The sequence below is a fragment of the Esox lucius genome, chromosome 16, assembly GCF_011004845.1.
Source record: "Esox lucius isolate fEsoLuc1 chromosome 16, fEsoLuc1.pri, whole genome shotgun sequence".
Taxonomy (NCBI): domain Eukaryota; kingdom Metazoa; phylum Chordata; class Actinopteri; order Esociformes; family Esocidae; genus Esox; species Esox lucius.
In genome coordinates, this window is record NC_047584.1 from 19,190,006 (window position 1) to 19,334,184 (window position 144,179).

General features: G+C 40.2%; 3 protein-coding genes and 1 long non-coding RNA gene across 9 annotated transcripts; 2 read left to right on the plus strand and 2 right to left on the minus strand.

Moving 5' to 3' along the window:
• Positions 1-23,828: 23,828 nt before the first annotated feature.
• On the minus strand, positions 23,829-53,917 carry kcnj3a (potassium inwardly rectifying channel subfamily J member 3a). 2 transcript variants are annotated; one of them, XM_010890794.5, is made up of 4 exons: positions 52,317-53,917; positions 51,496-51,712; positions 26,013-26,143; positions 25,560-25,926 (listed from the first exon to the last, which is right to left on the minus strand). In XM_010890794.5, exons 1-4 carry the CDS (start codon positions 52,992-52,994, stop codon positions 25,651-25,653), a joined length of 1,302 nt encoding a protein of 433 aa, XP_010889096.1. In that variant the 5' UTR covers positions 52,995-53,917; the 3' UTR covers positions 25,560-25,650. The 2 variants fall into 2 exon arrangements, with proteins under 2 accessions (XP_010889095.1, XP_010889096.1); XM_010890793.3 differs by having other exon boundaries at positions 23,829-26,143.
• Positions 53,918-67,238: 13,321 nt separating this feature from the next.
• galnt13 (UDP-N-acetyl-alpha-D-galactosamine:polypeptide N-acetylgalactosaminyltransferase 13) lies at positions 67,239-110,243 on the minus strand. Of its 5 annotated transcripts, none has more exons than XM_034286774.1 (14): positions 109,780-110,243; positions 103,904-104,160; positions 96,443-96,608; positions 92,515-92,681; positions 92,043-92,250; positions 90,718-90,888; positions 89,781-89,898; positions 89,333-89,513; positions 86,574-86,713; positions 85,199-85,297; positions 83,482-83,616; positions 83,146-83,175; positions 81,719-81,930; positions 70,929-71,014 (listed from the first exon to the last, which is right to left on the minus strand). In XM_034286774.1, the coding sequence occupies exons 2-13, from the start codon at positions 104,043-104,045 to the stop codon at positions 81,745-81,747; spliced, it is 1,743 nt and encodes a 580-aa protein (XP_034142665.1). In that variant the 5' UTR covers positions 104,046-104,160; positions 109,780-110,243; the 3' UTR covers positions 70,929-71,014; positions 81,719-81,744. The 5 variants fall into 5 exon arrangements, with proteins under 5 accessions (XP_034142666.1, XP_010889093.2, XP_034142665.1 ...); XM_020055059.2 differs by having other exon boundaries at positions 96,443-96,611; XM_010890790.3 differs by lacking the exon at positions 83,146-83,175 and having other exon boundaries at positions 96,443-96,611.
• Positions 108,942-119,575, plus strand: LOC117592817. Its single transcript, XR_004574581.1, has 2 exons — positions 108,942-109,103; positions 119,014-119,575. It is a non-coding gene; the product is annotated as an uncharacterized LOC117592817 (long non-coding RNA).
• Positions 117,146-118,256, plus strand: rprma (reprimo, TP53 dependent G2 arrest mediator candidate a). Its single transcript, XM_029125806.2, has one exon. The coding sequence runs from the start codon at positions 117,395-117,397 to the stop codon at positions 117,704-117,706; it is 312 nt and encodes a 103-aa protein (XP_028981639.1). The 5' UTR covers positions 117,146-117,394; the 3' UTR covers positions 117,707-118,256.
• Positions 119,576-144,179: the final 24,604 nt, after the last annotated feature.

Here is a 144,179-nt window from a genome sequence, read left to right on the forward strand (position 1 = left end):
TTACCACCCTAATGCATAATGCATTATACATCATCATACGTCATACCTCATAATATGCAATAAAATACAGTAATATGGCAGTATAAGAGTAGTTATAGACATTCATAATGACTCATAAAGATTCATAATTCCATATCGGAATACTGATAATACACAGTGTTTTATTGATACTGATACATTTTTACACTATGACCATGAAGCAAAAGTATGTGCTGCATACATGATGTGCATGATCATAACAAAGATGTAGGATCCTTGAGGAATCCTTGTATTTTCAATGATTATGATTTTACTTATAATGTATGGAATTATGTCTTTGTGAGTCTTGATGAGTAACTGCTTACACTGCATTATTACAGTTTAATATTGCATTAATGCGTAATGCATATGGCATTAAATAAAACAGTGGTGTGTACGGGGGTGCTTTAGTCATTTGGACAGTAACCAGCAACAGACTATGTATAATAAAGTAAACTACATATGATAAACTGTGAACATGCTACAGTTTTGACTTAATCTTTTTAAAACCTATGGCAAGACATGGAAATACTGTCCAGGAATGATCCCCAACACCTTGACAAATCCTGAAAAACTTTGGAAAGAATAATTAAATATTCACAATCCACATGCGCAAAGATTTCTGGGATTATCCCACACTGCAATTTTCTTTAAACATGCATTTGGATGTGAATACTCACACTAATATCATATCAGCACTGATGTATTTCCTTCTTTATAATGTTTCTTCCACTTTGTTTTACGGAGATAGTTGAAAAAAAGAAAACAATTAACAATTAAATCCCGTTTAATCACACTTCGTAATGAAATGGAATGTGGAAAAAGGCCAAAATCTGAGAGTACTTCAATCCACTCAACAAGTGGTGGCAGATAGGTTTTGTGTTTACAGTGGGCATGGCTAAATGATCATTAGTCATGCTAATTAGCCTATTCTCTTCTCAAACTCCATAGGAGCTCTGTTCATTAAAGATTCTTCACGCCCACACTGCGGGAAGCCTTTGAACACTACATACTGTGTCAATCTGTACCTGAGAACAACTCTGGCTCAGCTCTCATCACAGAGAATATAGGTGCTTCCTAACCTTTCCTGCTAAGTTGCTTGTACTCAAAATACAGCATTCTGAAAACATTTGAAAGGGAATTACAAAAGTGTCTTTCATGTGAGCTGTCATTAGGATGCATGCAGTAACATCGACATATGGAGGTTTTAGGTGTTAGTGTCAGATTTCTGAATGTCAGCATGCGGTGGAGGTATTCTTGTGGTTGGCGGAGGGGTTGCTACCCATGCAGAGAGGTGTGATTGGAACATCTAGGCAGAACGTGTTGTGCACCTGTCACACAGAGAAGGACATGTTTCTCATTAACTGTGCTTCATTATCATGTATACATTCATGTGCATCTCCACTACAGAAATGGCATGTTTTGGAAGGGGATTTTCTTGAGATCAGACTAAACATTTGTAAAAGCTTCCCATATCACAGTAGATATGGGAAGTTTGGGGCAAATCCTGGCTAATAGATAGTACGTTGAATCTCTCAATAACCACTGTATTTGATATGCATGATTCCAACAAAAAAAAACGTCTGCAAACCCAATAGAACTCAATATACCACCCACAGCGTAGTTTCCCACCAAGATTTACTGCTTAACCAGCAAAGATAAAGCCTGCGTAATTCTGGGGTAACCCTAGCCTTTCGATTCTCTCGTCTCTGAATAAAATAAAATGGGAGGTGTGAGTCTGTAAGCACAACACAGTTTTAGCATTGAGTGGCACTGAACATCATGTTAATTAACATAATTGCAATGACCATGCGAACTGAGGTTATTGTGTGGCCGTCTGGCTGTCTCCACCATTGTAGCTGCCGAGAGCCACTGGATTGCTCATTGACTCACCCGGCAGTTGCGTCTCCTAGCAACGCCTCTTGAATGTACTGTACTTTCCCGTCTCATGGGCACCCTTTAATAATCTGTACGACTATTTCCATGCAAGCTTTGTTCAAACATTTATGATGCTTCTAAAACTGTGCGACGCTGAATGCTGTTTTTCCTGTACTGTATCGCATATTGATGCAGAGGGTGACGTTTGTACTCATGCGAAGGGTATTCCCTTGCTCAGCAGAGATATAAACCAAAGCATGGTGTGAGAATACAGTCAGGGCTGCTTTGGGGTGGTTCTGAGTGAATGCTAGGTTAGGTCCCAGTGTTTTTTTCATTGGAAAGTTTGCACTTCATCTATTTACCTCTAACTGATATGAAAGGAAATTACTATTATGGTGGAACCAAACCATTACTTCAGATTTCGATCACACAATTTTGGTTTCTGTTTCAAAAGTTTTTGAATCAATCCGTTGCCCTGGCAAATAGGGCTGATTTCAGGCGGATGAAGTACTTTGACCTTGCTGATTTCATTAGTGGTGGCTTGCCCCAGAAGAACATGTTTAACACTTGGGGATAATTGCACTGACATCCTTATGGCACCTGGTTGTCACCATGATACTGTGATTGACAGCCGACATTGCCGTGCGGGGGGTGTCACCCTGCTGAGGCAAGAAGTGCTCTCTTCACCTCAACCGCTAGAAAAAATATCAAATAATTAATGAATGCACCATAAATGATAGTGGCTCTCTGTGCCCAGTGCGCTGTGTTCAGTTTGGAGTGGAGTCCATGGTCGACACAGTGGTGAGTGAAACAGCAGAGATGGTAAGGGCAACAAGAGAAAAAGCTGCTGAGGGGACACATTGGCCAGGTCAAAGTGGAGCATTTATGGCAAATATGTATAAAGCCACCTCATCATGTGCCTAATAGAGCATATATATTCTCCCTGACATGTCATCATGACCCCTGCTGTCCAGGCACATTGCCCTGAGATTTTTGAAGCATCTGCAATGATTTATGTTTTTATGTGGGTTTTTCTACATTCTTCATGGTGTAGGGCATTCTACTGAGTCGTCCAGAGCAGCGAAACATCCTAGTCCCCTCCAGGTAGAATACATTTACCGTTCCATATAATTAAAGTCATGAGCCTTCAATGAGATTGACTAATAAGGACACCCCTTTTTTTCTGGCGTCAACATCCCACACAGCTTCTGAGTTAAATACAAATATTGAGATGAGCTGTTTGGCATGCGAAACATATTTGGCAACAACATCCTGCTCTTCGCTCTTAGACTCGACCGCATGTTTGTTGCATATTGTTTTATTAATGCCTCGCACTGAACTTCCTGTTTATTCCACTCCTATTTCAGGGAGCTGACAGATGATAACCGCTTGAGTGCAGCGTCAAACTCCTAAATGTTTAGCCTGGTATATGCTTTCACAATTCAGCCTTTATTCAGTTCTGCCCGGCTGCTTTCCCTTGAGGTGCAAGAGATGTTGTCTCCTTGACTGCACCTCATTCGGCTTGTTAGCAACTCTCCTGTGACCTGCTACTTTTTTACAGCCTACTGTCCCATTCTTTCTGCCCTCAGAAGCTTGGTCTAAATGTATTCATAACCCTTTGACTTTTTAATATTGTTTATTTGAACCAAAATAACTGCAATGATATTACTCATTGTATACAGTAAATGAATGTACAACATTAGGCTTCTGTCAATATGTTATAATTAGCTTATTCTTCTGTCTGCAATAATACTGCAGTGGTCATTAATCATTGTTAAGTGTTCAGCTTGGAATTCACACTGCACTGTATAGCGGAAGGCAACACCAAAAAGGTCATTATCTTTGGAGGCTGTTTGTTTTGCCTCTGGGCTGGTACAAAGGACGTGATTGACTATGCAGTATGGAAATGATTCAGGTTTGCAGTGTGGGAGAGAGTCATCCCAAATGTATAATCACTCCTTAGTTTCAAACTGCCGCAGGGGGAAAACTGACACTGAAACCGCCCGCTGTGATAAGATTCTCTTAAGATCTGGGAACTATATTTAAACATGTTGACCCTCTTCTTCCACAGAACAGGCCTTCTTCCCAGTTTCATAAAAGCCTCCAAAATTTATGGAGGAATCCAAAATTGCACCCTATTTTCTAAACAGTATGCTACTTTTAACTCTAACCCTGTGCAAGCACACATTTGATCCCTCCCTTGTCCTGAAAACCCATTTGACTTCTCCACAATACATCTCCTGATTCAGTTTCCATTGTAAATTTTGAATGATCCATTTTGGGATGTTGGAATGTACAGCTATTAGGTAAGAGGCAGGGGTGTTCTTGAAAATGTAATGTATTATATTTGGATCTCCCAAAATAGCAGCCGATGCATTGCAATGCATTTAAGCCAATGCAGCCCAGGTTTGAGTACCATAAGGGTGGTGCATGTTGTAAGGAGGCCTCAACAGGAGGGATTTGCTGATCTCATCACGCTTTAGCCACTCTCAGGTGGCTCGGGCACCTACAAATATAACTGAGGGGTTTGGGAGCTGGCAAAGCTAACTGAGGTCGCTAGCAGAATGGCTTGGCATTGATGCAAAAGCTCAAAGCTTGTCGCTATCTCACCTTTACCAAATGGTTTGATGAGAGTAGCAATCGTTAGATGATAAATAAAAACAATTGATTTGGCTTGGTTTGCCATATGTGTTTGAAATTTAACAGAGTGTAATGATAATGGGTGAATCCCAAATGATGCTCTCTTCTTGGCCTATAGAGCTCTGTTAATAGTACTATGCGGTATGTGAGACCTGCCCAGAATATATTGCAGTTGTGTTTTGTAGTTCATTTAAAAATGCTAACTATTCAAGGGACCTAAATATAGTTTATATTGTTTTAATCAAACGGAAACTATTTTAATTATTTTTTTTAAATACAGATGAGAAAAAACATTTAAATGTTAAATATTTGATCAATAACCAAAAACAACAACAGTTTGTTAAATTAATCTAAAACATATATTATCATTAGTACATGGTTTGGAGGGCTCTATGCTATACAGTGAGGGAATAATTTTTTGATCCCCTACTGATTTTGTATGTTTGCCCACTGACAAAGAAATGATCAGCCTATAATTTTAATGGTAGGTTTATTTGAACAATGAGAGACAGAATAACAACAAAAAAATCCAGAAAAACACTATTTTTTATAAATTAATTTGCATTTTAATGAGTGAAATAAGTATTTGACCCTTCTGCAAAATCTCAGGAGGGATTTTGTCCCACTCCTCTTTGCAGATCTTCTCCAAGTCATTAAGGTTTCAAGGCTGACATTTGGCAACTCAAACCTTCAGGTCCCTCCACAGATGATTTTCTATGGGATAAAGGTCTGGAGACTGGCTAGGCCACTCCAGGACCTTAAAGTGCTTATTCTTGAGTCACTCCTTTGTTGCCTTGGCCGTGTATTTTGGGTCATTGTCAAGCTGGAATACCCATCCACCACCCATTTTCAATGCCCTGGCTGAGGAAAGGAGGTTCTCATCCAAGATTTGAGTCGAGTTGAGTTGATGCCAAAGAGCTCGATTTTGGTCTCATCTGACCACAACACTTTCACCCAGTTCTCCTCTGAATCATTGATGTTGATTGGCAAACTTCAGACATGTGCTTTCTTGAGCAGGGGGCCCTTGCAGGCGCTGCAGGATTTCAGTCCTTCACGGCGTAGTGTGCTGCCAATAGTTTTCTTGGTGACTATGGTCCCAACTGCCTTGAGATCATTGACAAGATCCTCCCGTGTAGTTCTGGGCTGATTTCTCACCGTTCTCATGATCATTGCAACTCAATGAGCTGAGATCTTGCATGGCGCCCCAGACCGAGGGAGATTGACAGTTCTTTTGTGTTTCTTCCATTTGTGAATAATCGCACCAACTGTAATCACCTTCTCACCAACCTGCTTGGCGATGGTCTTGTAGTCCATTCCAGCCTTATGTCAGCCTACAATCTTGTCCCTGACATCCTTGGACAGCTCTTGGGTCTTGGCCATGGTGGAGAGTTTGGAATCTGATTTATTGATTGCTTCTGTGGACAGGTGTCTTTTATACAGGTAACAAGCTGAGATAAGGAGCACTCCCTTTAAGAGTGTGCTCCTAATCTCAGCTCATTACCTGTATAAAAGACACCTGGGAGCCAGAAATATTTCTGATTGAGAGGGGATCAAATACTTTTTTCACTTATTAAAATGCAAATCATTTTATAACATTTTTGACATGCGTTTTTCTAAACCTACCATTAAAATAATAGACTGATCATTTCTTTGTCAGTGGGCAAACATACAAAATCAGCAGGGGATCAAATACTTTTTCCCTCACTGTAAATCCTTTTGCAGCCTAAAATTACTTGTGTTTTCCTAATGAGTGACATATTACATAACACATTACAGAAAGTTATTGTACTGTAACTAACTGAACCAATCTACGTCAGAAAACTCAGTTTATCTAGAGAGAAATTAAATAATTCACAAAAGAAACGGATGAGTAAACAAGCAGGTATGCTGGGCTTTGTAGTTTCATAAGGAAGTTAAAGTTTAATTAGACAAATCTAGTTCAGTAATTAACTAGTAATTAACACTAAGAGGAGTTAAGCATGACGTAGAGTAAGTAATCAACCAGCCTTTCTTCAAGACGGCATTGGTTTCTGCATAGTGTGAGTGCTGTGTGTGTGTGCCCCTTAAGGGCACCCTCTTCCTTTTGTGGCGCTGCTTTTGGCCAGGGCGAACATGGTTCTAGTCAAAATCAGTGCACTATATAGTAAGCCATTTTGGGTATAGACAGTGGACAAGACTGACTAGGGAGTATAACTAAAAAATATTCAAATCCATTTCACACAGAGTGAAGTTATGATGGGTTCTGACAGCTGATTTCACAGTTCTGGCTGAATTAGTCTTATATGCACAATAGTTTACACTGATCCTTTGTATTAACCTAGAGCACATATCCAGGTAATACTTGGTGATACTTATTTCCATGCAATTCCCACCTCTTTCTATGGTAATGTTGTTCTTCTACTTCAAGTATGCAACTGATTACAGACTCAGATAATGCAGCCCATTTCATAACATCTTACCGACTCTGTTACTATGGGTGTTACAGGCAGGTTGTTGTTGTTGCAACATAATAGTCTACAGGAATAAATTGGCCTGTGGCTGATTCATTCAAGTTAGATGTCATCTGTATATATACATATATATATATATATATATATATATATATATATATATATATACACAGTGGGGAGAATAAATATTTGATACACTGCCGATTTTGCAGGCTTTCCCACTTACAAAGCATGTAGAAGTCTGTTCTTTTTATCATAAGTACTCTTCAACTGTGAGTGACGGAAAAGCCAAAAATCACATTGTATGATTTTTAAGTAATTAATTTGCATTTTATTGCATGACATAAGTATTTGATACATCAGAAAAGCAGAACTTAATATTTGGTACAGAAATCTTTGTTTGCAATTACAGAGATCATACGTTTCCTGTAGTTCTTGACCAGTTTTGCACACACTGCAGCAGGGATTTTGGCCCATTCCTCCATACAGACCTTCTCCAGATCCTTCAGGTTTCTGGGCTCTCGCTGGGCAATACAGACTTTCAGCTCCCTCCAAAGATTTTCTATTTGGTACAGGTCTGGAGACTGGTTAGGCCACTCCAGGACCTTGAGATGCTTCTTTTGGAGCCACTACTTAGATGCCATGGCTGTGTATTTCGGGTTGTAATCATGCTGGAGGACCCAGCCACGACCCATCTTCAATGCTCTTACTGAGGGAAGGAGGTTGTTGGCCAAGATCTTGCGATACATGACCCCATCCATCCTCCCCTCAATACGGTGCAGTCGTCCTGTCCCCTTTACAGAAAAGCATCCCCAAAGAATGATGTTTCCACCTCCATGCTTCACGGTTGGGATGGTGTTCTTGGGGTTGTATTCATCCTTCTTCTTCCTCCAAACTCGGTGAGTGAAGTTTAGACCAAAAAGCTCTATTTTTGTCTCATCAGACCACATGATCTTCTCCCATTCCTCCTCTGGATCATCCAGATGGTCATTGGCAAACTTCAGATGGGCCTGGACATGCGCTGGCTTGAGCAGGGGGACCTTGCATGCGCTGCAAGATTTTAATCCATGACGGCGTAATGTGTTACTAATGGTTTTCTTTGAGACCGTGGTCCCAGCTTTCTTCAGGTCATTGATCAGGTCCTGCCATGTAGTTCTGGGATGATCCCTCACCTTCCTCATGATCATTGATGCCCCACGAGGAGAGATCTTGGATGGAGCCCCAGACCAAGGGAGATTGACCGTCATCTTGAACTTCTTCCATTTTATAATAATTGCGCCAACAGTTGTTGCCTTCTGACCAAGCTGCTTGCCTTTTGTCCTGTAGCCCATCCCATCCTTGTGCAGGTCTACAATTTTATCCCTGATGTCCTTACACAGCTCTCTGGTCTTGGCCATTGTGGAGAGGTTGGAGTTTGTTTGATTGAGTGTGTGGACAGGTGTCTTTTATACAGGTAACGAGTTCAAACAGGTGCAGTTTATACTGGTAATAACCACTTGTTACAACCGAGGTATGCAGCAAAGCATTTGTGAAGCCACAACACGCACAACCTTGAGGCGGATGGGCTACAACAGCAGAAGACCCCACCGGGTACCACTCATCTCCACTACAAATAGGAAAAAGAGGCTACAATTTGCACGAGCTCACCAAAATTGGACAGTTGAAGACTGAAAGAATGTTGCCTGGTCTGATGAGTCTCGATTTCTGTTGAAACATTCAGATGGTAGAGTCAGAATTTGGCGTAAACAGAATGAGAACATGGATCCATCATGCCTTGTTACCACTGTGCAGGCTGGTAGTGGTGGTGTAATGGTGTGGGGGATGTTTTCTTGGCACACTTTAGGCCCCTTAGTGCCAATTGGGCATTGTTTAAATGCCACGGCCTACCTGAGCATTGTTTCTGACCATGTCCATCCCTTTATGACCACCATGTACCCATCTTCTGATGGCTACTTCCAGCAGGATAATGCACCATGTCACAAAACTCGAATCATTTCAAATTGGTTTCTTGAACATGACAATGAGTTCACTGTACTGAAATGGCCCCCACAGTCACCAGATCTCAACCCAATAGAGCATCTTTGGGATGTGGTGGAACGGGAGCTTCGTGCCCTGGATGTGCATCCCGCAAATCTCCATCAACTGCAAGATGCTATCCTATCAATATGGGCCAACATTTCTAAAGAATGCTTTCAGCACCTTGTTGAATCAATGCCACGTAGAATTGAAGCAGTTCTGAAGGCGAAAGGGGGTCAAACACAGTATTAGTATGGTGTTCCTAATAATCCTTTAGGTGAGTATATATATATATATATATATGTGTGTGCGTGTGCGTGTGTGTGAATTAATAAAAGAGATAGAGGCATATTACTTATTCCATATGTTCTCTCATCTGTGCCCACTTTTCTTTGTGGAATTATCATATTATAGTAAGTCACACTTGACCTCCCTTACAAAAGATGTCAATTAATGATACATCTTCCACTAACGGTCAAATCATGGAGGTGTCTGCTGGGTTGTTGCAAGACATGAGTGTCAGTTGATATTTTTAAGTAGTAAGTGTTCACCAATTGCCCTTTAATATACTGCACTTTAACATTTCAATCTCTGATTCTTAAATGAATAAAGACATGCTAAATTGGAAAAATCCCTCTCTGAATTCTAGGACATCTATAACCCAGTTTAACCCAACATTTCCCCAAAATGTCAGCATCATTCTGAAGGCGTTGTTATTTTACTTTGACAAAGTCATCTTCGAAAATTATTTATTGAAAGTGCAGTCAAAACATGAGACTTTCCTATTTTTCTGGAAGATGTTTCCACAATATAAGGTAAACATGAAATTATTAAAATTAGGAAAGTATTTTTGTGTAAGCTGAAATTCCTGGATTTTCAGCTTGTTTGGGTGAAATTTTGTTTGGTTACTTTGTTTGGATAATTTGTGTATGATGTCACAGGGCTGATTTGATTATAATAGACCAATTGCGGTTCAGCTAGGTAAATGAATGAGATTTAGACCACCAGTTTATATTAATTCACTATATTTTCTTTAATAAATCACCAAAAATATAGTCTCAGTCTGATCGTGTTTATTAGACAAACACATATGTCAATCAATCAATAAAATGTATTTATAAAGCCCTTTTTACAACAGAAACACCCGACCTAAAACCCCAAGGAGCAAACCATAGTAGTGTTGAATTTCAGTGGCTAGGAAAAACTCCCTAAGAAGGCTGAATTTTAGGAAGAAACCTAGAGAGGACCCAGGTTCAGAGGGGTGACCAGTCCTCTTCTGGCTGTGCTGGGTGAGATATTTAGAGTCCAATTGGAATAATTAATAAATGCCTGTGAGCTAAATCCAGAGTATTTAAATTTAGACTAGGTCAGAAGTATGACCAGATGGTCAAGGACAGGGACAACAACAGGCCCCCGAAACCAGGTACTCCGCAGGTGTGGACAAGGACTTCATGTCCTCCTAAAGTTTAAAACAGGAGGAGACTGGGAAAATTCTGAAAATGCATTCCTTATATCAACAACGATTTATAGTGGAGAAGGAGACCTTAGTGGGGAAGGAGAACTGAAGTATAGCAACGTAAGACCTTGGAACTGAGATGGGGGGGTCCGGCGACACTGTGGGAGGCCCCGGACAGGGCCCAACAGGCAGGAAATCAATCCACCCACATTGCCAGGCATCAACCAAAGGGACATCCACCAACCCCAACGACCCTGAATGAGGGCAGAGTATTGCCAGCAAAGTACAGCCCAATTGCACAAGTGCTCAACAGAGAGACAACAACAAGCCAGTGACTCTTACCCCGAAAGGCATTGGAGGGAGGGCATCCCAGTGGCAACAAGAGCCCACCTGGCAAGACAGCAAGGGTAGACAGTATCAAGCCTTCTGGTCACCTTCACGCCCCTGGGCCAGGCTACACCAATTCATAAACCGTGCTGTAGAGATGAGTTTTTAGTAGACACTTGAAAGTTTGCACTGAGTTTGTATTTCTAACCTTAATTGGCAGATCATTCCACAGTAGTGGAGCTCTATAAGAAAAGGCCCTGCCTCCGGCTGTTTGTTTAGAAATTCTAGGTACAATTAAAAGGCCTGCATCTTGCGATCGTAGGTTACGTGTAGGTATGTATGACTGGATCATTTCAGCAAGGTAAGTAGGAGCAAGTCCATGTATTGATTTATAGGTTAACAGTAAAACCTTAAACCCTAACAGGCAGCCAGTGTAAGGACGCTAGTACAGGAATAATGTGTTCAGATTTTTTTGTTCTAGTTAGGATTCTAGCAGCCGTGTGCAGCACTAATTGAAGTTTATTTATTGATTTGTCAGGGTAACCGGAAAGAAGAGCATTGCAGTAATCTAGTCTAGAAGTAACAAAACCATGGATTAGTTTTTCTGCATCAGTTTTGCACCCGTCGAGGTTCACAGTGAGATCTGCTAACAACACTCTTTGATTCTTGGGTCCTAAAACAAGCATTTCTGTTTTTCTTGAGTTTAAGAGCAAGAAGTTCTCTGTCATCCACTTCCTAATATCTGAAATGCATGCTTCCAAAGTAGCTAATTTTGGGGCTTCTCCATGCTGGAACGGGAGGTTCGATATTGGCCTCTAATTGTTTAATATGTCGGGATCCAGATTAGATTTCTTTAGAAGATGCTTAATTTCCAAAACATTTTGTGAGTTTGGTACACATCCGGAGGAAAGGGAGCAATTTATTATGTTCAACATTGGCTGACCTGCACAGGAAATAGCTCTTTAAGTAATTTGGTTGGAATCAGGTCTAGCTGACAGTTTGTGGGTTTAGAAGTCATTACAAATTTTGTGAATGTGTCGAGCGATACGGTATCAAAAAATTAAAGTGTCCCCATTGACACCTGGTCAGGGAGGTTCAGGAAATTTTTTGGACAACTGAGATTTTGAGGACCATAACTATTTAAGGAGGAGTCAGTTATTTGTTTTCTAATGGTGATGATCTTTTCATGAAAGTATTTAATGTATTCATTACAACTAAAGTGAAGACCCACTTCCCTTGTTGAGCTTTGCTTTTTTTATTAACATTGCAACTGAATCGAAGACACATTTTTGATTGTTTTTGTTCACCTCAATCAGGTTGGAGAAATAAGCTGATCGAGCAGACGTGGGTGATTTTCGGTATTGTAGTGTACTGTCTATCCAGGCTAGTCTGAATACTTCCAATTTATGTGTTCTTGCATTACCCTGATGAACAGTCATTCGTCTATTATCACATCTCAAGACGTAAAGGAAGCCAAAATGTCCATCCACCCTAAACAGACAAAATTATAACCTTTTTTAAGACTGGCTGGGGATCCGAGTGTTTTCTTTGGTGTATTTGCAGATCAGTTTGAATGGAGCACGCCACTGTACAATACAGTGTATACGGGTAAAGGCTATATTACTGTAGCTCTCTTCACAACAACACAGACACAGGTCGGTTCCTTAAAACGGGCGTCTAATTCTTTGGCACGTCTCGTTCACGCCGTGAGAACTGCATTCATAAATGAACATAGCACAAACACGTCAGCATATTGTACAATATAGTTTTAAAGGAAACAAGATGCACAAAAATTATGCTTTCCACACATCAAACAGATATACATGTGAAAAAATACCTCGTTGGCTGCTTGTCATGAAAAGAGGTTCTTGAGTCCTTTGTTTGACTAAATCTTCTTTACTGTCCCCTTTTGACTTGAGACAACACTTATTTTAACTTAAGTTAAACTTTCAGAGCCTCGTTAGGCGTCTGCTCATCATCAGTCCGTTGAGGGCGATGCAATATTTTTCATCATTTTCGCTAAAGTGACCCATTCTCTTACATTTAAAGAAACATAAATGAATTTACATAACATTACATCAAATACACATTTTTACATTATACCTCTAATAGATGAATTCTTCATGAAAATATGGATTTAATTATAAATGAATTATTAAACAAATGGATAGAACATCTGCATAACAGCAATTAAAACTACACTTGATTCTCTTAATCTAATAATACATTGTACATCATAAAAAACAATACTGTAGGATACTTACAACATAATAATTTATATTTGGATGAATTACAAATTGGTTTATAACATATAGTCAATATGCAGAATTATGCTGCACGGATGTTTGCTGTTTCTAACAAAACCTTTCCACCTGAATTGATGGAACTACATTGATAGTTGTGTACGCATGACATGTGACACATTTATATGGTATCAGAGTATTCATGAGCTTCTAGTTCCCAACTACAGTACTTTCAAGTAGTTTCACTTAAAGAAAATAAACGTTTTCACCTGATAATAATCTGTTTTTAATAGGTACAACTTTATCAGTAAGGATTGTGTGGTAAGATTGCTGTCAGTGTTGGTAAATTAGCTAGCCTAACTTCAACATGTGCAACATTGGCAAACAAATCAAGTTAGCAAAAATCAAAGATATCAAAACCACATGAACACAATCGTGTCGGATTTATCGCTTTCCAGATTTCAGTTTGCCATTTCCAACAAGCATGTTAAACCACCCTGTGTCACTTTTGTGTCACAAATAGTTATAGAATGACAATTACAGGGGAGGACACATTGAACAGCTCCACCATCTTTGCAAATAATTACAACCTTACACAGAGACTGTATTCAGTGTTGCAAATGATAGAAAATGTAGGAGGGGAATAATTATTCTGGTTTGCTTAACATGCAGACATCCATAAAATAGCTTTTAATAGTACTAGCAAAGGAAGGAGGATGGGTGATCTCACTGTTCTCTATTGCCTTCACTGTTTTCCTGGTTCAGAGGTAGGCCTTTGTGTATGCCAGTGATGGAATTATCTCAAATACATTTAACATGAGTGAAAAGTTGGAATACAAGATTAAAATGGAACAGATGGTTATCATATTTTGAGCACAGCCAGACAGCATCTATTTCAAAATGGCGTCTATCATCACCTTAAATTGATCGTCAATACATGTGTTTGTTGGCAGAAATATTTTCTGGATTTCTGCTCTGACCGTCCACCACGGCCACCCAATGTGATATGCAGCTGGTTCAAATGAGAAGAGAGAAATACAGACAAAAACATAAAATTAAAATTTTTGTTTAAATAATTTACTTTCTGTATATGTGTTTGAGTTTCAGATAAAGACTGCCAACCACAACTAGGACAAATACATTTGAAACTCATTGGTGTACAGTAAATTAAAAAATTGTCGAATATGTTCACACAGACTAAGTCAGCTCAGTTTTCAGAAAAAGTACCCAGTTGTCGAAATGTAAAGATACCTTTTTATTTGTGGATTGCCAGAGGCAAATTCCAACATTCAAACATAATTTACAAGATTCCGCGTATCTGCCAGATGAGGTGCTGCTGAGATGACCAGGGATGTTTTTATGTGTTTTATGTGTGTTTAGTGAGTCCACCAGATCAGAAGCTGCAAGGATGATACAGTAAGTGACCCATTTTACTGTGCTGTTATGCATTCAAAATGTATTTTTCATATCAGGCAAATGTATTAAAGTATGTCAAATGTACTTTATTTTCTTATGTACTGAAGGAAAAGTTCAAATAGTAACATGTACAAGCTATGTTAGTAGTTATACTCACATCAGCAACACATACTATAATTAGCAAGAAATAATTTTAACATTAATTGATATCAAGACAATTAGCATGGCCCCCACAGAAAATAACATGCACATCTGAAGTGCTAAGCTAGTTACATTCCAATTTCTAAAGATAACAATTCCATAAACACTCTGTTTTTTATTTCCCAAAGTGCCAGCTGAAATGCTCCACTGATGCATTCAGTCAAATATCAACTTCTAGGATGTGTTTACGAAGACTAGCATGGTAGCCTTTGTCTAGCTGTGTTGTTAGCTTGGTAACATTTTAAATGCTTGTGTCATGTTTCTTCACTCTTTCAGATGCTCAGCAAAGCACTTTAGGTCACACATCTCTGTTTTTGTGCACAACACACTGTCCACTTCCCTTATGAAGGCAATATAATGCAACGGAAACCCAACTTGATAGAAGTATGTTGCTTCAAGTAGTAACTCGAGTTACTTAAATAACTCGAGTTATATGAAGGAGGCATCAGTGTAATCCGTGGGTCTTTTTCATGCTGGCAGGCTTTCCTCCAGGGACCAGCACCGGTCCACGGAGGTATGCCTGCTAGTTGGTGGCATATGTACTGTATATATATCTCTAGTCTAAACAGCATATAGAGGAATGCATCGCTATAGGGAAGATAGGCAAGAGAGGGGATGCAAGTGATGGCTTCACGTACCAGCAGTTGCCGGTGGAGATCAAGCAGAGCAGAACAGCTGAGCTCAGCTGAGTGTACTTCCTTAATTAACAAAGTTGCTTGTGCAGCATTAAAAACAAGCACTGAAAGGCTCCTTGCTGTCCTGTCTCCAACAGGGACCACCACTACAGGTGTCAGTAGAATCCACGGATCAATAGATATTGTATGCAGTGAAATCTGTAATTTTGTATGAGGGACACTCCCTCTGGGATTTTCACTAGCCATGCTGTTTGCAGTCAATAACTGATGGATATACAGACATGTGTATAGATTATAATAATACTCACTATCCCAAAATTACCTTACTTCATTTTTATCATCAATCAAAAGTTTGGTTTGACAATCTATCAAATTTCATACTGGGCAGTTGGGTCCTATTTGTGAGAATGACATTGTTGATTGATTTCCCCAGAAATAAATTCAGTAAGCCTGTTCTTTTGGCTTGACATTGTATTACATTACAGATATAGAGTGATTCATTCTATCAGACAAGTAGCTCCATAATTGAATGTACCTTTCATTTTCCATGCTGAGAAGGCTGTCAGAGTCACCCAGAGTGTAGATCTAATTTTCTCCCTCTAAGCCAACCCCCGAATACTCCTAGCTCCTATCCTAATTAGCATGGTTTTTCCATGCCACCACTGTCTTGCCAAGCGTTAAAAATAGCCATCCGGATAAAATAATAGGGCAAAACAGAAACAAGGGTCCTTTTCAAATTTGAGCTGGCAATTACAACCACACTGGCCATCACAGAGTTTATATAAACAGTTACTCTGTCAGCTAAAGGAAACAGGTTCTATGGAGTATGCATCAACAGTGATTTGGTCAGACCGAAGAGAAGGAAGTTATCTTCTAGGTCTCGCCATATGTTCTGTCCGATTATTTCTCCATGGGGTGTACAGTATGTATTTAGTGCCTCAGAATAAAATGCAGATCTAGGATCAGTCCTCCCTAGTCCATATAATTGTAGTCATTGTTATCTTAAGGGCATAAATCATCCTAGATCAGCACTCCCATTCCGAGTCCTTTTGAACAGATTGAGTATTGTAGATACAACATCATTATTGTTATCAGTGTATTCCTCAGTAGTGACACATCGTTTGACCTATAAGACCTCAGTTTATAGAGCACTTTGCAGTTGTACGTATACTGTCAAGTTGTTAATATGTGACTGAGCACAGAGACACTATCCCTTAGTAATTAAAATTTCAAGCTACGTTACGAAACAGTTAATGCATACTCAATAAAAAAAATGCGTGCTCAATAAAAAAAGGTTGTTATGCAAACTCAGACAAACATTTCGTGCAACCCCTTACTGCAGTTTGTCTTCCAGTTGTACGGTCACTCAATGTAAAACCCACCGGGCACGGGGTCCATTCATATGTAGCTTTGGACAGTGACATTTAGGCATTCCAGTTGGCTAGGAGTAGGGCTAAGGTTTTGGAACAGGTTTTGGAACAGGTCTTAAAAATGTGTGTGCAGAAATTCACTCTTATTTCCGTTGAACCCGCAGTGACAGTAATAGCGCTCTCTGTTGCCAGTTGTGTAATTCAGTAATATTCTGATGTCCTGGGGAAATGAAAAAACTTTGAATATAGTCCGTCTCGGTATGTACTGCTCTGTATCTTAATACGTATTAAAGCAAACCCTGGTCCAACAGGACTGTATTCAGACAGTTGTATAACTACAATGCTGGTAGGGTTTAGTTTTGTATTCATTCTAAATGGAACCCTATTTCCTACATATTGCCCTACTTCTGACCCTGAAAAAAAGCACACTAGATCATAGGGTGCCACTGAATACTGAATTAGTTCCCTGTGGATAATAAGTTAGGGAGTTTTAGGCTCCAACAGTTAACCAAAATGGAAGTTCTGAGGATGCTGTTGCTTCATTTAATAGCATTCAAATATATGAGGTGAAACAAGGTTTCTACTTACATAGTGCTTAGTCTGTATTTAAAGTGCTTTAGCCCAGCAGCAGACGGAAGCTACCCAATCCTTTCATCCTAGTATAGAATTGGACCCAGACTAAACCATCATGCATCTATTATTTATGAGGTAGCCTGCTTGTGTTGCACAACTATCTTTGAGAGACACAGCGCCTCAAGAGTCTGACCAGTCATGTCAAGCTGAAACTCAGTGTGAAAACAGTCAATGGCCTGTCTGTAACTGACCGGGTTGATCTTCTCGTGGGCTGTGTTAGTCTGCAGAGCCGAAGCCTACATTAGATATAACTCCTCCCTGTTACAAATACAAACATCTTGCCTTTGAGAAAGAGAAAGAGTGAGGGACAGGGAGTAATTAAAGGGACTATAATATCTAGGCTAATGAAAGGTGCACAGGGAAAATATACTATAAGCTGTGTGCAGCAGCTCTGCAGTAAACTATCCCAGGAGGATAGTCTGATGTAGAGCACAGTGCACCTTAAAGCCAAAGCAACTAATCAGACACAGTAGCAAGCAGGTAACTCTTTAAATATTAATTATACTGTAATTGTACGAGGAATTTGGGACTTGTTTGTAAAATCAGCCCAAAAATGCCTCAATAGCAGTTTAGCAGGCAATCTCTACCAAAGACAAATGAAGGTTATTATGTAAATCAAAAGAATAGAAATGGAATTCTTCAAAATGTATGTTTATGTTGATAAAACGTTAAGAAGTGGTTGAATTCCAATTCAGGTCTATTATTCTGGGTCTTTTCATTGGAGTACATCATTCAATTTGTGGGCTGTATGGAGTTGCTAGGTAAAAAGGGAAACACCCTTATAAAATATTTAGAAAGCATAATTAAAGAGTCATTCTCACAAAGAGAATTCCTTGTCAATATTAAACTAATTTAGGATGTATTTAAACTTGGCTCATTTCACTGATTAGCAAGTCATTCAATGTGTAAATGCCACTATGATTGTTATGTAGACATAACTGTAGACATAACTGTAGACAACAGACTTACGGGTGTGTGATCATTTGTTTACTGCTGTTTGTGTATGTGTGTATGACTGTAAAATGTATGCGTGTGCATGGAACTTTAAATAATGTGACACATGCAACAAGGGACTGGCTTATAAAACCATGGAGCGCCTGAGCACCAGAGCAGAGAGAAGATACAGTCGAGGGAAGTCCCACCCCCGTACGAAAAGAGAAGATACAGTCGAGTGAAGTCCCACCCCCTGTATGAAAAGAGAAGATACAGTGGAGTGAAGTCCCACCCCCGTATGAAAAGAGAAGATACAGTCGAGTGAAGTCCCACCCCCTGTATGAAAAGAGAAGATACAGTGGAGTGAAGTCCCACCCCCGTATGAAAAGAGAAGATACAGTGGAGTGAAGTCCCACCCCCGTATGAAAAGAGAAGATACACTGGAGTGAAGTCCCACCCCCGTATGAAAAGAGAAGATACAGTGGAGTGAAGTCCCACCCCCGTATGAAAAGAGAAGATACACTGGAGTGAAGTCCCACCCCCGTATGAAAAGAGAAAATACAGTGGATTGAAGTCCCACCCCCGTATGAAAAGAGAAGATACAGTCGAGTGAAGTCCCACCCCCGTATGAAAAGGCTTATTTTTAGCAAGCATGGATTATCTCAGAGTACATGGTTTATTTCAGTGCTAGTGGGTCTAGTTCAAGCACCCAAATCATTTCTTTAGTTTATTGAATCATTTAAAAACAAGGCAAACAGTTTGATTCACTTGATTAAGTTTCATTAAGGAGAAACTCCATTGTGGTCGACCTCTATGAAAGCATTGGATTTATGTGGCAAGATACATACGTTAAGTCCATTTTCCTCCGTTCAGTTGATCCACGTAGATATCCAGATGGACAGATGGCAGAACAGCACTGATATTATTTATTTCTGCTCAAGCAGCCTGCTGAAAACGATTCCTCATGGCAATGTTTTTGATGAGCATGTCCTGGTTTTGCTTATTCTGAAAAATCCCTCCAGTGCCTTCTTTAACGGACGTTAATCTGAGATTCCTGCAAATACAGCCTCCAATACACAACGTTTTAAATGAATTGACTTCAGTTTATTCCATGTACTCATCCTTTTATGCTACTGTGTGCCAGTATAAAGGCCAGAGGAATAGTTAGAGCATCATAACAATACAACAGGAAAGCAGTCACTCATTTTTCATTTTCCAACAAAACATACTTTGTTGGAAAATATAGCATGCAGGGGTTCTGGATACCATTTGTTTTCCTTTTTTTTCCCCATCAACAGCTGTCGTCATTATCAAGTCTGATGTGTGTGGAAAATGTCTGAATAGAACAAAGAGGAAAAACGACATCGCCTCCCCTTATTTGTCCAAGTTTACTATTGCCATGGGATCCCTTTCCAGAGCAGTCATACAGTCAACCCAATCATCAGAAGGGTTTCTAATATTTTGAGGTCCTTATTCAGGGTTTAGTTTTTTTCTGTGTTAGAAGCACACTTCCTGCAAAGCTAAACATGTCATGTTGAAAATGAAGTAATTAAAAACACATTTAATGTAATTGTTGTCATTTCGATAATTGGCAGAGAGAAGAATTTGCAATTTCATAGGCATACTATCCTTCAATTGTACATTTTGCCATTCAACCCAGTTTGCCATGCGGTGGGGAAAGAACTTTCACAGTTTAAACCTCCTTTCTTGCAACTGTGCACATTTTACCATGACCTAGCCATAAGACACGTCATATATTTGAGTGAGAGTGACAGTGACACATTGATATATTTTTGGTGAGGCACCCCCTAGCGGTCCCTAAGCCCTATAAACAGAACACTCTCTGCACATAGGTAGAGGCGCTTCTGAGAACCATCAAGGCAGAGGAGGGCAACAGTTTATGGGGATCATACAGAAAACATGAGATGGGGACGGGAAATAAGGAGAGCATCAACGGAGCAGTCAGACTAAGCCAGTGTCCCAAAGTGCATCCTATTCCATGTATAGTGCACTACGTCTGACCAGAGCCCTAGACCATGGTCAAAAGTAGTGCACAATGAAGGGCGTAACGCGCTAGCTAGGATGCGGCCTCAGGATTCCAGAGAGACTAGGCTTTGGTGTGATTCCGCCTCAGCTCTTTTTACTGTGCGTTCGCTACAGGCGACTCAGGTGCAGAGCTGTTTTTGCAGACGCCCACACCAGAGTTATCTTACAAATACAACACACCAGAGACGAGGCATCTGTTGGGCTGCGCGCGTGTGTGTGCATGTGTGGCGTGGGGAGTTCTAGGCACATGTTTCAGAGAGGGAAAAAAAATGAAAAGAAGAAGATTAGAGAAAGCGAGAGCAAGAGAGTCCTGGAGTGTGTCTGTGTGCGTGTGAATTGATCTCTCCATTGATCTTGTGCACGGTGTCTAATTGTCTGTCTCTTCACGCGGGTTCATAAAAGGTCTCCAACAATTTCATATCCTTTCCTAACTGGTTGAAAGGGGATATGGGCAGTTTTCCGTTGAAACTGGCCTTTGTTTTTTAACACAGACTGAAAAACTGTCTCTGGTTTCGCACCAAATGTCTCAGAGGTCTTAAGGTTTTGTTCAATCGATAAACTAAAAATAGCTTTTTCGTACTCATGGGCGTTGTTTGTGTCACAGGAATTCGCCGACGTGTGAATCTGTGAAACAAGCCTTGACACAACCGGACAAAAACAAAAAAAACAGGGCAGTGTCTCTCCCTCTTCCTGTCCCTCTGTATTCTTCTCTCTCGTCCCCTCTCGTGCTCTGGCCCTCCTGTTCTCTCTCTCCTCTTACTCTCCAAACATTTTAATCTTCCCCTCACAGTAATACCCAGACTTGCTGACTCAACTATGATCACTGAAACCCTGCAAACTTACCGGATTGTTGGTTTGTGACAAAAAGCATAATTTTTTCTACCCAACCGTTTATGCCTCCTCAGCTACAGCTGTCCTGTAAAGCACGTCTCCCACCTCTCCTGACAGTGTTCAGCCTGTGTTGAAGTCATTATGGTCCATGCAACATATGGATATGAAAGGGTAGTCTGTGTTACAGAATCAGAGGCAGTGTCAACAGAACATTGGATCAATCCCAAGGCAACATCTGTTTACATTATGCAAGCAAGACTTGACTGTGTGACATTTAAATGACAATGTATTTCTACCATCCCACAGTAACAAGGATTTAGGCATCAGCTCAACACTTCTGAATATCTAGATGTGTAACAGAAATATTGACAGCATCAAAACAAAAAAGTCAACTCCACATGCTTGTGACAGTGTGTCAGGGTACCATTCATTTGTACAGCAATACAATGGTTCATTGAGCATCTTCATACGCCCAAATAATAACTAGGACCTTTTGTGCACACATTCAGATTAGATAAGTTATGCATCTAAATAGAGAGGTACTGCATCTAAATGATGGGAAAATCACTAGGTTGTTCCGTAAACTCATTTCAAGACAAATTGATTTGTTTTCGTGTCCCTGGATAGGAGCAGATCGTCACCTTCTGCCGTGAAAGATTTCCCACGACACAATGTAGTTTCCAGGACCTAATGTTTCAACTGTCCCTACGATAGCCGTTCCATAGTGGCCAAGCTTGGTTTGTAGTTCTACGAAACCTAAGACTCACACACGGATAGCATTACACAAAGACATACAATAGCTGCATGTTCCTTTAATAGTGGAGACCCAGGGATGCATTCATCTGAGACTTTCATTCCTGTAACATGAGGGACATCTCCACTCTAACCTTAAAGCATGTCGTTACGTGCTACCCCAGGCGTTACATTCTCCGTGTGGAATTTCCTTTTCTGTATTTTATCAACCAAATACTGCACAGTATGCCAGTAATGGAATGTAATGAGGATACCAATAATGATGATGGAATCACTTTCCTATAATTGAATCAAAGACGAGTCAGTCATAAACCAACTACTTGAACCAATTTAAATGTAGAATTCCTAAAGTGCCTGTTGAGCTGTCACTCACCGAAAGAATCGAACAGCCGTATTTAGCGGTGAATATTGTACTCAGTGCTACTGTTGTTGTAATATGAAAACATAGTGGGAACTGCTAAACGGAATAATTTCTCTGCTATTCAGCAAACAAATAGTTTGAGAGAGGGTGTTTATTTTGGTGCCCTTTAGATGATATGGAACCACTGATGGATGTGAATGGAGAATTGAGTCATTTCAAGTGCACTATTAGCCGGCTCTAAACTGAATGTATTTGCCTAATCAGATGCCGATGCGGATCCCTTTCAATAGGCAGCCACACATTCCAGGATATTAGCAGAAAAGAATCATGGATGAATCAACACAGGTTCATAACGCCTTTGAGTGTTTAACTTTTCAGATACCAACAGCCATTTTTTATTTTACTGTAGTGAATTTCCCAGCAACACTTCGTATTAAGCTGCTCTAATTATTGTCACAGTAAAACCTGTGAAACCATCTTGATCTAATGATTTACATTTGAACTGTTTTAACAAGGCACAGCATGTAAATTAATAGTTCCCATATTTAAATGATCAGATCAAGATGGTTCTAACACTTGTAATAATGGGAAGTTGATAGTAGCGGCCTTAAGTAGCTACTTGTAAAAAAGGTCACATTTTGGAACTAGCCTTGATTAACATATTTAACAGTTGGATTTTAAACACACTGAAACATTGGTTGCATTGTGGAATAAGAAAATGTTTAACATCAGTAGGTAAAGATGCAAGCGGAAATGTAATTGCACATTCCTCTGCTTCAACTGTCTTTTTATCAACCATATTACCATGTTTAGGTTAAATGAATTAAGGCACATATTTAAGTGTTACCAAGGTGCCTCATACTTGCACTCAATCTTTCTATAAACAAGAACATCAGCATGGCCCTACAATTCAACTCAATTGCTCTGCTAAGTCTAATTGCACCAACATGTCTGAGCAGAAACACAATATAGAATTTCTGCCATTTCCTACCTTATTCCTTATACATAAGAAGTGTTTTTGAACATTTTGAAAGTTAACTCGTGTGAAAATCTTCAAAGTTAACACGAGTTAATGAATGCAGTATGGATGACGTTTTTTTTTCTGTAGGGATGCAGTTATGAAACCTTTAATGGAAAGTGAACTGGGCAACGCCGGCATTCACAAGGCAGATGATGACGGCAAATAGCACTTGGTGCACAGATCTCCATGGTGATAAAGTGAAATTAGCCCAGCGGAGGTAAGTGCTGATTTAAGGTGCATTATGAGGATTAACACGGCACTAGAACAGTGAGAAAAAAGCTTAATGGCACCAGGAGCTCTTATATTCCATCATAAGATTATTTAAGATTCTGAAGAAAGGCTTATCCCTGGATTGAGCACAATCGACTTAACCTAATGGCAAGTTTGATACAATAGGCTACTACCACTTTTTTTAAACCACTTTAGGTATCTCTATGAAGCCAGTTGTGCTTATTCTTACACACCTTTAAAATAATATGGAGTTTCTATAACATCTAAGCCATTTGTGGATACATGTTTTTGCCTTCTAAGCGAGCCTTTTGTTTAATTGAGTGTTTGCAAAAAGTAAGCCCGTGTCCCATTAAATCAAAATGCCAAGAATGTATTTTAGATCTTTATTCCTGAAGAGGTATCATACAATGTCAACTCAATCTCCAAATAAAACGTGACCCGCGGCTTAACTGCGGCGACAGAATTAAGTCATAACTCGACGTTTTAATGACAGCATGTGGTGCAGTATCAACTTAGCTGTTTGTCTTTACGCAATAGTGTGACGTTCAAATGACGCCATGCAAATGCCTCAACTTAAGGGTCAAACCTACGTTTTGGCATTCACCCCAAAGTAAGGGTTAAGGTTTGGGAAAGGCTTGAAAAACAACAAACAAAAACAACTGCCTAGCAAAACGCTCATCCACCACACCCGCCCACAAAGCCCTAGAATCCCGCGGGCCTACTAGATGGTAAATATATGCTTGTGTTGCCCCTAGTGGACAGTATAGCTTACACATTTCGCAAGGTCCTAATGTAACCTGGTACAGTACCTGCAGAATCAGCAACACATTTCTTATTCCGTAAGGTAATGGGCTGTACAATGTTAACTATGCTTTTAGTTTAACCAGATTCTAAGGCATGAAATCAATAAATAGAATGGATATGGGTCTGCTGCGGACCCTGTGGCTATAGAAAGGTTATAGTCATTATAATAAAGTTATTGCTTTAGGTTAAGAGGGAGCTTATGAACTCTTAAGACAAAGGTGGTGACTTTTTCCTAAAAACATGTCCACCTCTAAATCTAAATTTTTGCAGTAACACTTAAGTTGAAATTTTGGTGCACGTTTTAAAAAATTTTCAGTAAATGATTTGAATTTCAGAAATGTAGTTAGAGAAGGTACACCTGTTCAATTGTTTTGTTTCCATGTAAAAGAGGCATACTTTCATACGCAGAAAGAAAAAAAGAAATGAACCGCCATAAACCGAGCGACAGCCTAGTGTGTATGGGTTATGTTGTGCTTGTAAGGCCAGAGTATTGACCACTTCAACCTCAGTGTTACCTTAAAAAGTGAGTTCACATTGCTTAATAAGATTGTGCCCAGTTCCCACCCGTCATACGTTGTGGACCATGCATTTTTAAATATAGATTGCATCATCCAGCAACATACTGTATATTTGCTGAACTAAGAACTTCATAAAATCGCACATGGTAAAATATCCTATACATGAAATACCAAAAATACAGCTGTGAACAAAGGTGGAAATGGAAACAAGGTAATATTGTTAAGGCTTAATATCTGTTTCTATTACCTTTGTCTAGCTAGATCAGTAGGATTAGCATGCATTTAACAGAACGTTGCCACACAGTTTTACATTAAACAACTAAAGCAGTCAACTCAAAACAAATTAGTAAACCCTATGGCTTTGTGCAACTGTTCGGAGTAACAGTAAAGTCACTGTTCAAATCATTTCTGTAAAATAATATTAATAAATGGCATGCCAGAAATGAGAGAGAATCTGTATTGCATGCGCTTAGTGTATTGTACATGCCAGATTGTGCTGATCATACATTGTCCTGAAAAAATCAGAGGTCTTTCCTCTTAGCATGTATACTTACATCCAGGAACATATGTGCTGTATTCCATCACCCTAGTTTATGTAAGGTTCATTGTACGTATTTTTGTACTAAATGTTCTTGAATATAAGAATGTCCTTTTAATAAATTAGAAATAATAAAAGGGTTGGAAAAAGGGTTAGGGTGTAATAAGTTAAAATAGGTCGCCCATTCTACGTGAAGCGGTCGGAATTCATCTTTCTGAGTTTCGGCGGCAGATGTCCGTCCATTCGCCCACCAATCCCCCCTCCCCCCTGCATCCTTTGTAGCTTGGGGGGCAAGTCTGCCACGGACTGGCTGATAGGATCCGAGCTGATCTTAGAGGCCATCTTGTTCACCTGTTTCTCGTCGGAAACGCCGGGCACGGAGCTGATGCGCTGCAGCTTCATGGGCAGGTCTCCCATGCTCCCCGGGTAGATCATCTCTGACGTGGTAGAGCTCATCCTCAGGAGCTTGCGAGGCATGGGGAGCCCGTCCCGGCCGCAGCCGCCCCCTTGCATTTTCTGCAACTTGGATGGCAGCTTGGTGGCGGTGCTGTCCTTGTCCTCCAGGCTCTCCAGGCAGTCCATGGAGCTGTTCCTCCCACCCTCGCCGCTGTTGCACAGGGACGGAGCCATGAGAGGAGAGGACATGAGCAGGTTTTCCTCCTGCTCCTTCACGCTGTACGGGGGGGTGTTTACCTCAAATGTGGCGTGGAACTGGGAGTAGTCCACCTTGAAGAACCCTTCCTCCAGGGAGATGACTGGAAAGAATCGATGTCCCCACAGAACCTCATCCTCAGTGTAAGATGTCCTCGCTTGGCAAGTCATTCCTGCCAAGCAGACAAACAAAAAAGACAGTGGATGATTGGATTGTCATTACTTCAGGAAATTAGCGTGATGGCTCCAACTATGCAAATAATGAGGTATAATTGTGCATGTAGAAGGTATGCGCAGGGCTAATGCTGAGGAGATTAAATATTTGACTTGGCTAGCCTTAAACAAACACTTCAGAATCAAAGAGCAGCCGTGATTCAATTACATGCAAGGCACAGTGCCCTCAACTCAGTCCCAACAATGAAGTGGTTCCTCAGAGATTATTTTCATTTTACAAACAAGTTCCTTCACAAAACTGCCATGATGAATTAGTGTGTATAACAAAGGACGTTGCCTCAGTTGCCATTAAACTGTTCATATGCGAGCAACGTTCTCTGTCATTTAAAAAAGACAGAAGTTAGATATTGTTACAATACAGTACACACGCCCAGTCCATTTCGTTTTACCTTTCTCTGTGAAAAGCAACAACATGCTGACCATTTCGGAAGAGAGGGATTCCCTTGGGTTGATTTGTCAGGCCAGAAAATAAGTCATTATTTCGTGCAAACAGCCGTAACGAAATTAAAAAGCACAACACTGATTTCTTAATCGCTCTGCTACCATGTTGGTGCGAAAATTGTCTACCGCAAAAGGTGCCACTGTTGTTCCTGGTGTGTAACAGATATATCCTGGTTCTCATTAATGCTCACTAACACTGGGATCCTGAGAATAACCAACTACAAGGATTCATCTGATGCATAATGCATACGGTACATCCCTCTCGATCGGGACTCATTCTCTATGGCAGAGAACGACATAATAAATGCCTCTACTTCTTTATCCCTAAAATACTGTTGTGTAATTCATTGCCAGGGAAGCAACTGCAACTTTATTATGCACTGAATGACGTTCAGACCCTTTAAAACAATTTGCACAATAAGTTGACGTTTTCATCTTTTGAAGCCAGCCAGAGTCTTCTGCTGTTTATCAGTTCAGTCCACTTTGTGACTTGTGACAGTAGTAAGAAACTACAAGAGAGCATTTTAAGATAATAAAATAATTTAATTGGCATTGACATAGGTTAAATTGAACCAGGTTTTCCTATCAACTCATGTGTATATATTCATCAACATGAATGGGACCAAATTCACATTTTGTTCACAACATGTTTGGTCTCAACACTGCCTACAGAAAATTTGAATTATTTATCATTGCGATCCCTAAAAAATTTCAGCCTGGCCAATACAAATGTAATTCGGGATTACTTGTTTCCTTAAGTTGTTTTGAATAAAAGAACACAAAACAAGATAAGATACAGTAGATAACATGTTGCTAAATATAATAAAGATCAATATGGTCTGACATGTTGCACATCAAGGTTGTTTTCCAAAGATTTCAGAAGAAACGCTCTCAGACGTTGATTTCCATTTACTGTAGACAAAGTACAACATTGTATCACTGAAAAGCACCAATCTGCGCTAAAAGCTAATGACGCATGCTGAATCTGAATGCACTGCCTTCAATGCAGTGGACAGCAACATGAGGATACATAGAGAAATGAGTCAAGGACATGCTTAAGTATCTTTATAGCTTTTAACAGAGGGTATATTAGCATTCCAATAAAGAAAATATTTCTCCAACTTTAACCCCACTTTGTCTCTCTCCCCTTCCTACCTCACTCTATTTGGCCCCCTATTTCTACCTCCTCTTTATCTCTTTATTCTCTCTTTCTTTGCCCTTCCTGTCTTTTCACCGCTCACCCTGCTCCATCTTGCTGTCTTTCCTCCATTCTTCACCATTTCTCCCATTCCTGCCACTCCCCTGTTTTTCTCTTCTCATTCCATTCCTTTATCTACTCCCTTTCTCCATTCGCTCTCTCCTCTCCTCTCTCTCCCTCTCCTCTCCTCTCTCTCCTCTCTCTCTTTCTCCTCACCTCTCTCCTCTCTCTCCTCTCCTCTCTCCCTCTCCTCTCCTCTCCTCTCTCCTCTCCTCTCCTCTCCTCTCCTCTCCTCTCTCCCTCTCCTCTCTCCCTCTCCTCTCCTCTCCTCTCCCCTATCATCTCCTCTCCTCTCTCTCCTCTCTCTCTCTCCTCTCCTCTCCTCTCTCCCTCTCCTCTCCCCTCCTCTCATCTCTCCTCTCCTCTCTCTCCCTCTCCCTCTCCTCTCCTTTCTCTCCTCTCTCTCCTCTCCCTCTCCTCTCTCTCCTCTCCCTCTCCTCTCCTCTCCTCTCTCTCTTTCTCCTCACCTCTCTCTCCTCTCCTCTCTCCCTCTCCTCTCCTCTCTCTCTCCCTCTCCTCTCCTCTCTCCTCTCTCCTCCTCTCTCTCCTCTCCTCTCTCCCTCTCCTCTCCCCTATTATCTCCTCTCCTCTCTCTCCTCTCTCTCCTCTCTCTCTCTCCTCTCTCCCTCTCCTCTCCCCTCCTCTCATCTCTCCTCTCCTCTCTCTCCCTCTCCCTCTCCTTTCTCTCCTTTCTCTCCTCTCCCTCTCCTCTCTCCTCTCCTCTCCTCTCCTTTCCTCTCTCTCCTCTCCTCTCCTCTCTCCCTATACATACTGTATACTGGATATACTGGAAATTGTCAATCATTTTTTTCCTCCCCTTCCCTCCCTGCTTTCTATATTTCTCTTTCTCCCCCTCCTCAATTCTCTCTCTACCTTAACCCACCCCCCTGGCCCCTATCACCTCTCCTTCCCCATCTTGTCTCAAACCCTAACTTCTACCTACGATCTCTCTCATTAACAGACTGGATATTAATGTGTATATGTATAAAAGCCATTGTCCCATATGTCAGTAGAAGACATTAATCGCAATAAAGTTTGCAGTTCAGACAGACAGATAGACAGACAGGGTTAAGCCAGGACACAAAGGCAGACAGACAAGTCTATCTCAGCAGACAAGAGACAGATACAGAGAAAGGACAGACAGAATAGGGTCAGCCAGGTGTGGACATGAATATAAAGTTAATACCTAAAAACATAGACACCAACTGCATAACTGAAAAGTAGGCCTCATATGAAGCCTGTCATAGAGTTAATGAGGTTTGACCTGATTGGCAGAACCAATGCTAGAATGCTAATTTATCTGTGGGATTGTACAGATGCTCCTGATGAACAGAACACTTTACCTGGCCAGTCCACCAATTAACTCTTGAAAGTGATGACTAGTTTCTTCCTAGAACACAGCATTTCCTCTACATGCAACCGGAACACCTTACCAGAAATGTCATTTAAAAAAAAAAATGCACAACAGAGAAGCTCGCCCTCCCTTTAATAGAGTACATGAATACTGCACATCAGCAGATTCTTTAGTCAGTTAGAATACAGAAACTGCATAGCGACTATCTTATGTAGAAAGAAAACGCTTAAAATACAGACTCTGGGAACTGTGAAAGAGTATGCACATGAAAATGCACATATTTCAGCTTCCTGCGATTAGAGGATGTGACTTCATTGGGGGTCATGGGTGGGGAATTTGAACTGATAGAAACCTCCATTGGACACAATGGTCCAAATTTTGAAGACAATTTCAGTCAATTATTTTTAGACTGACTGAAACCTTTCTTCCTGCTACTGCCTGATCATCTGCTAGTTTAGTTGACTGTCTGTTAATATTTCTGTCAGTTTTAGATATTCATTCTGTCAGTTTCTTGGTCTTTGAGTGTAAATAGTGGCGTCGTTAGGCCTGGGCTTAAGGGTACACAGCCCCAGGACTTTTTGGAATAGCCCCGGGTCTTTTGATCCAATTCCAAAAAATAACATGAATAGGTCTGCATGTTTTGCAAGCTGACATTAACGCAGCTGGAATGGAATGTTAGGAACAGCGTTCAATGTGAGACAACTTTTTATAGCGTGAGCTTTGTTTCAGTTGCACAGGGTTGTGTGTTAACTAAACCCTGAGTGTATTGTAATCCTAGAATCAATGCCTGTAGGTTGGTCTGTCTGACTTTAGGGTGATTGGTGGATACAGCTGTCTGAGTCTGAATGATTCTCACCAATTTACAGTGCTGCTTAATAACTTACCTTCTGGCCTTAAATTAAATGCATATCTTTTAGTGAATTCATACAAGACTGACGATTTTCTGCGGGTACCAGGATGTGAATTATATTAATGCTCAGTAAACACCCCACTCATTTCTCCATAAACAGATTAACACACTTAGTAAAATGATGAGAATTGAATTAATGAGTGACAACATGAGTCTGTTTTACATAACGTTACTGGTTCACCTTCATGATAACCGTCTCGTCCCTGTTATTTGGCAGATGCTATCATAATTAATATATTAATATTAATGATCTGATTTCTTGCATTGTAATCAATTCACCCTGTGCAGAGCTCCACACCACCTTTTGTAAGCCTAATTTTTATTGTCTTGGAAAACATGGCTGCCGAAAGCAATATTTTGCTGTATTTACCACAGCTGCCCCATAATTCACGAGGCAATTGAAAATAATAAACAGAGATTAGATACACATCTTACTGTAACATATGTCAGTCCAGAAAATGGAACTCAGTCACTTCTTCTGTTTCCCTTTAATTAAGTATCCAAGCTGTTATAAAGATGGATGCACTTGTGGTCTTGAAGGTCTGTTGAAGTCCATTAGAAGCTGAGTGGTTGCCCTTACATAAATATCACAAACTGTCTACTAATTACTTAATAACACCCCTGCAGCGATAAATGAGTCACAGCTTTTAAGGCATTTGCCAGCATTCAAAGATTATAAAGATCATGTGACAGCAGGTATTGTGCATCTTAAATTAAAGCTATGCTCATCTGTGTTACTGCCACTGTTCCCAAAGTTCATTCAATAATGCGCTGATAACAGCTTTTAACAGTCAGTCAAGTCCCACATGTGTCAGAGTGAACATTGAGTGCGGTTAGGGTATTCAGAGTATTATTTCTGCCCTATCGCTCAGCAGTTCTGAGTGCTTTTTTTATATGGAAATATGCTACAACGACTAGGACCCACAGTGCTAGTAGGGTCTTGAGGCTGAGAACCCAATTGAGGTAGGGCATGGAACTAAGTGCAGTCATTTGTATAATTAACTTATTCTGCCAAAGCATGGTCCCACCACATGTTTACCAACAGGAACATAAACTCAGTGTTGAAAGGTCATTAGATACAATGTCTGTCACTCACTTTATGGCACAATTCCCAGGCATGTTTAAATAACCTATTATAATCAAATCAGCCCTGTGACATCATACACAAATTACCCAAACAAAGTAACCAAACAAAATTTCACCCAAACAAGCTGAAAATCCAGGAATTTCAGCTTACACAAAAATACTTTCCTAATTTTAATAATTTCTGAGTGTCATGTTTACCTTATATTGTGGAAACATCTTCCAGAAAAATAGGAAAGTCTCATGTTTTGACTGCACTTTCAATAAATAATTTTCGAAGATGACTTTGTCAAAGTAAAATAACGCCTTCAGAATGATGCTGACAACTTGGGGAAATGTTGGGTTAAACTGGGTTATAGATGTCCTAGAATTCAGAGAGGTATTTTTCCAATTTAGCATGTCTTTATTCATTTAGGAATCAGAGATTGAAATGTTAAAGTGCAGTATATTAATGGGCAATTGGTGAACAATTACTACTTAAAAATATCAACTGACACTCATGTCTTGCAACAACTCAGCAGACACCTCCATGATTTGACCGTTAGTGGAAGATTTATCATTAATTGACATCTTTTGTAAGGGAGGTCAAGTGTGACTTACTATAATATGATAATTCCACAAAGAAAAGTGGGCACAGATGAGAGAACATATGGAATAAGTAATATGCCTCTATCTCTTTTATTCATTCACACACATGCACACGCACACGCGCACACACACACACATATATATATATATAAATATATATATATATATATATATATATATATACACTCACCTAAAGGATTATTAGGAACACCATACTAATACTGTGTTTGACCCCCTTTCGCCTTCAGAACTGCCTTAATTCTACGTGGCATTGATTCAACAAGGTGCTGAAAGCATTCTTTAGAAATGTTGGCCCATATTGATAGGATAGTATCTTGCAGTTGATGGAGATTTGTGGGATGCACATCCAGGGCACGAAGCTCCCGTTCCACCACATCCCAAAGATGCTCTATTGGGCTGAGATATGGTGACTGTGGGGGCCATTTCAGTACAATGAACTCATTGTCATGTTCAAGAAACCAATTTGAAATGATTCGAGCTTTGTGACATGGTGCATTATCCTGCTGGAAGTAGCCATCAGAAGATGGGTACATGGTGGTCATAAAGGGATGGACATGGTCAGAAACAATGCTCAGGTAGGCCGTGGCATTTAAACAATGCCCAATTGGCACTAAGGGGCCTAAAGTGTGCCAAGAAAACATCCCCCACACCATTACACCACCACCAGCCTGCACAGTGGTAACAAGGCATGATGGATCTATGTTCTCATTCTGTTTACGCAAAATTCTGACTCTACCATCTGAATGTCTCAACAGAAATCGAGACTCATCAGACCAGGCAACATTCTTCCAGTCGTCAACTGTCCAATTTTGGTGAGCTCGTGCAAATTGTAGCCTCTTTTTCCTATTTGTACTGGAGATGAGTGGTACCCGGTGGGGTCTTCTGCTGTTGTAGCCCATCCGCCTCAAGGTTCTGTGTGTTGTGGCTTCACAAATGCTTTGCTGCATACCTCGGTTGTAACGAGTGGTTATTTCAGTCAAAGTTGCTCTTCTATCAGCTTGAATCAGTCGGCCCATTCTCCTCTGACCTCTAGCATCAACAAGGCATTTTTGCCCACAGGACTGCCGCATAATGGATGTTTTTCCCTTTTCACACCAGTCTTTGTAAACCCTAGAAATGGTTGTGCATGAAAATCCCAGTTACTGAGCAGATTGTGAAATATTCAGACCGGCCCATCTGGCACCAACAACCATGCCACGCTCAAAATTGCTTAGATCACCTTTCTTTCCCATTCTGACATTCAGTTTGGAGTTCAAGAGATTGTCTTGACCAGGACCACACCCCTAAATGCATTGAAGCAACTGCCATGTGATTGGTTGATTAGATAATTGCATTAATGAGAAATTGAACAGGTGTTCCTAATAATCCTTTAGGTGAGTGTATGTTGTTATATTTTAACTAAGCAATAATACAAGCCCATGTAATTTCTTTATCATGGCTTAGTACATGAGAAGAGATACATTATGACCACAGCCCACTACAACCATGTTAAAAATGCTAGAAATTATTGCTTTAATACAATGGGTTAGCAGCTTTAGAAAGCTAGATTCATTACAAAATCATCTACCATTTTTAGGTGTTCTAAGGTTCAGGTGTTCTATAGTTTTTGTATTGACTGCAATGTAAATGAAAACCACCCAAATGATACTATAGCTGACAGTGCCATAACTACTGATAATACAGGCAAACTGAATGCCAGCTCAAAGCAGTTTGACATGTGTTTTTGCCAGCTAACGTGTGCACCTAAGACAATTCAGCCCTGTACTGTACACGCATGACAATTCAGCCCTGTACTGTACACCCAAGACAATTCAGCCCTGTACTGTACACGCATGACAATTCAGCCCTGTACTGTACACCCAACACATTTCAGCCCTGTACTGTACACGCATGACAATTCAGCCCTGTACTGTACACCCAAGACATTTCAGCCCTGTACTGTACACGCATGACAATTCAGCCCTGTACTGTACACCCAAGACATTTCAGCCCTGTACTGTACACGCATGACAATTCAGCCCTGTACTGTACACCCATGACATTTCAGCCCTGTACTGTACACCCAAGACAATTTAGCCCTGTACTGTACACCCATGACATTTCAGCCCTGTACTGTACACCCAAGACATTTCAGCCCTGTACTGTACACCCATGACAATTCAGCCCTGTACTGTACACCCAAGACATTTCAGCCCTGTACTGTACACCCATGACAATTTAGCCCTGTACTGTACACCCATGACATTTCAGCCCTGTACTGTACACCCAAGACATTTCAGCCCTGTACTGTACACCCATGACAATTCAGCCCTGTACTGTACACCCATGACCACTCAGCCCTGTACTGTACAACCTAGGCAATTTAGCCCTGTACAGTACACCCATGACATTGATGTCTAATTGCATGCACAAGCCTTAAATTGCAGTGCAAAAGACACAGATTGTTTTGTGGGGAGGAGGGGAATCGTTTTTTGACCAATAAATTTTTTTAAACCAACACAACTGTCTGGATGATGCTTTACAGTAGAATAAAGTGAAATATTTGGTCTAACATGCATACATTAAATATCCTTTTAGATATTTTCTTACCAGTATGTAGGCACAATTTAAAGTTTTGGCTTGAACACTCAGTAGGTCCGGTATCATTGAACCACCAATAACAACTGTAACAACACGTCTGGTCACACCTGTCATCCAGATATCTCAATTTACTTTTCTCCTCTCTGCAGTTTTAATCAGCAGCACTGTGAACTGACAGTCATATCCCAAAGACTCCCAGAGACACAGAGAAGATAATAAAGTCTGACAAACAGCTTTTGGCTGTAGCCTACTTGCCAGCCCTGCCATGAAAATGAGGGTTGCAAATATGTTTTTGTACCTTAAAATATTTAGCAGGAAGTTTTTACTCTTCTTTTTTTTTTACATTGCGCGTTTGGATTACATATTAGAACCCAGCTCCTCTATTGGCCCAATATGTAATGTCTCTACCACTAACAGACATTTGCTTTGCATGCCTTTGGAAATAAACAATGTTTGTCCTAAAGTAAACAACATTAAACACTTCTATTTATTTCTAACTTCTAGGTAATTGCACTCACCTGGGCCTCATTTAGAAATAATCCATAATTTATACACATACAGCTCCAGGAAAAATTTTGAGATCAGACCACTTTTTCTTTCCTTTCCAAGTTTTGGGTGAGGAACAGAAGCGTTCAATTTGCAGTGGTCTCTTAATTTTAACCCTTCAGTTCCTCACTCAAAACCTTCCTTTTCGACTTTTTTGGAAAGGAAAGAAAAAAAGTGCAGTGGTCTCTTAATTTTTTTCCGGAGCTGTATAAAAGTAATTTAAAACAGTTGTAATTGTATGCATAGAACAAGTGTGATTTATCAAAAGATCGTACAAAGGTTTTTTGCACACCAGTATGAAATCACCATTGATAAATACCTGATGTTCTTAGCGTCAGGGCTTGTGCAAGATCTTGGCTATTTGCATTTTGACACGCACCTTATAAAATCATCCCTTTAAAGTCATGGAAAACATACAATGCTGTACATCACACAAATTGACACAAACCAAAAAATCGGGGGGAAATATATTTCTAAGATTGACATAGTTTAACTTTGACTCAGATTGCATGCCAAAGTGATTTATTTGGCTTTCCTCCGTGGTTGCTTTCTTGACCAGTATCATTTTTAACTTTGCCAAAGGGAGGACTACTGGGACAAGGGTATTTAACCTTGGGAAATACTCTGTTCTTCAAATGAGTATATTCAAAAATCATCAGTCGGCAAACCATCTTCAACAGCTCCCTCATGTAGCCTAGGTACAAATGGCATCATTGTGGTTGTGCAGAATGATGGAGTCATGCATTATGCCTGCCGCCTCATGAAGCAGCATCACACATCACCTGTAATTGAGTGAGTGGAAGGTCACGCTGTTCATCTTGGGATGATACTCTTATCTCCATCTGGTTGCCGTCTATTATTCAAATTAACAAACTGACTTCTCTTCACTCCAACCTATTGAGTGATAGTTTATGTAAAGTATATGAAACAGTTCGGTTTATGGGCATTTATCGGCTTGCTCGTTCTGGGTGAGTTGTCATATTGATAAGGTCCCAATGAAAAGTGGGGATGTCCACCGGAATGGCGTTTATTATCTTTGTTTGCCTCTCTAAAGTATAATCAATTTGAGCCACTGCACTTTTTGCAACCTAAAAATAAATAAAATGATGACAAATCTTCCATCAGAAAATCAGCTTCCCCTTCTATTTCCCATAATCTCTTATTATTTGTTACAATTATTCAACAATGGCTTATAACATGACTATAATTTAATATCACAAAGTTATTGAGATTTTCATAAAAAATAATTACTGTTTTTATTTAAATTTTATTATAAGTGATGTGGTCAAATGACATGGAATACCCTATCCAGTTGAAGAACATTGCATGAATTCACAATGGAAGAACGGTGAAACTGGAACATTGGTTCATTTATAATTGACACAAAAAAGACATTTCCACATTAAATAGTGTACGTTTGAGAAGCAGTTCCCTTATTCCCCCATTTTTCACTGTGCATACACATGGTCATGCTTTTGCATAAATTCATGAAGGTTCTCAAGCAAACGTTCATATTGATCGCAGAAATGAATGCACGCCCGGTTTGCTCGCGGACTTGTGGGTATGCCTGCTTTAAAACGAGCCCCTCGGAAGTGTTTCGCCATTCCATGGCCTGGTTTGCTTACCCCAGGACAGAAGGATATTCAAATATTGTGTTAAAGTTCAACGGAGTTGTCCTGAAGCGTGACATGATTTAAATTGACTGAAATTAACTCTAACGTAGTGAGAGAATTCAGTCTACAGTGATCGGTGCAATAAGTATAATAACATTGCTCATCTGAAATCGGACGGTCAAACGTGTTATGATTCACTGTTGGGTAACTGTGTTTTCTTTGACCTGCATCCTATTGAGTAGTTTGATGTTGGAGGAGAGCCCAGCAATTTTGTAATAGCACCATCGACAGCATGACAAAAAGGTAGACTGTTGATGCGTAATTCCTGCATCCACACACTAAAGCCCATTAACAGCCTTATTGAAAAGGCTGCTCTGTGCTTTCTCTTTTACCCATGGGGTGGGGGGGAGGGGGGATGCTAGCGTAACCATTTAAATAAATGTAGGTAATTTAAGTACAATTAAACTGCCAGATAGCAGTAGTAGGTTTTAGAATAGTAGAATGAACATTGTACAATCATAACAAGACAGATTTCACAGGACTTGCACTATAGTTCTACAAAAAAAACTAGTGTGGTTGTTTTTGTTGTAATAAAGCTTATGTAATCCTTATACCTGCCTGGAACGCTGTGTTTCTATGGAAACCGAGGGCTCCTTTCAATACATATCACAGAAGTTCATCGATACACCGTCTGAAATTTAAAGGAAATGTTTCCTCATTTAGTGGAGACTATATTCATGGTAAATCCAGCGCTTCATAGAAATGTACCTTTTAATTTATATTCTGTGATCCGTAGCTCTTCAGCCATAAAACTTAGGGACTCAACTTTATCAGATGCACATGAGCATTTACACGCCATATGAAGGCTATTTGGATTGTCACCTTTAAGTGCAGGCGAAGATGGCATAGGCCTACATAACATGTAGCCACCAAAAGTATATTTCTTGTTATCACAAGCTGTTGTCTTTGCCCTCAATATAGGAAGATGCATCATCACCTAGCTTGTGACTACTGCTGGTTTGATTGCCAGTATACCCCTGACCTTTTCCAGCACACATCACTTCCCCTCAAAGTGTGTTTGTTTGGGTTGAATCACGCATTGTAGCGACTTATCAGGGATAGCTCATACAAAATGTCATGTTTAATAAGCCCGGTGAAAGGTCCCTTTATTCTCATGTATCTCCATTACCGTCTGTCTCAGTCTTTCATCCTCACGGACACAGTCTGGGCTCTGTGTACAGACCTTGCTTTGATTTTCCAATTTATTCCCTGTCATTTGAACTGCTGGATAGGAACAGCCTACCCCATGTCCAAGCATGTCTTCCCAGAGGAAGAAACAGCATCAATAACAGGGTCAGTTTGTTTTCCACTAGGGTATTGGTAACGTCACTTTCCACCTGTCATGGTGTGTTACATCAGCTCATTATCAATGTTAGGAATATTGGACTTTAATTCAATTCTTATAATGCCAGGGACTGGTTTAATCCAAAATAGGATTTGAGTTGACATAAGCATTGCACAACAGAAAACTGAGAAAACCTTCAAACTTCTTGCTTTTTTTTTTTTTTTACAAATGGAGAATTTGTAAAATACCAAAGGAATACTGTCGTTTCAATCGAACATACAGCACAAAATAGCTTGTTTGCAATTGAGAGAGTAATAAAGAGATGCTACATTTCTGATGTTGTGTGCTTGGAAGTCCATCAAAATGTAAGAGTGAACCTAGAATAACACTGATTTAGATTTTGTATTTCAAATAAAGTCAAGCGGCAGTCAAATCACTAAAGGGGGCCAGATGAAATTATTTGAGTAGTGAGAATGGAAATTGAAATGAAGTGGGAACAAACCTGCCAGTAGTTTCTTCTTGATGGTGGCTCACTAAGCTTACTGGCATTCATGTAGCAAAGAGTCCCTAACACATGCTTATCCTGGACATTAAAGCCCCAGGAGCTGAGGATCATATCTGTTTGCTGGAGATCAGGGGCACACTACTCCTTTTCCTCCACACCTGGAGGAGGTGCACCCTGGCTCTACATAGATGGCTGTTTTGTTCAGTCCACCTATTAAAGCTCTACAAATCCAAGCGTATAATTTGACTTCGTAAATACAGAAGGTATTTTTTTTCAGAGCTTATTTTACAAATGACCCACAACCACACACATTCTTTTTCAAACAGACTGATGCAAATTCAGCTTTGAATTGGCATATTTATGCAAATGATGGATGGTCCGTTACTCAAATTAACATTTTTCTGCACTTCAACTCCCACAGCCCAAGTCACTGAGAAAAAGGTGGGTGTAAGGAGTCCTTCCCGACCTCTCAGACATGGATCTGCAGATGGTAGAAATCTTCTCACACACACGCATGCAAGTACACAAATGATACAGTTCAAACATTAGGATTGATGCAAAATATAAAGAATTTGCAAAAACAATATATATAGGTACCTTTAAAATGCATTTTAATACCTACATAATAAATAAATGCATGTACAGGAAATATATGATTTGGTCTATTTTCCATATTATTATTTTTTCCTTCCATATGGGGGAACACAGAAACACACACACACACACACCAAAACTCTAATCCATGCACCCTCACTCACCACTATGTGGCTGTCAGCACAGTCCCTTGACACAGTGTATCAGGGCTTTGGAAGAAACTGAAGCGTTATGCATGAGAAAAACACTAGCAGAAGCAAGAATGAGAATCTAGAGAGTGAATACAGAGAATATCACAACGTAAACCTTTTCCGATTTATTTTCTCAGTTGATCACCTTAACATAAGAACGGAATAATTTCAAATATGGTTAAAATCAACAACTACACAGAAACACATCACATTAAACGATGGTTGTTTCCTTAAAGCAGAACATATGTGTAACTACATCACCATTTTTTTGCCCAGTGAAATCAAATATTAAAGAGTTGCACTGAGCAACATGGAGTGAATAACAGAAGGGAGAGAGGACAAGCCCCGCCCCCATTAATGGAGAAGGAACTGTTCCATTCACAGTCAGAGTATAATAATACATAGTGTTCTGTTAAGTACAGTACTTTAGGTTTCAAACAACTGCATCTGCACATTTTTCAACAAAACCCTGTAGGACCCAAAATAATGTGCATGTTACTTTGAAATAAAGTATTTTTTTGATACCGATACGTTTATTATGGGAACAATTCCTATCTCCATGACAGATAATCTGTTTCTATGGTGACCACCATCAAATGCTACACAGACGAAAAAAAACCTGGGAGCTTTTAGGGACCTGCTTTTTCCTTGCTTTCATTCTTCACACAGATGAATATAAAGCTCTCAGCTGTAATACTGTTTTTAGTATTCCATCGATTTGTTACGGTTGCATTCTGAGCCTCCAGCTCCACTGCCTATTCCACATGTACCTCACGACATGCGGCAGGCAAAATGTGAGCACAGAAAAACGCAGGGAAGGAAAACGCACTGGTTGAGGAACAATTGTGTGGAAATGTACTGCTATGGGGGATGGGTGTTGATGGGAGCCAAAATGCTCAGGCGATCACGTCAGTGTGGAGGTGGACAGAAAGCAAAGGCTCTGTGTGTGTCAGAGTGTCACTGACTGCCAAGCCTCTACAGGGTGAGGTGACAGACCAGTGGAGGAACATAAGGCGACACACAACAGCATGACCATTAACAAGCCCTGGCTAAAAACACACAGTATGAAGGAGCTGACGGCTGGGGAGTTGGAGGGTGGGACAGGAGGCAAAAGGCTTGTGGGAGAATCAGGAGAGCAAATTAGCAAGTGATCAGAAGCCTGGGAGACAAACCCACAAATAATGGGGGGGGGGGGGAAGCACACTCCAAATGTAGCCGTTCATATTGCATGTTTAGTTATGGTAGTGTTTGCCTACTGTGGGATGAGTGAGGTCCAAATTCCCAAAGCATGTGAATGGGATTAAAATAGAAAGCAGACATCCCCCAAGGATTGTCTCGATTGAAGCGCCTCCAAAGAACAAAATGTCAATGTGGCTGAGTGTGTTTAAAACTAGATCGATTAACGTGGATTTCAGGGACACTCAGACGTTATCAATCAATACCGCACAGTAGCCAAAACACACAAAGCACACACAGCTAAAGCTAGGATGGTCACGGAATTTTGGATGATGGTTGTTGGCCAGACAAATGATTGGAGCCAAAAAGGGTTATCTTTCGTGGGCAGCTGTTGATGTAAACAAATCTGACCCAAACATAGGTGTCTAATGGATTGAGATTTGGTCCAATCTGAACTTCTGTGGATGTTGAAATCATTGCCAGGGCCAAAGGAGTCGACACTGTGTGCTCCTTGAAAGAAACTTTATGAAGACGACACGTAATTATTTTAACATCAATTGTTTTAACATGACAGAAAATATGCATAGATTATTACATTTAAGACTTGGGTGTCTTTAGTGCTAAACTATAGGGGTTGTGTAAAGGATTTAGTTGAGTAGCACTGGTTCAGGCTTAAGGTATTGAAAAATAAACTAGATTTTGCCAATAAAAAAAATAATCTGCAATGCCATTCGCAGTGGTCAGCAACCTAATGCAGGTGAGCCAAAAGTGTCACGTGAAGGTATTTTCCTTGGCACAACTAGGCCTTGCATTAAATAATGGTAGTAATTACAATTAGAAACATGAATTTCATTATCATTAAGCTTTTGTGTCTGGTGAACTGTCTAAGACAGAAGCATCCCTTTACAAAATGCACAAATGCTTAGTGTGGCTCTTGATAGGATTTTGGATTGTTGCAAAATATCAATGAATAAAACATATTAAAAGGTTAACGTCCATAAATCAAATCTAACACTAAGCACCTTTACTAAACAAAATCTAGGTATTCCTATTAAAGCCTCTAAAATAGTCACTAAATGCAGTCTGCCACCCTGCCAATTGCTTTCATCAAAACAACTAGTGCATGAAACACATTGTTGTCAGATCTACACACATAGGGCCTTGAAATAAAATACACTGAATCAATGCTTGAAATTATGAAATAGCCAGCAAAAGGAAAATCTACACATGGCTTTTAGAATTCTGTACTGGATTCAGCATCTCTGTGGTGACCAACAGTAAGAGCCTTCCTTCATGCGATGCAAATGGGGATGCCTTGATCTGTTGGTGTGGAGCTCTGTGGCAAACAACCGACAGCACCTTTATTTGGTTTTGCCAGGCAGGCAGTTCTTGACATGCGCATATGAAAATCATAACTGCCACGCAGAACAGTACAAACGGAGGGATAAATAGTAAATTGCAGACCCCTACGCAGGGGATGTGTCTGTATTTGGAAAATAGCTGTGTTTGTGAGCAGTTCCACAGATTGCGCAGCACGTAAACTACCTTGACTGTAGTTTCTATGTGTGTAACATGACAGAGATCTGAGAATAGTTTCAACTGTGACCTCGAAGCCAACATTTACAACATCAAATGTATATGTTGTACCACATTAACGAATTCCCAAATGTTGCTGTGGTTCTCTTTAAGAATGTCCATGAAACTCCCATCACAGTTAACCTGAAAAGTCAGGAACTGAACCCTCCGAGAGGTGCCATCACTCTGGCTACACCCACTGGAACGTCCCAAGGAGTGTGGTCCCGTATGCTGTGAGGCAATGGACCACTGGTTTAAGGCCAGTGGGAAAGATCAGGAAAACAAGCTACGTCGCAGGAGGTCCTTCAGACAATCGCCACACCCCTTCCTCTACCATGATTCATTAGAGCCTAACGGAGACATGACAAATCCCCTAAGACACAATTACCTTGTTTACCCTTGGGAAGCAAAGACAGTTAATCTAAAGGGGATAATGAATCCTACTTGTCATAGCTGGTCCAAACCAAGGCCCATTACCTTGAGTTCATCCCTGGTGCAATTACTATTTCGTCGGGAAATGAAAAACTCTCCAGTGCGGTCTTAATCGTTACTTTCTCACGCAGTGGGACTTCACACAAATGCGTTGTCACTGAGTGGGCATCTTTTAAAGACAATTCTAAACAATCTAGATATTGTCTATTGCATTAAACGTTTGAACACTCAGGAAAAACAGTCCAACATGAGGACATGTTCACTACAGAATACATATGCTATACCACAAACAGTAAGCAGAAAGTAGATCCTATAATTTCATCATTAAATCACAATTAACAAGCAATTATAAACAACGCTGTGACATGCAATGAAATGCACGAGCCAGGTAGTTAAAAAGATCCCATAAATTATGTTAAATTAAACAAATGAATGAAAAAGCCAGTAACCCACTTGAGAACAGAAAGCTATTAAATATGTGCCTTATCGGAGTGCCCTGGTGACACAGGTTCCTGTCTGTAGGGAGGGCCGTGACTCTGACGTGCTCTGACCCTCGGCACATTAGATTTAATTAGAGACTCCTGCTCCCACCTGTTTAGAAGGCCAAATTCCCAATCTAAACCTGTATTAACCCCTTGAACCACCGAGCGCTGTAGTGGGGCCCAGAATGCAGGGGAGAGCGGCTTGGACACACTCCGAGGGTAATCGCTCGGGATAAAATAAGTTCCCTTTCAACCAGGGTCCTGTCTTCGCATTCACTGCCTGACCTTATTGGAAGCTCCATTCTGCCACTATTTACCTAAGCTATGCTGGCACTGACGCCACTCACGAGCTATAGTCTCTAGGCTGTAGAGACTAATTTCTCTTATGAGGTTACACCAGCATCAGCAGAGAGCAATCTTTTTCAGCAGTGGATGATAAAACACAGGCCAACGGATGCTTTTGCACCGCCCAGTAATCTGCTCGATAACATATCAATTTATCTGAATTTAAGATGCTTCTGCTACTCTTTGAACAAACTCCTCTTTAATAGTTTTACTTCAGTACTTTCAGGGGGTTTTCTATGGTGGAAGGACGGACATTAATATGGATGGATCGGCTGCTGTTTTCACAGTGTTTGAAATAAAACTGCAAAAGCAGCCCGGAGCAGTGTTGGCCGTTAGGGTTTGAGGACACTGCAATTTGATGAAGTCATGAACTAATAATCCCATAAACTCTACACACCTTGATAAGGCTGATATAACCTTCTGATTTCTTTTAATGGTTTTCATTTTGAGTTTCATTATTCCGATAGGCTACACACTTTCTCATTCTGAACTTCAGGATGAATGTTGCATTGTGATAACCACATGCATAGCCAGTCCCCTGTTTGACAGCTCTAACTCAGTTATTAGATTAGATTCCATTTTTTGTTATTGAAAAGAACAAGTACAGTTCAATGAAATGCAGTTAGCATCTGACCAGAAGTGCAAAGAGAAGAGGGAAATTAATAGTTGTGTGATGAGGCAAATGCAAGTGCAAATGGCAATTCTAAATGTGCAAATAAAGCAAATTGGAAGTGTAAGGTCCCATATGCAACTAAAGTGCAGGGACAGCCGCAATGAGGTTCACGGGGTAGACATGTGCATGTAAAAACCAAACAAGGCAAGTACAAAGGCAATTCTAAATGTGCAGTGCAGGCAAATTGAAGGCGCAAGGTACATGTAACAACTGAATCACATTCAAACTCATGTTAAATAAAAGTCATTAAACACCTGCCATCATTTAAAGTGACTCTGATTAATCACAAATAAAGTTCAGCTGTTCTAGTAGGATTTTCCTAACATTTTCTTACTTGCATCTCAGAGTAAAAGCCATGGTCCGCAGAGACCTTCCAAAGCATCGGGGATCTCATTGTTGAACGATATCAGTCAGGAGAAGGGTACAAAAAACTTGCAAAGCATAAGATATACCAAGGAACACAGTGAAGACAGTCATCATCAAGTGGAGAAAATATGGCACAACAGAGACATTACCAAGAACTGTACATTCCTCTAAAATTGATGAAAAAACGAGAAGAAAACTAGTCAGGGAGGATTCCAAGAGGCCTACAGCAACATGTGCATGTAAAAACCAAACAAGGCAAGTACAAAGGCAATTCTAAATGTGCAGTGCAGGCAAATTGAAGGCGCAAGGTACATGTAACAACTGAAAACTTCCTTATCAGATTTTGCAAGGCAGTGTCAGAGTCCAAAGGTACAAGGGAGCATTGCGACAAGGTCTCTGAGAGGCAGTACTAAGTGGTGGGTGGGTGGGTATGGTTAATGATGGGTCACGGATTTCAGCAGGGTTACAGTAGATGGAAAGAAACTGTTCCTAAGCCTGCTGATGCGGGAACGAAGAGACCTGTGCCGCCTACCTGAGACACCGCTTGCCCTGGAGGTCCACGCTGGCTGGGAGCTGGGTACCAGTGATGTTCTGGGCGGTTTTCACAACCAGTTGCAGGGCCTTCTGGTCGGCCATGGAGCATCCGCCAAAGCACACTGTGGCACAGTTCGTCAGAATGCTCTCGATTGTGCAGTGGTAGAAGTTCCCAAGGATCTTGGAAGATAGGCAGGCCTTCTTCAGCCTCCTCAGAAAGTACAAAGCTGAGGTGTCCAGGAAAGGTCTTCGTAGATGTGGACACCCAGGAATTTGAAGCTGAACACACGCTCCACCTCAGTGCCATCGATGAGGACTGGGGCATGACAGCAGCTTTTAGACTTCCTGTAATACACAATGAGCTACTTGGTCTTCTTTGCATTGAGGGCCAGGTTGTTGTCAGAAACGTCACCTCCTCCCTGTAGGCTGCATTGTCACTGATCAGGCCTACCACCGTGATGTAATCTGCAAACTTGATGAATATGTTGGAACTGTGTACAGGAACGCAGTTTTGGGTGAAGGGGGAGTACGGGAGGGGGCTCAGCACACAGCCTTGTGGAACTCCAGTGTTCAGAATCAGGGTGGAGGAGGTGAAGTTGTCCAAAGTCCAGTTGCAGAGAAAAGGGCCAATCCCTAGGTCATGAGGTTTGTTGACCAGCCTAGAGGGGATAATCATGTTGAATGCTGAGCTGAAGTCCATGAATAGCATTCTCACATAGGTGTTGGTTTTGTCCAGGTGGGTCAGGGCAGAGTGTAAAGCTGTGGAGATGGCGTCCTCTGTAGACCTGTTCGTTCGGTAGGCAAACTGAAAGGGATCCAGTGCTATACCTCAGAGACGGCCAAAACACCTGATATCCAGGCATCTATCACAGGTTAATGCATAGTCCAACTGAATCCCAGCAGTAATCATCAACTGCAGATTTTACAACAGTAAACACAACTCTTTACAAAAGACTCAAAGTCAGTAGAGTAAATCATGTCAAACAGAATGAAAACATTTGGTCACCAGTATTTCCTTGAATGTGAACCTCTTCTGCATGTGTACAAAACGTCTTTGGACAATTGTTCAATCAGTAATCAGTCCTTAAGACAGGTCACCTTTGAGTTGCTATTTAAAAGATTATACCTAACAAGAGGCCAGAGCCAGGACAAGGACAAAGGAGAGGTAGTGGGGCCTATAGAGGAAGAGAGGGTAAGATGATTGGTAGTGGAGTTGCTCAAAAGAGCTAATGTTTCACAGGAAATTAGACAATCGACATTTCCATATTACCTCACTGGAAAGGCAATGTCAATATTGTAAGAATATTGAAAAATGACAATGTGGAAATTAAAATGCTTTACAAACCTTAGTTTAATATGAATACAGTGAAAACAGTACAATAAAATTTTTTTTTCAGAGATTTTTGAGGCTGGGGTATTTAATATGCATGTATATGACTATACAGCATCACTGAATTTGTAATTGATTTATAAAAGTGTATTCTGATTGGGCAAATATTGATTGAAAAAGAATATAACTCACATTCCACCAATCATGTTCTTTGCTTTAAAGCATGCCTTTTTTTTCTTTTCCTTTTGTTATAAAATGGAGATAAAATTCTAACCTAAAGCTCCTATATGATTTGCTGCTTCTATATGAACTGCTGCATCTACCCTAAAATCCCTCATTAGGCAATCTCAGATGAGGAAGTATATATACACTCTCAGCAATGTATTAGGATCATTTTATAATACTTCTTCACCAATTTGCAGAATTTCTGTTCAATATTTAATATTGATGGAAAATGATGAAAATTATAGCATAGAAGAGGCTCACAAATAATGATTTACCTTGAAAAATGTCAATACTACAGTTACCAAGGTTTCCATATCCAATACGTTACGAATTGGAAATGGAAGCATATTGCGGGTTGGGTAAACCTAATTATCTAATGCTAGAATGTCCACAAGCCAGACCTACTAGTTTTATATGCTCAGATACACATGAATTAGCATCAACTGCACTTTTAGTCAATTCAAGTTCACAACAGTCTCATGCCACCCACACACTTCTTAGCATGAAAAAAATGCAAAAACATAATAGCAGGGAAGTTTCTATTTTGTATCCACCCCCAGCACAGTGAAAGGAATGGGGGCTGCCATGGAGGAGGCAGAGAGGAAGACACAACTAGCTACGTCGATGAACAGTTAACTAGTTATGTGTGTCAAAAAAGGCACTCTATTCCTCATGTAGTGCATTATTTTTGACAAGAGCTATATGATAAAAGTAGTGGACCACATAGGGTATAGGGTGTGATTTGGGAGACCTAAATGGACATTCCTCCAGCTCCCTACTATAAGCAGTAGAGCTTTTTTTAAACTCTCAAGAGCTTGACTTGCCAGAGCTAACTGTTCTTCGTTCCAGTGATTTTCCATCATTGTGGAGTACCTAACAATCTGCTATACTAGAAATGTTTCTTTATATAACGAAAATCAAAAGCTTTATTTTTATTGAGTTGGGGTAAATGTTCAACAGGCCAAGTCATCATAAACTGGTTGAATTCCAGAATAATCTTTCCAGAGGCAGAGATAACGACAGTACAAAGTCAGCTTCCCACCCAACAACCAGAGGAACTGCTCTTTACAAAATAATACAACAAAAATGTCCACTGCAGCTTTCAGCCAGAGATTCTCAGGAAAATATTTGCAAACGCCTCCGTAGCATCATAAAAATGCCACAGCATGTTCCCAATAGCCCATCAATCATTAGCATTTGCATGGCAGTCACATCGCAAAGCTCATTTTCTGCTGATGTGCCACTGCTTTTCCAAACACAATTGATGAGCAAACACAACTCAAATGATCTGATTCACAGAATGTGTGGTTGTGTGTAGAACTGAAACGTGTCTTGTTAAAAAAGTACCAAATGTAAATTTTCTGGGAAAAAGCATATCTCACTCACAACGTTCTTCCTGTAGTCCATAACACAATAAAAGTCAGTTTGCCATGAAATTAAAATCCAAGCCAGTTCAGCATCAAACTGAGACTCAAAAGAAGCAGTCTTTCTGACATCAAATTAAGAGGCCTAAAGGGCAAAACAATGTATGTCAAATGTAGAGTATATAATCGGTACATCATTAGAACAGAAGTGTAAAAAAGCAATTGCAATCTGAAACAATATAATGTCTATGCATAAAAAGGGAATATGACTGCACCTCCGTGGACCTGTATAGCATTCCCAGGTTTGACATTGAAGATGATGGACTCTTAACAGTTGTGTACAGACATTTCTGCAATCCTTCAAGGCTGAGTTAACTACCATATATGTTATATTAATATCCATTATGAACAAGGCATGTCATTTCTTTGTCTGTGGTTTCATTCTATTGATGATTCTTTTTGAATACAGTTGTTTTCAATGATCTAGAGTGCTTTGATCTTTGTTTGCATGAGGTATATACTCTCATTCTGCAAGCAGGGACTATAATCAAATCTGTTCAAATGTCTGGTAGGGTTAACAGATGGGAAGCCATGTAACTATTGTAGCTGGAAACGGCAGATATTTTATGGAATACAGAGGCCCATTATCAGCAACCATCAGTCCTGTGTTCCAATGGCACGTTGTGTTTGCTAATCCAAGTGAATCATTTTAAAAGTCTAATTGATCACTAGAACACGCTTTTGCAAATATGTTAGCACTGAAAACTGTTCTGCTGATTAAAGAAGCAATAGAACTGGCCTTCTATAGACTAGTTGGGTATCTGTAGCAACAGTGTGAAGGACACAATTATTATTTCAATTAATAATAATTATTCCTAACCTTATATATATTTCCTAATCATTTTGCTATATTTCCTATTCAAACTTATTTCATGTATGTTTTTATGGAACACAAGGAAATTTGTAAGTGACCCCAAACTTTTGAATGACCCCAAACTTCCATTACATCACAAAAACCTGGCATTTTCACAGGGGTGTGTAGACTTTTCATATCCACTGTGTGTTTACCAAATGTTCACTGGCATATTACTGGGAATGTAATTGCATTACAGCCCCGCCTCCCCATACCATAGAAAATAATATCTAAGTTTAGGTGCACTGCTGCAATCCAGAACGCTCAAGGAGAGGTTGCCATGGAAACAGAGTTACATTGGACTGAAATGAAAGTGTCTGAGGATTAGACTTTCACTGTACATCCATTTTTAACCACATATTGTTTTCCCATCACCATCTCTTTGTACGGTTTAACCTTATACCTTTCAGTTGATATGATTATGCCTTACTCAAGACAATGATTTTACATCTATTTCGATTTAACATTGACAATGAGAACATTATGACACTCTGCTCCAATCCCATTACAGGCATGTTTGCTGTCTAATCTTGCTGTTGTGCCCAGCACATATGATGCATGAGGACCTTTACCTTCAACGGTGGGTGTGTTTTTTGAAGTTCTAGAATTTTCAGTGATGACTAATCCAATGAATCAACACTTTGGGAAGTGATGTTGACATCTTTTATTCCAAGGATAAACTCTACAAGGCAGTAAATATGTCAAACATATCATAGTCACAATTTCCCTGCATTAAAATGTAAGACTTAGTGAAATGAGGAATGAAAATAAATTTTCCATATACTATGAGTCACTAATATTCCATTTACTGTGTCAGTAAGTTTCACGTCAGTTCTTACAGATATTTTTATCAACACACAACAATTCTATATCGAAAACAGGAAAAGAAAATAAAGAAAATCTTACTTTTATATTTCTTTTAGACACAGTTTTGACTTTGATTATATGGACTGAGGACTCCTGCATTCTACACTCTTTGAAAGCAGTTTGACACTAAAATTTAGATGAAGCAAACAGAACACCAGCATTTGGTAATACAGACACACAGTACCATGAACCCAGTAACCAAATGGCCGAAGTAGCATTACTGTTTTCATTGAATTTATGTTTCTAATTTAAAAAAGCACGGAGGAAAGCCAAGTAACCCCCAAAGAGAGTGTGGGGTTTGTCTCGTGGAACAATCATATTGTTCCCTAGAGAGCAACTCCTTTGAATGGTTTTTATACCCAAGGTATTGCCATTCATGATTGTTACACATTTTCCTTGGTTAACTATATTCCTGGCTTTTCCATATGTCTTTGTTTGTATCATCTATCACTATCTCTTTCTATTAGAATTTAACACTGCATTGTTAAATAAATAAAATAAATTAAATGTTAAGTATATTTAACATTTAAATAAATGCATTTAATTAAAAAAAATTATAAATGCATACCAGCATACCTTTTAGTTGTGTTGCCTATAGAGAAGCAGTTGCTAAGTGTTAATATGGTTTCAAACACAGGCAAAACCATATTCAACAGCAACCAAGGAACATCCAACAAGTGTTATTTACTATTTCCACAGATAACATAATGAGAAAATATATGACTTCAATAGCATGAAATCAATAACATGGAATGTATGACTTCCACTTAAAACCAGTGGTCAACGGAGGCCCATCTACGTGGTAAAGAGCTGCTACTTGCCTTTATACTGATTAACTTAATAATGATGATTACTACACTCATAATAGCCTTTATTATGCTGTCATATACTCTACTCAGTAAGGAAAATCAGAAAGGACATGTTAATAAAATTACCAAAAAACATTTACATACAGAGAACACAACTTACTTACTGTTCCACAGCACAATAAATGACCACACGATGAATTCTAGTATTCATAAACCAATGAACTGTCATGTTAGATGTACCCTCACCTCTTAATATAAACAGTTGAAAAGAAAAGGTAACGTTAATATTTGCAGTGCATTTCAACTCACATTCATCCCAGAAGTATGTTGATATTTTAGCCTGGTTTATTTATTAGCCCAGTTGGTGTGTTAGGTACAAAACTACAAGGGTTTGTCAGCTTTGATAACTGATATGGATTTAGGTCATTAAGCAGACACTATTATGCAGATTAACTTCGTCAATGCATTCAACTGCTCTGTTCGAGAGGTGTTTCGGCAATGTCTTGGGGTGAATCTCCTTTGTATTTTCTTTATTCCTTAAACCCACCCTTCTTGTCACTTCTTACTTAGCACACTGGAGTCTATGTCCTGATCTCCTCAAATACATTTTGAGGAGGCAAGAAGGGTGTAAAGACTCAAGGAAATACAGTTGAGATACCCCCTTTAAAACCTTTTGAAACTGTGTTTTCTGAGAATGTACGCATTTATGTAGGCTGAAATAACCTTTTCAACACACTGCCAGGAGCACAGTGTTGTCTGAAATACAAGACAAATAACTAGAACCTAAAAAAATTTCACCTTCTTAAAAACGATGTATTATATAAGGTGGGGAATGTCTTTCTTCTAACAACCAAATTAACTGAAGTCACCACACCCTATGGATATGTGAGCACTACAGCAAATTTCACTCAAAACAAAGACTGCTCCTATTTATAGAGTTTATCTTGTGAATACAACTTAGCAAAAGTTATCTTGTTATTATGAAATAAATCATTTGTAATCTCGATTTACCAAGAAAGTTTTGTCACTAATAATATCCTATTTGTACTTCCATAAGCCAGAGCTAAACATCTATCTCTACTTTATCATGGCACTGACATTTAATAGACCTAGGTCTACAGAGTACGGACTTCAGAAATATTGCAAGAAAGAAAACAATGTGATAACTTACCAGTGGTTTCTACGATTCCTTCCAATATCACCACAATTTCAAATTGCTCTGTTTGCATGGATCTCTGGGAGAGTTCGTAGAATGGGCTTTTGGTGTCAATCACATGGCAGATCGTAAGTGGAGAGACAAGGAAAAGCTGGTCCGCCCCGGTACTGAAGCCAACGTCCAATTCCAACTGATCCAGTGGAAGAAACTCACCTTCAGGTGTCTGACGAGACTGTGGAAGCATAGAGAGGTGGAAAAGTTGAATTATTATAACCCAGGAAGCCATGCTGACAGCTAACCTGCAATGAACAATGTATCGTTGGGACATCCTGAGACGTTACGATGTCCATGGTTCATGGTCCCCCTGGAGGTCTTTAGGATGCCCTTTGTTTTCTGAATTCACAAGTAAATATGTACATTGAAAGAGGAGGCCTATAGATAATCAGGCACATCAAGCCAGATCAAAGGCATGTCTTAAGATGTTGATAACCCAGTGAACACCACCTGTCTTTACTGAAGGATTAATTATCAAATGAAGAAACATTATAACATTCTTATAGCAATAAATCCATTATTCTATTTTACAAAGGCTCTTAGCTTTTTTTTTTTATGGTTTAACCCTCTTGTTTTATTATATCAACAGGGAATAATATGATAATAATAATACACTAATGACCTACCTTTTCAACCGTGTTTTATGTTTAGGCTAATTGTGCATAGACTAATTAAAAAATAAGAACAATACTTAATCAGATAACTTACTGAGATTTACTCACACAGAAGTAAGAGTATAACCTTATAACATACATATTTAGGGCCATAAAAGTGTCACTTACTTTCAACAATTTGCAGCGGATCTGTGCGGAGACCATATGGCTATTACGCAGATTGCCAACTCTGAACATGAGAGTGAGTTTTCCATCTCGCATTGAAATAGCTGCATGTTCACTGAACATTAAAGTCTCTGCCCTTTTTTTGGGTTGTGACATCTTAATGAACATGCAGCCAATCAAAAAAGCATCAACGATTGATCCCAGGATTGACTGGAAAAGAAATAAAATGATCCCCTCGGGACATTTGTCCGTGATATACCTATAACCATACCCTATTGTGGCTTCAGTTTCTATGAAGAATAAAAAGGCCGACGGAAAGTTGTAGACATTGGCAACGCATGGTGTATACTTGGGATCTTGAGCTCGATGGAGGTCTCCTCTTATGTAGGCTATGACCCACCACAAAAAGGCCATGAAAAGCCATGCCACCGTGTATGTTAGGATGAAGATGAATAAATTCCAGCGCCATTTCAAATCGACGAGCGTGGTGAATAAATCTGAAAGATATCTACTGGTTTCACCACCAAGGTTGCCATGCTGGACGTTACATCGCCCGTTCTTGTCCACAAATCGTTGTCTCTTCTTCTTCTTCTCTGGTGCCGGCTGGTTGAATCCAGACCCACTGGATGAGGTGGTCACTACCTGATAATCGTCCCCAAATTTCTTTCGAAGTGCAGACATACTACGATGACAGCAGCGAAAGAATCAATTTGAAGAGTTCAATTTAAAGTCTATTTCTGTTTAGTACCTCGTTGTAGCTGCAGCAATTGTCCTTATCTTGTGCCCAATAGCCTATCTCGGAATTGGAAAAAAGGAGAGGAAAGTACGATCTGTAGCGAACTAATCATGCATGGTCCCCTCTCTCCACATACTGTTATCGCTGTTTTACTCCAAAGTCATGAATAAAAATGAAGGAACAATTTCACTTCAATCACTACAACCAATCTTCATCCGAAAAGTCGTCCGCTAAAAAACAATTACGCACAGGAGCAACCGCTACCCAAACCCCTCCGTCGCGGTTCAGGTTTTGAACAGCTTCTCTTTGGTGCGTCGCTGCTGATTACTCATCGTCCTTTCAGGTTAGAGCAAAGCAGGTTGGCCCAAACACTGTCCTCATCCGTGAAGTCCGCACCTTGGTTTAAAATGTGAAATTGTTTCCACGCCCCATCAAACAATCCGGATCAAGTAGGGTATGAATTAATCGGTTACTAAGATTATAAACCGTTGTCAACATAAAATTAATCCATACATACGGTCTATCCAATATCAGCGTTGGGGTTGGACACAATTTTGTTTCCAAATCTCCGCCTTGTGCTCCAGCGTGCCCACATATGATCTGCATTCAGTTTTATGGCAGTGGAATTTGAAGGAAAATTATGGATTCTTGGAACGATTTACTGCCCGGTCATACTTAAGTGGTTCCCCCCTCAACGATTATGCCTGCAAGTTGTCTTGTCCACCGCTTTTTTTTCTTCACTGGTGGTGCGATATCCAACGCAAGTAATAAGAATCTGACTACGCCTGTTTTCGTTCTTTTCAATAGGTTATTTTTCTGGATGTTCTTCTTTGCGGCTCCTGCGCACTGTAGGTTCCGTATGCATTACTATGCTATTGCCCAGAGGTACTACAAACAATTTGGAAGGGGGAGGGAGAGGAATGGTTTAGTTTAGAGCATAATTCAAAGATTTTCTATTGAATGTGTATCTCCTGCTAACTAATTAAACAATAACACAATTTACAAAATCAGATTTTGAAGGTGGTACATTATTTGTCTGGTTACAAAAATATTTTTTTATCATGGATTTTAATAATCATATGACATAGACATACTCTTGTGCAGTATATCCACCTAACATTCAGTCTAATCAATTCCTCAGTTACATTAAAACATACATGTAATAGATAATAATTAATTCTGACATTTAAGTCAACGCAAATGCTGTGAATATCTATGATTTTAGCCCCAAGAATTAGGATATGAAAAATTGATGGATAAATGAGGATATAAGAAAATGGGTGTTAACTCTACAATCTTTACTCTGTAGCTATTAGCTAATTGGAATGCTGATCTGGAACCGTATTCTAAATCTCAGGAGTAGGAATGCTGATCTATCTTGCCATCTATATCATAATGAATCAGATTAATATGGACAGGAAGAACCTGATCCCAGAGCAGTGCTCCTACTCTGAGACGCTTGACAAATAGAGGCTGTGATCTCCACATGCACTGGTTTGATTGATATCTCTTCTACTCCATTACTCTCCGTCACCTAACAGGCCGTGAAAACCCCTTGCAGTTTTTTTTATTCCCAAAATGCTTCTCTTCCAACGGCTGAGGACATTGTTCATAGACAGAACAATGTAGCAGGACATGCAGCCAAAATCACCTGCTACTGTAACACTCATCGCAAACTGTTGATACCCTGAGATAGAGAGATACCTTCCACAGAATATCTAAAACTGATGGAACACAGGCACTTACAGCGCCGAGCCATGCACAGAGCATGTAAACACAGATAACCCCACCAAAGACACATTTACTTTGTGTGTAGCATCTAAACCATATTCCAGCAACCCGAGTGAATAGAAAAGCTATATAGAACATGTTGAAATAATTTGTACTTAATTACATCTGTTCGGGTTGACTGTAGAGCATTCCACTTTGTGATATTCACATTATCATTCAACATAAGACCTGGTTAATGTGATATAATATATGGTAATTTCCTCCAGTAGAGAATAGTTTATTTGGCTATAGCAAACAACTTCCTCCATAAATATTCTGTAAAAGTCTCACTCAAACCAATGACATTATTTGGATTCCCGCCTTATTTACTAAGATAAATATTGTGTCTGTTTGAGCTACTGTGGATGTAAAAAGTCTAAACACCCCTATTAAAATGCCAGGTTCTTGAGATTGTTAAAGAATGACACAAAGATAAATCATGTCAGAACTTTTTACACCTTTAATGTGACCTATAACGTGAACAATTCAATTGAAAAACAAACTGAAATCTTTGAGGGAAAAAAAATAAGATATATAAAACTCACAATAACCTGGCTGCATAAGTGTTCACACCCTAAATCTAATACTTTGTTGAAGCACCTTTTGATTTTATTACAGCACTCAGTCTTTTTGGGTAGGAATCTATTAGCATGGCACATCTTGATGTGACAATATTTGCCCACTCAAAAGTGCTCCAAATCTGTCAGATTGCGTGGACATCTCCTGTGCACAGCCCTCTTCATATCACCCCACAGATGTTCAATTGGATTCAGGTCTGGGCTTTGGCTGGGCCATTCCAAAACGTTAATCTTCTTCTGGTGAAGCCATGCTTTTGTGGATTTGGATGTGTGCTTTGGGTCGTTGTCTTGCTGAAAGGTGAACTTGCTCTTCATCTTCAGCTTTCTAAAGGACCTGAAGGTTTTGTGTCAAAATTGCCTGGTATTTGGAACTGTTCATAATTCCCTCCACCCTGACTAATGCCCCGGTTCCAGCTAAAGAAAAACTGCCCCTAAGCATGATGCTGCCGCCACCATGCTTCACTGTGGGTATGGTGTTCTTTGGGTGATGTGCAGTGTTGTTTTTGCACCAAACACACCTTTTGGAATTATGGCCAAAAAGTTCAACCTTGGTTTCATCAGACCATAACACATTTTCCCACATGTTTTTTGGGGACTTTATGTTTGTTTTTGCAAACTTCAGCTAGGCTTGGATGTTTTTCTTTGTAAGACAAGGCCATCTTGCCACCCTACCCCATAGCCCATTCATATGAAGAATACGGAAGATTGTCATATGTAGCATGCAACCAGTTTGTGCCAGAAATTCCAGCAGTTCCTTTAATGCTGCTGTAGGCCTCTTGGAAGCCTCCCTGATCAGTTTTCTTCTCGTCTTTTTATCAATTTTGGAGGGACGTCCAGATCTTGGTAATATCTCTGTGCCATATTTTGTCCACTTGATGATGACTGTCTTCACTGTGTTCCATGGTATATCTAATGGTTTGGAAAACATTTTTTACACTTCTCCTGACTGATATATTTCAACAATGAGATCCCTCTGATGCTTTGGAAGCTCTCTGCGGACCATGGCTTTTGCTCTGAGATGCAACTAAGAAAATGTCAGGAAAATCCTATTAGAACAGCTGAACTTTATTTGTGATTAATCAGAGTCACTTAAAATGATGGCAGGTGTGTAATGACTTCTATTTAACATGAGTTTGAATGTGATTGGTTAATTCTGAACACAGCCACACTTATGCAACCAGGTTATTGTAAGGTTTTTATTTTTCCTTTTTCCCCCTCAAATATTTCAGTTTGTTTTTCAATTGAATTGTTCACATTATAGGTAGCAATTAAAAGTGGAAAAAGTTCTGACATTATTTTGTCTCATTCATTTACATCACAAAAACCTGGCATTTTAACAGGGGTGTGTAGACTTTTTATATCCACGGTAAACCAATGTCTCATTGTTGCTCATCTTCATTCATCTCACCTCACGTCTAGGGCTGGCAAACGCCTTCCACCATAACACTTTCCAAATGAAGGATTGTTTAACAGCTACACTGGGCCAGACCTGTACGGCAGTGCACTTTTAGTGTGCCTCCAACAACAGTCTGTCTGAAGCAATACTTCAAGGCTCTCCAGGGAAAGATGGAAGGGAACAATTTCGCCAGACAGCAGCCACTAATACCTTCATTATAACCAGGTAAAAGGAAAAGAACACAAGGAAACTGCAGCATTCAGTCGTTTTAATGAGCATGAAGTGACACAGGTCACCAAACTTGTTGTATGTGTTCGCCCCCTCATTAAGAGGAAGAGGCTACTGAGATCATTTTCTGTGCAAAGTTGAAGCCATTTGCATTGGCTGGACAACTTTCTCTCTGTGCTGTGAGCTAGAGATTTGTAATTGCTACATTTCCTTTTCAGACACAGCTGAACTTTGGCCCGACATTCCTACACTGTCACAACACTTGACAGTGTCTGTCTGTACATTTAGTGGACAATAAATGATGCTTAAATAGATACTCAGTGTCCAGGTTTGTTGAATCGCTGCGTTATGTTACCACATTGTTTTACTATTACTGCATAATTGTTCCTGTAAATTGGATCCATTAATGATTATGCTATTTGATACACTAGAAGAATAGCTACACAATATGGCATTTATTATACTGGCTTAAGAAGAATCCTTTGTCTTATTGTTTTCTGTCCGATTCTGACGGTGCTAGACTATTTAGAAAATCATAAATCAATAAAAAAGCTACTTGTCTCCATGAGGATACACTCTAAACTCACAGACGTTCGAGACAAAGGAAAGTCATTTGCACAGCTAGCATTGGCATATGGTACAAGAGAGTGTGCTACATCATCGCTATTTATGGAATGCCCCCAGCTAGAACAGAGACAAGGGACACTTCAGAAATGCTGCCTTAACAATCCCTTTAATTGTGAACAATCCCTCTAAACCATGTTCACATTCATTTTTTTGTCAGTCAAAAGTATATTGAGGCTGTTTAGAGGCTGGTAGGAACCTCCTTAAAGTTCACAAACTCAAAAGCTGTTGGGCTGCTCATCATTGTGGACTTATCTCAAGACTATATTAGAAGTGGTCAAGGCTGAAAGAAGTAAAGAGAAAATCCCATGTAACTTGAGACGGCATGCATAAACTGATGACACGTATCTTTATTCTACCACATTTCAATTTCATGGTATTTCAGATTCCCATCAGAAACTATTTCAATTCCTGTGTCAGGGCATGTTATCCGTGTTACTCAAGATTGTTAGATTTGTAGCCAATATAATACTGTATACCATCTAGCTTCATGTTCTTCTGTAACCCATCTCATAAATATAACCTAGCCAAGACCAGATAGGGGGTCTAGGATTGATTTATTAACTTAATCAGAGAGACGTATGGGAGATGCTTTATCGTGCACTTCGTATCAGCAAAGATGGCAGTTGAGGTCATCTGCTGGGAAGAACAGCCAATCACTTCACAAGATCTTTTCTAATTTCCCACCTCACTCCATCTCTCTGATCAGGGATACTGCATGGTTATACCATCTGGTTTAATACTGGGCTGATGGATTCAGCTGCCAATGTTCCTTTCCAATTACATATTTTATTTGAAATATTATACAACCCTGTTTAGTTGTGACAGTATTGATTTCTGAACACAGCCTAAAGTTTTTGATTAACAATTGCTTGGTTACGTATGTAACATCGCTTCCCTGAAGGAGGGAACAATGTATAACATTGTGTCAGTTTTGTACTCATTCAGCGTATCCACTGACAGTTTAATACAACCATGCTGTGAAAATAATAGAACCCTCAAGGTAATATTAGACATGAAGACAGCATTAGGGCACGTCACCGTCAACTCGCAGGACGGTTGTACGGACGACGCATGGAGATCCCCTAAGCATTTGGTTGAATACAGAATAATCCCCTTCCAGAGACAGAGCCAACAAGACAGGAAATCGCTCCACCTGCTTTGCCAAGCATAGAACATACCACCAAAAAAAAAAAAACAATCACTAATCATCTTAAGGAAAAGTATAGCCAAAAGTGTTTGTTTCGATCTCACAAGGCAAGGGTGTTTCTTTTCAGTGCGTTGTCAGTCACCTTTACACACCTACGCTTAATAAAATGTCTTACTAAAGAGCTGAGTTTTCTTAAAAGACTTAAAATTTGAGACTGAGTCAGCGTCTCTCACATGGATTAGCAGATCATTCCATAAAAATTGAGCTCTATAGAAGAAACCCTGGCCTCAAGCTTTTTGTTTAGAAATTCTAAGAACACTAAAGTAGGACCAAGTCAATAATGCTCTGTAGTATAGCAGTAAAGCCTTGAAATAAGCTCTGAAGAGTCATTTAGCAGTTCTTATTTTGAGTGACTTACAGTAGTGAGTGCATAGATTTTCATATCCGGAAGCGAGTGTAGAGAGGCACCTGAGTATCAAACTTTTGGGTTCTAGACAAGATTCAAGCAGCCTATGCAGTTAATAGCCAATCTAGCAGACAAGAGGACCATTTAAAGTGGAGATTCAACATCTACCCAGCAGCAGTTGAGCAGAGAGCGATAACAACCATGTAATGGACATTTATTTTTATGGTTGGAGAGGATTGTAACAACACATTTTGTAATAACACTGCATTATGTAAAAACGTGATTTAAAAAAAAAATACATTTTCACTTCATTATGTAATAACAGCCACATTTTGTAATAATCTGCCACATTAAGAAAATCAGTAACATGATTGGTTATAAAAAGATAATTCCAGAGAGGATGGGTCTGTCAGAAGTGAGGATGGGAAGGGGTTCACCACTCTGTGAAAGACTGCACGGGCAAATAGTGACACAATTCAAGAAAAATTTATCACCACATAAAATTGCAAAGAGTTTGGGGATGTCATCATCTATAGCAGACAATACCATTAAAATTTCTGTACCCAAGGGACAAGGGCAAAAACTAATTTTGGATGGCTTATTTTTCAGGGAAGGCCTTGCTTATTTCAGCAAGACAATGCCAAACCACTTTCTGCATGTATTACAACAGCATGGCTCTGTAGTAATAGTCTTGGTGCTAAACTGGCCTGCCTGTAGTCCAGACCTGTCCCCTATTGAAAACATTTGGCTCATTGTGAAATGACAAATACAGCAAAGGAGACCCTGAACTTTGCTGTATAGGATTGAGCAGCAGCAATCCTATATCAAACAAGAATGGGTCAAAAATCCACATTCAAAACTACAGCAATTGGTCTCATCAGTACCCAAACACTTACAGAGTATTTTTAAAAGAAGAGGTGATACAACAAATCCCAAATATTTTGAAACATGTTGCTGGCATCAAATTCAAAATGGGCATGTATTTTACCAAAAGCAATAACATTTCTGAGTTTAACATTTGATATGTTCTCTTTGTATTTCCAATTAAATATAGACATAATGATTTGCAAATTATTACATTATGTTTTTATTTGCATTTTAAGCAGAGTAACATCCTCTCTGGAAAAATGCATTGTATTCAATTCTGTGGCTGACAGGAACCGAGTGTGGCCACTTAAGAATCGTGGTGATGTGGTCTAAACTTTTGGTCCCTGTAAGAAATATAGCAGCAACACTTTGAATAAGCTGAAGCTTTTTGATGGTCTTTTTGGGGAGCCCTGTCAAAAGACCATTGCCATAGTCAACCCTGCTAGAAATAAAAGCTTTTGTGTGGCTATTTTAGTTGAATTTCACTTAATGGTTAAAACTGTAACTACAGGTACAGGTGAAGACATCCATTTTGTTTGGTTATTACATAATGCGCCATGTTATTACATTTTTGTCCCATATTTTGTAATAATTTCCGCATTGTGTAATCATTTATTACAAGATGGAAGGATATTTATAACATATTGCGTTCAAGCTGTTTATTACAAATTCCGGCAGATTTTTACAAATTCCGGCAGATTATAAAAAAACACGGCTGATTATTACATAATGAAGTGAAAATGTATTACATTGTGTCAGGTTATTACATAACGCAGTGTTATTACATAACGCAGTGTTATTACATAACACAGTGTTATTACATAACACAGTGTTATTACATAATGTGTTGTTACAAAGATGCATTGAACAGCTTTCAGCTAGACAAGGCAAACTTGCAATTGACTCTACTCAGGGAAAAATGTTAGAAGTATTTTGTACAAAGCAAGAAAATCATGTTTTTGAAAGCAAAAATGTTTTCTCTCATGATTAACAAGGACAAATATGAGATTGGTGTGAAAACAATTACCTTTGTTGGAGACAGGATGAAGTCATACAAGATCAGAGGGAATCATCAGCCTTTAACAACATGAAACGCAGAAAGAACAAAAACGATGTGAAAGATTTATGAGCATGATCACCTACCTTGAAAAGTTAATACCACTTTCAACACAGTCCACTCAGACGTCTGCCGGAACAGAGAAACTAATCAGAAAGGTTCCTTGAGCAGGATAACTTAAAAAAAAGACAAAAATTACGAGAAAAACCAAAGAGCCGGGGCTAAGTTTCTACAACCCAGATAAAAAAAACAACGATTTCTGCAGACACATCAGGGATGGCCTGGGAGTTTCTGCAGTAGCATGACAATGCACAGAGAACTGTCATTTACACTTCCAAAACCTTGACAGATGCAGAAAAAAGGTACACATTTGCAGAAACCATTTGTGTCAATCATTTTCAAGCCATTGAATGATATTGTCCAATGAGAATACACACAGGAAAGTTCATATTTAATATGAACATTTTCTAAAGCAGTTGTTAAGAAAGTGCAGACATGATTACAATATCCTTCCTGTGTCTGACAAGAGAATTGAGCAGATGAAACAGCAGCTGATCAAACAATGATATAATTGAAAGAAACTAATGAAAGTATGGCCAGTTTTGGATCTTGCATGTGCAGATCTCACTGATATGGATAACGTTGCCTTCAAAGGTAACAGGTTTGTCATTCCCAAAGACAAAAATATACAAAAATAAATAAATAACACAATGGCCACTTCAGAATGAGTGTTCAGAATGTCCTGGCCAAGAATAAACCAGAAGAACAGCTAGGCGACAGTTTAATGTAATCTGTGTTTGACCTAAAGACCAAAGCAGCAAATAAAGCTGCTTGTGCTTCATTCATTACCCAACATTAATTACTACAACGTTGGAATTTACATTATTGTTTAAGTCACAAAGTTATTAGGGATTTCTACTCCAACTTCCCCTCAGTAGCAACACTGCCAGCTACATCCCCCTAATCTGTAATCAAAATTCTGAAATCTCTCTTCCCAAGACATGACGTCTCACCTAAACTAAACTAGGACAATGGACCACAGTTCTCCAGCTAATATTTCCAATTCTTTCCATCCATCCACAAGCCACAAATACCGAAGGTACAAAGGCTTAGCAAAGTTCAGTCAAAATTGTTAAAAGTCGGATGACACAAAACACAAGGGAGATTTCATGAAAAGTCTGATCTACCATAACGCATAACGCAACAGCCAGAGTTGCTTAAAAAGTCAAATTAACAAAGGAAAAACTAAATAATAAACAAAACCATCAACAGAAAAAGGTCTGCCAAACCTACAGTACCTGATCTGAAACATGGATATCATGTAAGATCACAACAGGAAGTTCCTTGAATCAGCATGAACACAGCAAACAATGTCTAAACAGAGCAGGGATCACAACTCAGAAAGAACCAATTGGACTGAAGGCATATGCCATTCACAGGACTTGGAATCATCATGATGACACTACTAACAAGCCCCTGATAGATCCATTGAAAACTGCTTGAATAGCAACATCAAATAGCATATTTCTTTGAAAACAGCAAAAAGAGTATTGATGGGTAGTGATTGTATTCAATTGGGGAATAAAAACAAATAATAAGATATTCATAAGGTATTGCTTGTTAAGTGATACATTTTACTTTTTTGAAAATTGCATGTTATGCCTGTTTATATTTACAAGGAATATACAGCTCTGGAAAAAATTAAGAGACCAATGCAACTTTTTTGGAAAGGAAAGAAAAAGGTCCAGTGTTTTCCAGTTTTTCCAGAGCTGTATGTTCCTTTTAAAGGTGTTCTATGTTAAGTCAGTGGATGGTTGAAAGCCTTGCATGGCCACAAAGTAATATTATATATTCCAGACTCCCTTGCAGGGCTTTGGGTGATGGGTGTGGTGCATAGCCAGATTGGATCATCAGTAAACAATCTGAGAATCAAAGCCATTGAGGATTTTTCGACATTCTCTTTACCAGCGTGTTCTGGCTCTGGCCAAACCAATCAGTATCAGCGACCAGTCAGATGGATCTGTCTTTTCTGCGACCGGAGTGTAATCAGGGATGTGTTAAGATCCAGATTCGTCACTGGAGGAGAAACCTTCAGCTGTGTGCGTGACGTCGCATTTCAACAAGAACTTTAGATAGCCAGGCAAGCACTTGGGATGCACACTTAGCCACTCCAACGGAAGCAATAAGACACCAACATAATAAATCTGTCCTCCTTAGTAATTCCTGTCACCACGATAATCAGTTTAAATGAATAAAGCTACTAAAGAATAAAAATCGAGATTATTGTCTAAGGTAGAAGATGTTTTACAGTATATAATTTGTGAATTGTTGGCTACAGTGTATAAAAACTGGCAACCATTCCAGCATATCTGTGTTCATACATACACTCACCAAAAGGATTATTAGGAACACCTGTTAAATTTCTCATTAATGCAATTATCTAATCAACCAATCACATGGCAGTTGTTTCAATGCATTTAGGGGTGTGGTCCTGGTCAAGACAATCTCCTGAACTCCAAACTGAATGTCAGAATGGGAAAGAAAGGTGATTTAAGCAATTTTGAGCGTGGCATGGTTGTTGGTGCCAGACGGGCCGGTCTGAGTATTTCACAATCTGCTCAGTTACTGGGATTTTCACGCACAACCATTTCTAGGGTTTACAAAGAATGGTGTGAAAAGGGAAAAACATCCAGTATCCAGAAAATGCCTTGTTGATGCTAGAGGTCAGAGGAGAATGGGCCGACTGATTCAAGCTGATAGAAGAGCAACTTTGATTGAAATAACCACTCGTTACAACCGAGGTATGCAGCAAAGCATTTGTGAAGCCACAACACACACAACCTTGAGGCAGATGGGCTACAACAGCAGAAGACCCCACTGGGTACCACTCATCTCCACTACAAATAGGAAAAAGAGGCTACAATTTGCACGAGCTCACCAAAATTGGACAGTTGAAGACTGGAAGAATGTTGCCTGGTCTGATGAGTCTCGATTTCTGTTGAGACATTCAGATGGTAGAGTCAGAATTTGGCGTAAACAGAATGAGAACATGGATCCATCATGCCTTGTTACCACTGTGCAGGCTGGTAGTGGTGGTGTAATGGTGTGGGGGATGTTTTCTTGGCACACTTTAGGCCCCTTAGTGCCAATTGGGCATCGTTTAATTGCCACGGCCTACCTGAGCATTGTTTCTGACCATGTCCATCCCTTTATGACCACCATGTACCCATCCTCTGATGGCTACCTCCAGCAGGATAATGCACCATGTCACAAAGCTCGAATTATTTCAAATTGGTTTCTTGAACATGACAATGAGTTCACTGTACTGAAATGGCCCCACAGTCACCAGATCTCAACCCAATAGAGCATCTTTGGGATGTGGTGGAACGGAAGCTTCGTGCCCTGGATGTGCATCCCACAAATCTCCATCAACTGCAAGATGCTATCCTATCAACATGGGCCAACATTTCTAAAGAATGCTTTCAGCACCTTGTTGAATCAATGCCACATAGAATTAAGGCAGTTCTGAAGGCGAAAGGGGGTCAAACACAGTATTAGTATGGTGTTCCTAATAATCCTTTAGGTGAGTGTACATCATTTACAGCAAACACCTCTGGATAATGTTAACAGGGCCTCAGACAGTTATTTTGCAGGGACCCCTTTCATGAACCCAGAAAACATAGCAAGTCGTGTGATATCATAGCCCACAACAGCAGCTCAACAGGGCATTCTGCTAATGCAGCAGCTCCCGGTGATTGAAGATTGATTACCACACAATTACCGTGGTTAGCAGCAGTCCTCCTTCTAATCACTGCCTTTCTGTCTAAATGGCTGTTATCACGTAGAAGTCGCTTGTTAGCATCACTTCCTTTCAACATGTCAATATTCAGCTTGCACCAGGGATCGTGCAAACCATGTCAGACGCTCCTGCCGCAGTCTCTGCAGTTGGGTCTGGAGGCTGGGTCTCAACCGGATGCCATTTGGGTCAGACACAAGTCCTGTACGTCTGAGGGGAGGCACTGCCACAGACTGACGACTCTCCTGTGGCAGTGGATCAGACAAGCCAGTCTCCCATAGAGTCTTGCCTCAATCCATCGCTAATTAAAGTGACTTTTCATGCTGGGTGCAGTGGAGGCGCACGTCCCCTCAACAATTAAGGCCATGCTTCCTCCTCTGGTCCTGTGTGGAGAGAGAGGGCCCATCCAGGGAGCTGGTTATACCACCACTCTCCCTGTTATTGGATTCACTTCTCTGACTGAATTGAATCCCTTATATCGAGCCCTAGCAGGGAGAGAGAGAGGCTGGCAGACTCACACACAATCAAGTCTGAATGAGACACAGTGAGGACAAACGCATGCATAACACCACGGCCTTTCTCCATTGCATGGAATCGTGAGGGTTTGTACTCCTGCTAGAACGTAGTCGCTGGCTTTACCCACTTCAGTTGGCAAAGGAAAGACTATGAATCATGTAAATTGCAGCACATGGAGTAAAAAATAAGCAAGTCTCCAATTATTTCAGAGTGGGAAAGGGGATGGTGAATGCAGTAGCTAAAGCCTTGCCTGCATTTCTTCAGGTGAATGGATGTGAGAAGTCTCTCTATTCATGTCCAAGGATGCTGGTGTATAATGGTTCACGAATCCTGGGTATTGAGGCTTTTCAAATCAAGTGTGTCAGATGTACAGTCACTTTTTTGTGCTAGAAGTCCCTGCTGCTTTAGGAGACAAACACAAACCTGAAAGAGTTAAATCCCGGGCTGTCACCATGGTGAGGGACCCTAATCGTGCAGTTCCTCTTAGAGCCACAAAGAGTCTTGTCAGATAAGCCCTCCATTAGGCTATTATTTTAAACCATCTCACCCTGTAATGGACTGGAAGCCTCACAGGAACCATGACTTATCTTATCCCCATGTGTCCTGATGTGTCAGGCCAGGCCATGCACAGGCCCAGCAACCGTCCACAGGTGTGAGCCTAGCTGATTGACGCTGGCATCGATGCGTCTCCCTGCATGTCCCATAGTGCCTTACTGGCTCCCTGCATGTCCCATAGTGCCTTACTGTCTCCCTGGTTCCCTGAATGTCCCATTGTGCTTTACTGTCTCCCTGCATGTCCCATTGTGCCTTACTGTCTCCCTGCATGTCCCATAGTGCCTTACTGTCTCCCTGGATGTCCCATAGTGCCTTACTGTCTCCCTGGTCCCCTGCATGACCCATGGTGCTTTACTGTCTCCCTGCATGTCCCATGGTGCTTTACTGTCTCCCTGCATGTCCCATAGTGCCTTACTGTCTCCCTGCATGTCCCATAGTGCCTTACTGTCTCCCTGCATGTCCCATTGTGCCTTACTGTCTCCCTGCATGTCCCATAGTGCCTTACTGTCTCCCTGCATGTCCCATAGTGCCTTACTGTCTCCCTGGCTCCCTGCATGTCCCATTGTGCTTTACTGTCTCCCTGCATTTCCCATTGTGCCTAACTGTCTCCCTGGCTCCCTGCATGTCCCATTGTGCCTTACTGTCTCCCTGCATGTCCCATAGTGCCTTACTGTCTTCATACCTACCTGCCTGTCTTGTCTGCCTGTCTGTCTGCTGCTGTGCAGTGGTGCAAATGTGATGCGCAGACAAACTCAGATTGGGCCCCATGAGAAGTCATTAATTACATTGGAGTGGTTGCGATGGAGAGGTTTACAAATATTAATTAAAAAAGGAAAAATCTTGATGGGGTGGGAAAAAGGGAAATAACTAAGGCAATTAAGCAGTGGCATTAGATTGTGAGACAACTATCCAGCAATGTAATGCTCCTATAAACTAAATGAGTATGAAATTGTTTGTTATTAAGACTGGGACATTGACAGACATAGTGGTAGCCAATGATCCATTAAAAGGTAGTTTACCAATTGACATGTCATATGCAGCATTTAATGTTAATGCAGTCTCCAAATGCAGGGTCATTGGCTTACAAGACATATTTTCGACAAAGGGCAATCAGATAGAATCGCAGCCTCCGTCTTATCTTGACTTTCTCCATGGCGTAATCATAGCCCTGACTCATTATCTAAAACTAGCCTATTATTTAGTCATGGTCAGCCTTGTATACCGCTTTGGAACAAATCCCTTGAGCTTAGGAGAAAACTGAAAAGGTTTAATCAACAACAAATGTATTGAAGTTCACAGTTTCATTCGTTGGTATCATCCCCAATAATGTGTGTAATTTCCAGATTCCATTACGATCCTTTTTTTTTTTTTTTTACAAAATGTACAAACAGGTAACATACATCACTTTAGACCAACTACATTGTACAGTGTAACAGTTAAACATTGAAACACAATCTATAGTACATTCCTATTGTAGTACCATGCACGTAAAGATTTTTTCGTAAAACTTTCTGGTGAAGTTTCCCTACACAGTCCTTCTAGGATTCAGCACAGAGAAACATCAAGTGTTTTGTCTGTTTCTTTTGCTTCTGGCGATTTATAATGTTTTTGTCCAATTTGACACAGCAATGCACTGATTGAAGAAAGGTTTTGTTGCTTGATTGAACTGTTTTATCATGGAAAGGTGCAGCGATCGGTTAAAACTGCAAACCTTCTTTTTGTAGTGCAATAATTGGACAGTTATATGCCGTGATATTGATTCGATTTGATTCGTTTCATGATGCAGTAGAGTGTGATTGGTCAAATTCGCAAGCCCTTGCATAGTATGCAGGGAATAGCTAAAAACTCTGCAATCACATCCTTAAGGGACTGCTTTAGGTGCAGATATAGGATCAGCTTTTCCTCCCCCAATACTAACTATAAACATTACTGGGAGAAAGGAGTCTACTGATCAACTTCACCTAATACTTAAATATAACCTAGGTATATAAAAAAAAAATGACTACAATAAATATACCTATGAAATTAAACAGACAGAGTTCTTTTAAATTGAATCTGAATGCAAAATAATACGTAAACTGTAGGCATAGATTGGACAGCATTCAAACATTGAGATTCAACATAAAAACATAAAACAGACCGTAAGTATCTCTCTCATGTACAGTAATGTCCATTAGATATTTTGTGGGTTTGTGTTTATGGGAAAGCTGATGAAACTCAAAACACATTGCATAAAGCCCTGAACAGCATTGAAAGAGTTATATTGATGTTTCTGAACAGTGTATAGCAGAGCTCTCCTCCAGTCCTAGAGGGCTGAAATAATTATCTTCTGTTGTGTTTACCTGGTAAAAACACTTCCCAAGGATCAGACCCTGATCAGAAGCAGAGGATGAAAAATACAAGTGTTTTGGCCATACAGGACCCAAGTTTGAAATCCCTGGTCTACAGCAATGCATTAAACACATAACCATGCCATGTTTTTACATTTGAAACTGGGTTTTCAAGTTTTACAGCATCTTAGAAAAATAATTGGTTCTGTATGTACAGTTCCTACAATGATTTAGCATACTGTATATCAGCTGCACCACCGTGACAGTCCATTAAAGAAGATATATTTAGGTGCACTATTTGGACAGCACCAAATGACTCAAATGTAACATAAATAGAAGTCAAAGTAATTCTAACATTTCAAATACAAAGTGGCAGATTCCCCCATCTACCCAAAATGTCCAAATACTTTCATATCTTTATACATGGTTTTCTATTTTCAAAACCCACAGCAACCCAAGATAAACCAGTTGTAAACCATTCACTAATATAACGCTCTACTTCCAAATAAAAGAAGTGCAATATAAGGGAACAGATATAATTTGGGATGAATGTTTGACTGATGATGAAAACGGTGCAGTAAAGTGGTTAAATAATTTGATAAGTTTTGTCAAAAGACCATTATACAGTAGATATTGTTCCTATTGATTTATATACTAAACAGTTTTGGAGACATGTAGAATAAACATTACCGATCTTCACAATAGGTTAATTTAATAATCTAGAAATGAGATATACAATTAACCTTCTAATGGCACTCACTACCTAATGTATGTCTACTGCTTCTTTTCTTAATATTAGATCTTAGGACTAGTGATACGTTCTAAAGAATTGTGCAAATGATGAGTAAAGTATAATACTAAGTGATATTATATATAAACATTGAATAAGGAATCCGTAAAATAGATACATTCTAAAAAAAGACAGCAAATACATATTCCAATGTTTATGAAGCAGAGTGCAGTACTGCACAGTAAAAAAATAAAGACGTTTTTAATGTGTGAGGAAAAAGGTTTTGAAACTTAGTACTTTCTGTCAACTCCTTGACTGGCTAAATAAGTGACTTGTCTCTTAAGGCATACATATCAAAGTCCAAGTAACATTGGCCACTAATGTACAATTATGTTTTGAATAATTAAGTGTTGAAACTAAATGTATCAATTTACTGTAATACAAAGAAGCAGAGCAGACGCTCATATCCGACGTATAAAAGCATAAAGCTGCTGAAAGTCAATATTGAAAAGCAAATTGGCAGATCAATTCAAATTATGTCAACTATTAGTTTCTAGTTCTGTGTCACCTCCAGTTTCTAAGCCTCTTGATATGTTCCCATCAACTGTAACCACCCAACCCATTGACTCATCAGACTCAGATGTAATGTACAGTCCTCCAACATAGACATGAATTGGGGGTGTACTATGTTAAAAGAATAGGGATTCCCAACCTATTATGGCCTTTCTTGAAACAAGAGATATACATATATTTTGTTTTCTATTGGTGATATGTTTAATCAATCTATTATGACATGAATCCAAAATGGTTCAGGCTAGAAACAAGCTGTAAAGACTTGTATAAGATGCCATGCTCATTCACAGGGCGAATATCTTTGGTTTGTCTACACAACATTCAGAAACTGAGCTACAGCTGTCTAAAGTTGAGGAGTCAAAGAAATCGTTCTTTGCGTAGGAAGTCATTTCATACAACGAGTAACTGTTGCTGTCACTGTCTGCAGAATATTAGATTAGACACCTAGAATTGAGGTTTAAATGTTCATAACTGGGATTTTCAATGTCTATATTTGAGGGTTTTTTTTATAAATAATTGTAACAACAAATTTGGTAGTAGAATAATATTTTGGGAAATTAATATGTTTTTGTAATTGGAGAAATAATGACATCATCAGTAATATTAAACAACTATTAACTGCAGAAAAAAATGCTAAAAAAAAGCAGATTTCCATTGGCCTGTCAAACGAAACCCAATCAAACCTGGTGGCATAAATAATATAGGCTAACAGTTTCAAATCATCTGAACGTAGGGCTGCACTTTGAGCACACACGTACGCATTGCAGACCCAGGGGCACCGTTTAACAGTACTCTCCCTACAAAACGCTGCGGTTGTTAACGGAGCTGTCGTATTAAAGTCTGAACTCACAACTCTGAAATCCCTCCTTAGGGCCATTGCACATACACAATCCTCATCCTCCATTGGTTCAATTGGATTCACCTCATTAGGCCCAACCAATATGGTCCCACCATTCAGAATGTTCTGGATGGTAGTGTGCCAGTTAAGCACCGCCTCCAGATAGCCACTGCTTGTGATATTGACTGAATGGGAGGAGCAGATCAATCCCTTGCCGAGCCTCCGAAGCCCCATGCTAAAAACAAATGACAGGCTACTGCTGCCTGCCCGTATCCCGACCTGTGAGTGCTGACGTAGGCGCGACAGAAGACACCTGCTGGGGAGACGTAGACGGTGGTTTGTGTGTGGGGGGGGGGGGGCTGGCCCGGGCGGTGGGGAGTGAACTGTTGAGGTCCCTGCTCCTGGTCAGATCAGAGGGTCAGTGTCATGTTGTGGAGGATCCATTGCTGGGAGCGGCTGCCTGTGCACTCTCTCAGTGTGGGCACCATCTTGTCCTCTTCGGTGGGCATGTCCAGACACTGGTTACTGTTGACATGCAGCAACGTCAGCCGCTAGGGAGACAAAGGCCCACACACCCACAGACAGACAGACATTGAAACACACACACACACACACACACACATTTTAATGACATTTTAATATTCTTATGTGAAGGTGGACTGATAACAGGTTTCCACACCGCGAGGCATCCCATGAGCCCTGACATGGAGCAGCACCCTGCTGGTGGCTTCGCCCCTTGACTTATCTTGACATGCCATTTTAAGGCCACGTACAATCAGCCTTTGAACAAGGCCCAGACTTCTGAATATCAGTACGTCATGGTTGCACTGATAACTAGGGCTGTTTAGCACGAGGGGTCGATATTTAAGCAGCCTGTCAGCAAAGGCCTGCTCCACGTCAAATGAGAAGACCGCCACCATAACGAGCCCCTCCCAGTGGCCTCCCTCCAAAAAAGCAACATCCGGAATACTTGTGGGACCAGTGTACAGCCAGAGAGGTTGTATTAGAAGACGGTTGTTTTCCACCCACTTATACAGATTGTGGGGTAACTTTAACAGCAGGCTGGCTGTGTGTGGATTACCTGCTCCTAAAAACATAATTTAAAACCAGAAACACAACTGCTTCATTGGTACAAAATTATGCTGACTTATGTAGCCCCAAATAAGTGTCAAGCCTTTCTAAATTATTTTTGCAATAAAGATCAAGGCTCCTGAACGTACATGAGGACTTTTTCAGCTCAGGAGGATTCGTTTTTAGCACGCAAAAATCAATCGAGTGCCAGCTTTTGAAACACAGCGATAGCCGGATTCTGTTTGTCAATACCTAAGCCCCAAGACTAATGGCAAGGACAGAAACATAAAGAGAGACATAAAGGGTTTTAATTGCAAGGAGCATGCTGGCTTGCCTTTGAAGATAAGCAGGGTCGGTCTTGGTCGGTCCATGAGTGGGAGACTAAATGCCGCTGGTAGTAATGTTTGAGGGAAATTGGGTAGCATGCTTTCCTTTTGTGTTAAAACTGAAAGTCAATGTGATCAGGGCATTGCTCTGCATAGAGTACCATAGTTTTATTGCACACAAAACGGCTATCCTGACTTTCTATGATCACTAAAGAATCCAAGGCACTTACCCTGAGAACAGGTGTGTTAACACCTTTAGTCCTGGGAAAATTCCCAACCTGGCCCCATTTCCGTCAACTCATTTTCCCCTCATTCCTAATCGGCATATATCTCCCCTTACCTCTGTATACCTCTATACAACATGGCTGATGTGTGCTGAGCATTCTGGCACAAATTGATTGCATGGATATGGTGAAGCTATGGCCATGGGAAGATGTCTTAAACAGGGGGTGGTTATAGTGGTTGAATTTAATGGACATTTAACACACAGGCTGTGTGTGTCCATCGTCTGAAATGACAAACGTCAAGCATGGGCAGACGATGCGTGCCCATCGGCCCGAAACAACACCCAGCTCTCCAACCAACAAACGGAGTTAACGCACGCAGGGTGGAGGACGGATTCTAGTCAGGGGATGCTGAGGACGCGACGGAGGGGCTGCAGCCTCAGTAACTCTACTTCCCACTGCTATGGGTGAATATATATACACTATTGTGGTCGCCAGGTATATATACCTGGTCGCCAGAAATCGCGGTTGGACGATTCTGGATTTCCTGCTTACTACCTCCTAATTTCCTGAATTATCAGTGAAAATGTATCAATGAAATTCTGGAAATGTTGCCCTATGGACCCTTGCAAAATATAGCGCTCTATAATGATAATAAGGTGCCGTGAAGGTGGGTTCGGAAATATTTGGACACTGACAAAATGTTCATAATTTTGGCTCTGTATGCCACCACAATGGATTTGAAATGAACCGAGATGCAGATCAAGTGCCGACTTTCAGCTTTATTCAATGGGTTGAACAGAAATATTGTATGAAACGTTTAGGAATTGCAGACATTTTCATACACAGTCCCCTTATTTCAGGGGCTCAAATGTAATTGGACAAATTAACACTATCATATATAAAATGTTCATTTTTAATACTTTATCGAGAATCTTTTGCAGGCAATGACTGCTTTTAGTCTGGCAGCATGGACATCACCAAATGTTGGGTTTCCTCCTCTGCGATGATTTGCCAGGCCTTTACTGCCGTTGTCTTCAGTTGTTGTTTGTTTCTGGGTCTTTCTGCCACAAATATTTTCTCAGCAAGTGAAATGCATGCTCGATCGGGTTGAGATCAGGTGATTGACTCAGCCATTGCAGAATATTCCACTTCTTTTCCTTAAAAACCTTTAACTTTTGCAGTATGTTTTGTGTCATTGTCCATTGGTAAAGTGAAGCGCCGTCCAATCAACTTCGCTGAATTTGGCTGAATCAGAGCAGACAATATATCCCTATACACTTCAGAATTAATCCGGCTGCTTCAGTCTTCTGTCACATCATCACTAGTGACCCAGTGTCATTGGACGCCATTCATGCCCATACCATCCCATATGCCGATCTCCTGGAGAGTGTTCTTCATTTGGCTGGATGTTGTGAAGGGGTTTTTCTTTACCACGGAAGGGATCCTACGATCATCCACCACTGTTGTCTTCCATGGATGTCCAGGCCTTTTTCTGTTGCAGAGCTCAGCAGTGCGTTTATTTTTTCTCAGAATGTACCACACTGTTGATTTGGCCACTCTTAATGCTCCTGCCATCTCTCTGTTTGTTTTTTTGCAGACTAAGGATGGCCTGTTTCACTTGCATTGAGAGCTCCTTTGACCGCATGTTGTGGGTTCACAGGAACAGCTCCAAAATGCATATGCCACACCAGGAATCAACTACAGATCTTTTACCTGCTTAACTGACGAAGAAATAACAAAAGAATAGCCCACACCTGTCCATGAAACAGCTTTTGAGTCAATTGTCCAATTACTTTTGGTCACTTGAAAAAGAGGGGGCTACATATTAATGAGCTGTAATTCCTAAACCCTTCCTCTAATTTGGTTGTGAATAACCTCAAATTAAAGCTGAGAGACTGCACTTTAAGCCCATATGAATTACTTAACTGTAACCTTAAGTCCATATTCATTAATTTACTGTAACTTGAATCTATTTTGGTAAACAGCCAAAACTTGTCAGTTATTTCCGGACCTAACTGTATGTGGGGTAAAGCTCTGGTCTGTACAGTTATGTGTAGAGCTATTGTAGAAACATTCATTATTCATTATTGTAGAAACATTCATTATTTTTTGCAAAAAGCAGCAACCTAAGATTATGCTCAAGGAGGGTGAAAGGAACACACACTAAGCACTCATATTGGGTCATCATGAGCACAGAACACTATTGTGTTGTTTGAGTTCAATCTCTACACATGATACAGAAGAAACTTTGTTAGGAAGCCTCATCTTCTGACTCTGCAATATACCAGGCATGAAAGGTTTCCTATGTGTAAAAATGGCAGAGAAAATAAACAGATGGTGAAGAAATAGGAAATGAACAGAATGTGATGCTGGTCAACTGAGATATGCCATGCATCAAAGGTTTCCTATGAATCTGATGTGGGGGAAAAAGAAATGAATAAACCTCTAAAGAAACAGAAAGCACAAAAGAATATGATGCTGGTCCATGGAGATATGTCCAACACAACAAGCTTCTTATGCGTAAAAAATTACAAAATGTGAAGACATTTAGTAGAAATCTCCATTGGGCAGAGTCTATATAGAACAGAAAATCATGCAACAGAGCAGGCTTTTACCTCTGTGTTTTACACATTAACAAGCAATAAATTAATTCAATGTATATCAATTACCACTCTTAAAACCCTTAACACTGACTTTGCTTTAAGTCTTTTAAAGGAATATTGAACTTTGGGATAATTTTTCATACTAGCCTTAGCAAGACATTGTCTTTCCAAAACAAGATGGTCCTGCTATAAGGTAGATCTGAGAGCAACTTAGACCACAGAGAATTGGTTTTACATCATCATTTGACAAAAAGCTAGCGACTCCTTATTACCCATCTTAACTGATAATATTCTGGTTTGGATGAAATACAATGAGTTTCCTTCTGGGACAATTTTCCTGGCTACCACATTCCTGGTGTTGGTTAGCCTAAGTAATAGCATGATTTTAAAAACAGAATCAATATGTCAATAAGCCACATGAGTAATACTGAATACAAAATGTAAGAAGGACATTAAAGCTCAATATACAGACCTTACAAGGCCTGTCGTTGACTTTCATAAAATTAACGTTTTAAGTTCATCATCAACTATCACCCTTTATGCTTTGTATGAATGTACAGCAATTCCTTATAAGCCAGCCTGCAGGTCAAATCTCCCCTCCCCTTCTGAAACTCGTACAGCTCTAAAAAGATGTACCAGCAGAATCAAGATCAGTCCAAAGCACTGAACTGATGCTGCTTGTCATCTCAGCATACTGTTGTTTCGTGACAGATCCATGCTACCATGTATGTTTACATAGTCCACCCACAAGAGATTAGGGGAACCTTAATAAAACATCATTGTACTCTGCTTGTTTACAAACGACTTTGCATTTAATGAGCACACGGAAAAATGAAGACCCTGTTTGAGCCTGTGCTCGGCTCCCTCCAACGATAAACCGCGCCAGGCCTTCGCTCTACCTGCATACAGAGCAGAGCATCACACACGGACACATTTTACACATTCATTATTTAGTAGATGCTCTTATCCAAGGTGGCTTACAGTAGTTACTGCATGTTCTTTCATACTTGTCAGTACTACAGTCACACAAATACATGTGTCACACAAATAAAGGACCCTGTAATGGGAATGAAATAAAAACACATTTTAGAAATCACATATTATGCAGCCATAGCATATGGGTTTGAAAATGCCCGACAATCAGCAGAAACTGTTCTCACTAACCCCTAGCCCTGAAAGTAATTCTAACCCTTACCTTAATCCAAAAACCTAATACTGGCCGTAAATCTAACCCCAAACCTCACAATAATAATATTACACATACACAAAATCAGAAACAAAACATTTTGGTGTTCTGTTCTCCTACTTCAAGGAAGCAGAGAATAAGACCAGGGGTCTCATTTATTAGGCCCAAATTGTGGAAATCTTTTCTTTGCAAAGAGTGGGATTTATCAATTTGATGGACTGTGGATTACTTTGGATTATCTGTGCTCTCTTCATAAGATACTTGGTGTGGGTTTGGAAACAAAACGACCAGGGATGGAAGACAGCAATTTCTCATTGCGAGCAACCTGGGTTTCTTTGTCAAACAATAGAAATTCTTGTTGGACCAGGAGGTAAAAGGAGAATTTTTTTTGTCAGAGCAATCATCTTGAGTATATACTGAGTAAATGCCCTGCTTTTGTGAATACAATAGCTAGTACTTGTTGACAATCAGAAATTGCACAGATGTAATGAAAACACCCCAAATGTCAAAAACCTGATGTTTTTGACATACACTGCATTCCAGAGGACGCATTTTCAGAAATAGATGAGACATTGCATATATGATTTTGGGGTAAAATAAAAACATATTTTAGAGAGGCAAAGAAAATAAATGCCTTTTCCATGAACATCCAAGTGCCAACCTCTTTCAGTGTTATGTAACTGTTACTTTTAGGACCTTATAGATCTGGCATCTCACCCAGGACCAGCGAGATAAATGGCAGCAAAACTAAATCACCAGACGAATAGATGGCACCCTGATCAATATGAATACTAGAACAGAATGAATTTCCACTTAATTAATTTTCAGGTGACATGTGATGTGAAGATGCTGCTAAATGTGGCACAGCGGCAGGTGGAAAGAATGATTCGTTCATTCTGAAGAACCAGAACGGCATTTGAAAATAGGCTAGATGAAGGAGTTGTTGAGGATGGCTATTGGTGATGTTCAATACATTAATTTGAAGATCAGCATGCTTCACAATGACAAACACTTGTAATAATTGTCCTCTCTTTAGCAAAATTAACATTTTGATTGGTGAAGCAAGCAACAACGGAGCAAGCCAAAAGAAAAACATTTTGGCATGCACTCAACGCATTAAAAAGGCATATATATCTCTGTCAATCTCAGGAAGATAATTTTCTTACATTTAGTTGCATTGATGTATTTCATGGACAGCATTGTATGTTTCGAGCTTAAAAGGATAATTTTGACAATATAAGGGTAATTAGGGGCGTGTCAAAATACAAATAGCCATGGTTTTGCAAAAGAACTGACGCTAAGAAAAAGTGGTAACCATCCCTAATGCTCATGTAATTGGAGTGAACTCTTGGACAATCTGAATTATATGCTGAGTTATCATTTTGGATTCAAGGAATGCCCTCTCGAATTTTTTCATTTTCCAGCTGAAGCTTAAGAGGTTCATCCTTTTGGACCATGCCTGAGGACTACCTGGCCTGACATCTCATAGCCACTAAACAACAATTGTCATTGTTGCTTGCTCTTTGGGTTTCAGGCTGGATATCTATAAAAGCACTTTGTGACTGATGTAAAACTGCTGATGTAAAAAGGGCTTTAGGAAAAAAAAGTATTGACTTAAGAGGTATTGAACGGTTGTAGGACTGTTTGGTAAATAACCCTTTCTATGCATACAACTATTGTAAATTCGGTTCTTAAATACACATATAGGACAATTTCTAAACATTATTGAAATATGAGGCCCCAGGAGATAACAGTAAAACCATTCAGGCAGGTTTTTTGTGCACTTTCAAATATGTATTAATGTCATCAATACCACACCAGTCCAAATGGTGAACAGTATCGTGCCATACTTTCAACATCTATCATTATAGTGAAGGACCTGATAGTCATATAGTAACCTCTGCTAAACAAAAGCATATTTTTAAATCAGAATAATGAAGATGGCATTTTTGCCATTGCAGAAAGATCCCACAGTGTAGAAAAGGAGAACGAAGAAAATATAACAGATGAGAAAAAACAATCTATATTTAATGGAAATATTAGAAATATGGGGGACATGTCCTCTTCTCATAATTATTTCATTGCTCCTCAGTGGCAGTAAAAACTCCCATTAGGGCCTTAGCAGTCCCAGAGAGTGGCTCAGGAGCTCCGCTCTGTGTGTGCACAGCTGAGACCTGCTAATTAAATGAAGATGGTTTCTAAGAGTCGGCCTAGGGTGAAGAACATTTATCCCGTTTGACACAAAGAGTCGACGACGACCAGCCTCGCTGACAGGCGCAGGGTGTCTTTTGAATGTGTTTGTGTTCACACTAACAACGCTTAAATAACAGTCCGGCATGTAACCGAAATCCATACCGTACCAACACATGTAACCGAAATCCATACCGTACCAATACATGTAACCGAAATCCATACCGTACAAACACATGTAACCGAAATCCATACCGTACAAACATATGTAACCGAAATCCATACCGTACCAACACATGTAACCGAAATCCATACCGTACCAACACATGTAACCGAAATCCATACCGTACAAACACATGTAACCGAAATCCATACCGTACAAACACATGTAACCGAAATCCATACCGTACCAACACATGTAACCGAAATCCATACCGTACCAACACATGTAACCGAAATCCATACCGTACCAACACATGTAACCGAAATCCATACCGTACAAACACATGTAACCGAAATCCATACCGTACCAACACATGTAACCGAAATCCATACCGTACCAACACATGTAACCGAAATCCATACCGTACCAACACATGGAACAGAAATCCATACCGTTCCTACACATGTAACGAAAAACCATATTGTACAAACTCATGTAACAGAAATCCATACCGTACCAACACATGTAATGGAAATCCATACCGTACAAACACATGTAACCGAAATCCATACCGTTCCAACACATGTAACCGAAATCCATACCGTACAAACACATGTAACGGAAATCCATACCGTACCAACACATGTAACCGAAATCCATACCGTACCAACACATGTAACCGAAATCCATACCGTACCAACACATGGAACAGAAATCCATACCGTTCCTACACATGTAACGAAAAACCATATTGTACAAACTCATGTAACAGAAATCCATACCGTACCAACACATGTAATGGAAATCCATACCGTACCAACACATGTAACCGAAATGTGTTGTTGGCACTCTGCCATTGGAAGCGGCTAGTGACAGTCAGATACTGGGTCTGCGTTCCAAACGCACCTCTGGTCACATTTTAGCAGACTTTTACCCAGGACCCACAGGGCCCATATTATTTGTAGTGTCTTGCGATGTTACTTTCAAGGACAGAGAACAGGGAAGGCAGAGAACAGGGAATCAGGCCATCTGACAGCAGGCTGCTCTAAGCACCAATGCTTTTACAAATAGCAATAACCCTGAACACGACTCACCCAATTTAACCAACAGTAGTCCCCCCGAACAAAGATTACAGCAATGAATATGGTGGCATACCAGGCAACTGTTTATCAGAATAACTGAAACAAATTACAAGGTACTGTTAGAGGCAAATGGCTGGAGTTAAGGCACTGACACATAGAATATATCAAACGGAAGCTGGTAGTTACTTGCGGCGCGCCTCCAGATTCAGCAGATGTGGCGTGTATGAATAGGTAGAATGGGGATGACAGGGGTGGTGATTGAAATTCAGTCCTCAGACAATGAGAACATGCTGCACGCTGAACACAGCTGTTTGGGGCCATAGGAGTGTGTTCAAAGCGCAGCCCTCACTTTCCCGAGAGGCCAGCGTCATGAAAGCCCAGCTCATAATGAGGGATCACTTCAAAAGAACTTGTAAACAAAGGCGAGCCCATTTCAATCTGCCCATCACATACAGAATCAGCTAAAAATAAAGCTGGTGCGTCTCCTCGGCTCTCGCTCAATGGGGGCTGCTGTGAGGGGACACATACAGAGATTTATTTTTTATTTACAAATTCAAATCAAATATTAATGAAGAAAAATAAATGTCAAATTAGATCACATTTGGTGGGAAGGCGGGCTGTAGGTCTTGACGATAGCAGCATGCACACAGCACCATCTAGGACTTGTTGATGGCCATTTACTGCAGCCTTATGTGCCACTCTAATTTTGTCGTCATGAATTTGAATCAAAAGGTCACTGGTAATCACTACTAAATGCTTGCAAAATGGCCTTGCATGGCACACTTACTGGCGGTGGAAAAGTTTCAGCATTGCAACCTGCTAAATTAATGAAAACGAACATACCGGTAATTAAAAAGTATTTTCGGACAGCCAGAAAAGAACTGCGGAGTACAATAAAGTTCCCAATTCACCGTTTCTGCTGTTGTGGACTATAAAGTTGACATAACACCATAAAGGACAAACGTTCTACTGTGATTGTACAACAACGCCTGCTTCTGGAAGACACTTTGTTTGAGCCTCCCTTAGCGGTCTTCAACGCTGACCAACCCACCTATACAGTGGGGAGAACAAGTATTTGATACACTGCTGATTTTGCAGGTTTTCCCACTTACAAAGCATGTAGAGGTCTGTAATTTTTATGATAGGTACATTTCAACTGTGAGAGACGGAATCTAAGCCAGCGCATGTCCAGGCCTGTCTGAAGTTTGCCAATGACCATCTGGATGATCCAGAGGAGGAATGTGAGAAGGTCATGTGGTCTGATGAGACAAAAATAGAGCTTTTTGGTCTAAACTCCACTCGCCGTGTTTGGAGGAAGAAGAAGGATGAGTACAACCCCAAGAACACCATCCCAACCGTGAAGCATGGAGGTGGAAACATCATTGTTTGGGGATGCTGCACTGTATTGAGGGGAGGATGGATGGGGCCATGTATAGCAAAATCTTGGCCAACAACCTCCTTCCCTCAGTAAGAGCATTGAAGATGGGTCGTGGCTGGGTCTTCCAGCATGACAACGACCTGAAACCAGCCAGAGCAACTAAGGAGTGGCTCTGTAAGAAGCATCTCAAGGTCCTGGAGTGGCCTAGCCAGTTTCCAGACCTGAACCCAATAGAAAATCTTTGGAGGGAGCTGAAAGTCTGTATTGCCCAGTGACAGCCCCGAAACCTGAAGGATCTGGAGAAGGTCTGTATGGAGGAGTGGGCCAAAATCCCTGCTGCAGTGTGTGCAAACCTGGTCAAGAACTACAGGAAACGTATGATCTCTGTAATTTCAAACAAAGGTTTCTGTACCAAATATTAAATTCTGCTTTCTGATGTATTAAATACTTATGTCATGCAATAAAATGTATATGAATTACTTAAAAATCATACGATGTGATTTTCTGGATTTTTGTTTTAGATTCCGTCACTCACAGTTGAAGAGCACCTATGATAAAAATGACAGACTTCTACATGCTTTGTAAGTAGGAAAACCTACAAAATCGGCAGTGTATCCAATCCTTGTTCTCCCCACTGTATATGACACCCCCATTAAAGTGGTCACACAACGCATAACAAGTTACAGACACATAAGTCTCCACGCTATCCAACTGCACCAGTCGTTGTTGGTGAGCGTACACGGAGGACATCATCACTGCGATGGCTGAAATTCTAGCCGTCACAATGACCTCTTCCTCTGATATCTCCACCCGCCAGCCACCACTCTACTCCTACCCACTGGACCACTATGTAAACTAGTGGTGAGAGCAACTCACCAGTAGTTGCTAAATTAAGTCCCAGGGCCAGCAAGGTAACAGGTCAGTTAACCCAAATTGTTCCCCGGACGTTGTTCTGACAAATAAATAAAAAATACGCACTACCCTACAACACATTGCGACCAAAACTAGACCCGTTAGCCCCGTACTGACCTGCAGTGGCCTGTGCAGGACAGCTCCTATAGAAAGTAATCGGTCGGGCTGTAGTAGAGCTTCCTAAACACCTCCAGCCGGGTGGAGTTCCTCAGGACCCAGGCCTGCAGGGGGCTATTGTTACAGTACTCCACCGTGGGGCCCCAGGTGCCATCCTCCAGCCTGCTGATGGTCAGGCACGACTGGGTGATGATGTGGAGGAAGGTGTGCTTCTGAGGTTGGATGTCCAGATGGCGGGACGGAACATGGCATGGATGGATACGGGAGATGGGAGTGAGTGGTGGGTGAGAAACGCCGGGACCGAGCCACACTCAGCAAAACTAGCAAGAACATCAGTAATACATACTTCTGTTACACAGGAAAGCACAAGGCTAAAGATTAACGGTTTCATTGGACCATGTAGGAGTGTTGCTCTGAATGGTTTGGGGTGTCTACAATAAGAAACACTTTAAGCAGATATCGTAGTTTGATAGAAATGGATGGGACTTGATAGGATGACAGCAATAATTGATAGAGCCTGAAGGTAGAGGTGAGTAGGAAGATGGCTCAGCCAGTACATAAACTGTGCCGTTACACATTGGTACTGAGTAGTGGCACCTGCTTTAATACCAGCTCCACTTGAAACATATCTGCCTAAAGATATTAGATACCTTTGAGTACTGGCACCTAAATATAAATGCAGTTGCCAAAAAGAGTAGCGGGAACTATTTCTGTCCACTTCAAGGCTCTGACCACTTGGAATGTGGCCTGGTGTTTTTTTCCCTCTCTGTCCCAGATGCCAAAAATGTCAACCTGTTAATGGAAATGTTAATGGTACATCTGGGATGAGCAGTATCATCGCTGCTAAAAATAATCAGGACATTGACAGTGGCCTTGAAACCCTCACTGCTGTGTATGTCAGGGACATATCTTAATGGATGAATTATTCATGTTTTCATATTACATATGTAACTAAAGTAGAGCGTGTAACACCTGGATCTCTCCCAGGAAAAGATGCACCTCTGAGCTTTACAAAGTTGTCAGTGACAAGAGGCAGGTGACACCAATAGGCAGAACATACAGTATGAAAGGGTCCCAGTGGAAGGAATAGAACAATGTTTATTTTATAACAAAAACAATTTGTCTTTACAGAGTCACTTTGGAATTCAAAGGCTTTATTGTTGGTGCTATAATGGTACGGTGCCAGTTTCAAAGTCTAGTGCAAATCAGAACTAAACAGTTCAGTTGGTCCACTTGTCTTGGTAACTGGAGCATTAACATGAACTCTTCTTTTGACTACTTAAATAAATTCAAACAGACTCATCAGAGACAGACACTGGACCTAACAATCTGTAAGCACAAGAGACAAACATCTAGCAATCACAGGACTAATACTGGCTACCTAAATTAAATGAAAACACTCACAAGCACAAAGCCAAAAAGCTTACCTCAAAGTCATATTCCCACTTGCCAACATACTACACGGGACAAGAACATGTTTCATAAATGGGGGTGTTATAGGCTGCATTGAGCTCAGACTTCCAAAATAAGACTAAGGTTTAGGAGTTGAACGGAAGCTCAACTCTTAACCCATAGCACCATCTGGTGGCCCAAAACAAGAAATGTTTTGACTCGACTGTTGCATCGCATACCATCAGAAGTACGTAATAATATCTTTCTAACGTAATACCGCATAACGGTTCTGACCACTGTGTGACGAAGGCATTGCAATGACAGGCATCACCATCCTGTCTTGACACCATACGGTACAGCGTTGGTCTTACCTCAGCATCGTACTCAAACATCTGATTCCCCTTCATCTGATGACACTTGAGCATGACGACAGGGCCATGGGGACGAGACACGTCCAAACAGAGGTCATCTGTCCGGATCTCCTTATCAGCCGTGTAGGAGAACACCTGGCAGAGGGAATTACATTTGGTTATATATACCTTTACATAGTCATCTCCCATGGTACATTGTATCTGTACGTTTACCATAGGAGAACCTGTACAACGTTCTGTACATTTCCAAAAGTGACGAGGTCTTTGAAAAATCTGGGCTGGAAGATGGGTGCTTTCTTGCTAATTCCTTATACTTTACCAGATTTCTTGCAAATCTTCCAACCGAGAATTCGGGAAGACAGAGGAATTGCGGGAAATGTAAAGTTACATCTAAAAGATTTGGAAGAATGACACATTGTTTATTTTGATATGAACTACTGATTTGAACATGTTGAAGTGCAAATGGACAGCTTAAATTTTTTAGTATATTTGAAGGTTTGGCTATTCAGTAATGAACAATTAGCTTCACAGCTGTTTCTTTTCAGGCGTGTGTGTTTCCTTGCATCATTAGTGCATACGCAAGAGAGGGTTTCTCAATGTCTACTCTTGATTTTTTTTAGAGTTTGTTTTAAAACATTGGCCATGCCAAAAGCAACTGTTTGGTACAAACAAAGTCTTTCTGAGGTTTGCAATGGCAACAAAAAAAATTACAGCACAGCAAGGAAGACCAGTATTAGAGAATGTCTGAAGAACACTGACTGGTGAAGCAAGCCTAACAACACTCTCACAAATCAGTACCAGCCTCCAGGAGATATACATAGAAGTCAGTGACTAATGTATACACCCGAAGATACAAACAATATATTCGCCTCAGGAACGTAAGGGCTAGGTTATGGTTAAAAAGTACCTTAAAAGAGCCTGTAGAGCTTTAGAAAAATAAACACCCTGTAGAGTATTGGTAAGAAGAAAGTGTGGAGACAATAAAGGAACTGCCAACGATCCTAAAAATACTTTGTCATCTGTGAAACACCGATGTGTTATGGCTTGGGCATGTACTATACAGCAGCTTCTGGAACAGACTCAACAGTCTTAACTGATGATGGGACAGCTGGCATCAGCGCCAAGATTCCTTTTCAAGTGTACAGAAACATCTTGCCTGCTAAGATACAAACAAATGTCTCTAAAGTCCGCGGGCATCATGAAGCAGAACAATTACCCAAGAAATACCAAGGATTTTTCAGGGCCGGAACGTTTGAATCCTTCGATCTGAATAAAACTGAGCATGCTGAAGACAACACAAGGAAAAAGTGCCGTAAACAAGCAGGAAATGAAGACGTCTGTAGTACAGGGCTAGCACAGTATCAACAGAGAGGATACCCAGCATCTGATTATGTATTTGTTGTAGGTGTCAGGCAGTCATTGCCTTTACTAAACATGAGTACCTTATTTTACATAATATTAATTCTGTCCAAAAAAGGACTGTGTACAAAACATGCTTTTATTTCTAAATTGTTCATCCGAAATGGTGCAAAATACCCTCAAATTAGGACTGACAGTCTGCTCTTCAGACCCATAGTCATTATATCATGTCAAATACATAGTCCAGAAATACAGAGCTAAAAACAAAATGGAAAACATGTCACGGACCAGGTGGAGTTTATTTTGCATCCCTTGGGCCACAGTGTTGTCCTACAGCTTTCTGCTGAAATGTGCTCACCTGGTTACCTCCCATGCCATGGCAGTTGAAAAAGCCAACTTTCTCATTCTCTTTTCGGCCCATGTTGTCCACACACTGGTTTGTTTCGACATTGCGGATCTAGGGGTTGAACACAATACAGATTACAAAATTCAACTTTTGTTTGTGGAGGTGGAAGAAATCACGTCCCTCTCATCAAACACCGACACACAATTTCCAGGTGACAAAATGAATGAAGCAACTGCTTCTTGTCTCTGAGGCCCAGATGTCAAATCCAATTACGTATTTACTATTCAATAAAACCAGCAATCTAAACTCATTACCTATATTTCACTAGCGATGTGAGTCATAATAAGAGAGCCTTGGTTAGCAATGCAAATGGCTACATAAATCAGATCTGTGGTGATCTAAGTATTCCCGCAAGTTCCCCCCCCAAATTCCTATTTAATGATTCCATAATCCAATGAGCCATTTAAGTAATGTACTCCTAGAGCCTGGCCATGCTCTATGAGTTCCATAACCTGCTTACTATGCAGGAATGGTGCCGTTTGTAATTAAATGAAATAAAATGTAATGACTGAAGCTGTTAAACGTGGGATGTGTGCTGTGGAGTGAGTCAATCATGGAACAGACAAAAGGAGCACAAGAGAGGAGAAGACTGAGGGTGCAACCCTAGACAGCTTTTACTGCAGTCCATTGGAGGCAGGCTTTAAGTCCCCAAGCCTCAGCTGAATTCAATGGGAGGGTTACAACCTACTCCCTCCAGACTGCCAACCCGTGACATTACATAAATCATGTACAGTTATGGCAGCCTACTGTAGGTAAATACAAACGGCTGAGAAAAATCTCACTGTTGTTTATCTTGATGTAACACTCCAACAAATTATAAAAATCTAACCTTTTGGTGAAATTTTCAAATGTCTTTATTTTATTCAGAAATAGGTGTGCCACATTGACTTACACCCCTGCATTTAGTACTTTGTGCACCCTCCCATTAGGGACTCAGCTCGGAGTCTTTTCCTATAATGTTTGATTAGGTGGGAGAACACATAAAGATATTTGAGACCATTCTTATACAGTATACAGAAACTCTCCTGATTCATCCGAGTCCTTGGTCCTCGCTTGTTGTCTCTCTTCAGCTCCCCCCACATTGTTTCAATAATATATAGGTCACAGGACTTTGATAATTATTGCTAAAGCTTAATCCTATGGTCAGCAAACCATTTTCACTTGGATTTAGACGTCGGCTTTGGATTGTTTTCCTCTTGGAATATCCAACGGCCAACCAGTTTTTGACTCTTGGAAGAGGCAGGCAGGTTTTGGCCTATAAATCTCCTGTTACTGATTCATTGTCATGAGTGGTATATTGAGCTGTAGTATCTGAAAGACATCATACTTCACCAAGTGAGTAGTATCTCCTGGGGATCTGAGAGTCAGGGTAGATGTTCTCCAGGTACCAGGAGAAGGGTCTACACTGCAGAGCTTCACGCAGGGCCTTACGGGAGGACACATCCCCATAGTTGACCCGGGCTACACCTGCAACAAAGAACCACCACCTGAGGGGTAAACATGGGCTTCCCTGAACATGTCCAGCTCCTGTCTACCAGATGTCTTTGTTCCAGAATGGCTGGTTCTCATTCAAATCATTAGGCTGAATCATTAAGTGAAGCAGGTTGGTTGGTTTGAAGACTTACAAGGTCCTCATTGCATAAAAAGTGATGGACGTCATGCAGTCACAAGACAGAGCACATTCTTTTTAGTCGTTCGGAAGAAGACATTATTGTTACCGCCTATACAACGATCGTGTAGATGTTTTCTCCTAAAGAAGTAGCACCACTGCTGTCACGAAAGCAAAAAAAATTGGAGGCCCATCAAACTGACAAAGTAAATCCATTTTTTAATTTTGAAATAGGCTTACACTCATGGGCGGTTATTAATAATAATGTTTTTAATTTAAAGAGCACTTTTATTGCAAATGATCTTGTCAAGTCTATAACCTAAATTGTAGTAGCCTTACACTATATTACAATAGCAATAGAAGGCCCATTGTACAACCAACACAGGAAGTGTTTGATTAAATTCAGGACAAGACACATCTGTAGTTGTAACCACATGGGAGAAAAAAAGACATTATTAGTTGGGGAAAAACAATGTGTAGCAACATGAGTTAGTAATACTTCTAATATTGTTTTATGGACTTTTCTTATATTGACTGGACAGAGGCATTTGCACAATGATTCAACAGCACCTGGTTAAGGTACAGAGATGTATGCATAAAAAAACTGCTTAAGACGACAACAAAAAATCCCTTTTGGTTAGTGGGTGTGGCTGCTGGGCCGCCGCTGAGTTATCTTACTGCACTGCCAAATCTGTACACTAGAGGGACCCTCTGCATCATAACAGGACAAAAGTGACTGCTTTTAACAATCTAAATCACTGCCCTTCAACTGTCAAGGTTATAGCTCAACCAGGATATTCTTGACATATCATTTCATTAAAACGCCAGGTTATTCCATTAACTACTACAGCCATTACCTGCATGGGTGGGCCTTATTCCATGACGTCACCATTAGAATGACCCCAGTCCATTTCATACAATCTCAATCTCCTTCATCCACTAAGTATATTGATGCATACCCAGTGATCTACTTGTTTGAATGGCGCCCCTGGTGGCAGACAACACACGAGGACAGAACGCAGGGGTTTCCAGGTATGGTGTGCCACTGTACCATCATGCCAGATACGGCAAACATCCCACAGCTCATTTAACTTAGCTCTGGTCAAAGTGCAATATATATGGACCAGGGGGGCCATATGAGATTCACCCAAAGAGTTGAGCTGCCCCGACCTGATCACCATCTCCAGTTAGATCCCAGAGGAGCTTCCCCAGACTGAAGGGCTCATCTATCAAAGCCTGAGGCTGTCTCGCTGCTGCCTGCCTGCCAGTAGCCTCCAGAGGATAATGTGATCATGCTTCTTCAGGAATGACTTGGGACACTGAGGCCCGAACCATTCCTCTAAAGACAGACTGAAGAGCATTCTGGAAACCTGGAAAGGGTGCCTTCTACGCAAAAACCGACTGGATATGGCAGAGGCACTGCTTAAATCTAATCACACTGCTTAGCTTGGGTGACCAGATGGATGCTCAGCTGCCAATCTCTTGCCCGTCGTTTTGGTTCGCTAGGAAGCAGTGACCACAGTCTCCAGGCTTCCCGGGAGCCTCCCAACCTCTTTTCATAAACAGCAAAGCCTCCCGTGAATTTATCAACTCAAGTTCAGAGAAGCACCAGTCAAACATCTGGAAAGACTTCGAACAACGCTTTCTGATGAACAACAGATCATAGAGAGTGTGGCGGAATGAAGAATGAAGACATAGGCTAATGCCCAGCTTTACACATCTCAGAACAGTTCAGTCCAGAATGTTAAATGACCAGGAGACGCTTTAGAGTTAGCCAGAACATGATTAGAAGCAACAATGTAAGTAAAGAGGAAAATTATACAGCATACAGAGCAGGATGCTTCCCATTCAAACCAATTTGTTACATATAATCTAGTTACAGGTCTCATGGCATACAGTAGAGAAGAGAAATTATCTTAGCCAGCAACATACTGTGAATGGAAAAATCTGGAGACAACATGTTTGTCTAACGCTGCCTCAAATGCATAGAAATGGTATAGGAGGCTGTACCAGTCAATACAGGCCAAGATCATATTCTCTAAGCTGAGGGATAACAGTTATGTGGTTATTACAAAACGGCACAAGATGTCCCTTTTCAGAACCTGCATGCATACATCCCACTTACACCCAACATGATAGCCAAAGGCTGATTTCACAGTAAAATAATTTGCTCAGAGGATTTACAGAGGCCATCATGTGATGCCACTCCATCTCACCTGGGTTTGCCTACCACTTGAAATCTTCGAAATTGCTTTAGCATTTGTTGTAGTCTACCCCTAGAGTGCCAGTTGAATCCAGGTCTATACTAAATACACATTCAGTTATCAAACATTATTTATTGAACTCACGCACCAAAGATAAGAACACAGATATGTGAAACCAAAAACTGCTCACTCCATTCCCCACTGCCCTAACCATTCCATGTGAATTCACCAGCTCAGAGACAATACTAGATTCAAAAGGATGTTGCCGCTTACCTGGTGATATAATGTAGAAGAAGTCCTTAAAGCCATCCATCCACACCTCGGCCAATCGCCTGTTGTTCTTGTTGATGACTTGGCCAGTACCTCCGGGGAAGCTGTAAGGCGTGGCCTTTCGAAACACATGACCCACATGGGAACATGTGATAATCTCCAATGACCCACCACACTGCCAGATCTGCCCAAACACACACACAACCGCGAGAGGTCAAACACATACACAAACAACCGCGACAAGTCGAACACACTCACACACACACAACAGTGAAGTCAAACACACACACACAACTGCAAGAGGTCAAACACACACACACACACAACTGTGTGAGGTCAAACACACACACACACACAACTGTGTGAGGTCAAACACACACACACACACACACACACACAAACATTGTGATAATACCATGGTAATTCAGCTCTTTTATCGTCAATGGCTCACCCTAAAAGACATCTCCAAGTTCTCTCCACCCCAAATGTCCATCCCTGGATCGTATGTCCCTATTTCGTCGAAGTATGTCCGGTCAATAGAGAAAAGTCCCCCGGCCATAGTAGGTGTTCTAGGGGGAAAAAAGAACGAGTGGATAAATAAAATCAGATTTATGAAGGATAAACTACAAAGATTATGTTGTTACTCTGTCCAATAACATACAATTCAAGAAGAACTTTGGCAGCATTTTCTCCTTCATTAGTACTGAAACTAGCTACATTAAACGGAAACAACATCTATTGTTTTAAGTAACAACTGAACACACAAAACCAGGATAATTGCCTTGCAGCTACTGTTGTTCTGTATATTACAGAAATACAATCTATCTCTACAGTGCCTCCAAATGAAAATGTCAGCTTTGAAGGCTACCAGAGGAAAGAGCTTCTAAAGAAATCCACACCAATGATGTCAGCTCTTCAGATTCCCAGCACTAGAAAAACAACCTATTCTCAGCTGAAATGAGAAGGCTCAATCTAACATTTGTTTGGTCTTATGGGACAGTCTTCCGGTTTCAAATATGTTTACTTTCATGCTCCGGAGATGGCGACACACTTAAGAATACAGTTCCAGGATCTTTTCAACGTGACACAGATAACATGCATAAGAAGAGTGATTCAAATAATAACATAATAAAGCATCGGAGAAAACTCCTGAGACAAGAAAGTCGAGGCTGATCTTCAATGTTACCGTCCTTCCCTCTGTGGCTCTGACTCAACAGCCTCTGGCTTGACAGTTCTGCACTGTGATAAAGTATGCATCCTGGGCCCTGGTCTAAGTAGTACACTATACTGTATTCTGGATTAGGGCACTGATCTGGACTCAGTCTAGTGCCTTGCAAAACAAAGGCGCTAATTACCACCCAGGCACAGATGAAGGTCTTTGGGGTTACCTGAGAGGCAGGGTCCTGTCCCCTTTTCGTCTGTCCATCTCTCTCTGGGGAACGGGGTACCAGCGGAAGTTAAGCCTCCAGTTGAATCCTCCATAGGTCATGTCTGAACCCGCCATGTATTCAAATGTCTCGTCACTAATGACATCAATTATAGGACACACCACAGATCTCCTAAACAACCATGGAAAGAAACCAGATGCATGTGTATTAAAGAAGAATAAGAAAAGGTAAATACCTTGTATTGACTAAGTTGTTACACACTTTATAAGATGATTAAATGATGTTCCTTTAAATCCCCCTGGCAGTCAAAGAAAATGAAATACGTCAGCATAGATTACATTGCCAATGACAACCTCTGGATGCACTGACTCAGTTATCCTCTGAAAAGACTTTTAAAAAGTGAATGTAACCCTAAGGTTGTGTTCCGAATGGCTCACTATTTCCTTGTGTACTGCATAGGGAATGCCCTTCTCCACAGCAGTGAACTTCGTAGGGCATAGGGTGACACGTGGGACTCCCTCTCTGTGTGCTGTGGGGAATTCATTCACATATACCCCCCCCCCCCCCCCCCATTCAGCATCAACTTCACTTCCTGGTCTAAACCCAATCAGTCTCTCTGCACTTCTATGCTCCTGCACATACTTTTACACATCAATAAACCTACAGTGGGGATACTGTGTAATGGCTCCATAATATAATCTCCATGGTAATACAATACTAATTCCTGCCTGGCACCTGAGGTAAAATGGGAGAATGTCTGACACCGGATACAAGGTAAAGTGTGGAGAGGGCACAATCTCCAGTCCATCTACAATTTCTCTCAGTTTGCTTAGAAGGAACTCTTCACACCTGTACAATTCTGAAATATGGATAACATGACCACAGCCATGACCGTAAAAAAAAGGTACAGCACTTCCAAGATAATAGGTTTTACAACCTGCTGTCACTAAATATAGTCTTCATCTAGTGATTGACTGTTGTCACATTCTACTATCGTATCTGCTAGTTAGTGAAAGGCAGTATTGTGGCAAAACCGGCTGTCACGTCTTCCATTCGGTTGTGATCGGCTTCTAGAACGTACACCCAGCTGTCACTAGCATTGGTGTCGCTGTGTACCATAAATTCTAGCTAGCGTCTAGCATTAACATCAGATGCATTTTCGGATGACAGGCTAGTGGAATGCTAATGACTTAGAATCCGACTGAGGCATCAGGAACAGACTAAAAACAGAGCAGAAATGCTACAGGCATCAGCACTCCCATGGCTCTCCAGTTGCTTTTGTTTCATTCACATAAAGTGGGGGCTAGTGAAACTGGGCTCCGTACCGATCCTCTTTGATCCTGGCCAGCAGAGGCTCGAGCCAGCCCACGGTGCACTCACAGTGGGCATCCAGGAAGGTGATGACCTGCCCCCGTGTGGCAGCCGCACCCCTCAGCCTGGCCCGGATGAGCCCAGTCCGCTGCTCCATTCGCAGGACTCGCACAGGGACCTTCAGTGTCCGAGCGTAGTCCTCTAGCTTTTTCCCCAAGAAGTCTGTGAGGGGAGAAATAATTAGAGTACATTATAGTTAAGCATTATTCTGTATTCATTCGCATTTATCAAGACACTGGCAGATTTTTTTCCCCCAGAAGCCACAGTTATCAAGGGCCGATCGTCCTTCAAAACTTGGTTTTCAATGTGGGAGATATGATCACCCAATACTATGAACTGCATTTACTAATCCCAGATTGTCCTTTCAAACGAACTGGAACTAGTTCGCCGATGGGTTCAGGTTTAGGCTAGAGTCGGGTGCGGTACCTCTCTCGCTGGCATCGTCCACCAGCAGGATCTCCTGCAGCAGGTGGCGTGGTGAGCGGTCGATGACACTGTGGACGGTGCGGAGCAGGGTGCTCCACGCCTCGTTGTGAAACACGATCACAACGCTGGTGTTGGGGAGATCGTCGGCGTACACCTTAGTCTTGCAGCTGATGGACAGACAACAAGAGCACCAGCTTAGAGATCAAACACGCTGCCTGTCCTTCTCTGCACGTCTACAGCTGCATTCTGTGAGCAGCTAGCATTGCAGGGACATGTCTATAAAGGCTGTTGTGGCTGAAGACGGTTGTGGCCAAGAAATTACCTCATTAGCACCATGTGACAAAAACAAACTGCCTCGAAGAGAAGTCAGCGTTGAAAATACTGACTGCACACTCTGGCCCTGGGCATGCTGCTCTACACACACAGCCTACATCCCAAATAGCTACATAGTCAATACACAGTGCACTATTTCTGCACTACAATACACACTGCACTACGCCATTTGGGACGTGAACCCCAATCCTCCCAGAGATACAAACTGAGCCTCCAGAGTACAGTGTGATGTTAAATAAAGTATGAGCTGGGTGCATTCGAAATGGAGAGGAGGCAGCTGGGGAGGATGTAGGGAGGGAACAGGAGGCGCAAGTGAGAGGCGCGGGCCGTGGGGTTATCCCATTCCCCCCCCCCCCACTATGGGTGACAGGACAGTGACAGAATGGGAGCACCAGAGGAGCTAGCCACTGGCCCCCACGGAGCAAACATCTTATTGCCCCCCACCCTAGCCTACTAAGCTATGTCACACCATCTCTCTGGTACTGCCACTCACATTCATGCAAAGACAAGCTTAGTTCTTTAAAGGCCGAGCGCGGTCAACAACTTGATATCCCTGTTTTCTGGAATATATTTCCAAAGGTTGAAATGAAACAGATATCAAATTTATGACAACGCCCTTTTTGTGTAAGAGCTGTTTGAAAACCATAGTAGGACATTTAGACCGTTCTGGGAGAATCAAACTTTTCTCTGGTTGCAATATACCATTGTAATAGACCAACGATAGTCATCTGTGTAAAAGGGACAATATTATAATCATAATCAGACTGAGTAAAGGAGGCTAAAGTTAATAGACATTAAAACTATTTGAGTTCTGAGTTGTTGTTTTCTCATGAAATAAACACAAACAGTAGTTATAACGCATGGATTCTTAAAAAAAGAACAACAGTCAGTCAGTCAGTTGACAATCCTTCAGAGGTTCCCTTATATTTCAGAAGTCCCTTGTGGTAAAATAAATTATAATAATATGACAAAATAAAAGTCTCAACCAGTTCTAGAGAAACCGAGAAAGCGGTGTACCCTCCCCCAAACCTGCTGTACACCTGCACCTCATGTTGATTGGGATTGTGGCTGACTCGTGTGTGACACAGTTTGAAATCACTTTTTGAGAACGGTTGTTTTTGGATAAGGTTGTCAAGATGCACTAAGCACATTAATCTGCACTTAGTACAAACTCTCATAGGCTGAAATAAAATGTCAACTTAGATTGTATAAACGGCTGTATATTTAGTGTTCTTTTTTTGACTATATGGCTAAATCATTAAAGTGCAATCCACATCTACAGGCATAATGCTTAACCCAATCTTGGTAAACGCGTAAAAGGATGGCCTGCCGTATTCACATATCCAAAATGTTTTATTCCCAAAGAGAGACAATCACACATTGGAAGTTCTAGTCAGTAGGGTCCAATTCAATTCAACCATCCAATTATCTAACAATACAGACAATGTTTACAGCATTCACATTACTTTATATTCTTCACGTCACATTTTGTATATTGTGTGTATTGAACATTTTCCTTCAAAGGGACAGACCTTGGAGTGCAGTGCAAAGTACTCTCTAAAAAACAATAATGCACTGTAAGAATATATGAACATGAATCACTCTGATGGCCCCAGAAGGCATGAATCCAGATGAATGTGGTTCTATTTCACACAAATGGCTCTTTGGCTTTTCATTATCCTGCTTTGGTAGGTCTTGGGTGACAGTAAACAAAGTCCTCCTCCCATTCAGACCGTCAAGGCTGGACTACACACTAGAGAAGTGAGATGGATCCATCAAGATGAAAGAACTTCAATTTAAAAGTTTAATTCAGGTTTTAAGTCAGGCTTATTAAGTTAGTTACCTAACAAGGCAGTTAATTGTATCCCTAGAAATGATATGACATTTATTTTTTTAAAGGCTGCCTCATTTTATTTTGTCCTAATGGCAGTTTTCATAAAGGTTTACAAATTGGTGTCCTGCTGACTATATGGAACATTTCTGTTTCTAACATTAACAGGAACCCCACACAGCAATACACAAAGAAGCAGAGGTGATTTCTTAAACACACCCATTCCAAGTGAATCATGAAGCCTCCAGATTAAAAAAACAACTAGTCAGAAAATTCAGAAAGTGATAATGTCAGACCAATTTATGGGAAGTCAAAATCAACAGGATTAATGAGTGGACTGGCACAGTGCTTTCTTAACATAGCGATTGGTTTCAGCACACTGCAGACTAGCTTTGTTTCGTTTGTCAGTCAGGCATAACAGCAACATTTTTCCTTAAACATGAACATCCAATAAAAACATTACCTAGGCTGCTTTCCCTTTGGTTAAAAGTTGAATTAAATTTATTGGGACAAAAAAATGTAAGCCTTTTGTTTGTAGGTTTGTGCAAATAAGGGGAGCACCAAGAATGACAACTGCAGCCAATTTGAATGCACATGGCGGTACATTCAGCAGTTTAGAATGAACAATAATATCACACCTAAAATGATTTGCAGAAACAAGGCAGACAATCACAGTGGAGCACATACATGCTCATGACAGGCATGGGAATGACGCAGAGCACAAACTGAGACACATTTCCAAAATATCTGGCACAGAGGTCTACAGAAAAAACAACAGCAAATCCATCAAACCGATTTAGCATTGTCTCAGTGAGTCTCAAGGCAAAATCTTCAGGGTAGCCTACATATGGCACATACAGTATGAAACAAATGTACTGAATATTATTACATTAAGCAAGCTCACATGACAGTTTGGATAATGGCTGGGTGACCACAAAAAACAGAATAGTTCACTCGTTCATTTTAGCACGGACATCTGGCAAGACAGGAAATCACAAACTATTTTTTTTCACCTTTATTTTTTGAGCACCACATTTGTACTTACATTGAAACCTATTGCTTGCTACTGTTTAATCATCTTACCTACTTTGGTACTAACTGGCTTAACTTGATGTTTACACATCACTTCCATCAGTAGAGCAGTAGAGTGGAGCAAGGTAAAAGAAACATGGACAGCATTTGCTTTATTTCTCAGAATCTTTAAAGTTAAAGAAAAAAGAAAAAAAGGTATGAGAATCAAGTATACTTCATTTCAATCAATAAAAGTAAAAATTGCAATTAAAAAAAGAACAATCCTGACCGAGATGAGTTTTCATGCAAATCACTTCAAAGCCATTTACTTAATCCGCTTTGCAATGAGGCACATTTGCCAGCTACAAAAGGCCCCGGATGGGGAGCTATCAAAGGGCCCTTGCACTGTCTGCACCACCTGGCGCTTTGCCAGTGATACTGACAGTGAAAGAAGTGATCAGGCGTGTCGTCTGAAGCAGTAGTGCTTTACCCGTAGCATGCTGTAACCGCGGCGGAGGCTGACAACTATCGGTAAAAGGTAAACAATGCATTCTTCTCGCTGTTCGTAGCGCATTTTCATTTGGGCACAGCGCTAAAGCAGTGTTTGCACGAGATCTGAAGGTATCAAAGCTTTTGACTAGTAGCAGTGGAAGCGTACAAGGCTGCTAGCGTGGGTGGTGCGCGCGGTGCCGAGTGAAGAGTTCACGAGTGCAACTCTCAGTGTGTGTCTGGGAAAAGCCCAAGCTCACTCACCCGTCCAGTCTCACGTCCGGCAGACTCCTGTTGAGGGCAATCATGTCGCTGGCCATCAGGTTGAACTGGTTAATCTTAAAGAGCTCCTTCATTTTCTCATGCTCGTCTTTTGGGATCACAACTGCCTTCCCCATCTCCCCAGGGCCCTCATGGGCCCGCGATATGACTGCTGCAAAACAACAGGGAGAAATAGTATATCTTATACCCAACATAAGATGTCATCATTCCTTTATGTGGGAGCAGCTCTCAATACAGCTTCAGCTACTGAAGAAGAAAACATATGTCAAGCTACAGTGTAGAATTATACTGCATCTATTATTAAAGGTACTGTACTGTGGAAAGCGAATAAACTTAAAATGAACCGAAAGCAAATTAACCACAGTGCAGACTAGTGTGTCTAACAGTAAGACTGGCTTCAGATCAGGGTGAGATGGAATACCAAGGTCATTAAAATGTCCCTACACTCCAATTACATGATCATCAGCCTGACACTCATTCAGATGCACCAAGCATTTTGGATCCATAAATTCAGACACTATTTTAACATCTGCAATACAGCCAGATACGTTCAGAAAAATCAGCTTACATATCTGATCACTCATTTTGGATCCATAAAAGTGGCACCATCCCAAGCTATATTTGGTGTACAATACTTCACAACACCTCACACTGCGAAAATCCACTTCACAACTCTTCACACTGCGATAAACCGCTTCACAACTCCTCACACTGCCCCCAAAGACATCACTACTCCTCACACTCCCCCCAAAGGCATAACGACTCCTCGCACTGCCCCCAAAGACATCACGACTCCTCACACTGCCCCCAAAGGCATAACGACTCCTCACACTGCCCCCAAAGGCATCACTACTCCTCACACTGCCCCCAAAGGCATCACTACTCCTCACACTGCCCCCAAAGGCATCACTACTCCTCACACTGCCCCCAAAGGCATCACTACTCCTCACACTGCCCCCAAAGACATCACTACTCCTCACACTGCCCCCAAAGACATCACTACTCCTCACACTGCCCCCAAAGACATCACTACTCCTCACACTGCCCCCAAAGATATCACTACTCCTCACACTCCCCCCAAAGGCATAACGACTCCTCGCACTGCCCCCAAAGACATCACGACTCCTCACACTGCCCCCAAAGGCATCACTACTCCTCACACTGCCCCCAAAGGCATCACTACTCCTCACACTGCCCCCAAAGACATCACTACTCCTCACACTGCCCCCAAAGGCATCCCTACTCCTCACACTGCCCCCAAAGACATCACTACTCCTCACACTGCCCCCAAAGACATCACTACTCCTCACACTGCCCCCAAAGACATCACTACTCCTCACACTGCCCCCAAAGACATCCCTACTCCTCACACTGCCCCCAAAGACATCACTACTCCTCACACTGCCCCCAAAGGCATCACTACTCCTCACACTGCCCCCAAAGGCATCCCTACTCCTCACACTGCCCCATAAGGTGTCACTACTCCTCACACTGCCCCATAAGGTGTCACTACTCCTCACACTGCCCCCAAAGACATCACTACTCCTCACACTGCCCCCAAAGGCATCCCAACTCCTCACACTGCCCCACACGTTGTCACTACTCCTCAGACTGCCCCACACGGTGTCACTACTCCTCACACTGCCCCCAAAGACATCACTACTCCTCACACTGCCCCCAAATACATCACTACTCCTCACACTGCCCCCAAATACATCACTACTCCTCACACTGCCCCCAAAGACATCACTACTCCTCACACTGCCCCACAAGGTGTCACTACTCCTCACACTGCCCCCAAAGGCATCACTACTCCTCACACTGCCCCCAAAGGCATCTCTACTCCTCACACTGCCCCACAAGGTGTGACTACTCCTCACACTGCCCCCAAAGACATCACTACTCCTCACACTGCCCCACAAGGTGTGACTACTCCTCACACTGCCCCACAATGTGTCACTACTCCTCACACTGCCCCCAAAGGCATCCCTACTCCTCACACTGCCCCATAAGGTGTCACTACTCCTCACACTGCCCCCAAAGACATCACTACTCCTCACACTGCCCCCAAAGGCATCCCTACTCCTCACACTGCCCCATAAGGTGTCACTACTCCTCACACTGCCCCACACGGTGTCACTACTCCTCACACTGCCCCACACGGTGTCACTACTCCTCACACTGCCCCCAAAGACATCACTACTCCTCACACTGCCCCCAAAAACATCACTACTCTTCACACTGCCCCCAAATACATCACTACTCCTCACACTGCCCCCAAAGACATCACTACTCCTCACACTGCCCCCAAAGGCATCACTACTCCTCACACTGCCCCCAAAGACATCACTACTCCTCACACTGCCCCACAAGGTGTGACTACTCCTCACACTGCCCCACAAGGTGTCACTACTCCTCACACTGCCCCCAAAGGCATCCCTACTCCTCACACTGCCCCACAAGGTGTGACTACTCCTCACACTGCCCCCAAAGGCATCCCTACTCCTCACACTGCCCCACAAGGTGTGACTACTCCTCACACTGCCCCCAAAGGCATCCCTACTCCTCACACTGCCACACACGGTGTCACTACTCTTCACACTGTCCCACAAGGTGTCACTACTCCTCACACTGTCCCACAAGGTGTCACTACTCCTCACACTGTCCCACAAGGTGTCACTACTCTTCACACTACTCCACGAGACTTCACAACTCTTAACACAACTCACAAGGCTCTTAAAATAAATAATCTCCTGGGGATTTGTGCTACGCTGTCCAATAATCTCTTAAAGCAAAGGCGGTGAGTGATTTCCATGGAGGACCATTCAGATTCACACTGGCCCAGAGGTAAAGAGGATTCCTATGAGGCATTCCAAAAGGCACCCTGTCCCCATTACAGTTCATCACTTTTCAAAGCCCGTTGTCAAAATGAAGGCACTATAAAAGGAAGGGGGGGCTATTTGGTAGATTCAGTGCTAAGTAGAAGGTGAGTCTCTGATCTGATCTAGGATCTCCTCAGCGGTGACACCCTCCATTAGGACATTGGCTTAAACTTGATAGGCTTGTGGATAGAACTGAGCAGGATTATTCACTGAACTGTCCATCAAACACATGCGTTTCACAGATCAACCACCTAGTCAAACACACACCTGAAAGTAGTATATTTAGCCTTTTATTTATTTATTTTTACTTGTCCTACCAAGTGTCTCATTCATATAGGTGCACACCTTTTGTTAATTGTCATTTGTGAATAATTTTCCCACTGTAATGGCTGAGAAAGGGTTTGTACAGAGGTACTTAAAATAAACGCTTTAAAAAAGTAATTAACTAACAATACTTTTTTTTTGAAAGAACAGAGGGTTAGGAGTGATGAAATACCTGTGATATAGGGTCTCAAACACCACAGCTACCAGCCAAACAGCCTTCAGGATTCAAACCACCTGGTTTATAAGAGATCATTCTAGTCGTCAACATAATGTACAGCTTTTTAAACAGAAAAAAGTTTATTGAGGGACAAATTTAAACAACTTGAAAACTTGCAATAAATCCACAAAAAGAGAATAGGGTGCCAATTGGAAAGCAGATGTGGTGTTTTTGGGGTAGCGCCTCTCCTCCTGTCTTTCCTGTCTCCCCTGGTGACTGCCTCCCTGTTTGACCTAGCTGGGAGGACAAATTAACATGCTGATTCTACTGAGTATCACATAAGCACAAACCCAATTATGCTGCATAACAGTAAACCACTGATGTGCAAACGTTTGTTTCTGGGCTAGCATTCACAATTAACTCATTCAATTGGCTTAGTACATAGGTGTCAAACAGAATTCCTGGAGAGATGAGTGTCTTTATTGCGCTCCCTCTCATATTTCATTGGTTAATGAAGGTCATTGATTAGATAGACTTGCTATTAATTGATTTAATTGCATTCCAAATTAAACAAAATATAATTTGATTCCCCTGACTTGGTTGTCATACAAAAACATATTAGGAATCATATTTATTTTATGAATGATGCATTTGTTTTTTTTACTGGCTACACTACAGGACTGGCTTCATGTGTTGAGAAACCCAGTCTCATGGGTAAATGACCTTGCTAGTGTTTCTGAGTCAGTAACTAGCTGACTAACATCATGTGTTTTCACAAGGTAGCTGCCTTGGGTTTGGTTTCTCAGTCACTCTTATTTTGGTGCTGTATGTTTACAAATGTATTAAACAGGCTAACTACGTAATTAGTATCAGAGGACATAGCTTAGTTAGCTCCCTATCTAGCTAGGTAATCACAGAAGTATTCACACCACTGTCAAATTGGTACACTGAAATTCTGTATTTTTATATTTTATTTTATGACACTGAAACTCTAAACAAATTATGGTAACGTGAGGCTGGTTTAATGTTGGGAAATATTTTAAGAAAACAAATCAGAAATATGTTGCTTACATAATTTTCCACCCCCACAGAGACACCTTTCACTGCAATAATAGCTTCAAGTCCTGGGGTAAGTGCTTTGCACACAGTGTCTGAGTGATTTTTTCTAATCTCAGTCTCATCCCACATCACAGATGGGTCACTCTCATGCTTACTGGCAAATTTGTTGAGAAATGGCTTCAGTTGAGAAATGGCTTCAGTCTTTCCACCTTTCCATACAGGTCAGTGTAGCTCTGGCTTCTCTTTCCTGTTCATGCAGTGGGTTTTCAGGAACAGCCTTGCCTTGGCATTGCTTTGTATGTGATGCATCTTCCAAATCCTGATTATTGATCTAAATGTGGTAATTATTCTATACCCCTTTCTGAATCTATGTAATTTCTACAACTTCTGGAAAATGCTCTTCCTTCAGATCCACAGCATGACCAATGATCCTTGTTTTTCTCAGAAAAGGAGAAAGCAAATTTAATGTTTCACAGTTTGCCAGCAGTAATTATCTTCTTGTAAGTGCAATTTCTTTCATTTGTGTGAACTGGGAGTTTCCACAGCACAGGGGTTGAATACATTTGCAAGATATGTAGACTACCATTTGGGATCACTTATCACATCAAATTGATCAGATATTCAGCGTAGACACTTATTGTTGTAAATTACTATTGTAGTTGGAAATGGCAGAAAAATCTACATTAGGCATCAGAGGCCCATTATCAACAATCAACAGTCCTGTGTTCCAATGGCAAATTGTGTTTGCTAATCCAAGTTAATCATTTTAAAAGGCTAATTGATCATTAGAAAACCCTTTTGCAATAATGTTAGCACCTACAGCATCAGCAATTGTGGGTTCAATTACAGGCTCAAAATGGCCATAAATATAAATGTTTGTTCTGAAACTCGTCAGTCTATTCTTATTCTGAGAAGTTTTATTCCAGGTGAGAAATTGCCAAGAACCGAGATCTTGTACAACGCTGTGTACTACTCCCTTCACAGAACAGCAAAAACTGTCTCTAACTAGAATAGAAAGAGAAGTGGGAGGACAAATACATTGTTTAGTTTGAGAAACAGATGCCTCACAGGTCTTCAACTGTACCCGCAAAACAACAGCCTCAACGTCAACAGTAAAAAGGTGACTCCGGGATTCTGGCCTTCCAGGTGGAGAAAAGCCATATCTCAGCCTGGCCAATAAAAAGAGAAGTTTAAGATGGGCAAAAGAACGCAGACATTGGAGTTTGAGGTGTTCGGATCACAAAAAAGAACATTTGTCAGCCGCATACAAAATGAAAAGATGCTAGAGGAGTGCTTGAAGCCACCTGTCAAGCATGGTGGAGGCAATGTGATGGTCAGGGGGTACTTTGGTGCTAGTGAAGTGGGAGATTTGTACAGGGTAAAAGGTATTTTGAAAAAGGAAGGCAATCACACCATTTTGCAACACCAGCCACACCCTGTGGACGGTGTGTGATTGGAGCCAATTTCCTCCAACAACAGGACAATGATCCAAAGCACAGCTCCAAACTATTACTATTTAGGGAAGAAGCAGTCAGATGGCATTCTGTCTGTAATGGAGTGGCTGGCACAAACAACGGATCTCAACTCTATTGAGCTGTTGTGGGAGCAGCTTAACCGTATGGTACATTAGAAGTGCCCTTCAATCCAATCCAACTTGTGGGAGGTGCTTCAGGAAGCATGGGTGAAATCTCTTCAGATTACCTCAACAAATCGACCAGAACCTGAATGCCAAAGTTCTGCAAGGCTGTAATTGCTGCAAATGGAGGATTATTTTGAAGGACACAATTATTATTTAAACTAAACATGTCAATGTCTATATTTCCTATAGATTTTGCAATATTTCCTATTCATACTCATTTCATGGAAAACATTTCTGTGTGACTCCAAACTTTTAAACTGTAGTGTATTTCAGTTTTACAATTGATTGTCATCTTACAATAGATTTTTTGTTTTAGTAAATTCAGTAAATAATAACATGGGAAACGTATGCTCAAAGCCTATTACCACTTGTTTTTATTACAAATATTTCCAAACATAAAAACAAGGTCAACTTATAACAGATTTTAAGTTTCAGTGCTTTTAAATAAAATATCAAGAAGAACTAAATTGCAATGTAAATATTTTTATTCAGTAATATGAGAGAATTGGTCTGTGGTCTGAATAGACTTCTGCTATTCATCAGTTAGCAGCAACTGCTAATTTGGCAGGACAATTAATTATAACCATGACCTAGAATTCTAAACAGCCCTACTGGCACTGTTGTGATCGAAATTTGTTGGGAACCTTGAAGGACACATATCTTTTCAGCTTCTTTCTGGCAGAGATTTTACCCCCGACTCTAACCTTGAAAGCAGCTTAGTCGAGACACTTGTAAACCTGTTTAATGTAATGCTGGGCCCCCCAAAAAAGGACCCACAAGTGGATCAGGTTAATTAATCAGGGAACCAGCATGTTGTCTCTTCTTTGTGCACTCAGTCTGAGATTCATTAAATTACATTGCTTATATTTCATGTTTCCTGTGCTGTTTCTCCAAAATGGCTTCCAAAACAAAAAGTAATATAACAGCTCGCAAATACGTGTCAGATAACAATAATACTATCTGTAATCTAGATTAGAGCAGAAAAATGATTAATGTAAAAATATTTTTTTTGCCTGGGTCACAGTGACTGCTTCACAGGGCCTATTTAAGTAGAAGACACATTTATGTAGCTATTAAGTCTATAGTATTAAATCCATTGCCTTTACATACCAGCCATTATTGCTCTGTCTAGGAGTCTTTCCTAATATGATCGTGACAAGCCTAATTTCCTCTCACTGGATTAAAGTGATAGTATGGGATTTCAGCAATAAAGACATGTATCTACTTCCCCATAGTCAGATGACTTATGACTGCCATTTAATTCAAATTTAACAGAAATAAAAAATCCACACAAGGTCAACAACTTCCAGAAGCAGACAAACATTCCTTGCCAAAAATAACAAACTGTCCCTTTAATAAAGTGCATTTAGTTTAGCGCTCACCTCTCAGAGCAGGGAGCAGTGAGCGTTCCTTCCTGTCGTCACATTTGTTGCATTCACTGAAGTAGAGCAGCAGGAAGACGTCAACCAGCACCCAGACTAGTGAGGTGGTCAGCACCACCTTGCAGTAAACAAACCGCCGCATCGTTGTGGCGGGAAGGAATCAGCAAGCGTGTCCCTGACAGAGAGTGGCACCTCTGGATACAAGACAAGGCAGTGGAGGGGACACTGAGCACGAAGTATACAGGAATGTCATCCCGCTAGAACAAAACACAAAAACAGAGAATTTAACAAACCCGCAAATGACACAGAATATAAACTGCAACGTGACAATGTTAATGAGGCGAACTAGACAGTGAATTCAGTAATACCACCATACTGTAATGCTTTCACCAAATAACTAAAATCGTCTGATTATGTACTGTGTATTTAGTGAAGGACACAGTTGTTGATGGCAGTTTGGGAAATGAGGAGACCAATTGCTGTAGTTTTGAAAGTGACGTTTTCCCATTCTTAGTTGATATAGGATTTCAGCCGCTCAACAGTTCAGGGTCTCTTTTGTCGTATTTTTCCTTTCATAATGTGCCAAAAGCTGTCAATGGGTGAAATGGTTTTATTATCACACAGAATGTTTTACAATAAAGCCATGCTGTTGTAATACATGCAGAATGTGGTTTGGCATTGTCTTGCTGAAATAGGCCTGGGCATCCATGAATCCCAAAAATAATTTCAAATGTTGATACATCTGACCACAGGACAGTTTTCCACTTCGCCTCAGTCTGTCTTATATGAGCTTGGGCCCAAAGAAGGCAGGGGCATTTCTACATCTCGTTTTTATATATGGTTTATTTTTTGCATGGTAGAGTTTTAACTTGCATTAGTGGATGCAGCGATGTACTGTGTTCACAGACAATGGTTTTCGGAAGTGTTCCTAAAGCCCATCCAATGATGTCCACTACAGAATTGTGTCTGTTTTTAATGCAGTGCTGCCTGAGGGCCAGAAAATCACCCCTTTCCCAGTTGAACAGTCATTGGTCTGTTATCGAATCAGACATCTGACCTGATGCAGTTGGCCAGAAGTATCATCCTACCCAAACAACTAGCTCTAACATAAAAATAGCATTATTACCATTTTCACCATTCTGTGTTATTTCAACCATACAGCATGAAAAACATTTTGTGGAAACATAAAAAAAAAAAAATAGTTACTGCTAACATCAAACTAATTTTACATGATTTTCACATCTGACGTCCAAGCATGTGCAACAGAACAGCTGAATAAATGAATGCAAGACAGCAAAAATAATATCAATGGCAGTGAGGAGATTTCTCCTTACAGCAAATGTTAACTTCAAGAGAAAAGCATGAAGCTTGCAAACTTTTTCCTGTATCATCTCAGGTTTTATTGGTTGCTTTTCCTAAACCAGGCAGATAGATTTCAGACCAGTGACAATGTTTGTGGGCAACAGAAATCTCTATGGAATTAAATGAATACCTTAATAGTATTCCACATGAAAAACACCATAATGTTCAATGTAATAGGGAGAATTAGCAGCTTACAGAGGCATCAAGCTACATTCCATAATCCCTTTATGAAATGGAGTTTGTGTAAAATCCCAAAACAATTACCCTGACGGGACCATTCTTACGAGAAGCAGCTGTCCATCAAGAGACAACAGGTAAACAACAAAAAGAAAATGGACACTATTTGGATAAAGATATGAACAATATCTACTAGACAACAATTCCAGCACATTAGCAATTAATAATATACTGTGTTATACCAACAAGTACTGCAAGTATTACACATAAAATCTAGTTATGTTCTGTGGTGCATTGAATTCCTATAAACATGACCACATTCAAAAAACGGAAACCCCTGTTGTACAGTATGTGTGTGAGAGAGTGTATGTGTGTGTGTGTGTGAGTGAGAGATTGTCTCTGTGTATGCAGGCTTGCATTTCTAAAAAAAAACAATTACCCACATCCTCCATTATGCTTAAGGCCCTCATGACAACGGGTGTCTCTTGTATCACCCTCTAGGCTTATCCCCTCACCTCTAGGCTTATCCCCTGAGGGGATTCTGATCTGAATTCCTTATAATTCTCCTGCAGCATAGTATAGCATGTTTGTTCTTCTTTTTACTCCCTGTTAACGTCATCATCACAAAGTAGATGTTAAGCCTGCCCTAGGCTAACCGTTATCACTTCCAAAAACAAGTCTGGATGCCCAGCCATAGGAGTAGCATCTCAGTATTCTAAAAAAAACATTCAGACAGTACCATAGTCCACCACTGACTGCTAAATAGGGTTGGGACAACATCTTGGTACATTGTACGTACCAGACAACTCTTGTTGTTCTACTGAAAACCAAAGCTTTGGTTCAAAATGTTCAGTTATGAAGGGGACAGAAATAACATTAAATAATTCACAGCCAACATTGATAACAGGTACACTAAAATGCTGAGTAAATGTTATTAGTCGATTTGGGTTGCTTAATAATAAAATTTTTGAAACAGTTAGCAAGTGTCATTCAAACGTGAGACCAGTTATGGAGGTCTGAATAAAAAAAATATCCTAAACACATTCTAAGTATTATTGTAATATTTTCATAGGAACCAAAAAAAGTAAAACTGAAACAAGGAACCAGAACCAAATATCAAACTGCCCATTTAATGATTACTAATAAGTAGGCCCACAAAACCTAACCAGATTTTCGGTTAGGTTTCACTATCCCAAGATGGCTTTAAGAATGTCCAATAAAAGAAAGACTCCCATGCATTTTCACAATGAGTTAAATCTGTTGAGCTAGTTTGTAAGTGTTATATCTGAGTGTTGATTCTTGTGTAGTCACTAGAGGGATTAAAACTGACACCATCTGTGGTGAATCAATGAAATGCCATTTCAATTTCAGTTGAATGAACACTGTGTGTAACCTGCTCTAGATAAAAGTGTCTGTTAAATAACTAAAATCTAGAAAGGTGTCGTTAATCTGCTAAATATAGGAGGCAAGTGCAGGCACTGTGAGAAAGATGGTTGAAGAGGCACTGAATAAAACCACCACAGTTGCACAGTTACAGAACTTTGTTGGATCAACAGTTTGACACCACCTCCACGCCATAGTCTATTGAAGTATCTCCAGAAAAAAAGTGTTTATTAATAGTAATATCCACCATCAAAATGTAAGCGGCTGGAGTTTGGCACCAGGAACCGGGTGCTACCATGAAAAACAGAGCTATGCCCACACACAACAGTGGTTTGTTTGAAAATGAAAGAAGGGTGTAAACCTAATACCAACTGTAAAATGTGTTGGTGATCTTTCATGTTATGGGGCTTAATTGCTTCCACTGGTTCTGGAGCAAGCATCATGAACTACCAAGCACCTGAAAAACTAAATTTTTGCCCCTGCCAGGACACGGATACTTGGCAACAAGTGGCTCTTGAGCCCTGTGTCCAGAAAGCTGGAACAGACTTATCCAAATAGACGACTCAAGGCTGTAATATCTGCCAAAAGGGCCCTACCAAATATTAAGGGTGAATACTTATGCAATCAGTTATTTTACCTTTTTGTATTTGTAATTAATCTAAAACATGCAGGTTTTATTTTTCACTTTGACATTATGGAATTTGTTGTGTTGATCAGTGGCAAATTTAAAAATGAATTGAATAAATGTTTTATGTTATAACATAATAAAATTGCTCAAGTCCCAGGGGGTGAATACTTTTGAGAGCCACTAGTAATCTTTAAGAAAATGTTACAATTCACACATGGTGTGTGAAAATGCTGATCTGAAATCTGTTGATAACTTAATCAGATCTAAATCAAATCCTCTATTTCGAAACCTACATGAATCCGTCTGAAATCAAAGAGAACAACATCCAGTAACATGAAGCAGGGGACCTCACACAAATCTCATTATATTGGATTCTATGTACATTTCTGCTTAAATATCAGATCATGTCTGCTGCACCATCTGCTTGGTACTGACAAATGCTACAGTATGTTTGAGTCTGGTGCCACCAAGCAGGCTGGAGGCAACGCTTGCAGTCCACTCTGAAGTGACTGGGTCATTAGTCCAACCATCTGCACGGATGAATATTTCCGGTCTGTTGAGCAATGCAATACAACAAGGTCTCTCCCCTCATTAAAGCACACATTTCAGCTGAAACACTTGTCGAGACAACACCAAACACCATTGACCACTGCAAAGCTTTGGCTCAATACACACAGGGCCAGAGGTGTTACATTTCTTTGACAACTTAGGCTCTGTGACACATTTACTTAATCCACAGATTTTATCCTCGTCTTGCCTATTAACTTGACCACAGTGTTTTGATCATATTTACGTTTAACTGGGCGTTCAGTCTTTATACCTCTGGCTAGGTAAATACAGGTAATCAAAAATCAAAACAAGAGCGCTCTAAAGCTCAAAGATGACAATGAATAACCATAAAAAATGACACATGTTGATATTTTGAAGGACTCTACCACTTTTATTTATCTGAAATGGAGTTATCTGAGGTAGCCTACTGTACATTCCAGCAGACTGTTCCTCTCTTGTACAGGCACTTCACTTCAGGGCCAGACCTGGAGTCAGCATTTGTCACAGAGCACTTTAAGCACAATCTTTCATAACGTTCACAAAAGGAAAAATCGGCACAAATCATCCGCCGTCAAGGCAACCGCCTTCAGGATACAGGAAGTGATTATCAAGATGGACTAGTGGGCTGATCCTCTTAAGTCTGTCCATTGCTCCGAACCAATGGGGTGCTGGGACGACTACACGAGGGAACACTTTTAGTGTCACTGCTATTTGAAACACTTCTTTAGTGCATGCCAGGCTGTATGCCAGGCTGTATGCCAGGCAGACCTATCCTCCTGTAGGCTTCCAGTCCAAATCTTACCTAACATACCTGATTCAGCTAGTTAATTTCTTGGTGAACAGCTAATTAAATCAGCTGTGCTTCATTTATCCTTGTTTTAGCATCCTGATCTCCTGAGCTCATATATTGTATATGCGTTTGGATAGCACAGTAGTATGAGGCTACGCTTTATAAAGGCCAGAATGAAGACCTATAGAATGGTCTCTTTCTCGAGCAAAAGTGAGACAAGCCACATGGTATAATATGATAGAAAACCAAACAAACAGTCCCTCCACTCAGCAACCAAACTGATCCAAGGACACCTGGTTCACAGAAACAAAGTAAGCCTTAACTTGTTGATGACCTATTTTAGAACTGTGTAGACCAATATATACAATAGACTACTCATCAATTCCTCACAGCAGGGTTGGGTTAATTTACAAAAGAAAGCAGTCAATACAGGATTAAAGTACTATTCATTCATTGATAAAAGCCTGCTTTGAAGCGCTGCTCAATAAGTTAAAAAAAAGAGAGAAGGCAAGTGTTTCTTTTAATTTTAATGTCATCTTCTGAATTGACGTAATTCAATCTGAAATCGTTAAAAACCATAACTGACATCTCACAGCAATCTCTAGAGGTGAATGGCTACCACAATTGTATGACTAAATGTTATCAATGACATGTGACCTCCTCAATAATCCAGTGTTTATTAATTAGTATGTTATTGACTTTATACAGCTGCAGAAAGGCAGGTGTAGCGTATTAGCCTACAGCTTATAGATATGCTTCAAAGGGCGAAAATACCATTATCTAATGGGAATGTTTGACATAACAAATGGTGCAAAATAAAGCCTATTACCAAGCAAAATACGCAAGTTCCAGCAATATATAAGTGACAGTCTAGACAACAAAATGTTGACACTATGCTAAATCCCAAATGAAACATTTCCCTCGAGGACATCATATTATATGCTGCAATGTGAACAATTTAAAATAATAAAAACTTCCAATACTTACAGAAAATATGTAGAATCAATGAATGACAGTATGAAGTCTCGCTTGCCAGCAACGTGTTGCATAGGGTTAACCACAGTAATGAAGGCTAATTCTCCAAAATAATTATAACGGTTGAAATTATAGGCCTATCATTTATATATCATTCAATATAATTCGGACTATCGAATCAACTGTCCCGGAGACAGGAAACCTGTATCTGAATGGGGAACATAATTTCACGTCCCTAAATTGTTGCTGGTTGGCAACGGTTATTACTTGATACAAAATAACTCCTTGCTACACTTCTTGCTCTTCAGAGTGCACTGCAGTCGTCATAACCCGAGACATACCGAAACATTGTAAACGAGTTCTCTGTAATCTCTCTTTAACATTATATTTAGCGCAAAATGATATGTATCTGTATCCACCTGCTCTCAGAAAGAATAATGTATAACCGGGTAACGGACACGCAATATAGCTTCTGGTGCAATCTAACCTTTAAAGTAGCAAGCGTTGGGCGCAATCTAACCTGAAAACAGTACGAGAAAGATCCTTGTTCTCAGCCGTCATTGGTTGTAAGTCATGTCGATCAAGAAGTCCCGCTGATCCATGAGCATCTGGTACATGTAGGCAAATTTCCATACGAGACTGATTAATAAATCAGTCATGGTATGATTGTGATTTTTTTTCGTTTATCAGTTGGTTTAATAATTTATATATATACAGGGAATATATACAATAATTGTAAGGTCACATTCATTTTATACAGGGAAATAGTTTTAAGAAAAATGAATGAAATATTTTGCTGTGCTTTGGAAGCTCCCAGTTTATACAGGTGAATGAAATTGACCTAACAAGAACACTATGTTGGCCCCCACATTGCCCTTCTACCCCCATGTTAACTCTAGTCTCAGGTATTTTCTTGATAAAAAAACAAACAAATTGAAGGATTTTCTTCCGGCTGTGATTCGGAAGGAAAATGAAGGCTAAATAGCATTCTACAGAAGTTCAAGTAATATGCATAGATTACGAAAAGGGTAGAGAAAAAATATACCAAATGTTTTCATTTCCCAGTGAACACCAATGGATCAATAATCAGAACACGGAAGCTGCATTACTAACCTCAGTCCTTAAAAAAGAAATCTCAGAGAAGTCACAGAGGCCAATAGTTACTTTGAAGGAGCTAAAGAGAGCACTGCATAACACTGGCCTGTATGGGAGGGTGGCAAGAAAGAAGACGCTCCTCAGAAAGTCCCATCTGAAAGTAAATCTGAAGGAAGCATTAATGTATGACGGTGGTCAAATGAGACCAAGTTAGAGCTGTTTGACCGAAACTCAGAGTGCTCATGCGGCATAAACCTAACACTGGCTTTGCCTCAAGTAACATCATCGCTACTGTGAAGTATGGTGCTGTCAACATCATGCTGTGGTTGATGCCTGTTATCAGCATGAACTGGGCATCAGGTTAAAATTTAGGGAAGAAGGCATGGAGCAAAACATACAGGGAAATACTGCGAGAGTCAGCAAAAAACTTGTCAAAGTAACCTCAATAACGTGGAACAGATTTTCCAAGAAGAATGGCCCAAAATCACTCCAACACTGTTTGCAAAGCTGGTACATACATAACATTGTTATGGCTGTACAGATCATTATTTTTCTCCTTCTGGCAATCTTTATTCCTTGTCATTTTTTTCAAGAATAAAAGTAAATAATGTGGAATTGCATCTGTGGATTCAACCAATAAAATTTGATTCAACTTTTTGGATCCCTATTTTACAGTTTGTGGAATGTGGCTGATTAAAACAGAGATTCAACTTTGGATCCATATTTTTATTCAGCCACACCTACTTGTCCATCCAACATCCCATCTTCCAGCCACTCAATTGTGACTGGCCCTTAAATTCCTCACTATTTTTATTCAGACACTGTTTCTCAAAACTTCTGTGTCAGATGACCTAGATCCTTTCTGTCTCAAGGTAACAGCCCTTATCATCACAGAGCCTCCTTTTCACCTTTTTAACCGTGATTTTCCCAGAGCTAAGAAGGCAGTTACAGTGAGTCCCATATTTAAAGGGGATGATCAACATTATCCTAACTGTTTAGGTCTATTTCTATTTTTCCCTTTATTATATTTCAAAGGTGCTAGAAAAACCTGTCAATAAAGCAATTGACTGGTTTTCTTGATGGTTTTCTTTATAGAATCTTTTGTATTCAATCTGGTTTCCCTTGCTGCTCCAAACCCTAAAGGTCTTAAATGAGGCACTGCCATTGACACAAAGCAACCTATCATCAGGGGAGTATCACAAGGCTCAATTTTAGGCTGCACACTTCTTGTATTTACATGAATAGCATGCAGCATAAACAGTAGGAAGCTCTTCAATCCACTTAAATGCAGATGATACACTATTACACACAGCTGGCCACTCCCCTGAACATGTGTTAGGCACTCTATAACAACTGTTGCCTTAGTATCCAGCAAGCTTTCTCTGCCCTTAACCTTGTATTGAACACATCTAAAACAAAGGTCTTGTATTTTGGTTGGAAGAATAGCCCCTCTTCCTCTGTAATGAATACTAGAGTTGAGGCTGTGGAGCTTGAGCAAGTCTACTCTATGCTTCTAATTCATCCATCACACAATCTGCTAAACTCATCCTGATTCAGGTGACGATCTTCCCCTTGCTAGATTTCGGAGATGTAATTTAAAGGTTGTGCGTAAAGGTGTATTGAGATTTGCCATCAGTACCTCTGACCATTTAAGCTAGAGACCAAATTAATTTCACATGTTTTGGCTATTCCAATGTAAAATGCTTAAACAGGTTTTAACTATGAACATCTAAATTTGCATACATATGTATTATACACTTTAATTACAATTAAAACATTCTTTCTTAAAATGATCAATATTGAGGGGACCAAACAAACTGTTTCAAATGTTTAGTTATTCACATTTCAGAATCTTCAATTTTATTTTTTATTTTAAACGGTTAAAGCAATGCCTAATACCTTTATTTGTAAAGTTCAAATATAGTTGTGAATAAGAATGTATTCTTAAATTAGTTGCCTGGAGAAATAAACGTAAAATGAATAAAATCTACTTCTAGTCAATGAGCATTCATTGTTCAAACAACCCGGTTTATATTGAAACATTAAGGCAGAAAGTGGTGCGATTAATCGCCAATACACTGAGGCATATTTGTCCATTGCTTTCCAACCTGAGTTTTCTTACAGTTACTTTTGAAACATTGCCTGTAGTCAATACGATTGCGAGACATACATTTCACATCTAGGCTACATTTTTTGAATCACTATTGATCCTCTCTGGCTAAATTATAGGCATACTACTGTTGTGGTAGCTTATTCTGATTTCTTATTTCATTCATCATTAGCTCCTCCAGGCTTCTTTCTGTTGGCCATAACTATGACTCGGTTTAGAAATGAATGAACTGCTACACTGGTGATATGAATATAGTTCAAAGATGTCTCTCAGCGATTCAGTATCCCAGAAACACATTAGTTATTAATCAATCAGTGCCTAGATATATCACATATCAAATGTAAGGAAATTTAAAGACCCACAGCTGCATACCTTTTAACTCTTCAGCATCTTCAGAGCAGCCAGAGTCCGGGAAAAGGTATCTGTTTTGTAGACTACCATGAGTTGCTAACATTTTCCAGAAACAAGTTGAGGAAAAGTAACCTAACGAAACATTGATTATCTTCAGTTAATCCTCACTTGAATAAAAAGGTTTTAATTTGAAATGTCTCAAAATAAAGGTGATCACTAGGGGAGGGCCCTTTAAAAAAAGAATTCTGTGGGGTGATGGCCCACAACATGATCTATTACCACTCCTCTGGTCATGCCCCCTGCCCATAGATACAAAGTTCCTATGAAGTCTTCAGAACATTAATCAACATAAAGTCAAATGGAAACCTCAGGGAAACGTGACATTAAAGCTCTCAAATTCAGCTATAAGTCATTTCATTTGTGTAAGTTATTAGAAAATTTGTGTAAGTTATTCTACCTTACTAAACTGGTAACATTTCTCAATGTTTCTTTTTTGGTTCATATAAGAACTTACTTTTCTAAGAATCATGAAAGGACGTTTAGGGAACATTTTGTGCTAGGTGGGAGGGGTTTGCGGTATATGTTCATGAATATATTTTAAATGAATGTCAGTGAAGAAAAAATTCCTTTTAACAATAAGGGCCTGGCAGGAGGCAAAACAACCTCATGGGAGGAATGGGAATTAGCATTAAATTAAGTGAAACAGACAACACAGGCAGAAGCACAGCACTAACAAAGATACATAAAAACGATCCAAATAGATACCACAGATATGGCCAATACACTGCAGCTAAGGTTTGAATGCTGAATACTAAATTGCATATGAGACATTATACCACATGTACGAACAACACTTACTATTTTTGTAATGTTGTAATTGCATTGATATCCAGTTCAACATACAATCCTGTTTCCCAAAAAGTTGGAACACTGTGTAAAAAGCAAATAAAAACAAAATGCAATGATATGCAAATCATTTATCCCTATACTTAATTAAATATAGTACAAAGACAACATATCAAATGTTGAAACTGAGAAATGTTATTGTTTTTGGAAAAATACATGGCCATTTTGAATTTGATACCAGCAACAAGTTTCCAAAAAATTTGGGACAGGGGAAAATATTCCATTTCACCTCTGTCCATCTAAAATGAGCTTGGGCCCAGAGATGGCGACAGTTGTTTTTGATCTTGTTTATAAATGGTTTGCATCCACAAATTTCATTGCAAAATATTGTGTTCACAATGGTTTTCGGAAGTGTTCCTGAGCCAATGCAACGATTTCCACTACAGAATTGTGTCTGTTTTTATTGCAGTGCCATCTGAGGGCATGACGATCAAGGCCCTCCAAAATTGGTTTTCGGCCTTGTCCCTTGCATTCAGAGATTTCTACGGATTATCTGAATCTTTTAATGATATTATGTACCGTAGAGGATGTGATCCCCAAACTCTTGGTAATTTTACTTTGAGAAACATTATTCTAAAATGGCTGCACTATTTGTCCACACTGTCTTTCACAGAGTGGTGAACCCCACCTCATCCTCACTTCTGACAGACCCATCCTCTCTGGAATTATATTTTAATATCCAGTCATGTTACTTGCCTGTTGTCAATTGACCTAATTAGTTGTGTGATATTCCACCAGGTTTAGTGTTTTAGCATTACACAACTTTTCCAGTCTTTTGTTGCTTCTGTCATAACTTATTGAAACTTGTTGCTGGCATCATTGTACATAATTTCATGATTTTTTTATTTACATCCTATGCACCTTGATGGTTTGTAGTATATGGCCAATCAAGGCCGGCTCCAGGCATAAGCAACAAAAGCGGCCACTTAGGGGGCCCGACTGCTAGGGAGCCTCAAACTTTTAGGGAGCCCCTGACCGATAGGGTAGAGGGGGCCCCAACTGAAATTTTGCTTAGGAGCCCCAATAGGTTAGAGCCAGCAACATGGCCACTATATAACAGCTAAGGGCAGTATTTAGTCGTTCCATTGTGCACAAGCGCAGCCCTTAGCTGTGATATAGTGGCCATATGCTACACCCCCAGATGCCTTGTTTCATAATTAAGGGTTTGTTAAACCAAAATTTAAATCAAGTTTGTACATTACAAATCATATTACCCAGAATGATTCATTCTGGGTAATATCTTTATATTACTCATCTGGTCCTCATTATCTTCACAGCATAACTGAGCTACTAATAAAGATCATTTATCAAGTGTCAGCTTTGTAACCCAAAGCCTGCACCCTAGAAACATTAGATTGTGTTCCAAGCATATCCGAATCTTCTTTTGGCACTGTAAAATGTAATGTTTCTACATTAAATACAACACTGCCATCTACTGACAATTTAGTTGGAAACCAGGAATTACATGAAACAGTGACAGCATCTAAAGCAAGTGGTACATTTTCACAACTTAGTAAAAGAATATTCCAAACAGCACATCAAAAAGGCAGTGGCTTCAAAACTCTAAACACAATTTCATTACATTTCAGGCTTACACATTGTTTGTAATTAATGAGTAAAATTTGTTAAAATAAATAAATATCATGTGAAAAAATGCATGTACTAATAAAACATTAACTATTGTTTTTAAGTCATTTAGCAGGCACTCTTATCAAGAATACATTTTCATATTGGCCTTGAGTGTATATCAAACCCAGCTCTGACATCACAAGCGCCATGCTCGTAGCAAATGAGTTACACTGGACATGTTAGTACAAGTACAGTTTATTATTCATTCAATCTCTCCTACTAATTTGGTTTAACAGTACACTTATTTTGAATCAACCGTTGTGTGGTGAAGGATGTCTATGAAAAAAATTTACGAACAACGTAAGGTTTTGAATGCAACACTGGCAACATTTCAAGTTATGAAAAATTGTGATGACAGTATGAAAGGCATACATAATTTTTTATTTAATCTTTATTTCCGTCATTTAGCTTTGCAAATATATAACAGTCAAAAGTCTGGCGTGTAAAGTGTATCAATAGGGACCCTTTTAGGTAAGATCCAAGACTTTTTATAACCAACAGTACAGTATTAGTATGTTATTTGAATAGTGAGATCTACATGGGGCAAAATAATAGTAAGACAGGCATAGTTGAAACCAAAATGAATTGCGTATGGATTTGTACTTCGTAAAACGAAAAAAAGAAGATATATTTGTAAATTATTTCATATTAACTGATATATTTTAAATAAACAATAAAAATAATAAAAATAAAAGCAAGCAATCGTGCTACCATGCACCTATGGATGCATTTAACCAGGCTGACCAATTCTTATATTCTTTTTCATTACCTTTCCTTACCAAACAAGTTTGCAGTTTTGAAACTACAGCCAATTACATTAACAGCAGTAGATTGGCTTTTTTTTTTTTATGCAGTAATAGCAGAAAAGTTTCAGTGCTGCATTACACCCAAGTTAAAAAAATTTTTTTAAACTGACTCAATTATGAGTTATAATAATAAAGCAATATACTTTTGTAAGGGTGGTCTTAACCATTCAGATCTTTATGCCAGAAGTAAATCAATGTTAGCAGTGCACATGCACACTGACCACGGTTTAAACAGGAATGTAAGCATCTGACCACAGACATAGATGAGAGTATTAATCTAAATGCAATCAGAAGGTTATAGTTTTTTAACGAATTGCATAACTAGGCTATATACCATTGGATGGGGTGAAATGGGTAGTATATATTATGGGTTGCAATTCATGGATCATGCACGTGGAGGCGCGATTGTGGTATGCTGGTGGAATACAGCAGTCTCCTGCGCGCCCACAAATGGTTTCACCCAACCAGGTAGGCTGCTGCATAACGGGTTGCCTTAACATCATAAATTGCACTGTGGCTGGAAGAGGGCACTTGCAAATGTCTAGTAATGCTATGCCTAAGCAGGTTTATACTCACCAGAATAACATAACTGATTTGAAGAAGACATTTAAATCTTCCGTTGTTCACTCTTCAAATTTTCTGCACTTGTGAGGAATTTCTCTGGATTTTTTTTAATCAAGTGCGCCTTTGGCTCCTTTCTCTGGTGCCAATTGCAAGTTGAAAAGTGGAGATGAATTCTACCGCTTTTAATCAAACGGACAGTGCAGGACTTTTCAATAAGACTGAAGATATATTTTGCTGTAACTTATCCTCAGTGGTGACTGATAATGGCTTCGTGGCGGTCACTCCGGATGAGACAAGTCTTTTTCTCATGAGAGTTGTGCAGATAGCCGTTATGTGCGTGTTATCGCTCACAGTGGTTTTCGGTATATTCTTTTTGGGCTGCAACCTTCTCATCAAATCAGAGGGAATGATCAACTTTTTGGTGACGGACAGAAGACCATCTAAAGAGGTAGAAGCAGTCATTGTTGGGGCATATTAGTTGCCTAAAGAGCGCTTTGGGAGACTTTGTCAAAATGACTTGTCCAACCACTAATGACCTGATGATGAATCCTCTATTCAACAACAGCAGAGAGAGAAATGAATGGTCAAGTATCCACATAAGACCCCGTTTCTAATGTTCAGTTCTTTTTTACAATCTAGAAGCTAGTCGAACAGTCAGAGGGACCAGGTGCTGCTGCATCATGTTGAGGCCAACATATTATAGATAGGTAGCTGAAATCTCCAACTAGCTGAAATTAGCTCCTTATTTGAAATGTGGACGCACTCTATTTGTTAAAAAGACAGTTTTTACTTAAAATACTATCTCACAACGAAGATGAATTAATTCATTCATTTTTTAACTGCAGAGGCTGTATATGGTTTTGCGTACAATATGCAAAACGGTAGTCTATAATGTTAGTCATGTGTCTAACGCGTTTGCTATTGAACATTTGTAAATTATTTGCCGTTGAAAGCATGAACGGTTGAGATAATATAAACATCATCGGTAGTGTATCTTTGTTTTTTGGAATAAAGTTATCCTATAATTATGTTGACGTTTTACTTTTGATTAACTCAGACTTTCGTCATATTGTTGTCAGTATTCATTTGAGACAAACCTTGCTTGTAGCCATATTATAATACATATTATAGCCTTTTTACAGTACCTATGTCTACAGCCACCGCCTTCATTTTAGAAGTGCTGCCTACTTTTCTCTTCCAAAACTGTGCAAATGTCATTACTTTGGCCACACTATTATGACAAAAATAATTTTGGAGTTTGTGTCTTGTAGCCTAGCCTTATGGTGAACAAACTGAAACCAGAGTAATGAGCAGGCTTGTTTTTTTCGGATGTATGCGAGGTCCTGGTTCCATTGATCAGTCTAGGATTTAATGGAAACCAGCCTGACAGCGATGGTTCCTTTATTAGACGCTCCGAAAACGTACACTCTAAATGAAAGGATGAAAACAACCAAACCTTTCTTGGGGTGTAAGAAATTGTAGTATAAAAATTTAGGCCACTATTTGTCTGGGGACTCCTATTTGTCTGGTATTATGACAGTTTGGTATTTAGGACTTATGTTGCTTTGATCAATTCATTCTCTCTGTCGTGATGGGCACATGTTGTCTATAAAATAGGCATCTTTCTCTTGATTACACTTGTTTTTTATTAAAATTATTTAAAAAACTATCACTATATCAGCTTATGTGTTTCACTGCAGTCAGTAATTGTGACAATTTCTCCTTTCCTGTCTGTATCATAAAGTTGTTCCTGTGTAGACCATTGTGCGGCTTCTCTCCCCTCAGTGAAAGCATCTATTGTTCTGCTCCTGGCTCACCTCACCTGGGCACCCAACCCCCAGCACCCCTCCCTATGCAGCTCCCCAGGGGGAACCAAACAGCACCTCCACAAAATGACTTGTCAAACCGAGCCAAGAAGGACGAAGCTACTACACAATCTGCTGCACTTTAATAGGCCACCTGTGCCCCTGCTCAAAATGGAAAAAATGTAAAGCTGAAACGCGTCTACTGTCGTTTCACTTCCTTCAAAATCATGTTTCCTGCCTGCCCGGCCTTTGAGGACAAATCAATATGGTGACCCAGCCCTCCCAGTTTACTAAATAGCATTTGACGCATTCTGATGAATTATGATTGGTGGACGGGAGCATAGGCTAGTTCCTAGCCACTCTGTATCTCACTTCATAAATACACTTGAATGCTAGCTAGATATGAGTGTCATAACAATTCTAGGATTTTTTTTGATAAATGTTCTTTAAAAATAACAGTATGCTATTAAGTATGTTGTCTGCACTTGGAAATTCATGATACTGCCATTTGTCCTAGATAAAACCTAAAGTACCGCAACTTTTTCATGCTTCAGAGTCAATTATGTTGAATGTGAGTATTCATTCAACACCATTCTGTACTCAAACCACCTGAGTTTATTGGATGGTGTGTTACCGACTAGTTGAAATGGTCAGCCATCCTAGAGATGTGTATGATTAGAATACCCTGAACAAGTAAATGCTAGCCTATGAATTGTGAAAACTTAACTTACCTACACTATATACATAGAATCTAGATTCTTTTATTTCTAAGACCTAAACTATGTTTGGGTCGTTCCACAAAATGAGTGCCTTTTGCATACCCATAAATAGTTAGGAAAAAATTGTGAACCACTATTTTATTTTATAAGCCTAGTGCTTAGATTGTTGGCCCTGAAACCAAAATGTTGCTGGTTTGAATTCTAGGGTAGACAATTCTTATTTTTTTAAATAGTTCTTGTGGCTTTAATTAAGGCACTAAACATTTACTCCTGTAAGTTCCTCTGAATAAGGGGGCCTGCTAAAGGATAAAAATGTCAAATGTAAATGAAGTGCCCTTTGATGTTGACCACATGGAGAAAAATTAAGACATTTATTCAAGTCCTTGTGTGAACCGTGTCTCTTCTAGGAAGATTTCAACCACCCAAAAATCAAAATTTTACCTTTCTTGTAAAGCATTAAGCTTCAAGAAAGTATTTCAAAAAAATATTATTACCCATTTCTTATTTTTGGTCATTCACTTAAGTCTGCCCCTATAAGGTGAACTCAATTACTCATTTCATTAAAGTGAAACTGTTCCTCTTTACAAAAAATGAAATATTAAACCTTGAATAGTCAAGTCACAGTGTAAAAACGTAGAACTGGTTCTGTAGTTTTTTTTTGTCATTTTCTTGTGTTTTGTTGAAAACTAAGAGGGTCGACCATAACACATAACCCTGTTAAACAAAGTTATACAGGTTAGACAACATTTTGCCAAGGATACTTTGCTGCTTAATGCAGAAGCTTGCATTAAATTGTCTCTCCGTGTTGCAGAAAAAGAAAATCCATTACCCCTGTTATTAAGGTATTTTAGGATTATTCAAGATTATTCAATTCTGTTACTTGACATGGGAAAACATATTTATAAAGTTGATCCTCAGCTCTTCAACAGACTATGACATTTAGGTGAAATTTATACAATTTTTGTTTAAGTTATCAAGTTCAAAAGGCATAGAATTAGTGGAACGACCCGTTTGCTGTCCAGTTATTAAACCAGGTGAAATAAGATTGTATATTTTTTTGTTATTTTCATCCACAAATCACCTATCTTCCTGTATTTAATTGTATTGCATACGTTATTGCATTATTAAAATGTCTTTCATTTATTTGAATGATTGCAATATGTTGTGTTTCTTTATAAATGGGGACCTATGCATCAGGACATGTAAGACTGCACTGAAGTAAGGTATTTGATCAACAGGATGGGTTAAAGACAAGGTGGGTGTTTACAGCCCCTGTTTATAATTGCTTGTCAAAGTATGTGATTGTGTGTGTGTGTGTGTGTGTGTGTGTGCGTAAACATTACACTGACCAGCTTATTGGTGAGAAGTCATATTGAAATTATAGTTCATGAATATAAAGCAAAACTTAATTAATGTAATGGACAGGATGTGGTTTAAATTGAATAGCTACCCTGCTCTATACGCACTTTTTTTGTGCAGTTCAGGCATTAATGTCAATCAAATCAATGGTGAATACTGTCATTATTAGCATAATTTCTGCACCCCCTCTTTTTTCCCTTTTTTTTTTTTTTTTCACACTCAATCACACAAACTCACACAAAAAAACACAAAATACAGACAAAACACAATACTATGTCAGTGGTGCGTCGTCCCTTGCTTTTATATCCGGGAGATATGAGGGTCCATGCTCCAGGAAAACCACAAAAACAATCAGCATGTGGGTTGGTGCACCAGTCTTGAGTGAGACTGTAACAATGTGTATACGGACACTCTTACTTACTTCACTAATGTATTCAATCAGATGATGACATCCTCTTCAGTCAGCGCGGCTGTTAAGTCCAGTCCTTGAATGAACCACATTTGCTGAAACACATACATACACACAGACACACTCACAAAAATATTTGAGAGAAGCCTCATTCCTTTAACAAAAACATAATCAAGCAGCAACTTTGTTGAGAAGTCTAATTTAGGTCAGGACAGCAGGCTGTATCGTTTTCTGGATATGACAACTTCTTCAACACAGTGTGATTGTTTCATTAAGACGTTGCTGTGAATAGCTTGCACAGAAATGTTGTGGAGCAATTTAGTACCCAACAGAGAACAATTTGCAGTCTTCTGTTGCACAACTGTTAATGATGTCATTGAGCTAGCAGGGGATGTCAAACTGTGATCCAGTCTTTATAACTATACTTTTGTAGTTACTTTTGATTGACGATTGACTTTTCATTCACGAGAACTTATTCAGGCTGGAAACACAACTAACATCATTGTATGGTATTAGGTGATGATAGACAGGTTCAAATGTTAGTATTAACACTGTGGCCTGTTTTCTATTGTAGATAATGATATTATTTGATCAAATGAAATTGAAATGTTAATACAGGTAATTGAGCAAATTGAGGTCTAAAACAAAATTGTGAAACATCTGGACAGTCTAAATGAGAGATTTGAAAACTACTGCTCTGGAACATGACATGAGATGTCATGCAGAATTGATGCCAGTTTTCTGTTTCAAGTTAATTGTGAGGGAAGGATCTAATAGTAGGGTGGTTTAGAGAGCATAACGTAAGATCTATACACTTGAGAGTGTACTTAAATAAGGATTATTGTTTCATAGCCTGGCTATCTTTGGAAAAACAATACCATGTGGAATTCAAGCAATATGAATCATTGACTGAAGCCTTCACACCCAGAAAAATCTTCAGTCAGTTTTCACAGAGCTATATATAGCCTGGGGTGTTGGGAAGAGATGGACATCACACCACCCAGCACACTCCAGGTCAAAATATTTGTATTACAGGGAATATGTTGCCTTTTGGGACTCAACCACGGACCAGTGGGGACAGAGCATCTCCAGGGTGTTGATTATGGCTAAAAACGGCCTCAGGTCTGAACTAGCAACAGGCCAGCTGATTGGTTAAGAGCTCTGCTGGTTGGTGGTTGTGGTCAATTATCTCGATCTCCACTGACAGCTCCAAATTGTAGCATGACAGAGACAATCATCTCCCCGGTTCACTGCCTGCACCTCACCAGTACTGGGTCCCCTCCTCCAAGGCCAGATCATGCTCACTGATTCAGCATGAGAAACACAGACTCTCCTGTCACAAAGAAATATGTTGGTGGGTCTGAAGAAAGTACTGGGTGATGTCTCCATGGCTTCTTGTTGAATGATTCTCCAACAGCATCAGTAATTGTGCGACTCAATCGATGGTGACAAATCCCTTTGGACTGGCTCATTATCAATTAGATCTCATCAGCTGGTTCCCATCCAGAGTGCTTCCTGTGTTGTTGATGGCTTCCCACGGAAATATTAAAGGGATTGACCTCTCAATCTGAGCCGACCCCTTGTGTAACAAACATTATTGTTATACCATTTACTTTTATTTTGTCAAAATGGACAAATAAACTGAGTAGGATAATACTGATAACATCATATTTTATTAATGGAAACAATAATCATATACCATTTAAATTAACAGTAGTTTTATACTGCACTATTAAAAAATACTGTTGCCTTATATTTTCCATGATGTTGAAAACAGCTGTATGAAATCCCTCCAGAGAAATTATTTACACATGAATTTATATTATTCCAGAATAAATGGCTACTATATAGTATTACATAGCATTTGCATCCCTGTTAGACATGTCTGTTTGTATGTTGGCCCACCACAACAAGCTCAACCTTAACAAGACAGAGTTGCTCTTCTTTTAGGGCAAACCTGTCAATTTATAGACCTCTTCATCAAAGTTGACATTTCCATGCTGTCCCACTCTACATGGAGACTTGCTATCTCACATCTGGACAATTGCAAATCACTATTGGCTGGGCTCTCTGCTTGTGCCAATAAACCCCTGCAACTTATCTATAAAAAAGAGGGGATTAAATGGGGGATTAATAGAGAGGTTTCAAAGGGGAGTTTAAAAGCATTCTCTCTCTACATTGTTCTGTGGTACTTCCCAATAATGGAGCGATACTGAAATAATCTGAGCTGTGTTGAGTAGCTTACATTTTATGAAGATTCAGGTAGAAACATAGGTACTATTAGCAACAAAAACATTTAGCTACTGAACTAACCTCCCAGAATGTACACATTCTTTTATTGAAATTTAAACTAGAGTATGTCCAAATTATATGCAAATCATTATATAATGTCAGTATGAAAATAATATACTGAATATGGATAAGGCATAGAGTTCACATTTCCTGCATGTTATCTAACTAAATGGCACTTTATGTACCCTCTAAGCGCTAGGAAATGTCCCACTGCAAAGGCGGCTCTATATCTACAGTAGCTACAAAAATGATTTGAGATGGAGGAAATGTTTCCCATCCAAATTACATTTGCCTTTTGCTATCTATTAAGCTCTGTGTTTTTTGAAAGTCTACAGCCTTTCAGGAGTATGCCCAGATTCAGCTTAAATGAGTCAATATCCTGGACAAAAACTAATGAAATATATCTGGGAATGTCAACACAGTTAAACTAGCAGCCCTGTAACTAGACAATTAGTTGTGTTATTAATGAACGATTGTAACTAAAATGTTAGTACTTGGTTAACCTAGGTTACCTTTAACATTCAATTAAATGGCTTATCTTTGAGGCTAATTAAGCTAATTTGGCTTGCTTAGTCAAATTATGAGACTGGCAGCCTCATGCCAAGGTTTTCTTTTTCTTTCGACTTTTGTTGATGAGTAAACAGGTTGAAGTGTTTTTATTTATGCTTACGTGGTTGGATGAGAAATTGTTTTGTTGTTTTTTTTCAGGATTTTTCTACTTTTTGGACCTCTACAGAACTCTACTCCAAAAGAATGTTTTCAAGGAAGGAGGTTCACACCCTTTGTGTGCAGGCGGACTGTCAGATGAGGAAGCTATTCTGTCAGCAGTAGCACATTAATGTCAGTTTCATGAGGCAGGCCTACTTTTTATATTTTATTTTAACTGTGGTTGTAACATTTAAAGGGGGGGGGGTGTTGTAACTTCATGTAAATACATGGGAGGGTCAAGTGGAAATATTTTTGATGTTGGCGAAGGTGGTGCATTTATTTTATTGATATCTAGAGTGTGACAAGTGCCCCCCCTCCCAATAAATAACAATATATTCCTAACTGTAAGATAAGAGTGTCTGCAAAATTCTTGAAATGTAAATTATAATTTGCATTCATTTAGAAGTCAAAAAGATGTATGTAGCAATTCTCATTCATGACTACAATTGCCAATTGCCAAGTCAAATCAATTTACAGATCTAGAGAACAATGATTCAGCAAAAAAGCTTCCATTTGCAATTCCATTTGGGATTTGGAGATCAATAATAAATGGTGTGACAGCGGGCATCCTCATCAAGCTGTGAGGTGTTTAATAGAAAATATGCATTATTTATCCAAGGCTTGTCTCCATGCCTATAGTGTATGTCACTCTGCTGTTTATGCCTTTGTTCATTTATATTTGATCGCTTGTGTTGTCCAGCACCTTAGAAGCCTAGCAGGACTCATTCAAATGTTATAAACCTATTGTTGTAATGGTACGGTAGGGGCATACTTCATTAAAATAGCAGGACTTCAGGGATAGTACGTTCTCTCAAGAAAGATTGATTCCAAGATAAGTAATGCCCTCTCTGGCCCCATCCTATAAATAAAGTTGACATTGACATCCTGTCCTAGCAGTCACGCCACACGGTTTAGTGCAAAACCTTTACAACTGTTAAAATACATTCGGTTCCAGAACAATAGTGAAACTTCTTTTGAAAGATGGTCAGGCCAAGATGACTGTTACTTGGGCAGTCTCTCCCTCCTTCCTTGCTCCCTCTCCCTCCCAATCGTCTTCAGAGCTGTCACTGAGACTCAAGTGTGTTGGAACATGGCAAACGGTTCAAAATGTTCTTTTGAGATGGTACTGGTAGTGCCTGGAGCTCTGGATGCCGAGCGCAGCGGTGCTCTGACAGCCAGTCTCAGTCTGAGTAGCAGTGATGAGGCCTCTGCAGGAGACCTCCATTCCTCCGCAGGTACTCTGTAGCATTAGAAATGCAGAACTCAATCTCACACCACATGCCATCCATCCAGCCCCTGTCTAGACAGAATATGTTATTCTATCAGAATATGGTCTGATCAGCTCGGCGTGAGGTTAAACATTTTGTCAGATGCTGCAGGTCCTGGAATATAATAGGCCTATCAGAAGCAGCTCTCTTCCAAGTAAAATACATGCATGTCAAATATATTTTACAGACATATTTTACCTGTAAGGCATTGTACATTGCTATTATTATTCCATTATTATACGAACAAAGCAACATTTGAAAGAACTAAGCACAAAAGATGTCGATTTGAGCCAGCCGTGTGTAATATTGGCCTTCTGCATACAGTAGTTCCTAATATAATGCGTAGTTGTATACTGCCATCTACTCCCAGCACTCTGAAAGATGGATTTAAAAACCTTTACAGAAAAGCGTTGTTTATGAAACACTACCGGTAGGTGGTTCACTGCTGCTCAGAGGCAAACCAGGACCTAAAAGACTATTTAAATAACTTTTGTTTAAACATTAATAAAAGTTAATAATAACAATGTCATATTTCAACACCATCTCCGCCAATGAACAATAACACAACAATGTATTGTGTTCTGCCCAAACATTGCCTTGGAAAATGTCCAGTGACAGATCGGACCTGGCTGATAACCAGTGGCGTCCTGGCTGGCTCAGTGCACTCCAGTGTTCCCCAGCTGTCAGCTGTACTCAGCCACTGTACATGTAATGAGAAACCTTTTGCAAAAAATCTAACCTCCTAAAAGGACAACAGTTGGGTACTTAACCTCTAAAAACACGTAGAAATTGCTGATTTTGGCACTCCAAATTTGGCCAAAAGCTAAGTGAATTTGAAGATGAGCTTAGGGGTTTGTAGTCTTGATTGCAAGGGTTGGTGTCATGTTGAAAGAATAAATGTGTCCATGTTATAATAATATAACTGGGCAAGTTAATTGAAAAGATTCAGTAATTTAATCTAAAGGATAATTCAATAATATAGTCAGTGTTGTAATAAATTGACAGGATTACATTGGCTCTGAAAAGTATTCACCCCCTTGGAGTTTCCCACATTCTTTTGCATTACAACATGAAACCATAGCTGATTCAATTAGGACGATAAAATGAAAAATAAACTCTGCCTATTGATAATTTCACTTAACAATATAAAATATAAATCAAAATTAATAAAATTTAATTTCATGTTGTATAAAAGGTGAAAAAGTGGGGTGAATAATTTTGACAGCCACTGTGTACATTATACAGTACTGAAAGTATTACCCACCTTGCATCTTGCTGAATGAAATACTATAGTGTTCCAGTAGAGAGAGGATTATAAGCAGAAGCTCAACAGCAGCTACCATAAGACATTGTTAATGTACACCCTGACAAATGTACAAAGACTACAGCATATATCTTACTTGTCAGCTGAGCAAAGAATATTGTGTTTAAAAGATCCAGTGTAGGGCATCTACCATGGGAATGAATGCTTAATGGGCTGCTGCCTAGTTCTGTCACACAGCTCATGAAAGTTGTTCAGAGTGCTTCATGATGAAACATACACAGGTCATGACTTATTGAGCTCCCTCAAATTGCTTCCAACAGCGCAGGAAGCAGTGGCTGTTGTGGGCTTGCCTGAGCTCCATTATCGCCTGAGTCTGAAGGAGAACCACTATCACAACATCAATGTCCATTAAAGCAGCTACTTACATCCAGAGAAGAGTCTGAGGCTGGCTGCAAGTCCATGATAAAACACCATTTTACTGGTGTATAAACAGAAAGGTAGTTGCAAAATTCTTATTACCAGGATTTCCAGAAATACCAGGGCCAGTGGTCAAGAGCATTGGGCCAGTAAACTGAAAGTCGCTGGTTCTCATTCCCAAGTGGACCAGCTGAAAACCACTTTGTTCTGTCCCTGAGCAAGAGAGTTAACTTTAGTTGCTCCCAGGTCATTGCTGCAAATGAGAATGTTTTCTAAATAACTGACCTGGCAAATTAACATAAAAAAATCTTTCTGGGAATGCTGTTTACTGGAAATCGGCAACCATAAAACAGACAAAGATTAATGATATCTAATTGAGCTTGGATATGCACTTCGGCGATGGAGATTGAATCCGGAGAAAAGTTATTATCCACACGCACATTTTGTCATGACATTGGTTGACCACACATTGAAACACTGAAAATCTGGAATATGATAAAAAATTTCTGTCAACTACATTTTGAAAGGGGCATGACGACAATCCAGACATATCTTTACAGTACAGGTACATTTTAGAACCTTTTGTGGCAGATCCCTTCATTCATGAGGCAACCCACTGTGTAGGAGATAAGCAAGTTGAGTTGACAGAAGACATTCATCACCAAGTCGTTTGAGAAAGGAAGGAAGGGCTAAGGAGTGATAGCTTTGCTGACTTCAGGCTTCGCAAATTATTACATCGAGTGAGAGAGAGGCTCAATCCCTCACAGTCACAACCAGCCGTCTCACAAGCTACATGTGTCATAGTTAACATGACAAACAACCTGCATGGAAACCAGTGGCAAAAACAAGGCAAACTACTGATGCTTAGGTCTTCTCTATCCCGAATGTCTGTCAACACAGCAGATGCACGTTTTGCCCTCACATTTATTTTAACTGATATTTCGATATAATGGGTTGTAAAAGTTTGGTGAACATTGCTGTAGGGTATTTTGCCCCACAGACATTTGTGTGTAGTCAATCATTCCAACTGAGTCAAAACCTGCCTCGAGTTACATTCTGATTCGGTTATTTTCCCTTGTTGCTGCTACCTTGTCTCCCCTGCTCACGTATACACTCCCATCTCTTGAGTCAGCAGCAGAGCCTTACAGACGTGTCCCTGGGCTGTCGCTGGGGCCTGTTGCCGTGTCGACGGTGCCCACAGTGAGTGAGAGGCAGGGACTGAGAAGTGTCAGGCAGCCACAGCACAGCCACACCTTCAAACGTGTACCAGCTGTCACAAAGGATCAGCGTCCACTGTGTGTCAGGGTGCCGCGCTCCAAAAGAGCACTGTTGTTCGGTTGTCTTGGACATTTATCATTACAAATTAAAGGTCATCGTTAAAAATCGACTGTTGCTAGACTCCCTCCCTCTGACCGAGTTTAAAATAGCCTTGACGCCGTCGCTGGGGGTGAAGGGACAATAATCACATTAGAGAAATATTCATGAAATGTTTGTCTAACCCTTTTAAAAGCGCTTAACAATCGTGTTATCCGTAGTCAACAGAGCAGCCGCCTGATCAAAGCCGTAGTCAGGGAAGGGTGCACCTGGCTGAGGTGAGTTAAAGGCTTTGATCTGTGTTACACTTGTTCCGCTGAGCCTGAATGGACCAGTATTTAAAAGCGGAGAAGGAGACACGTCACAGCCGAGCGGCTGGGATTCGGAAACACCACTCTCCCAATGTTGCTTGAGTGGGAGAAGTGGTTGTGACAGAGCAGTCAGACAGGTGTTTAAAGTGCTGACAGGTAAGCTGGCAGGACACGGCTGCTGTGATAGAGGTGGAACTACACCTTTGTGTTTTTTTTTTTATCTCAGCCAGCAGTTGGAGCCCATCTCATCTGGTCAGGTGTCAGTGGGGCCATGCCTATGACCTGTGTCTGCCCTGGGAAACGATCCTGACAGGCCTCGTTGCTTTAGGTCTTATGGGAACACCTGGCCGGACCACGTCTGCTGCACCAGTCACTGTAGCCCAGGTCTATTATGTCAAACCTGCCCATTTCAGGACAACTGCTGTGAATGGATTAGAATCAAGAGACAGAAACAAAAACTGCGTGTGGATGGGTTCTGTCCTAATATGACACAAAACATACATTTATTGTTTTGTATTCATATATCATTTTTATTTTCTCCCAATTTGATGCCTTTTCCCAACCTGTCCAATTTTCAGCTATGACCCTGCCTATTCGCAGCAACTCTCCGACAGGCTCGGAGATTGAGACGTGTCCTCAGAAGCACATCTCGCCAAGCCATGCTGCTTTTTAATTACCTACTTGGAGGAGAATGCATTCACCAGCCAATGAGCAAGAATGAGCATGCAGGCTGCTGACGTACTGGAAGGACTTGCTAGAGCTCAACGAGTGAAGGCAACTCTTGTCCATTATCAAAACCACCAACCCTGGACATACAGAGCCATATGCATCGTCACATGTCGTTCTGGAGGTTTAAACTCCAGGGCCAAAATGACAAAGTTGTACTGTGAGGCAGTGACTTTACCACTTCACCACATGGTTGCCCTGTGTATTTACTTTGGGGATAAAGATTGCTAAGCAATGCAGCCTAGGCATTAATCTGGAATGGATATAGTGTAATTAAATATTTTGTAAAGTATTTATAATTTAATTGTAAGTTGTACTTAAAACTATCTTGTTGCAGCTATTTGTACAACGGCAGATAGAAACATTATTATCTTTCTTAGCCTATCAATGAATCATCGGTTTTTGTGCTTTATCCTTGATCCGTAATCACTGAATACAGTCTGTGGTCAGTCTGATTGTCTGTTCTGCATCAATGAAACACACATTGCCGTTTGCCAAGTAAAGTAATGTCCAATGCCTCCTACTGCCAATATTTGTCACCAACATTCATCCCAGTTGTTTGCAATTCAGAAATGAGGTGGAATCAAAATCAATGCCTATAAATCCATGGCATTTTCCACTGTGGTGAACAACCATGACCCGCAACCAGTCACATGTTAGACACCTCTGACATGCTGCCCAACAGACCTCCACAAAACCTGGTAAGGACAGTAATATTCAGAGAAAGACAGTTGCGACAACTTGTGGAATCTTGTATGTTTGCATTACAGCAGGCTGCTAGTGTTGTTTGACAAAGTTGATTCATAAGTTACTGAAATATTTAGGGACACGATGCAGTGTTAGTTATTCAGGGAACTTTTCTGTTCAACTCGGGAGTCAAAATGACATTCTACACTGATGAATCTTCAGAGTACCTGTTGCATAGCTCGCTTCAGACACATTTTCCAAAACTCAGCAATGAGGTTGATCCTGGGTTAGGGTAATGACAGTCATTTGACTGTCATTACCCGTTCAGCATCAACGTCGTCAGATGACAGCCAATGGGGAGCAGAGTAGCAGCGTGAGGGACCGTGTCAGATACTGAATCCTATTGATTCAGTATGTATGGTACAGATGAAACAGTCTAACTTGTCTTTGAGGGAAACTTTGTGACAGAGAGCGAATGTGGGGGGCATTCGTCTGGGGAGAATGTGAACAGAATGTCATTTGACTGTCATTACCCGTTCAGCATCAACGTCGTCAGATGACAGCCAATGGGGAGCAGAGTAGCAGCGTGAGGGACCGTGTCAGAGAGCCCCTAGGCAGAGGGAAACAGCACCACTCCACAGCGCTCCCTGCCTCCCTCCCTCCTTCTCTGGCTGCATCCCTCGTCCTCACGCAACTCCACAAAGCCCATTGAAACATCCCGACACCTACCACCACAGTAGGGGGCCCCTCTCACATGGCAGCCTTGGGCAGAATGTTGTCTGGGCATTTCAGAGATTACCGGGGGAACAAAACTGCTTTTCCGAAGGTTTCCAAAAATAGCTCACTCGATAGCATTCTATCCACGTAGGCTGGGTTTTCAATGAGAGCTTAATTAGTCAACTGATTTCGTTGATTTACATTGTGCATAGATGCCTTGTGGCTTAGACTACCAGAACACCATATTAATCAATACTGCGTTTCAAAGGCTTTAAGAAACACAGGATGGAGTTTTACACATTCCTGCAAGGGCCTATGTCCTCCGACAGCTGAGTGACAGCTGTGACTCTTTAGCCCTGAGCATTGTGGGAATTAGAGGAAGTGATGTGGGCAGAGCTTCTTTCCCCTACTGGACACACAATGGAGATGGATCGGGGACACGCAAGACTTGACAGGGCTGCTGGTGGTCTACTGTATGAAGCCGTCGCTGTTGCACAATGCCTCTCTTCCCATGCCTACTTCAGTCTGCTGGCAGTTTGCTGCTGGCCACTGATTGGTCCTCGACACATGCCAATTGATGTCAGGGAGCATTTCTCTAGCTTTTAGTAGCAAGAGTAAGCACACAATTACGGGTGACATTTAGAAAAGTCCTCCGAGGCGAACATTCTACAATTAAATGGTAACAATTTTTTCCAGGTGGTGAAAATACCTCATTGTCCAAAAGCGATCCTGATTTTCGTGTCAGCAAGGTTTGAAAAGGTCTCATCTGAAAGGAGCAGGAAACCTGTTACTGTGCTGGACTGGAATCTTACTAATAATGCCACCAAGAAGTTAACACACTTACAATCTTACTGGCCATGAAATTATGATTTTATTCCGTAGGCACTTATAGCAAAGTTTCTTAGGAACAGCTTGCACCTTTTCCATTTTCTTTTTTTTTTTTGATTGATATTTCTTGGGGATGAGAAAACTCTGAAAAGAAGTCTGAAAAGTGTGCTTCACCATAGTAACTGGCAGACTAAGAGAGATACTCATCCATTAAAAACTTCCACCATTAGGTGACTGTGAGGAGTTTGGGGGAAAATAGATTCTATCAAGGTGCCAAAAGAAAGCAATTGAAAAACCATTACCATGCAATAAACATTCCATCCCATCCCTTCTTATATGATTACATCTAAAGTCCAGCTTCCCTGAAAAGCAGCATGTCTCCCTTTGCTCTTCAATGTCATTCTGCTGGCTTTCAGCCTGCATTTGGTCATATTCTGCTGTCACTGTACATCAGCTGGATGTGGGATCCTCTGCCCTCTCTGGGTCTTTAAAAACACATTTCACAGAGACCAAGGCCACAGTCCATGAACCACTGTCAGAAATAGTGCACTAAATAGGGAATAGAGTGCCATTTAGGATGCAAGCGTGCCTGCAGTTTTACCAGACCGCAGCATCAAGATCTTCTTCCAATCATTGTTTTTATAAATGGCCTTAGGACTTCCTCATGATAGGAACATCGATTGAAGTCTAATAATATCCATAAATGCTATAATGTGTTTACTCAAGAATGATAGGACTGACATTCCGTATCATTAATGTACAAAGACTGGGACGGGCCGTTCACGTAGCAACCAACACAACAACAGGACTTGGCTGGAGGTAAGCAAAGAAAAACAGTTAAATGAGAGACGTTTTTCTCTGAAACACATTCAAAATGCATTACATGGAGTTATCCTTTCCCTGAGTAGTCAGTTATCTTCCCAAACAATAGAGACGGGAAAAAAATGATGCTTCCAGCCACGAGGTTTGTAAGTTTTAGAGCCAATAGTGAAGAGGCATTGCATCTTGGAAGTGTGGCATTACAGAGCAATCAGCATCTTGCTTCTCATTTATTTCAAGGGGTCATCCACTCCCACAAGACCGTCCTGGAGCCTGAGGTGGGACTGGTGCATCTTTCCAGGAAAAAGATTAGACACTGAGAGACTAGCAGCCTGAGGGACATGTTAAGTGGTATGTAATGAGACCATCAGATAGTAAACACAGTGTAATAACTCCCAACTTAAAATGCATTGTGTGAGTGACTTCAGGAAAAGGGCTTACATTAGTCTCTCACATCTGAGCTCGAGAGCAGGTGTGTTGAGGAAATATAATAAGATTAAAACAAATATCAAAACCCACAGCAATAGACGGCTCCGAGTTAGGCACGTATTATTAGATATCATCTACAAGGTATTATGTTCCATACAATTTTTTTAAGATTTCTGGAAATAGCTTTGGGTAGAGCTGTAATTGTCCAAATTAATATGGACAGGATGTATGGGTCTGGTGACTGTCACATGACATTAGACCCCATAGTCGCTTCAGATTACTTGCCAGATGGGTGGATTTGACAGGAGACTGACACTTAAAGATCCCTTTTAGAGTAGAAGGACATTAGAATAGAATCTGAAGGGAAATGAAATATAAATTTGCCCTCATTCACTTCTTGTTTATGATGCAGTTTTAGTCACGGCATGCAAAGAAAACGATGTCTGATTCATCATATCTTTTGGAATATGAGAACCACAATTACCATTTTGAATATAAAATGTGACATTCTCAGGCAAGGCCGGCAGAGATAGACAGGCACTTCATAGAGAGAATTTGTATAACTGGAGTTGCCAAACAGCCTTACATATTAAGTAGAGTATGAAGACTCCATAGGTGAAGCCTTGCATGGGTACAATGGGACAATGCAATAAGTCATTTTAATAAGGAAACAGCTGCCACTCACAACTGTCTGAAGCAATAAATAAGAGCATAGACAATGCTCGACTCTCTGAATCCTAAATGCCACCCTAATCCCTATGTAATGCACTACTTTTGACCAGAGCCCAGGGAACATGGTGCCATTTGGACCATAATCCAGCTCTGCCAGATATTACACACAGTAATAGTAATAATTCTGTAGCAGCTAAAACATGATACAATTCCTTCCTCTGATTAGGTTTCATACTTAGGACATGGTAATTGTTCTGATAATAATTGCCTCTAGTATACGGTTGCATGCTTATTCAGTCGTAAATAAACCAGGTACATGTTATATTATTCACTGCAGTGTGTTTCTCCCTGTTTGTTGCCACCTACGACCTGTCTCTGCACTATTATTTGGTTCTAATGGAGTAGAGCTGAAGGCATGGCACAGTTATAGTAGCACTCAGTTCTTTTCTCTGACAGCTTAGTTACCTAGGAACCAATGTTGTGCTGATGAAACATACAAACAGTCATGAAACATACAAAATACCAAATTGTGACACAGAAATGCTTTTTTACACAGCATAGTTGATGCATTATGAAGATAGATATTTTTGATGGATGGAAATTGCCAATTTGATTTTGAAATGCTGACGTGAGAAGAATGAATGCAAAACGAACATATATCCTAAATAGCACCCTACTGCTTGTAAGCCCTGGTAAAGACCAGGGTAGTAAGGGAATAGGGGACTCATTGGAACACAGAATTATAGTATGCAGTAGCCTACGTCACATGTTCTACAGTGTTCTGTTCTCCATGATCCGGACGCCAAAGCATTGAAGAGTATATGAAAATAAATGGTATTGTCTGTCAGCTGTAAACATGTGCAATTGTGTTTCGATGTTGCCAGCATTGGAATGCAAACGAATACTGACAGACTGTCACCAGCAATTACACTACGTCCTTGAGAAACTGCAGTGGGACCCTTTACTTCCCTGAAGAAAATGAGAGGCAGATCTCAAACCAATGATGAATAAAAATGTATTAGAGTAAGAATTTGAGCTGAGGTTTCTGTTTGTTTGCTTTCTAGTTCATACATGTATTATCAGGGAAGATATGGCACATCACCTGTTGTGACTGAGTGAGTTCTTTTATCGAAAAGGATTTGGAGTAATATTATCATTTCATTACTTACTGCCTTTCAAGATAAGGTGCACATATTTTTCTTGTGTTGTGGAAAACACTGCTTGTCAAGCTGGTTTGATGTAGACTGCAAATAATGAATATAATCTCCTGCTATAAAATCACATCTCTGACTAGCCCCCAGCCACTGCACAACAACTTACTTTGACCTATCACAAAAAAAGTTCAATATCAAATCATCCAAATTAACTGAGTATATATCCATGTGTCAACATATAGTATAAAACATCAAAACAAATTTTAGAGAAATCGGTAGAACTTCAACGTGCTTCATTAATGAACGTTTTATGTCACTTTTAATGTATTCATGTTTACTTGAAATTGGCAAATCATTATTACAACCATGTTTCCAAAAATGTTGAGACGCTGTGTAAAATGTAATGAAAAACAGAATACAATCATGTTCAAATCATTTAAACCCTATATTCAGTAGAAAACAGTACCAGGACAACATATCAAATGAAAACAGAGAAATAAATAAAATACATGCTCATATTGAATTTGATGCCTAAAGCTGGGATAGAGGCACCAAAAGACTAAAAACTAAACCTGGTGGATTATCACACAACTAATTAGGTCAATTGGCAACAGGTCAGTAACATAATTGGGTATTAAAAGATCCTTCCAGAGAGAATGGGCCATTATATATGAGCATTTTGAATGTTATGCCAGTAACACATTTTTTAAAAGCTGGGACAGAGGCAACAAAAAAACTCCAAAACTGGAGAAGTTGTGTATTGATAACAAAAAAATGTATAGTGGAACATCTCACAACTAATTAGGTTAATTGGCAACAGGTCAGGTGATTGGGAATAAAAAGAAGAGTCTTTCAAAAGTAAAGATGGGGAGGGTTTCACCACTCTGTGAAAGACTACATGGGAAAATTGTGCCACAATTCAAGAATAACATATCATAACTTAAAATTGCAAAGAGTTTGGGAATGTTATCATCTACGGTAAACAACATAATTTAATGATTTAGAGAATCCGGAAACATCTCTGTGTGCAAGGGACAAGGGCAAAAACCAATATTGGATGGCTGTGATCTTCGGTCCCTCAGTTGGCACTGCATTAAAAACAGACACTATTCTGTAGTGGAAATCACTGCATGGGCTCAGGAACACTTCCGAAAACCACTGTCTATGAACAGAGTACATCACAGCATCGACAAACGCAAGTTAAATCTATACCTTACAAAGAAGAAACCATACATGAACAACATCCAGAAACGCCAGCACTTTCTCTGGGTCCGGAGTTCATTTTAGATGGACTTAGGCGAATCAAAAAAACTGTCCTGTTGTCTGACTAATCAAAATGTGATAATTTTAGGGAATCGTGGGCGCCGTGTGGGCGCCGTGTCCTCTGGGCTAAAGAGGAGAAAGACCCTCCAGATTGTTATTGGTGCATAGTTCAAAAGCCAGCATCCATGATGATATGAGGGTGCCTTAGTGCATATGGCATGGGTGACTTGCACATCTGTGAAGGCACCATAAATGCTGAACAATATATACAGGTTTTGGAGCAACATATGTTGCCATCCAGACAATTACTTTTTCAGGGAAGGCCTTGTTTATTTCAGCAGGACAATGCCAAACCACATTCTGCACAAATCGCAACAGCATGGCTCTATAGTGAAAGAGTCTGGGTGCTCAACTAGCCTGCCTGCAGTCCAGACCTGTCCCTTATTGAAAACAAGCAAGAATGGGACAACATTCCACTTTCAAACTACAGCAATTGTTCTCCTCAGTGCCCAAACATTTACAAAGTGTTGTTAAAAGAAGAGGAGATGCAACACAGTGATAAATATGCTCCTGTCCCAACTTTTCTGACACATGTTGCTGGCATCAAATTCAAAATGGGAATTTATTTTTCCAAGAACAATACTATCTCTCAGTTTCTTTGTACTATTTTCAATTAGATATAGGGACAATTTGCATATCATGCCTTCTGTTTTTATTTGCATTTTATGCAGTGTCCCAGCTTTTTTGGAAACGGGGTTGTAAGAAACATTTATTATTGTATAGCAAAAATATGTTGCCTCAAATACCTCTTAACCAATAAAAGGGGTCATGCTACAGCTTAAGTCAGACAGTAGAAAATCACTCAGTGACAGCTTGCTAATTATAGCCTGTCTGACTAGGCACACCTGCAGTATTGGAGCCTTGGAGAAATAGCACTGAAGGATGGTTCCATGTGTGAAGCCAGTGAGACTATTCCAGCCTAAACGACAGCCAGCAGTGAGCTGGCGGCCGACCAACTGTTTCCTGGAGATAAGAAGGAACGGAGCAGTTGGGATGAGACTAATTTAATAAGTCTGGGAGATAGCATGTTTAACTGTCACTATCTAATTAACAATCAGGGCTTGAGACTTGGACATTTTCAAGTTTCAAAATGAATTAATGTATGCATTTTGAAAGCCCACATTATCGGCAGTCAGTGTCACAGACATTTGATGGTATCCTAAGATGGTTAAAGTTGCTTTTCCACATTATAAGCTTGAATTTCTTGTACAGATGCTGAAAGATGTGCAGCATATTGCATCCATCCACTTTGTTTATCAATGTCTTATGTAGTCAATAGTCAATGCGTTTGTTAGCTCTCACGAGGATGCACTGAGCAGGCTAGATACTGAGCCATGGGGAGCAGAAAAGAACTGGCAAAAGACCTGTGCAACAAGGTTATGGAACTTTATAAAGATGGAAAAGGATTTAAAAAGATATCCAAAGCCTTTCAAATGCCAGTCAGTACTGTTCAATCACCTATTAAGAAGTGAAAAATTTGGGGATCTCTTGATACCAAGCCAAGTTCAGGTAGACCAAGAAAGATTTCAGCCAAAACTGCCAGAAGAATTGTTCGCGATACAAAGAAAAACCCACAGGTAACCTCAGGAGAAATACAGGCTGCTCTGGAAAAAGATGGTGTGGTTGTTTCAAGGAGCACAATACAACGATACTTGAACTAAAATGAGCTACATTGTCGAGTTGCCAGAAAGAAGCCTTTCCTGCGCCAATGCCACAAAAAAGCCTGGTTAGAATATGCCCGACAACACCTTGACATCCCTTACAGCTTCTAGCACACTATAATTTGGAGTGATGAGACCAAAATTTTGCTTTATGGTCACAACAATAAGCGCTATGTTTGGAGGGGGTCAACAAGGCCTATAGTGAACAGAATACCATCCCCACTGTTAAGCATGGTGGTGGCTCACTGGTGTTTTGGGGGGGGGGGTGTGAGCTCTAAAGGCACAGGGAATCTTATAAACATTGATGGCAAGATGAATGCAGCGTGTTATCAGAAAATACTGGCAGACAATTTGCATTCTTCTGCAAAAAAGCTACACATGGGATGCTCTTGGACTTTCCAGCACGGCAATGACCCTAAGCACAAGGCCAAGTTGACCCTCCAGTGGTTACAGCAGAAGAAGGTGAAGGTTCTGGAGTGGCCATCACAGTCTCCTGACCTTAATATCATCGAGCCACTCTGGGTAGATCTCAAACATGCGGTTCATGAAAGACGACCAAAGACTTTGCATAACCTGGAGGCATTTTGCCAAGACGATTGGGCAGCTATACAACCTGCAAGACTTTGGGGCCTCATAGACAACTATTACAAAAGACTGCACACTGTCATTGATGCTAAAGGGGGCAATACACAGTTTTAAGAACTAAGGGAATATAGACTTTTGAACAGGGGTCAGATCATTTATTTCTTTGTTGCCATGTTTTGTTTTATGTTTGTGCCATTCTGTTGTGACCTACAGTTGAATGTGAATCCCATAAGAAATAAAATAAATGTTTTGCCTGCACACTCATGTTTTCTTTACAAATGGTACATACAGCTCCGGAAAAAATTAAAAGACCACTGCACCTTTTTCTTACCTTTCCAAAAAAGTCGAAAGGGAAGGTTTTGCGTGAGAAACAGAAGGGTCAAAATTAAGAGACCACTGCAAATTGAACTCTTCTGTTCCTCACTCAAAACATTCCTTTTTTGGAAAGGAAAGAAAAGTGGTCTCTTCATTTTTTCCGGAGCTGTATATTACCAATTCTCCAAGGGTATGCAAACTTTTGAGTACAACTGTAAACAACTACCTCAATACAATACAAACATAAATAGCCAATGCTTTCCTATAGTAAATATTGAGTTAATCCCTGCAGTAACTCACAGCAAACCCTTTCAATAAATCATAAATAATTACATATTAACGCTCTGGGTGGTATTTCTGCAGTGTTTTGAGGTATTGATGTCTGCAGAATCTGAAATCCGATTATTAAAAGAATAAAACAAATAGTTTGTCTGTCAGTGTCACAAAATATGATGGCGCTTTTTATTTCAATTTCCAGGCAGGTTAGGTGTGATTCAGGAAAACAGCATAACAGATATCTCCTCAGTGCTATAGGAGATGCCTCCAACATAATCGGAATGACTGCAAGCGTCGGGCGGCCACTTGAAACTGAGCTTTAATGAATTATCAAAGGCGTTTGCTTGCTTAAATGTATAGGGAATTTAAATGGAGGCTCCCAACCTGGGCTTCACCAAGAGGTTATTATTATTTTTTATTTGAAAAAAAAAACCCATCAGATTTTGATCATTTTGGGCCATGAGAGGCAAACTCCAGATGCTCATTAAGGTTTGAGAGCAGATGCTCTCAAGATGAGTGAATATCATATTGCAATCTCAGGGAGTCAACCAAACGGCCTACTGTACAGCATAACAGGTTATACCCTTTACCTTTACAGTACTGGTACTGCAACTATGGGGTACATTACCATCAAAACATCTCTAAAAAAAGGATAAATATACCAACCTAATTACATTCCCAAATCAAGCCTTTCCTGTTGCACTTTCTAGTCAACTATAGTGAACAACAAAACACGGTCAACCTTGAGTCATAATGACAGTGGTCTAGCATGGTACAATCACTCGTAAGTGCTTCACTTTTTGAACAATAAACCTCCATCGAGGAAAAAAATTGGGTTTCTGTTTTCAAACCTTCCCTGTGAGATGGATCATTGCCAGTGTTTCTGACAGATTTAGTTAATGGTTTAGGTTATGAAACAGATGGTGAAAGGCCCCCATCATTGTGCTCAGTGCCGTGGTGAGTGTTGGGGGTAATGAACCCATCTGATCCAGCCCATATTTACAGTGGGAATGTGTCCCAAATTGCACTCTAATTCGTTAATTCATTGCATATGACTCGACAAACTGAAAAGTCTGCCATTTGGGAAGCATACTGAGTTTCTTCAAAGCTTACTCCCACTGGGAAGAGAGGCTCATCCAACATCTGATTTCACCCCTCAAATAAAGCATTTTTTCAGAAAGAGTTTACAAGTAAACACACTTTTTTTCATTCTTGTGAACAATAGTTCATGTCAGTTTTCTGGCACTGCTAGGGCTGTGAGCTGTGTACTCCACATAACAGCATTTACAAGTCCCAGTGTTTGGCTGACCAATCAGGCCCTTGCACTGACCAACGGACAATATGATACTAAAATGTGACTGTTTGTTCATGTGCTGAACACAAAGTTCTGGGTGAAGTGGGGACAGCATAAACATCAGATACATTTGCCAGGGGAACTTAATAGGATTATTGATTTGTTACGTTTGGGCTTGACTACGGATGAAGATGTATTTGGTTATTTTGGCTGTTACTAGAGACAGTAAACATTACCAAATAGAGTTTGATATTTTATGTTTAAAACATACACCAGTCTTGTTTCCAGTGTCTCTGGGGATGTGATGGTGGCAAGTGGCAATACCAGGGTTGTCACATACACCAAACACAGTACAGGGATAACTGGAATGCAGTGTCTGCCAAATGACCATAACTTATAAATATAAAGTTTTATTAATTAAAGCTGCTCGTACCTCAAACAGACTCACAACATTTTGTGAGTTTTTTCATCCATAAGTAATGAGTAGATTTCAGCACATATACCATTCCCACAACATTCTGTTAAGATGCACTGATTACACTCATTGACACACTGTAGGGAAATAACCCATATGCTGCATATTAATGACAAACCTGTGAAGTAATGGCACACTCTATCCCAGTAGACCATCATAATGTGTGCTAAATGTATGAAGTTCAAAAGCTCGTGGACTAATGCTGTTGAGCTGACAGAATGAGGAAGTAAAGTGCACAGTCGACCCAGGGAACATTATCATCCTAAGATGTGGCACACATGAAATCTAGGCTAAACATTAGTTCTGCAATACAAAGAAGCAAGACAGATTTACCCCATTATCACCCATTAAGGTGGAATTCACGAGGGACATGTCGGTGACGCCGTTCATGGCTGCCATTCATGCCAAGCTATCCCAGCGCTGTGGGACCCATAGAAGGAGGAAGACAGCCAGGAGGGCGGAGAGGCAGCCTAAACAACTCCCGCCCGCACCCGCTCCCCCCAAATCGCCACTGGAAGGTCGCCCAGAGACAACACTGCCACCACAAGTGAGCAGCAGGTTTCCAGTTTTAGAATTTTGCCCTCTCCTCTTTTACCACTACTTTTAATAAATTGTGCTCCAAAATATGTCTTTCCCCCTTTCCGTGTGTCTCTCCCTTTTACCACATAAAAAAGATGATAAACTCTTCAAAATCTTTGAGCACAGGTATTGTAACTGACTTAAAAACACATTCACTTTTTAGGAAAGGTTCAATGACTCAAAGGGTGTTCTACAGAGTTGGTTGTTCTCATATAAAACTGCCCAGGCACATGACACACAAGACTCCTTTAGAACTATAATTCTATAGCACATAACTTTTGAAACCGCTCTGAGCAGTCTAAAGGCAAACTTATCAACAGAATTAAAGCGTTTTGAAAGAACAAAAAGAACAGTCTCAAAAGCATATTGAAAGAAGCAAAGAACGGTCTCAAAATATTCATTTTTTGCATAATTTAAGATGAAAGAAGCTGTTAAAAGGATATTATCTAATTATTCCTTATTATATTATTGTGTGTTTTTTGCCTCACAGCACTGGTTACAGCAGCCAGTTAGTGCCACCAGCTGGACGTTACAGCCCAGTATACAAAGCAAAACAACCCATTCTAATTTTTTCTTCAAATCAATCGAATGAGATCTGATAAAAATCCAGCTTCAATTAGAGTCTTCTTTAAGTGATATTTTACACACCAAAAATCTTTAGCCCACTGATAACACAATCTCAAAAGTGATTTTCAACAGTGAAGTTTTTCAGTTACAGCAGTACGGAGAATAAACTCTCATGATAATGATTTTTAAGTGAAATGTCCACTCAATCCTTAATGTATTCTTATTTCAACTACAAATACTCCACTTGTGTGTGTGTGTGTGTGTGTGTGTGTACGGCCAGAGAGTTCTATTTTTATATAATCCAACAAATGTTAACACCTGAAGCTCTCCAAGCAGAACTGGCACTTATGGTTTGTAGTTGGTACTTCGGATTGATTACATTAAAATAGAGCTCTTTGACCAGATCACCCAAACAGAAAAATAACCATGTAGAGTAAAACATGGTGGTGGGACTTAGTTGTAGTGGGGCTATTTTGCTTTCACCTGTCCTGGTGTTCTTGTTAAGGTCTACAGCATCACTGATACCCAGTACCATTACATTTTAAACAACTAAAATGATTGCAAACGAACGAAGGAACATCGACATAAAAGGATTCTCTATGAAGAAGTAATGCTGTACAATACCCATCAATGTGCTTTTTTTTATTCAGAAAACATTTCAGAAAAAAGGCCAGTGCTGTTTTTAATTGTAAAGCAAGGGACATTGTCTCACCTGTTAGAATGACCCATCAGCGGCTGGATGATGCAGTAGGGTCATTCTAACACCACCTCAGATTGCGTCATTACGTATGCAGAAGTGCTTTCAGGACCCAGTGTAGACAGTGTGGCATTATCTGACAAAACACAACAAGGCTGAGGGAAATAAGGGACATGCTTAGTTATGCAGACTTACGTTCCCGCTTGAGTCTGGCATATCTCCACAGCCTAATATATTTGCCCCGGGTTTGGCGTCCGAGTGCTTACTGTGGATTGCGGTGCTCTGGTCAACGCTGTACGTGATAGATTTTGCTTAGATTGCATGTGTGTGGCTGTGTGTGGTGGGTTGATGTGAGGATGTTGAAATTATGCTAATACAGACGGATTTACAGATCAATAATGCTCACTCCTGGTTAATCTAATCCTAAAAAATAAAATCTAAAACAATTTGAGGCGTTGAAAAATTCATTGAAAACATAGGGCTGATTAATAACTTTTTCTTTGTAAAAATGTATCTTAATAGAAATGATTTATTGTGGGCATAAAATATAGCTTTGTTTCTAACATTTTATACAGATGTTAAAACTGTGTTTATAATTTTAGACCACACTGTACCTCATTCACCTCACTGGAGACCAACAGTGGTAGAATGATATATGGAATTAGAATTTATTTGTAGATTATAGGCTGCGTGTGGCTATAGTTCAAAGCTGTGTGTCAGGTTTTCCCTAGTACTCTTTCTTGCCATCCACTAATTACGCTGTACCTGTGATGCGGGCTGGCTGCCTCTTCTTATCTGGCCCCTTTGAGTAGCACCATCTAATCTGGCCCAGTGCCCTCCTGTCCACTGTCTGATCCTAGCTGCTAAATGTTCCTTTGCATAATCTCCCCTGTACAATAGCAATTTTCACTACATGGTGCTTTATAACACACAAGCTAGGTCTGAGTCTAGGACACAACTCAAAACACAACAAAGCAGGCTTTAAACTAGTATAGTGACCATAATTAATGACATCTGATTTGAATTAGCAAGTACATTAAAATAAACATCCAAATCCAAAAACAATCCAGAAGTCCTAGATTAATTAAGTAGGCCTGTCATAGGCTCTTTACGGACCTGTAGATAGCAGCCATTATGTATTCCCTGGAGCCACAAATCTAAGATATTTCCCTCCATTTACAGACAGTCCCTCTACCCTAAGAGCATTCGGTGAATCTCAATCTGCTGACTGATAACCTGTCGAAAGAAGCTGTCAGTCACGTTGACCATGTGTCAGCGGTG

Bases quoted from the DNA above. Each gene is read 5' to 3' on its own strand.
- kcnj3a (XM_010890793.3), bottom strand. From the start codon at position 52,994: ATGTCTGCACTTCGAAAGAAATTTGGGGACGATTATCAGGTAGTGACC. The intron at 51,713-52,316 runs GTAAGTGACACT...ATGCTTCCACAG, and splicing joins TCCGCTGCAAATTGTTGAAA to TCTCGTCAGACACCTGAAGG. The intron at 26,144-51,495 runs GTAAGTTATCAC...TCTGCTTGGCAG, and splicing joins AGGAATCGTAGAAACCACTG to GAATGACTTGCCAAGCGAGG.
- galnt13 (XM_020055059.2), bottom strand. From the start codon at position 104,045: ATGCGGCGGTTTGTTTACTGCAAGGTGGTGCTGACCACCTCACTAGTC. The intron at 92,682-96,442 runs GTGAGTGAGCTT...TCTGTCCATCAG, and splicing joins CCGGACGTGAGACTGGACGG to CTGCAAGACTAAGGTGTACG. The intron at 92,251-92,514 runs GTACCGCACCCG...CTCCCCTCACAG, and splicing joins GGACGATGCCAGCGAGAGAG to ACTTCTTGGGGAAAAAGCTA.
- rprma (XM_029125806.2), top strand. From the start codon at position 117,395: ATGAATTCTACCGCTTTTAATCAAACGGACAGTGCAGGACTTTTCAAT.